This window comes from Anarhichas minor, unplaced genomic scaffold (genome assembly GCF_050575085.1).
Source record: "Anarhichas minor isolate MPS153535 unplaced genomic scaffold, ASM5057508v1 ptg000024l, whole genome shotgun sequence".
Lineage (NCBI taxonomy): Eukaryota > Metazoa > Chordata > Actinopteri > Perciformes > Anarhichadidae > Anarhichas > Anarhichas minor.
In genome coordinates, this window is record NW_027466470.1 from 1,174,597 (window position 1) to 1,318,775 (window position 144,179).

At 43.3% G+C, this 144,179-nt stretch overlaps 2 protein-coding genes across 2 annotated transcripts; one reads left to right on the forward strand and one right to left on the reverse strand.

Annotated features, from left to right (window-relative positions):
• Positions 1–6,607: 6,607 nt before the first annotated feature.
• Positions 6,608–77,489, forward strand: adcy8 (adenylate cyclase 8 (brain)). Its single transcript, XM_076097226.1, is given in 20 exon segments — positions 6,608–6,850; positions 6,852–7,493; positions 31,607–31,756; positions 39,284–39,414; positions 40,682–40,793; positions 42,185–42,312; positions 46,039–46,197; positions 47,807–48,077; positions 57,999–58,122; positions 60,209–60,249; positions 60,796–60,896; positions 62,274–62,475; positions 65,466–65,555; positions 66,910–67,082; positions 68,442–68,520; positions 71,454–71,612; positions 75,264–75,410; positions 75,849–75,941; positions 76,609–76,723; positions 76,990–77,489. Coding segments are annotated over 20 exon segments (3,660 nt in total).
• Positions 77,490–108,319: 30,830 nt separating this feature from the next.
• On the reverse strand, positions 108,320–111,451 carry basp1 (brain abundant, membrane attached signal protein 1). Its single transcript, XM_076098233.1, has one exon. It carries the CDS (start codon positions 111,449–111,451, stop codon positions 110,780–110,782), a length of 672 nt encoding a protein of 223 aa, XP_075954348.1. The 3' UTR covers positions 108,320–110,779.
• Positions 111,452–144,179: the final 32,728 nt, after the last annotated feature.

The window sequence follows — 144,179 nt, forward strand, 5'->3', positions numbered from 1 at the left end:
CGGTACGTAAACTCAGTAGTAACGTTAGCTTACGTTAGCTTATTTTAAGTCAACGTTGACTTTTGGTGTCACACAGGACACGAACACTGGGCTCCTGGGTGTTTGTCTGTAGTTGCATAGGCTACATTATGTAACCTACGTACCTACGCCACATTACGTAAGCAAAATTGTAAGGTTTTAAAACTTAAACATAAGTCGTTGACATCTGGTGTTACGAATCCTGGCCTACTGAATGAAGTCCTGTGTTTGTCTCTTGTTACATAGACTACGTTAAGTAACCTACATAACTAATCCACGGTACGTAAGCGACAAAGCTATGCTAGCTTGTTTTAAGTCAATGTGGACTTCTGGTGTCACACAGGACACAATCACCGGCCTACTGGGTGAAAGTCCTGTGTTTGTTTGACCCATCCATCCACTTAGACTTTGTAGCCCTTTATGCTACGTCACCTGACTTCCATTCTTTTCTCCAGTCATAACTATGGCCACCTAGCATCATTGTTTTCGAGCTGCCGTATTCGACGAGGTGTGAGTGAGAAAGGGCTGTTATATTTGGATAATAATAAACGGATTCATTAGCAGCTGACTCACGGGGTTTTTGTTGGATGTCTCCCATTCTAATGAGTTTTGATTTGAATGCGGGGCTTCCAGTTGTCAATCATCCCAGTAAAATCACCCTGGTCTCAGAGCAGTCGTTCATTATTCACCGTTATATGGAGCTGCTCCAGATGACATCATCACTACCGTCTGTCTCTCTGCTGCTTCAGATTCACACCAGTAATACAGAAATATCACTTTCCCTCACAGCGCCCACCGGGGACGCACTGGGGCTGAATTTCAGCCCGTAAATTTGAGATGGCGAGGCCCTTTCATGCTGAGGATTTTATTGGCAGTAATTTCAACACTTGTACTGTTTTTGTAGTAGAAAAAGAAGCGGATGAGACCTGCCTCCTCAGTTTGTATCAGCACTGCCCAGACAAGCCGAGGTGAGCTTGAACCAGACGGTAACCTCTGGTTCTGCCGAGTAAAGCCGATGCTTCATGTGTTAAAGCTGCATTCTCTCTAGTGTCCACCAGGGGGCGACTCCTCTGGTTGTATAGAAGTCTATGAGAAAATGACTCTACTTCTCTCTTGATTTATTACCTCAGTAAACATTGTAAACATGAGTTTATGGTCTCAATCTCTAGTTTCAAATCTCCTTCAATACAGCATGATGTTCATTTAGTACATTATGGTCCATTTAGAGTCAAACAGACCATAAAGCAGGGGATGCTTTAGGGCGGGGCTTACTGTGATTGACAGGTCTCTACCAGAGACGTATACGGCGTCTGTACATCACTCCTCAGTCCAAATATGGTCACTTTCCTTCATTTGTTGCAAAAAACAACACGGCGACGGCCGTAATCCAAGATGGCGATGGCAAAATTGGCAAACTCGAGGCTTCAAAACATCAGTCCACAAACCAATGAGTACGATGACTACGTCCACTTCCTATAAACAGTTTGTGGTTCAAACAGTAGTCATAACTCGTCATGTTCATGATGAAAATTTCAGTTCGGCCGGGAATGGATCGGCCGCTCTGGAGTCTTCCCGAACGTCTCGATGGCCAGTCCGCCCCTCTCACCCACCGATTTTAAAGACGTTTTGAACATTAAAGTTTTCCTGGAGAAAAAACATCAAAAGCTAAAAATACAATATAATCGGATTGAGTGTTTGGATATATATTACTGCACATATGAGGTAGGAAATATAACATATTGGTATATAGTATATTGCTCATACATATATTGATACTGATATTGCACATGAATGAATGAATGAGTGATTTCCCGGTCTATTGGGAGCAGTGTTGGTTATCACATTCAGGTTCAACCACAGGGCACAAAAAACTCTTTTCATTATTTTAAATTGGATGTGCAAACATGAAAATCATAATTATTTTTGATTAAATAAAGGGCAAACATGTGTTTGTTGAGAATTAATGTTATTTTTAGTGCATAAAACTAAACAAAAGCACAAACTACCGTCGACCTTCAAGCTCCAAAGGTCCTCTTGCGTTCGGCCATCATGTGCTGGTCACAGTGACCAGTGAGGGTTTGACTCTCTGATAGAATATGAATGGTTGTAGAAGAGACAAACTGATCCCTTGTAATACTCCTATCGACGCGATTATCGGTCTTCAAATAGAGGTATCTGAAGTATTTCCTCCCGGATTGATCCGCCCACCCCAAAGTCACAGTTTCAAACATGAATTATTATGTAACTCCAAAGATTTAACACTGCTCTGGTTCCAGCTCAATGACGCCATTACTTTCAGACACTAACCAAATTGTTAAAGACTTCCCTTCTTTGTTTTCTGTCCTTTACGTCCTCATTTCCTTATTTCTTTTCTTTCTTCAACTTCACTCTTGAGTACATCCTTTTGTTGCTTTTACTGAAGTATAAGTTGGATTTTTATGACTATTAATGTAATATGTTCCTTACATGGAATGTATTTGCATTTTTGGGAGGTATTGAGTTCTCCTTCCCAAAAATCCGGGCAAATCTTTACCCCCGACTATGTTTGTGAGTGTTTCCTAGATGAGAAATGTGTCTGCTGTGAGCATATAATATATATATATATATATATTATATATATATATATATATATGATCCATAGCTGATAGAATAACTGTTGAAAACCTCAAATTGACTAAAAAGAAAAGAAAGTAAAGTAGAAACGACATCCAGTTCCAGGCAGGTTGTGACCTCCAGCGGGGACAAATAATGAGAATAAAATCTCCTCCGGAGCTAAAAAAAAGCCTTTCCTGCGTCTCGCTCCATTATTCAAGGTAAGACCTATTTTTTTTAGCTCTGCAGCTAGCCGCGGGGCTCGGCCCGTGAAGGGACCGCTGCAGCCTTCACACACAGTCAGGTGACGGGGGGGAAGACACATTCGTCCTTGCTGAGCATACTCGTCGTCGTTAAACTCTGTACTTACGAACGGGAGGACGAGCCGTCCCTCAATTTTTCTGTCATCTCTTCATTGAAACCTCAAATTACGGCAGCGGGGAATTGATGAGCTGTCACCGCCCGACCAGCCGAGCTGTCAGGGGGTCTGACACCCTGAAATGAGCGAGTCTGGGGGGGAAATAGCAAACAGTTTCCTGTCCTGAGGAGGCCGTGACATCTTTGATGGCTGGCGGGAGCCGCACTGATAATAACCTATGCAGCCTTTAATGTGACCGGGGCGAAGTAAATGGATACATATTACATTTAAATCAGCTCCTGACTCATTATAACAAGTGAGCACACACCATACAATTTGCTTAATTGTTTCTGAAACGATCCGGGAAAGAATAACTTTAAGACGTAAAGCCCGCGTCATATGTCCAGTGAATCACAAAGCTTTTTGAAATGTAAAGAAGACACCATGCTGTTTGTGTTTGGTCTCTTTTGATGTGATGAACGTGAAACGTGAAGATGAAATGCCACATTATAAAATGTCTTGTATATGTGGGAAGAATAATCAGAAATCCATATTATAATCAGAAATGACCTGTTTTGAAAATCAATGTATCATTAGTTTGGATTTCCTTCACGGTATCATGTGAAAACGTCCACAAGATGAATACTTTGCTGCATTTCAAGAATCACAAATAAAGACAATTTATTGTCATTAAACTACGCTGTGACAAAGGGCTCAGTAATGTAATCCATTGTTTAGACAACTCGTTTATTCTGTCAACACATTTTATTTTAAAGCGGAGACGTGTTTGTTCGCTGCACCTCGTCTCTTTCTGGAGCAGCTTCCCCTCTGAAGCTCGGACTCCAGCGATGAAGGAACGGCAGCTTTCCAAATCCAATATTTGTCCCCTCTCGGTTGTGACGCCCCATCTATAAAGGACAAATGAAGGGCATGTTGAATAATAACCGGCTCTATCTGGGGCTCCGGAGCGTTCAGTGAGGATCAGTTTGGGGAAAGGATTTCAGTAATTCTCCTTTCCTGGGAATCAGCAGAAAGAAATAAAAGGCTAGAGTGGAGACACGGCAGACGAAAAAAGGAGGTAAAAATAGACTGAATAGCAATGAGGCAACTTTCCTCTCGCCCGGAGCCATGCGTGAGTCAAAGTGGGGGTTTGCTTCTCCTCATAGGGACCTCTTGCAGCTCCTCAAGGTTCAGGAGAGAATCATTTGACCCGATCTAATCCCAGTCCAGGAAGCTCTCTGAGGCCTTAGCTCTGCGTCTCTCTCTCGGATATAAGCAAAAGTGGGACAAGATACTCGCAGAAAGCGAGAGGCTTGCTGGAGACATTTTCTTTCTCCAATATTCTGTCTACATTTTGGTGACACTCTGAATTAATCTGAATTAATCTGGCTTTAACCAGAGTCCCCCAGGGCAAGACAGCGAGCAGAGATCTGTGGAGGGTGATTGTGAAAACATCTCTGGGGGTTCTCCTTTCATGATTCATTTGAAGTTTACAGTTTGTGATTAATATGCGAGGGCCTGCCAAGCCTCAGATTAGATTCACGATCACGTTATTTACGTCGAGAACATCATTTACATTTTAGTCGGTAAACTGAGGCTCTTACCCACAGTGCTCTACACACCGCATGATAAAGGTTACCAACAGTACAGATCTGAAGTAGTGCTGCAGCCGAAGCATCGCTGCCCTGCAAACAAATTTATAGCGTAGTCAGACTGAATGTTTATACGTTTGAAAAGAAGACTTGAAACTAGAGATTGAGACCATAAACTCATGTTTACAATGTTTACTGAGGTAATAAATCAAGAGAGAAGTAGAGTCATTTTCTCATAGACTTCTATACAACCAGAGGAGTCGCCCCCTGGTGGACACTAGAGAGAATGAAATTTAGTTTTTTTAATTGAGGGTGCCAAAACCCACAATGCAACAGTTTATCCAATATTGACATCCTTGTCTGATGATTGAGTTTTAGATGAGAGTCTTCTCCAAACTGTTGCCACACAAGTTGGAGGCACATGATCGCTTATAAATTGAATATATATATTTTTTTATTTAATACTGAATTATTAAGATTGACCTTCATTGAAACTAAGGGGCCAAAACCTAACCAGGAAAAAGAAAGGGATACATATTTGGAGACATAGAGATGGAAAGAAGGAGGTGAAGTAAGAATCAGACAGAGAGGAAGGGAATGTGGATAGAGGGAAAGAGGAGAAGAAGCGCGTGGGATGGGGAAGACGGCTAAGACGAGGAGGTGGGGTGCGCACACACACTCACACACACATATTAAGAGGTGACTGTGACGTCAAACCGGAGCCCAGCTGACTCGCTCGCTCCGCCGTGCTTCTCGCTGACCAGCCTCGCGCTCTCTGCACATCCAGTACTCCACGCGGCTGCTGCTCCTGCACGCCCTTTAAAAAACACCGAGGAGAAGGAGACGAAGAAGAGAGACACGGCTCACGGGAGGAGGAGGAAGAACTGGAGGAAGAGGAGAAAGGAAGGAAGGAAGGAGGCTCTGCTCTCATCCTCGCGCGCTGCACGGGGACATTGTTTGTTTTTGGAGACGCTTTGCACGGACACGAGCCGCTTTCCCTCGCGCGGTCAGAGATAACGGAGTAGATTGTAAAGGAGCACCGCTGTGTGTCTTGGCACTGCACCCCCCCCCCCCCCCCCCCCCCCCCCCCCACACACACACACACACACACACACAGCCCCCCCCCCCTGGAGCCAGGTGTTGCATTCAAGCGCGCGAGCCCACACTTGTCGATGGAGAGGCACAAGAAGGAGGGTTGATCCGCGATGCGGAGCTCGCGCACTTGACTCTGATCCTGTCTGCGAGCCTCTCGAGCAACAACAAGTTGACCAATTTTGTATTGAATTTCCTCTGGCTCGAGACCACGTTCAAGGAACCGGATTCAATTTACCGGATTTTCACGTTTCGCCTGCTGCCTTTACCGGATTTGTCTATTTTTTTTTTTTGTTGGATATTTTTATGAACGTCACCGAAAACGGGAATTAACGTAATTTGTGCTTTTTTTGTTTTTCACCCTACAGCTGCACGTGCAAGTAAAAGAGTAAACGGACCCAGCTGTGCCAACGACGCGCGAGACATTTTGTGGGGGGGGGGGGGGGGGGGGGGGGGGTTAGGGGTGAAATTCAAAGATCTAAGGACTGACACCGCGTGCACCCCAAAACCACCCGCCTTGTTGTTGTTTTTCACGGATCCCGGCTCTCCCGTGGCCCCGCGCGGCACCCTGATGGTGCGGACGGGCGGCGCACGGTGGCTCGAGCTGCCGCTTGGACACGCCGCGTGGTGATTTTTTTTTACCCTCTCAGCACAGGAGATACGGTGCATGATGAAGATGATGGTGGCACGCGGTTAATCTTGGCGATGCTTTTCCACTCGAGTCGGATTTACCTGCTGTTTCTTCAGTGGAATCGTTTGCGTGACGATGACCTCCAACCGCGCGCTTTCACCCCGCGCCGCGCTCGCCGCACCCCCGGTTCGATGCGCACGATGAGGACGTCGTCTCCCCAAAAATCGCTGAGATAACTCACAACCGGGGAAAAAAAGGGAGGGGTAATAATAACCGACACAACCGATAGAGAGAACACAACAGCAGCAGCACGCGGCAGCAGCGATGGAGCTGTCCGAGGTCCGGTGCTCCAGCGCGAGCGAGGAGCTGTACACCATCAACAAGACCCCGAGCAGCAGCAACAACAGCAACAGCAGCGGCGGCAGCAGCGCGCGACCCAAACGGCTACTGTGGCAGAACGCAGTGCGGCACATCACCGAGCAGCGGTTCATCCACGAGCAGGGCGGAGGAGGGGTGGACGAGCCCTACGACCCGAGCCAGGACGCGCGGAAGCATTCGGCGGGGCGGGACGTCGGTGGGGCACAACAACGGCGGCACCAAGGTGTTCCCGGAGCGCGCCAGCAGCGACCTGGGCTTCCTGCAGATCGACTGCGCGCCGAGCAACTCCGACTTCTTCCTGAACTGGGGCTACACCTACCGGGGGGTCATCTTCCCGACGCTGCGGAACGCCTTCAAGTCCCGCGACCTGGAGCAGCTCTACCAGCGCTACTTCCTGGGCCAGAGGCGCAAGTCGGTGGTGGTGATGAACATCCTGGACGTGGTGACCAAGCTCACCTTGCTGGTGCTGCACCTCACCCTGGCCTCCTCCCCGATGGACCCGATCAAAGGGACGCTGCTGGGCTTCTTCACGGGCGTCGAGGTCGTCATTTGTGCCTTAGTCGTGGTGCGGAAGGACACCACGTCGCACAGCTACCTGCAGTACAGCGGCGTGGTCACCTGGGTGGCCATGGCCACGCAGATCCTGGCTGCCGGGCTGGGCTACGGGCTGCTGGGGGACGGGGTGGGTTACGTGCTGTTCACGCTGTTCGCCACCTACAGCATGCTGCCGCTGCCGCTCACCTGGGCCATCCTGGCCGGGCTGTTCACCTCGGGGCTCCACATCCTGGTCCAGATGTTCATCTCCCAGAATGCACCGCTCTCTACCAACCAGGTGAGCTCCCACCTGTCCCCCTCCTCAATCCTCCTCTCCTTCTCTTTATCTCCTTCCCCACCTTCCTCCACTCTCTCCTCTCCTCCTCTGCTTTATTGACCCCCCCTCTCTCCTTAATCCTCTAAATCCTCCTCTTTTCCATCTTCTTCCCCCACCTCCATCTCTCATTAAACCCGTCTCTTCTCCTCCTCTTTTTCTAAATCCCCCTCTTCATCTACTCTCCTGTTGACCTCCTCCTCTTCCTCCTTTATTCCCCTCTTGCCTCCCCCTAATCTCCTCTTTTCCATTTTCTCCATCTATTACCCCCAATCCTCTCTTCCTCTTGCACAGTTTCTCCATCTTCCTCCCATATCTTCACTCTCCTCTTTTTATTTCTGCTTGTTCTCCTTGTCCCTGTTGTCCACACCTCCTCTCCTAATTTTTCTCTTCCTCCCTCTCCCTCCTCTACTCTCCTCCTTTCTTCATTTCCATCTAGTCCCCCCCCCCCCCCCTCTTTCTCCATCTTCCTCCCCCTCTCCTAATTCCACCTCTTCCATCCTCAACCTTTTACTCCTTTGTTTCCTTCTGGAATCCTAATTCTCCCTCCTCCTCTTTTTCCTCAATCTCCATCTTCCTCTCCTCTTTCCTCTTCTTCTCCATTGTTGACCTCCTCTCCTTCCTCCTTCATTACCCTTTGCCTCCCCCTAATTCTCCCTCTCTTTTCCAGGATTTCCACCTTCCTCCCATTTCTTCTCCCACACTTCTCTTCTTTTCATTCCTGCTCTCCACACCTCCCCTCGTTCTCCTCCTTCCTCTGCTCTCCTCATCTCTTTCGCCTTCATTTCCCTTAGCCTCCCCCTAATCCTCTGCTCCTCCTGTCCAGTTTCTCAATCTTCCTCTTATTTCCTCTTTTTGCCTTCTGTGCTTCTCTTCTCTCCTCCCTTCTTCTTCTCTTCCAGTCCTCCTCTCTTCACATCCTCCTCCCATTCTTCTCCTAAATTGACCTCCTCTTCCTCTTCACTTCACTTGTTTCTGTCCATCAGTGCGTCTCACAAACTAGTTGACTAAATGTGTTCAGAGTTCCTGGATCCTGATGAGATGTTGATCAGCTGCCTCCTCATCTTTGTGCTTCGATTCCGATCATAACAATCCAAACCGTCTGCAGTTGATGTTGCAGGTCTTTCCTCGTCAGTGAAGCTCGGCTTGTGTTGATGTGTTTGTGGTTAACCGGTCTTTGATTTCCTGATTTCTTTTCAATTTATTTTGTGAAAGTTTTTTCCAGTTGTGATGATGAAATGAGGTCGTTTCTGGTCTCGCCTGCTGAGGTTTCAGCACCGGGAGCTGTCCAACACACACACACACACACACACACACACACACACACACACACAGACAGAGGGCCTGAAATATGCTCAGCACCCCCTACTGGTGAATATTATGATCATAAATCAGCTTTCACATAAACCTGCATGCATCCCCCAATTTTGTTGTTGATGTAAGTATGGAGCAAACAAAGCAGTACACGAGCTCTGTAATCATGTACACTGGATTCAGAATACACCGAACGCCAATGAGGTAAAAAGGCCGACTTTCATCTTTAAACAATGCTCTTTTCTGGTGTCCTAGTTTCCTCTTTTCTGGTGTCCTAGTTTCCTCTTTCCTGGTGTCCTAGTTTCCTCTTTCCTGGTGTCCTAGTTTCCTCTTTCCTTGATTCTTTGCTTCCAAAGGCAGCCAGACAGTCAGTGGTGGAAACGTCAGCTTGTGTAATGCCTTCAGAAGCTACAGCACCATGCAGTCCACCATGCCGGGTGTATGGCGGCACAACAGGAGCTTTAAGATCAGAGGGGTTTCCTTTAACTTTGTTGTTTGTCGTGGGACAACTTAAGCTGTGAGAAAAGCCTTCTTCCTCGTTATAATTCACCGGACTAGTGGCGGGATACTTCACTGCAGCGGATGACTATGTGAGCTGTGGGCCAACAAACACTGTTGATTGGATCACGTAGCTGCAACGCTTCACAGATTACAGTTGGTGCTGGTAAAGGTGTTTCGTAGTGACTCCATCTTGTCTTGAGTAAACGTGATCATAACGTCATAATTCATCAGTCAGAAGCTGACTTACTTTGTAACTTTGGATCAGGTTTGGTTTTAATGGAACCTGTTGGAATGTAAACAGAGTGACATCACTCAGTTTGACATGAATACGGTCTTCATTAGTCCAGTGACAGTGTTGCTCTGCATCGGTCAGCGTGCTGCAGATGAAGCGTGTCTGTGTTTGTGGTATATAACCTCTCAGCTGAAGAGGATTATTCAACATGAGAGAATCAGAAGCGACTATACGGGCATCGTTAGGATTCTCTCCATACTAGTACTCTTTATCGATACTCTTATCGGTTGTTTTTGATTATTTTGTGAAAGCAAATATAACTTTTATAGATCCCTGATGACGTTTTTGCCGATCATTTCTGATCCATATTGTTGTTTGATTATAGCAGCTGGTCTACAACGATCCAGACGATCTGAAGTCAGTAAACCATCAACAACTCTAGATATTATCCTTTTACTTTGTTCAATGAATATAACATAGTAATAAGCTGATTCCCACTTCCCAGCTGTCTTCAGTAGTAACTCTGAGCTCCGTGTCTGAGGGGAAGTCCTGCTGTTTAAAGGTCACCGTGGGTCGTTGTACCTTCAAAGGCCTTTCTCACTATTTCATAGAGCAGAATTGAGGTAAATAGTCATTAAATGCATTAATTGAGTTCCGGTAAGCCTGTACATTGAAACTGTTCTTTAAACTTGCTCTCATCATTATTTACTTATATTGTACTTTACTTTGTTTTCATTGTCCAATGAGAGAGGAGAACAAAAATCTTCAAGGATAAACAGACACAACACATACTGCTGTGTCAAAGGTCGGCCAGCTGTTAACTGTTAGCTGTTAGCTATTAGCTGTTAGCTGTTAGCTGGGTCTGACGCTCGGCTTTGCAGTGAGTGACGACAGTGTTTTATGATTTTTTTGTTCCAGATCAATAAAAACTATGATATGTGACAGATTAAACACAACGGTGACTCAGCTGGTTTCAGTCCATAAAAGCTTTTCCATTTGCTGCTCTGAACACTTTGTCTGTTTATTGAAGTGAGCAGTGACGGACACCATGACGAACCCAACACCACCAGTACACAGTAATAGTATAGTAATACTATAATGCACTAAACTATAATACTATGATACATACTGGTGCTGTCACTTCTGTAAACAGTCAAGAAATCATTCCAACTTTGTCATATTAGGAATGAATTAATACATTATTACGCAACCCTTATTAGAAAAACCATATCAGCATTAGTTTGCACATACTTTACATTCTTTTTTATTTATTATAAAAACAAAAATCAACCAACGGCAGCACTTCAAAGCTGTTATTCTGAAATTAACCTCTGGTTGAAAGCAACACGTTTGTGTCGTCTTTGTTGAAAAAAAGACACAAAGAAACATTACTTGAAGCCGTCAAGATGGATTTTCGTGTGATACGTCATCACCAAATCCATAATGAATATTAACCCCCTGTGTTTTGCTCCCATCACATTTTTCTCTGTCGCCTCGATTTCACTGCAATATATTTAATGTTTTTAGAGTAAACGGTAAAAATGTTTGTGATGAAATATCACAATTTTAAGCTTTGATTTGGCTGCTTTTTTTGACTGAAGTGCATTTGTGGCACATGATGTGTTTGAGGACTGTAGGACAGATGAATATCTGACGATAATGACTTTTTACAGTGTCTGGCTGGGATTAGCGCTGCAGTTTTGGCGATTTCTGAAAGAAAACAAGCTTTTCAATCAAATTTGGGGTTCAGAGGGTTAACAAAAATTACTAATTTAAATATCTTTACATCATCACTGGCTCACAGGTTGAGTGATTAATTAGCTTCCACTCGCCCTGTGAACCATCTTAGCTTGTGTCATTATTATAAGTATCAGCTCACAGGAAGCTCGGCTGCTGGGCAGGGATTATATTTTAGCATTGCGTGTTGGTATTAGTCGACCCGAAGACGCTCCGAGATCAACGACTTACACATTCTGCCTTCATTGGGCTGCGATGACACGCGAGCCGGTCGGTTGCGTGCAGCCGGATGGACGGGGGAGGGGGGGTCAGTGGGGGGGGGGGGGGGGGGGGGCAGGGGGCAGATTAGGACAACTCTCGCTGCACTCCTGTGGTTTAGGAGGACGGGGCTCGCTGTGGTTTAGGAGGACGGGGCTCGCTTCACTCCTGTGGTTTAGGAGGAAGGGGCTCGCTGCACTCTTGTGGTTTAGGAGGACGGGGCTCGCTGCACTCTTGTGGTTTAGGAGGACGGGGCTCGCTGCACTCCTGTGGTTTAGGAGGATGGGGCTCGCTGCACTCTTGTGGTTTAGGAGGACGGGGCTCGCTGCACTCCTGTGGTTTAGGAGGATGGGGCTCGCTGCACTCTTGTGGTTTAGGAGGACGGGGCTCGCTGCACTCTTGTGGTTTAGGAGGACGGGGCTCGCTGCACTCTTGTGGTTTAGGAGGACGGGGCTCGCTTCACTCCTGTGGTTTAGGAGGACGGGGCTCGCTGCACTCCTGTGGTTTAGGAGGATGGGGCTCGCTGCACTCTTGTGGTTTAGGAGGACGGGGCTCGCTGCACTCCTGTGGTTTAGGAGGACGGGGCTCGCTGCACTCCTGTGGTTTAGGAGGACGGGGCTCGCTGTGAAATTAAACATCCTGGACTCAAGCGGTGCTAATCTGCTCTTATTAATTGTGTTTGCTTGAGGACGGGGTGACCATATGATGAACACAGGGACTACAGGGAGGAGGGGGGCGTTCACTGTGGGTTTAATTAGAAAGGGAAACTCTGGAGTTATCAAACGTCACAGAGACTAAATAGACACTTCAAATATTCCTGCACAAAGACGTATTCATGAGGTAGTAACGGAGCGTAGTCGCTCTGTGATCTATGCTACATGTTGCACTGTCAACAATCAAATCCCTGTTTAAGTTCACAGGACGATAGCAGCACCGCTAACGGCTAACGAACCACGGTTCCGTTGAGTTACATTATGATGCGTTCAGGCTCTGTTCAGTGAAAATGAGTGTTGGGTGAAGCTAAATCATAACGTTATCTTGATGTGTTCACATGTAATCTGAGAAACTTTATACACATAGCTGTTTGGAGGCGACACACAAACAAAATTAGATTCATAATTAGTTGTTACATTGATAGTGTAACAGGATTGTACAGAGGTCACAGGGAATAGTGGCAGCACAGCAATCAGAGGCAGTTCTGCAGTTTTCAGGATCTTTCATTAAATAAACTCCAAGAAACACAAAAACAGCAAAGCTAGCTCAGTCCAGAGCTCTATCACAAAACCAGACAGAATAAACTGTTCCAGCCGGGCCGCTAGCCGGCTTACTGCTCTCAACTGTCTCCAGCCCTGGAGCTCTTAGCAGCATGCTCTCAGCATGCTCTCCTCTGATCAGCTTTCCTGCTTCACATTGATTCACCTCCCTGATGAGGAGATCAGCTCCAGGTGTGTCTCCTCCCACACCTGATCCCAATGCTCTCCTGAGGGAGTGGGTGGAGCCTCTAATTACCCTGGACCTCAGCCCCCTACAATGCAATCCTTAATATCAGTTTATCAGAAGACCAGAGACATATAGCGATCTGTCTCTTTTATACTTTTTCAGTATAGTTCCTCAGAGAGCCTCCGTTCAGACTGTGGAGGTCAGACAGAAGAAAGAGTCAAACCCGCTGAGAGTCGTCAACTTCTCCCTCCGTCTTCCTGCCAGACTCAGTATTGCCTCCATCGATCCGTCTCCGTCTCTTCAGGGCCTCTCGGTTCCCCTGCTGGACCCACATCCTTTGTCTCCGGCACATCGAAGGCTTCAGTATTGGCTGCTGTATTTCCCTTAAAGCCCTCACACCAACACTGTCACGTCCCATCTTCTCTGAACAATAAGCTCACATTGACCCGCTGTTTGCTTTTTTTTCTCCTCCTTCTGAAATCGTGGTTCTGGTTCTGCGGTCGCTGCTGTATTGATCTCTGCCTTTGTGAACGAGTCTTTTCACCTGTTCTTACCTGCTGTGGAGGGAACAGAGGCGTCCGGAAATAACAGATTAGGTTGTTCTGGCTTGTATATGATAATGTGTGTGTTTTGGTGGAGCTAAGAGCATTATAAAACTGTCAATAGCACTGTATCTTCTTCTTGCCATTGTTCTCTCTCACACACACACACACACAGACAGCGTGAGCTTCGCGTCCTCCGATTATTCGTTCTTGGAGCTCGCTCTGTTTCCTCTGTTCAAGGTCAGACTGGCTCACCTGGAGCGCTGCTGCACCGAGCAGATAGAGGAGGAGTGTTGATTTCATGAGGAGACTGCATGCACACATTTTAATCTCTTGCCCTCAGTGTGCCCTGAAAAAATATTTTGTGCATTTAAACATTAAAAAGGCTTCGCTGTTTCTACCAGCCAATCACATAACTGTTCGAAGCCGTCTGATTCGTCTTTGTTCTTTCATTTACATTTCACATTTCAGAAGTTTATAAGAAAGAACTGATCAGATCTTCACTGGCTGATCGTTTGGTTATTTAAATTTAAACTTATTTAAATTTCTACCTAAAACAAGACAGCAAACAATGCACAGAAAATGCCAAAAGCAAGTATTCTTTTCCTGTGTTCCATTGTGCTATAGTGTTGCATAATGATAGTCGTTTTCAAGGATTCAAGGATAATCTAACGACTAATTGTTTATATTTGCTCTTAGTCGACTCAGATTTCTTTAGTCATTTAGTAGTTTTTGCTGAATGACACTCGAGCACATCTCTACTAAATGTTTAAAGTTGTGCTTTTACAAGATTCTTCGTGGAGAAACTTGGTTTCACAGAACCGTCGATTAAAAACAACTATCATCAGTTAGTGTTAGTTGACCACAGATTCTTCTCGTCAACGACAGCCCGAGTTATTAGCCACGTTCCTCTGTTGACAGCAAAGACACTTTGTATGTTTCGGATCTGTGGTCCGTCGGAACAATAGGCATTGCTTTTGGGATAACGGTCCGTCAGACCAATGGGACCATGTTTTGGACTATTGGGGTTTTGAATTAATGGGCCGTGAAATCATTGAATCTTTGTTTCACACAGACTATTTTGGAGCTTGCGGGTATAGAAGAAAAACCCCACTGTGTCCTATTTGTACTTCTTCAGACCAATCACAGAGCAAAACAGATAGCGGACGTATTGGAAGGGGAGTCAGACTTCTTGTTACTGGACTGGAGTTCCTCTTCTTAAAACCCAAGAACACTACGTCAGTGAAAGGTAACCGGGTTGATTCTGACACATTGTTTCTGTCATCGGAAGTCTTGGTGACCTTTAAAGTGTGGCCGTCTACCTGCAGCTTTCCCTCTTTCGTTCCCCTCCGTAGACGTTTTCTCCAAACTCGAGGAATCGGTGACTCCATCCTGTGTCCTCTCCTTCCTCCCCACTCACCTCACCTCCCTTTCACCCTCCTCTTCCTCCTCCTTTATCTCGCCGGTGTCATGCGGTTGATCTCGGACAATCTTGCTGTTACCAGACACTGCACTCAGCCGCTCTTAATATTTGATGAAGGATCGAGGCCATCAGCAGCAGCTTTTTCAGTTTTTCATGGTGACGCTTTTTGCTCCGTGACCTCCAAAGCATTTCCAAACATTGCTGCAGACGTAAAAGCTTTTACCGTCCTTCGTTCTTATTCTTCTGTCATGGATGAACTCCCAAATCAGGGCAGGAAGTAAACACTTTTCATCCATTTAGAAATCAGCAGGCGTTATTAAAACGTAACCGTACAAACATGAGGGGACGGATTGACTGCCAAAGTGGAGAAAAGTGTCTTTTAATATTCTACATTAAATATTATAAAAGCTTCCTTCAAATACGTGTTATTCAGTATGTGTGAGTCTCGCCGCCACAAAATGTTCATTTTTTACCTCGAATTATTTACACAATTACCATCACTTCTCAAATAGTGTCTGCGGCTGTCACTTCCCTCAACTGTCAATGTCTGTCCGTCTGTCCAGCTGTAGAATCCAGCCTGAAATATCACAATAGTACCCGACAGACTGACATGAACTCTTGTGTAGTCAGCATGCTGACTGTGTTGCACCGCAGCACGAGGCCTCTGCAGAGCTACGAGCACATTTAACAGATGTCAATGCTCAACACGCTGTTTGTTGCTGCATTCTAATCTAAAGTTACTGTGAAGAAGCAAGAAAACAAAGAGTGCAACCGATAAAACGCCATAAACCACCCTCCACAATGACTTGTAATGATCTGTAAACTCATATCTCATATTTAGGGACTACTTTATTTCCTTTGTACAAGCCTTTAAAGAAAGAAGTCCAAGTATTAAATGTATTATAAAGAAACAAAGGTTGAATATCCTGTAAACATTTTGATATGACTGCAAAATATTTACTCAAATATAGATTTTTTAAGACTTCCTGTTTCTAAAACATCTAAAAATGAATTGTCCGTCACTGTAAAATCTTAAGACATGTACAGTACATATTTTATCAGTGGACTACTACAGTACAAAAGTTCAGAGGTGCCTTCATTAGGGGCTTGCTTTTGTTTTGCTATTTGAGAGTTCACGGTAATGTGTGATTGAACTTCTTAAAATGAGTATCCATTTAATCCACGAGTAGAGAGCATATAAAAGAAAGTCCACACTGTCTCTCAGTTTTATGTTGGTGCCTGAGACATAAAAGAAGAGAGAATAAAATGGATTAAACAGTAAGACACACGGACGCCGTTTCCAGCCTCTCAGGTCTGTTTAAAGGCAGACAGAATGAAGAGCTGGATTTAGTATCCGGCTCTTTGCCATCACAAACTTCACTGAGGTTTTTTTTTTTGGCCTTGGCTGCCGTTTGTCACCTTGTTTATTCCTCCGGCCTCATCCGCGGTGAGACCAAATGAAACAGTGTGTCTGGGAGAATTACAGACCCTGAGTCTTGGCTCTGAAACCATGAAAACATGGCACCTTCTAGTGGCTCATTTCCTCCGCTCTCTGCTTTGGGCTCTTAAACCTTTTCTGTGGAGTTCTAGTGCCAGAGGAGCATCTTGACCTGACGAATGACACCTCGTGTGGTTTCACAGCGTAGTCCGTCCTGAAACCCCCTTCAGGGAATATGGAAACTATTTTCCACCTTCTTCCTCCTGTCACTGAAGTCTATTCCTTTGCTTTTTTTTATTCAAATGTCACCTCTCGACACTGAAATGTGTCAGTGTGGATCCAGTGTTTTTCAGCAGTGGTGAATAACCTTCAAATTTACCTGCAAGTCATTCAGTTTTTCTTGCCAAAGGCTGACTCAACACTCATCTACCCCTCCTCTTCCTCTATTATTCGGCCCGGCAGCCAGACAGTGATCTCAGTGAAAGCTTCTCTTTGTGTACCTTTCACTGAACGTCTGACAGAACGTCAGTGCTGCTTATTGCACTGCTGCCGGTGAATACAAGAAGCTTAAATATGTGTGATGTTTTTGTTGCCTAAATCCAACTTTTGGTTTTGTTGCATAAACCTAACTGTTGGTTGGTTGATGTGTGAGCAGTTGTGTCACGGCAGTTGGTGAAATAGTCACGAAATACATTCTGTTGGTTTTGTGTACAGGGACACGAATTGTCAGTTTCTTAACGTTTACGTTAACGTTAAAAAAGGAAGTTAGGTGAAAGAAAAACATCATGTATGGCTTTAAAATAACTACGAATAGTAAGGTTTAGGCAACAAAACCAACAGTTGGGTTTAGGCAACAAAACCAACAGTTGGATTTAGTCAACAACACCAAGTTAGGTTTAAGCAACAAAACCAACAGTTAGGTTTAGACAACAACACCAACAGTTAGGTTTAGACAACTAAACCAACAGTTAGGTTTAGACAACAAGACCAACAGTTAGGTTTAGACAACTAAACCAACAGTTAGGTTTAGACAACAAGACCAACAGTTAGGTTTAGACAACTAAACCAACAGTTAGGTTTAGACAACAAGACCAACAGTTAGGTTTAGACAACAACACCAACAGTTAGGTTTAGACAACAACACCAACAGTTAGGTTTAGACAACAAAACCAACAGTTAGGTTTAGACAACTAAACCAACAGTTAGGTTTAGGCAACAAAACCAACAGTTAGGTTTAGGCAACAAAACCAACAGTTAGGTTTAGACAACAAGACCAACAGTTAGGTTTAGACAACTAAACCAACAGTTAGGTTTAGACAACAAGACCAACAGTTAGGTTTAGACAACTAAACCAACAGTTAGGTTTAGGCAACAAAACCAACAGTTAGGTTTAGACAACTAAACCAACAGTTAGGTTTAGACAACAAAACCAACAGTTAGGTTTAGACAACTAAACCAACAGTTAGGTTTAGGCAACAATACCAACAGTTAGGTTTAGACAACTAAACCAACAGTTAGGTTTAGGCAACAAAACCAACAGTTAGGTTTAGGCAACAAAACCAACAGTTAGGTTTAGGCAACAAAACCAACAGTTAGGTTTAGACAACAAGACCAACAGTTAGGTTTAGACAACTAAACCAACAGTTAGGTTTAGACAACAAGACCAACAGTTAGGTTTAGACAACTAAACCAACAGTTAGGTTTAGGCAACAAAACCAACAGTTAGGTTTAGACAACTAAACCAACAGTTAGGTTTAGGCAACAAAACCAACAGTTAGGTTTAGACAACTAAACCAACAGTTAGGTTTAGGCAACAATATCAACAGTTAGGTTTAGACAACTAAACCAACAGTTAGGTTTAGGCAACAAAACCAACAGTTAGGTTTAGGCAACAAAACCAACAGTTAGGTTTAGGCAACAAAACCAACAGTTAGGTTTAGACAACAAAACCAACAGTTAGGTTTAGACAACTAAACCAACAGTTAGGTTTAGGCAACAATACCAACAGTTAGGTTTAGACAACTAAACCAACAGTTAGGTTTAGGCAACAATACCAACAGTTAGGTTTAGACAACTAAACCAACAGTTAGGTTTAGGCAACAATACCAACAGTTAGGTTTAGGCAACAATACCAACAGTTAGGTTTAGACAACTAAACCAACAGTTAGGTTTAGGCAACAATACCAACAGTTAGGTTTAGGCAACAATACCAACAGTTAGGTTTAGGCAACAAAACCAACAGTTAGGTTTAGACAACAAGACCAACAGTTAGGTTTAGACAACTAAACCAACAGTTAGGTTTAGACAACAAGACCAACAGTTAGGTTTAGACAACTAAACCAACAGTTAGGTTTAGGCAACAAAACCAACAGTTAGGTTTAGACAACTAAACCAACAGTTAGGTTTAGGCAACAAAACCAACAGTTAGGTTTAGACAACTAAACCAACAGTTAGGTTTAGGCAACAATATCAACAGTTAGGTTTAGACAACTAAACCAACAGTTAGGTTTAGGCAACAAAACCAACAGTTAGGTTTAGGCAACAAAACCAACAGTTAGGTTTAGGCAACAAAACCAACAGTTAGGTTTAGACAACAAAACCAACAGTTAGGTTTAGACAACTAAACCAACAGTTAGGTTTAGGCAACAATACCAACAGTTAGGTTTAGACAACTAAACCAACAGTTAGGTTTAGGCAACAATACCAACAGTTAGGTTTAGACAACAATACCAACAGTTAGGTTTAGACAACTAAACCAACAGTTAGGTTTAGGCAACAATACCAACAGTTAGGTTTAGGCAACAATACCAACAGTTAGGTTTAGACAACTAAACCAACAGTTAGGTTTAGACAACTAAACCAACAGTTAGGTTTAGGCAACTAAACCAACAGTTAGGTTTAGACAACAAAACAAGTTTTTTAAATGAAAGCAAGATCAAATCCTTCTCTTGTGTCCACTAAGCATCACTTTACAAAACATGATTCATTTATTTTGGTGTGTTGACGCCACAGATTAAAAAGCGGGTTTGATATGCAACATTTGTCCTGTTTGAGTCTCAGAACACATTGAGTGAGGTTTTAGGCTTAAAGTGAGGGTGATTTTCGGCTTATTCTTCACATTGAGGATGATTTCAGACAGGATTACCTCCCGGCTGTAATCTATTCATAGCAGCGGGCAGCAGCGCTCACCGCTCTCCTCTGGGGGCGGCTTTTAATGAGATTACTTCTGGATTACTGTTATCTGTTTGAAATGTGGAAAAACCAGCAGGTACTCGGGAAAAAGAACCAACGCGTCTGTGTTCAACTCTGGTGGTGAAAAATAGTTTGACCAGAGAAACACCTTTCAGTTACGAGCGTTTTGATGTTTGGTTTTTATTTTATCTTTTCTGTCTGAAATTATAATTCACTCAAGAGAAAGATGGCTGCTTTGAATGAGATTTTGCTCATGAATTTATAAAATATTGTCGTAATTAATATATATTATATATTTCCATCATCAACACAGTTTTTTTGTGGGATCACATAGAAATAATGAATGAATACCGGCTGAGGTATATTATGACGTGATGCGTTTAAGCTCTATTCAGATTAGAAAAAATATTAGGCAAAGGTAAATTATAACGTTATGATGCGTTCAAGTTGTAATTAGTAAAAAGAGTATTAGGCTGAGGTAAATTATTATGCTGTCATGTTGTAACGAGCTCTCTAACTGTTGACTGTTTTATTTTTAATACTGAGGATTGTGTAATGTCACTGGTATCTGTATCGACGACTAGATTTCTGACATCTTGACGTCCCCAGCGGTGACCTCACAGAGTTCATTCTTTATGACTCCGGCATCAGTTTGGCTTCATCGGGAACGCAGCGATCGCTCTTTGTGCTCAGCAGCAGTCGGAGCCGCTTCCATCTCTGGAACCCAAACAGAGCAGTTTGACACTTGCCATTGGAAACTGCCAAGCTCCCTGTGAATCTGCCTGTGGGCACCACGTGCAGGTGTTACACAACGACGACCATCCGTCATGTGTGATATGATTCTGCCAGCGTGAAAACCATTAGCTTTTATAAAGTGTTATAGAGTCATCACCGCCAAATGTGTCCTCGCCAGGCAGAGAGACTGAGAAATGGCTCTCTTGATTGAAATGGACATTTTAAGAGTGCTCTTTCATCGATGTGTCATTTGGGATTTTAACCGTCATGCTTAAAAAGAATAATCTGTGGACCTGTGTTGATTCTAGACAACTAAACATGTTCTCTCATTTAGTTTTCTGTGGCTCTGGATAGTTTCTCACAAGCTGTTTAGTTTTCACGTCTTTAGGAATGCTTTGGCTTCATTTGTCCCCAGTCGTGGTCACTATCTGTCCCACTAACGGAAATTTATTCCGATTGCAGAAGCGGTTTCTTGAGGCCTATTAGAAATAGACTGACGTTGGATGAACCGAGTGAAAAATGTATCTCATTAGATAAAACAGATGTTGACAAACTGTATAATCTGACATCGAAAATAGGTAATAAATTGCTATGTTTGATATCGCAATACTCACCATATGGCAATAATATCGTATCGTGACTTAAGTATCCTGATAAAATCGTGTTGCTGGATTTTTGTTGGAAAACACACAAAAGATGCTATGATATGTTCTAGTTAAACCTTTTGTAACACATGAACAAATACATAGAGAGAATGAATGCCAGAGAACTTTCTTTTATTGTCTAGTTTGACAGATTTTCCAGTGACATTTTGCTAGCTCTGGCTAACGTTACACTTCCCCGCTAGCACCTACCCCACCGGTACTGAGCATGTACTCTCAACAGAGATGAGAAAGAAGCGGGTTGGCTCACTCGTTGGCTACTTCCATCATTGATTTCCCCGTTGCTGATGATGGAAGCAGCTGACTAGTGAGCCATCTCGTATCTTTCTCATCTCTGTTGAGAGTCGGACAGCATGCACTGATCAGAATACGCCTGATACGTGTTGTTGTTGTTCCTGTGTAGCGTAAAACGTGACATCGGATCGGTGCATACACTCGCATGCTCGCTGATACCCGATCCAAGATTTTACGTTGTATCGGAGGCATTTCTGATTGTGCTATCAGAACAACTGTATTTAAAAAAAGCATCAAGAGCTCAAGAGAACAAAGGAGATCACATGTGGTATAATGCTGACTTGTGCAGACGGGGCAGAGGGAGGATTCCATTAGTGATACCAATAAATCAACCCCAGAAAAATATTGATAAACTCTCATACTGTGAGAGGGAACGCGAGAAGACGTACTATACATGTCAGTCAGATGCGTGTCAGCACTGTGTGCATTCAGTCATCAATCCATCAGAGTTGTTTACAGCCTCACAGAGAGCCAGTGGCTCGCCACAATGCTGCTCTCTGCTCCTCGAGACGCGCCGTTACATCCATAGAGTGACATTAAAGAGACGAGTGAGCTGCAGAGCTGTGGGGAAATGTCACCATCACATGCTCAGGAGGAGCCTCGCCCGAGGCCACGACGGGGGGAAAGTACAAACATGTTGGATCTTCTGTCGGACCTCACAGAGGGTTTCTTCAGGGGTCAGAGGTCGCTGTTATAAAACCACCGCTGTTGTCTTGAGCCATAAACATGTGACTCTTTTTCTGGCCCCTGTGTTCAGGAGACCTTTAATGACTCTTAGAAATGTTTTTTTCTTCTCCACAAATGTGTGTGGAGATGAAGACTTGGGTCATAACTACTGGTGGAAGTCTTGTGGCTCGGTTTGGTTTAAAGCTTCAGAAAAGGTAGTCGGTGAACCTTTGAGTAGAGATCATTGTTTCACCAATACTACCACACTGTTTCATATGCCAGGAAAAGATGTAGTGTGTCCCCATACATAGAATGTCAAAACCAGTTTGCCAGAAATATCAGGCCCAATTGAATGCATACTGCATGCAACAGTACGTACTATAGAGGGCAGCTGAACTATGTCCTACAAGTACAAATACAAGTCGATATTCCCTTTCTCTAATACTCTGATCTGTGCCCTAAAACCTGCTAAACTAATGACATTCCCATCGGCCGGTTCTTTGTCTTTAGTCCTAATTTGCACGGTAACATGTTGACATCGATAGCATGACAAGCACTATGATACCAATAACAGTTCCTCACGGTAACTTTGATTGTACATGGATGTTTAGAGTGTGGAGGCCTCGTCCTGCTGATGAGCATTCAAACAGCGCACACTAAAAATACATCGAGCCAACCCAGCGCTTCGCCGTGGGGCTGCTTGTGATCACACATTGCGAACATATTGGTGAACATCTCAGCTTTCATCGCTGCATGTTTGACAGGAGCCGCTGTAACACACACATCCTCGCGCAGACGTTCGCTCGTCATCTCAGCCTTTGCTCCAATTTACACGTTCAGCCTGAGAAAAACAACCGAGCTGTGATTCTGGAGGTGCCAAGATTTGCTGCTCACAGGCTGTCAAAGGAACGTGTCTGAGATTTCACTGTCAAATCAGCTTGTTACACCAATAACGTCTTCATACCGCGTAACCCATTCACTGTACTAGAGGTCCAAAATATCTATTGAGTGATAAGTGTTTTAGCGACATTACACCATCACAGTCGAGATCTCAGCGATCTCTGAAAACAAACATCCTTATGTTGTGGCCTTTTCACTGTATTTGACAGTTTGTGCTGCAATGGATGGCATCGCTTTATGGCACTAAACAGGAAGAAGATGTTGTCCTTTGAGGTTAAGTTTCTGATGATGGTAGGATGGAAACGCTGATAAAAGAAAATAACTCACTAGTTAGGGCTCTGGTAGCGGCAGCGACCTGTCAATTACTGTGTAGCCCCGCCCTAAAGCATCCCCTGCTTTATGGTCTGTTTGACTCTAAATGGACCATAATGTACTAAATGAACATCATAATATTATAATGAACATTGTAAACATGAGTTATTATAAGTAAACATTGTAAACATGAGTTTATGGTCTCAATCTCTAGTTCCAAGTCTTCTTCAATACAGCATGATGTTCATTTAGTACATTATGGTCCATTTAGAGTCAAACAGACCATAAAGCAGGGGATGCTTTAGGGCGGGGCTACACGGTGATTGACAGGTCTCTACCAGAGACGTATACGGCGTCTCTACGTCACTCCTCCTCAGTCTAAATATGGTCACTTCCTGTTCACTGGTTGGGAAAAAAAATGACATGGCAGCAGACGTAATCAAAGATGAAGCTCTGCTCTTCAGAATTTGTTGCCAGGTTAAGTTTAAAGATATTTTTTCCAACAGGAAGGTCAGAACGTCTTTGTGTCACTTAGGTTTTGGCAACCAAACTCCTCGGTTAGGTTGAGGAAAAGATCATGGATTGGGTTAAAATAAGTACATTTGTTATGTCCCTTAAGTTAAGTTAGTTGTACGTTGGAAAAACAAGTGACATCCCTGAACATTTTGTTAATCCAGTATGAATATTTCACGATTTATCTAGATATTTCTACAGTGTAGTGTCTATATCTGCCGAGTTCTCCTTGAACAGCCTCTCTTTATGGGTACATTAATAAAACACTGAAATGTAAATGTGGCAGCAGCTCTTCAGAGGTTTTACACCTGAGAAATGTTGCTGTCAGTGTGCTTTTTAGTAATTGAAACTACTGGCCGGTTAGTCATTTGTGCTGCTCAGTCACTCACTCAGTCACAGCTCTGTGTAAGCGTTTCTAACTGAGCACAAAGAGGTGGTTCTGATTCTCATTCCTTTTTTTGGGGGGTATTTAGAAAGACTGATGGACACTCTGTAGACTGGAACATCCCTGTTTAATACTGCTAATGAGTGAAACCCAATGCTGTGTAAAGCTTGTATTGGCAGGAGGTGTGATCTAACTCATTCTTCACGTGACAGAAGAGATTTATGATGGTTAGATCCGCCTCGTTGCAGCTACACAAGCTTTAATCTAGTTAAAATAGAGACGCTGACCACAGCTGTTTGCACTGCTGGATTAAATTCTGACAGTCGGTCCACTGAGAAAAAACACAAAGCCTTAGTTTGTTTTTCTACAAAGTCTGTCTGAAAACATCAGAGTGATATTGCAATGGTGCGGGCATGAATTATTAATGGCGGCCGTCCATGCAATGTTCAATTTAAAATGTAATATCTTTTGACGGCCTGTGTTGACTGTGGAACGTCTTCATCTAGTCGTCGGCAGATGACTGTGACGCCGAGTTAATCATTCGCTGTCCTCTTCTGTACCTCGCAGCCACAGAATAAATCCCTTCATTTGGCAGAGGAGTGTTTTCTGCAGAGACCGGCGCTGGCAGCTCCGAGGTTTATCTCTGCTGCTCATAACCAGCTGCCCCGCGCAACGCGTTTCCATACAGCAGTCATCAGATACCACGACACGCTCTCAGACTGTCTCACATAGTCACCAAATGCAATCTATTGGTTTCGTAGACAGGGACACGAATAGTCCTCTTTTATCGTGTCGCTCGGAACAACTTTTTTCGGGACGAAATTACGTTAAAGACGAAAGTTAGGTTAAAGCAACAAAACCACTTTGTTAAGTTAAGATAAAACATTATGGTTGCCCCTGAAATAACTGCACATTTGGCCTTTAGACATTAAAACCCCCAGTTAGGTTTAAGCAACTAAACCAACAGTTAGGTTTAAGCAACTAAACCAACAGTTAGGTTTAGACAACAAAACCAACAGTTAGGTTTAGACAACAACACCAACCGTTAGGTTTAGACAACAACACCAACAGTTAGGTTTAGACAACAACACCAACAGTTAGGGTTAGACAACTAAACCAACAGTTAGGTTTAGACAACAACACCAACCGTTAGGTTTAGACAACTAAACCAACAGTTAGGTTTAGACAACAACACCGACAGTTAGGTTTAGACAACAACACCAACAGTTAGGGTTAGACAACTAAACCAACAGTTAGGTTTAAGCAACTAAACCAACAGTTAGGTTTAGACAACAAAACCAACAGTTAGGTTTAGACAACTAAACCAACAGTTAGGTTTAGACAACTAAACCAACAGTTAGGTTTAGACAACAACACCAACAGTTAGGTTTAGACAACTAAACCAACAGTTAGGTTTAGACAACTAAACCAACAGTTAGGTTTAGACAACAACACCAACCGTTAGGTTTAGACAACTAAACCAACAGTTAGGTTTAGACAACTAAACCAACAGTTAGGTTTAAGCAACTAAACCAACAGTTAGGTTTAGACAACAAAACCAACAGTTAGGTTTAGACAACAACACCAACAGTTAGGTTTAGACAACAACACCAACAGTTAGGTTTAGACAACAAAACCAACAGTTAGGTTTAGACAACAACACCAACAGTTAGGTTTAGACAACAACACCAACAGTTAGGTTTAGACAACAAAACCAACAGTTAGGTTTAGACAACAACACCAACAGTTAGGTTTAGACAACAAAACCAACAGTTAGGTTTAGACAACAAAACCAACAGTTAGGTTTAGACAACAAAACCAACAGTTAGGTTTAGACAACAAAACCAACAGTTAGGGTTAGACAACAAAACCAACAGTTAGGTTTAGACAACAACACCAACAGTTAGGTTTAGACAACTAAACCAACAGTTAGGTTTAGACAACAACACCAACAGTTAGGTTTAGACAACAACACCAACAGTTAGGTTTAGACAACTAAACCAACAGTTAGGTTTAGACAACAAAACCAACAGTTAGGGTTAGACAACAACACCAACAGTTAGGTTTAGACAACAACACCAACAGTTAGGTTTAGACAACAACACCAACAGTTAGGTTTAGACAACAACACCAACAGTTAGGTTTAGACAACAAAACCAACAGTTAGGTTTAGACAACAAAACCAACAGTTAGGGTTAGACAACAAAACCAACAGTTAGGTTTAGACAACAACACCAACAGTTAGGTTTAGACAACTAAACCAACAGTTAGGTTTAGACAACAACACCAACAGTTAGGTTTAGACAACTAAACCAACAGTTAGGTTTAGACAACAAAACCAACAGTTAGGGTTAGACAACAACACCAACAGTTAGGTTTAGACAACAACACCAACAGTTAGGTTTAGACAACAACACCAACAGTTAGGTTTAGACAACAACACCAACAGTTAGGTTTAGACAACTAAACCAACAGTTAGGTTTAGACAACAAAACCAACAGTTAGGGTTAGACAACAACACCAACAGTTAGGTTTAGACAACAACACCAACAGTTAGGTTTAGACAACAACACCAACAGTTAGGTTTAAGCAACAAAACCACAACTTGGTGTAGAACCCCTTTCTTCTGGTTTAAAGTCCTGTTCGTTGGACTCGTCCACCAATAGTCGTCCTCGTTGGATATTATAAAGTACGTCACTGGCTTTTAACTGTTGCTTAGTTACGTGGCTGCAGATTGGATGTTGTGACTATTTTACGAACTGCCGTGAAACCAGAAGAAGGTTAAGGTTAAACTGAGGCGATGTTGCTTCTTTCAGAATACAAATGTAATTCTGTAAATCCTGCTGAATTAAATATAAGTGTAGTCATTGTGCAGGGAGGTAACTGATCGCTCTGAAATATTGATGCTCTGGCTGTCACATCATTCTGCCGTGTTACTCACTAATTGTCCAGCCCATCTCTTAAATCTATTTTCTATTTCTGCATTGTTAAATCTGGAGGACAGACGTGTGAGTGTTTATTTCCCATGTCACGCTGAACATGTCACTCCTCACCCTTGAGTCAAATTGGAAACATTATGATAATAAATACTATTATTAACCTTCGCCTCATTATTTTCCGTGTAGCTGTTTGTAAGCTGCGCCTCTTCCTGGCCCGCTGCTCTTAATGAGGCCTTGTTAAAAACATCCACATCACTGGCATTTCCCTTTAATGAGAGCACCGGCGGTCTCCATGCTGATGCCCTTTATGGCGAGCCCGCGCTGCTCTTTTTCCAAAAACAACATGGACGCCGCCGCGGCTACCATAGCTACCGCAGCTTTTTTCTATTTTGGTCTCCGTGGGAGGAGCAGAGGCCTTCGGGGGGGCGACTTGGAAATTGAATCAACGCTGATGGTGTCCTGGGAGAGATTCACAGTAACACACCACCACCTCTGTGAGATACAGTGAAGAGCCTCAGGGGAGTGTGTGTGTGTGTGTGTGTGTGTGTGTGTGTGTGTGTGTGTGTGTGTGTGTGTGTGTGTGTGTGTGTGTGGCTTAAAGGAAAAACACTCCCACACATATTCAGTTTTCGATGTGAAATTCACTCCCAAAGATTCATTTTTCCGCTACGGTAACAGTCAAGGTTTCCTGCAGCACTTTCTTTAAGCCGCCTCCACTGAATTAATGACCACCTCCGCCATCGTCAGAATAAATTAAAACAGTTTCACTAAATACAACCTTAAAGGCCCAGTCGTTAACATGTAAACGTGTTGCTTCTGCTGTTTCAGTGTTTGTGCTTTTTCCTTAAATTAACATTTATTTTACACTGTTATCGTCTCTGACTACTTGATTTGATGTGCTCTGGTCTGCAGTGCACTTTTACTAAATTTAAAAGTATCAACTAAATACAATTTACATGTAATAAAAGACTAAACAAAAAGAATGAATCAATGAACTATTAGACCTCTGTAGCCGCTCGTCTCTGCTGCAGGATACATCAGCTGATTCTCTGACCTAACTGTCAGTGACCGTGTTGCATCGTGGGTACAAGGAAGGAGAATACGTGGATCAAAAACAGACTTCGTCTCTGGTTGTGATGCGTGGATTTGGTTCATTTGTCCACCGTAAGTCTGACGATGTTCCAGGAGGGCAGCGCTCTTTGTCAACCGTCAACTAGACTGTTTAGTTGCTGCTTCCTTATGGAAATCACATCACTGTTGAATTGAGACTTTTTAATTGTTTTTCAGGCAAAGCTTTTTGTTTGGCTGCTAACATTAACCACTCATGCGTTCGAGGGAGCGTTTACTTTATGTTGTGATAAATGTAAACTTTTGCTTTTGGTCCAGAGAGCAGATCAAACAACACCCAGAACCAGAACCAGGATCTGTCAGCTCAGCAGAACCAAACGTCCGTCTCAGTTTAAGGCCAGAATCTCTCTGCCAATATTTGAGGATTGAGTCGCATCCTCAAACAAACACCTTTAACCCTCCAGCCTCTCCTCTCCGTTAACTCCGACATCGTTCGGTAGCGACGGAGAGGCCTACGAGCAGTCGAAGGAGAGCCCCCCCCCCCCTTTTATAAACGGTCACCTCGCTCTCCACAAAGCATCGAGCTGTTGAGAACACGAGGAATCAGGAGAAATCCCCTCTTCATGCTCAATTCTCTCCTCTTGAAATGAGCTCTCAGTGCAGCAATTTTACAGCAGAGGAAAACGGCAGCGGAGCGTTTTCCTCTCAGCGATGGAGGGCACTGAGCTGTCTGTTTGAGGTTTTCATCATTCAACACAATAGGGCCTCGAGTGTTTGAGCAAGAGCCCTTTCTCCTCCTAAAAAAATGAATTCAAAAAAGGAAAACGAGACATCACACGGGGAGCAATGAAGCCACCAATGAAATCACCATCACTTTGATTTCTACCTCTACGGAGGCTTCTCTCACTCAGGACTGAACTATAACAGAAGCATTTAAATACACTCGTCTGTGGTTCTCATTGACCCTCTGAGACGAACACGAGTCACATTCTCTCACTAACGGGGCTGATTAGAGCAGGAATAATAGAACATTTATTTATTCTTGAAAAACACGGTTGTTTTATAGTCACCACGTTTGTCATCTGAACTGCTGAGTCATTGCTTACAGGGTATGAATCTGTTACGATACATCATATATCATATCATCGGCCACAGAGCAGGACGACACATTCTCACTCCCAACTCATCAAACAGCGACGCTTGTCAGTGGACCTGAGCTTCACGTCCTCAAGCGTCAGTTTTGGACGACGTGTCTCTCTTCTGAACTAAGTTATTTGAGAGCCGGTGTGTCTCATTCAGACGCTGAAGTGTGAGGGGAACTGACCAAGCATCGGTATTTGACGCTTTGAGACGGAGAACGGGTTGATCAGGCAGGATGTACGGATCGGAAACGTGTTGTTGTTGTTGATGTTTGCCGTCAACGAGCTGATAAATGATACAATACTGTATTATTGGATTCGGTGCATAGACTCTTTCTGATACCTGATCCAGCTATTTAGATGAATTTGAGACATTTCTGACACGCTTTTATCCAGCTAGTGAATGTTGTGCTGTAGTGGTGCATAATCCCAGAAGACCAGAACCCTGGAGCTCTGGAGCCCTCGTCGGCAGGCTGGTAATCCAGTTTTGCCTTTAAATGTCAGAGGACATGTTTTAAAAGCCATGAAAACCTCTTCACCTGTAATCGTGACTTATCGATCGACCATCTTATCAGCCGGCTGCAGATACAGTACGGTCCAATGCAACCGTCCTCAGTGACCTTTTGATACAGACAGAGAACCGATAGAGACGGCAGCAGATGCTCAGGACCTGTCCGGACTTGTCTGGGACTGTATTTACTCTGCACACACACACACACACACACACACACACACACACACACACACACACACACACACACACACACACACACACACACACACACACACACACACACACACACACACACACACACACACACACACACACACACACGCCTCCCCCCATGAGGGTAAGATAGATAAACACCGTCATTCTTCTAAACTGATCATTTGGAACAATAACAAGTTCAGTTTAACATCTTCAGATAGTTTGAAGGGCAGACTGTGTGTGTGTGTGTGTGTGTGTGTGTGTGTGTGTGTGTGTGTGTGTGTGTGTGTGTGTGTGTGAGAGAGCTGTAAGCAGTGAAGTGAACCTGTTTTAACACTTGCATCATGTGAGGCTCCAGCAGGCGGTGGAGTGGAGGTGGTGGTGAAACCCCTCGGTCGTGTTGCAGAGTGTTACATCAGCTGTGTTTCTGGTCTCGCCGGCGGGATGGAAAAGCAGGCTTTCTTAAAAAGAAAAAAATGCCAAAACTACACCGTTTATCAGCCAGAAGCTGTAAAAAACGCCATTATCGTCAGATGTTCATCTTCCCAACAGTCCTTGAACACATCATGTGTGACGAGCGTCTCTGTCAGACAACGCAACCGAAACTAAGCTTGAGTTCATCAAAAACATTTTATTCTCGTTCAAAATTTCGTCCCAAATAAACCGTTTGCTTTAAAAAAGATTAGATTCTGAGCTCCTCAGAAAAACTATGAAGCCATGACTGCTTCACCCGAAACCAACAGTCATGTGACAAAACAATCTGTGAAACTTAACTAAAGTAGACTGAACGTCAGGCTGCTGAACACAGAGAGGAGAGGAGAAGAGAGGCTGTAGGTAGAGGTTGTAAGGATGTGGATAGCTCAATATATATAACACTTAAAGCCTCCATTTGGTGTTCAGAGGGTTAAGAGTGAACTCGTAGGTCTGCAGCTCAAACCAGGTCCCTGTGTGTGCTGTGCATGTGGACCACACAGTGTGTAGTGTGTGCTGTAGAAGCACCACAACCATGTGTATCTGTGGATAAATGAAGCAGCTCAGACAGAGGGCTCTCTGTGCAACGCGTACATTTACATCATGTTACTAAACACATGTATGAAGTCTCTGACGTCCTGCAGAGATGACTCTTCAGATAACACACGTCTTCATGCTGTCCTCGTGTCTCAGAGCGTCAGGGTGTTACGCTTCATTCAGAGGAGTCTAGAGATCTCACAGCAATGAACCGAGAGGTCATGAGAGGTTTCTCTGCTCGTCTCCTCAGTAGTGCTACTCAACTCAGCAGCTCAGTGCTGATGAAGCACGATAACCAGGGGTGTGTTTACACTCTTTAAACACACACACACACACACACGCACACCGACACAACCGACAGACATGCAACATAGAATACCAGACACACACACAGTTGCAAACTAAACTTCTGTTCTATTTTTATTATTTTCTTAGTTTCATTTCACATCTTTCCACATGCTTTTGATATGCAAGCGGTGTCTTGTTATCCCATGTGGGATGGGCAAAATGTTTGGGATGAAAAAATAAAACAAATGAATGAAAAAAATGAATCTATTTCTGTTAAACTTTTGTTTCCAGTCACTGCTTCACATGTGATCCAAACAGAGAAACATCCAGAGCTGTGTGTGAGAGCTCACCCTCCGTCTGTGTGTGTGTGTGTGTGTTTCAGGTCGCGGCTCAGGCTGTGTTGTTCATGTGCATGAACACCGCCGGCATCTTCATCAGTTACCTGTCGGACCGCGCTCAGCGCCAGGCCTTCCTGGAGACGCGGCGCTGCATCGAGGCTCGGCTGCGACTCGAGACGGAGAACCAGAGACAGGTGAGTCCACCGCTGAAGACAAAAGACGATAACGCTGCTCACACAGGGTCAGAACTGTGCTGCCTGTTGCATTCAGAGTATTTACACCGGAAACAACGGAGCCTGAAAGCACCTTTTAGAATGGGAGGGGTGTGCCGAGGCCCCACTGTGGTCCAGACTGAAGTATCTCGACAACCGCTGGATGGATTGTCTTCCTATAAACATTCATGTTCCTGAGAGAATGAATCTGTCTGAACTTAGTGATCCGCTGACTTTTCCTGTAGCGTAAGTTTTAAATAATAATTATATGTTCAACGTTATGAGTGAAGTGTCAAAGCTTCACACTATTCGGTACAGTTTGTGTGTGTGTGTGTGTGTGTGTGTGTGTGATGGTTGGGTAAGGAATGCTCTGTGAGTGAGCTACTACTGTTAAATTCTTTATATGTACAGTTTACTGGAAGCTTCTTATCAATGGATGGGCTCACAGCTCACAGCAGCAATGGGGGAGTTTGGATGATTTTGGAGTTCAGCTCTTTGAAGTCTAGTCTTTAAGAGATAACGGTGACCTCTAAATGACCGCCAGTACACAACAGGGTAATGTGTTTTTCTACTTCCTGTTGTTTAATGACGGAGCAGAGTGTGAGGACGCTTTGATGACAGGAGCGAAGCGATTGATGGATTTCAGTTGACAGGACTGAATGTTAGCAGCTCGGCTAATGAGCCCGCTGAGAGGAGAATAACATGGACGCTGCATCGATCCGCTGCTGTCACGCTAACTGTGCCTCAGTGCAGTGGACACACACACACACACACTCAAATAGAAACAAGACACACAGTCTGAGTCATATAGAGCGTTGTTTACGCAGTGGAGTGGAGGGTCAGCCTCTGAGAAGCCACAGAAAAGCTTTTACAGCGTTGAGTTTCCTGGAAGGGTTCTGGCTCTGATACGCTCTGGGACGGTTGTAATGGATCGAGGTGGGGCCTCGCCCTCGAGCAGACCACCTTAATGTGAAACCAATCAGAGTATTTCTGTCAACATGCTGTAAGAGCACAGCGCCACGTTTCTGTCCACAGCACAAGGCGAGGAGTGCTACGTTTGTGTCCTTAAAGTGTGACCGACATGAAGGCAGGACGTGGATAGAAACGGCAAGTAGAAAGCAGACAAAGGCTACAGAGTTTAAAGCTCCTCTGATCAATATGTTGATATAAAAATGGATGTGAAGTGGGTCCTTTATACAGACGTGACTCTGCGGTTGCTTTCAGCTACACACAGCGTTTTAGCATCAGCTGTTTGGTTTTACGGTCCACAGCTTTCCTGTCGTGGTTCAGTCTCTGAGTCTCCAGCAGCAGCTGTTTTCATCAAACGAGCTCTGATAAACCCACTATACACTACCTGCTCAGCAGACAGACACAGTTAGAGACTATAGCTGGTGACCATGTGGAGCATTTAGCAGCTAAACAGACAGATATTTCCCTCGGGACCAAAAAGAGAGTATATTGGACTTAAATTCATCAGGGGGACGCAAACACAACTCCACTGAGATGCTCCTGTTGCTCTGTGTCTGCTGCAGGTGTACATGGGCAGCTGTAATGTTAGCCATGTTAACTTGTCAGTGTTGTATTTAAAGCTTGTTTTGCTGCCCCCAAGTGGCCAAAAATCAGTTGATGCCAGTAAGGTTATCTTATATAACTCCAAGCTGGACGTTGAGCTGAACTCATCCTCTGTCCGACATGTTGAATCTCTTGCTCATCTAAATCTACTCTCGTAGTTTTCAGTAAATCGTCTGAATATTCAGCCCGTTCGGCAACTTGATCAGAAGCTCTATGCTTCAAATCAAGACGCTTTATGTGGGCATATGACGGAGGAAAGTAGGAAGTCAGGTGACGTAGTTAAATGTGATAACGTCCTCGTAGGGAGTTCGGGGCGGATGGAAGGGTAAAAAAAGACATGACTTTCACCAAGGAGACCACTGTTTGGGTCCTCTGTTCAACCAAAAAGTCAATGCTGTTTTTCTTGTCCTTTTTGCCTGTAGGAAGTGTAGAAACGGGACAGAGTCAGAGGGGTGTGACATGCAATAAAGGTCCATTGTAGTTATAAGGTATGCGCTGTAACCACCTGGCAACCAAAGCACCGAACGTCCACCTTGGTGTAGTTGACTACATATACAACTTTCTTCTTTTAACTCAAACCACGATCTTTTCACAAACTCAACCAGGATGTTTTCATGTGAACACGGAAGTTCATTAAAAAAACAAAAAAAGAAGAGGGTATGTATTTAACAAGCAGAAATTGAAAATTGCGAAGCTGACGCCCGAGTGGCACGTAGAGCGTCATCGTTCACTACTTATACGTATATCATTTCAACTCATCTTACCTTCACTTGTGTTGCTTCAGGTTGATTTTGTTACTGAAGTCCCTCTGAACAGTGTTATCTTACTGTGAGATGAATATTTAAGTGACAATTTTATTAGTAAAAAAGAATGATGCATCTTTTAAGAAGCATCTTGGAACAAACCCAAAGGGTTCAATGCAGGAGCACAGTTTTTAAATGTGGGTCAACTTTAGATGGTGACGTTGAATTGAACCTTAAAGCTGTTTCATTTCTAAACAAGAAACAAAAAAATCAACCGACAATAAAAGCAGGAAGAAGGAACAAAGTGTTTTGGAGTGACCCTTTAACACAATCCAAATGTAATATGAAGATGGAATCGTCAGTGAGCTGCTGGAGGGCTTCAGCTCTCGGCTAAAATCAAGCTGCGCTAATGACTTTCAGAGCTAACGTGACACTGAGTCCGCTGGCTCTCAGCTGTCCAAACCAGAGACCGTGTCCAGTGGAGCAAACACACACTGCACTGTCCACACTGCAAAAAATATCCACCTGAGTAACTATCAAAAAAAGCACAAAGACACATGTGATATGATATGCAGTTTGACATATAAATCATCAACAGTATATTCGGATGAGATCTGTTCACTCTTTACATATTAATTAAATGCTATTATATTTTGTAATTAACATTTGTGAGAAAAGCCAAACCAACTAGAAAATTAGTTATTGACTTAATGTGATTTGTTTCATTTTTGTGCGGATGATGCGACCAGATTATGAGAATATCTGTTCGATTCTCGATTTCAGGAGAATCAGAATCAGCTTAAGTATACAGGCACATACAAGGAATTCAACTCTGTTTTTATTTAATGTACTTAAACATAAATATAAATAAGATGACATACAAAGGTAAATAATAGACAGAACTGTTCAGTGTAAAAGCAGTGAAAGGAGTAAAAATAAGTATTTTATGAATATATTTAAAAGCACGAATGACCAAAGATGAAATAAGAAATAAAACGTCTTTATCCAAGTCAAGTGTTCTGTGAGTTGTAAACAAAACAAATAGTGCAAAGAAATAAAAACTGAATTGATGTACATGGATGGGATGATTATGTACAGTATGTGAATGTAAAGATGTTTCTATATTGAATATACAGTTTGTAGGAATTATATTTACAGTAACAGTTGATGTGTACATATCCCAAAAAAAAAAACATGCCTTAAAAACAGTAAAATTATGATCTAGAACGGCAACAAAGGATAACTTGCCGAACTGTGGGAGGAAACGATTCCTGTGTCTGGTTTTATTATCTTTCTTCAACAAAAAGGGAAAGTAACACATAAAAGAAAGACATAGCATCATTTAAAGACCTTCTAAACACGTATGTGACATGATACAAGATATGCTGTCACGGGGCATGATGAGGACTCAGGCGCAGACAGTCAGGTGTAGTGAAAAAAGGGTTTTAATGAATAAACAAACAAACAGGGAATCCAAGGACAAGACAAGAGACGAGGGGGGAAATCCGGCAGGACGAGGCAGGACGAGGCAGGGCAGGCAGACTGGGAAACCGGGACGAGCAAAACGGGCGGGTAGGTAGGAACACAAACAATGATCTGGCAGTGAGTGACTGAGAGACAGGGGTTTGAATAGTGGCTAGAACAGGTGAGTTGTGCTGATGAAGGAGTGCTTGATTACTGATCAGGGACAGGTGAAGGGAGTAGGACTGGTGCTGAGGGAGTGGCAGAGTTAGAGTGAGGAGCTACAGAAACACACAAGGCAAAGCCTGATCGTGACATATGCAGTATAAAACTGTTAATTTACTCCAATTAGTGTCAAGAGAGTTCTTTTGTGGAAACAAATCTCATGCAGGAAAAGAGCATAGACACACCAATGTTAAATGGTGCTCTTGTGTTCACATTATTTTGTCAAACTGCTCCAAGGTCAATCACTTCACGCTCATAAGGACGAGCTGGTGAGCATTGTGTAAATGTATTCTGTGTTTTTACTGCATGTAAAGTAAAACTGCATACAGATACCACAGTTACAAGGTTAAACAGGGGATTTAAATGACCTCGATGTTTGTGGAAAGCAAACAGTTTGCAAAGAGTTTATTGATTTTCCAACAATAAAATGCAACAAACGTAGAAAAATGGATAGAAAATGTTTATCTAAATGGATTGTGTAAAGCTTTTGTACACAAGGCACTTTCTGTTCAAACAAAGATATTACGTGATTGTCAGAGGAATCAAAGGCTTCCATGTAAACACAGCTGGAGACTAAACAAAACCAAACCGAGCTCCTCAAAGGCTCAAACTTCTCATTTTAAATTCAAGACGACTCTGTGAAAATAAAAAAAAATCAACATTTCTTGCAGTGACTCTCCACCACCGAAACCCCCGGGAGCGTTTGGTTGTGATGCAGCAGCCGAAGCGTTAGCAACGCTCCACTGGAATGTTTGTCTGTCTAGACCTTAATTTGGGGGATGCTCTGCTCCGCTTTTCTGCACAGATAACAGGTCAACACACACACAACAGAGCTGAGAGCAATGAACGCTGAAACACCTCCTCTCCTCCAAAACATTTAACACAGTGTACACAAAAAGCATCAATATTTAAAAGTGAAGCAATATAAATATGTATATCTATCTGAAAGGGCAAATATTTGTTTTTACAGAATCATTTTGGCAGTGATTCCTCAAATTAGTATATAAAGATATAGGCAGCATGTTTTTACAGTTAAACAATAAACTTTAAATGTGAAGGTTATATCCTCAGTGTTTCTCTCCTCTGTAATGCTTCAACTGTATGCATAACTCCATGTTGCTGGCTTTCATAGGAAAACCAGGCAGCAACCTCCCGTTCTGCCAAGTGAAGCTGATGCGGAAGTGTCTAAAAACTTGCCTTCTCTCTACTGACCAGCAGGGGGCGACTCCTCTGGTTACGAAAATAAGTCCTTTTGTATAAAAGTCTATGAGAAAAAAACTCTACTTCTCTCTTGATTTATTACCTCAGTAAACATTGTAAACATGAGTTTATGGTCTCAATCTCTAGTTTCAAGTCTTCTTCAATACAGCATGATGTTCATTTAGTACATTATGGTCCATTTAGAGTCAAACAGACCATAAAGCAGGGGATGCTTTAGGGCGGGGCTACACTGTGATTGACAGGTCTCTACCAGAGACGTATACGGCGTCTCTACGTCACTCCTCCTCAGTCCAGATACGGTCACTTCCGTTCATTGATTGCAAAAAACAACATGGAGACGGCCGTAATCCAAGATGACGACGTCACAAACCAATGGATGATGTCACGATGACTACATCCACTTCTTATAGTCTATGAGGAAAACGCACGAAACATTTGGAAAAACAAACTTTTTTCTTAAGATATTATACGAACCGTTGTATGAGGATATGTTGCCGTGTCCCATGTCGGATCATTCATGTTTTGTGTATTTGGAATTTGGAAAAGTGTGTCATGTGCATGTCAGAAAAATCTGAAAATTATGACTTTTTTTCAGAACAAATCAGTACAGTTTCCCCAGACATCAAACTAGAGAGTACTGTTTTTACCAATCAGATGTTTTGTATCAAATTGGACATTTGACATAACTATTGTTGCGTTATTTTATTTATGACTTATGACCCTGTAGCAGACAGTATACTGTTTTTCTAATCAGACTTTCCTGATTTGAATCAGGAGCAGTTCAGACAGTTTCCCGCGATGTGTGTGTGTGTGTGTGTGTGTGTGTGTGTGTGTGTGTGTGTGTGTGTGTGTGTGTGAGAGAGAAATGATGGACCCCACAACTGGACCAATAAATATACGGACCCCTCAAGGGAGGCAACAAAGAAACAGAATCATTGGTTTTCATTCACTGTCAGCACTTTGGGTTGCCTCTTGGTACAAGATGTGCTATTTACGCGTTGGCCGAAATGTAGTCTTGGAACCTCTCGGCTATCATCCAGCGCTGATTTAGCTTAATATTTGCAGCCTGTTCAGAGCGGGCCGAGTGCTTGGCCTGTGGTGTTGCTGCTTGCAGCTTTATCGAGACAAAAAACGTAACAATCAACCTGCGCTTCCTCGGGTCCTCAACGATTGACCTGCCATGACTTCATTATATCACACATCCTACGTCCGGCTACTCGTAGTCACAAACACCGGTGAAATACACGTAGCGGACGTGGAGGTATTTTGGCGGTGGTAACATTATAAGTTAGTGTGGCAGACCTGGACACATACAAACACAAACAGACACAGACAAGCAGAGAGCTCTTGGTATATAGATGTTGCCTCGGATATCCGCTGGCTCCACCGGAACCCACGACATATTGTCTGGTGCCCCCAGAGGCTAAACGGCCGTCAGACTGATAGCCGGTGGGTTCTGAGATTGAATAACTTGATTCTTGGTTTGAATGTGTTGAGTGTCTGAAGGAGGCAGATGCCTGAGCAGATCCCTGAGGCCAAAAAGTACCGAGGGACTCTGCATGGCTCCCACTCCAAATCTGTTTCTGCTTTTGCCAAGTGGAACTGCGTCAGTAGAAAAAAACGCAAGACAGATTTGGTTGTTAGTGTTGTTTCTGTGGGCCTGGAGGCTTTGGAGGATCCTGCTCCTGGAGCTTAGGCTGGCAGACTCATCTTATGAAATATTTCTCACAGACAGGCCTTTATGTAACGTGTTTTTACAAGATTCTTTTACTCATGTTTGCTTGTTTAATAATCTGTTTAATTCCTCATTGCTCTTAATCTGTGATTCCCAGTGTAACACTTTACTCTGAGGAAATGTACAATATACATATATCTGTTTTTAAATTACTAACTCAAAGTGGCACTTTGCAGCAAAAACAATCTTAAATTCATCCATTATTGTGTGTGAGTGTGTGTGTGTGTGTGTGTGTGTGTGTGTGTGTGTGTGTGTGTATTTATTACATATAATTGCACATACTATAAAATTCTTGTTTTCTTTAAAACAAAAAAAAACATATGTTTAATGCAAGAACAATTATACAAGTAGATTAATATTGAAAAGAGGTTAACATGATCACCGGGCAGTGGCAGATTTTTTCAACAAAAATGACTTCATAAGAAGGATATTTTAGCGGTGCAAATGTTTAGTTATGCCATTTTCAGTATACATCCAAATATATGATTGTTATTCGTCTTCTTTGTTGCTTCAGAGAACTAATAATATTGTTTTTGTGTTTCTGCCCCACAGGAGAGACTGGTGTTATCAGTCCTGCCACGTTTTGTAGTTTTAGAAATGATCAACGACATGACAAATGTAGAGGACGAACACCTCCAGCAGCAGTTTCACAGAATCTACATCCACCGCTACGAGAATGTCAGGTGAGCTAGTCGGGTTGTGATCTACGGGGGAGGGGAGGAAGTCTGTGAGACCTTTCAGAGCATTCCAGCTGTTTTATAAGACATGTTGTGTTTCTGATAAGTGAGGCTGTGAGTCCACACCAGAGAATAATAGACAGATAAATATAGCTTGACATTCACAGCTGCAGTAAAGACTGATTGGCTGGCAAGCGTCTCTTAAAATGATATATTGACAACATAGAAAATCAGTGCCAACTACAATCACAGGTGTTTCCAGGTGAGAGGTTGATGACATCTCCGCCTAGAGCAGTGCTTCTCAAACGTTTTCTGTCACGCCCCACTCTGGAGGAAGACACATGTTCATGCCCCACCGCCCCAACACAATAGGAACAAAATGGTCCATGTTGAACTTTTATTGAAATAACATTTTGTGACTCCTCCATCTGTGCTTTTTCAAATAATAGAATAAAGAAAATTGCAATCACTTTTAAGTGAAGCAGATTGCTCCATCAGACAAAAACAAACACAATGTGCAATCACTTTGTTAGAACAATGCAAATAAAGTTCTATCTGTGCAGAAAATAACTAATATATGGCAAAGAATAGCTTATTGTGGCTGCAATTCACCTGTTTTGCACTGAATATCTTTTCAAGATAATAACAATAAAGTGCAACCTGTGAAAAACTAAACAAAACAAGTTCAAATATTTGGCAATAAAGAGTCAATTAAGTGTACTTGAGTGAATTAGTTTGAGACTTGTTAGAAAGGAAAGTTTCTCATGTGTTCAAGACTGTAACGTAAAAACAGGACTTCATGTTGACAGTTATGTTTCAGTAGCTTAGCGGAATACTTCACCACAAAATGACCGTTTGTGTATCCGTTACCCGCCCCGTGTTTCTCTCTCATGTTTCCACGGTAAACAGAGAGTCCAAAATTAATTGAAAATAATACATAAGGAATAAATAAAACTATTTGTATCAGGGCAAGTAAGCAGCAAGTATATTTCTACCCCACGGACCGAGCACATGAAAAAGAACAACGTTAAACCTGAACAAAAGATTAATAGAGTTGTGCTTCTTCTAAACATGGCCCTCATTTACTGAATTGAATCAAGACTTTTCTCAGTTTTTAATTCACGGTAACATACGAAACATACAAGAGTTCACGGTAACATACGAGGATGTATTATGGTCATTCTGAGGTCGAAGTATTCCTTTAAATGTTATATTTGGATGGTTTTAAAGCACTGACCTGGATATTAAAGTGACATTTCCGTATTTTATTCAGCATTCTTTTCGCAGATGTTAAAGGCTTCACGAACCTCTCCACGACGCTGTCAGCGCAGGAGCTGGTGCGAATGTTGAATGAACTCTTTGCACGCTTCGACCGCCTCGCACACGTAAGTGATGACGCTTTAAGACCTCACATCCATGTGTCAGTTCTACTTCTTTAATTGCTCATTTTTGTCCTATAAGTTTTCAACCACAAACACACACTCAGGCTTTAGAGCTACATTACAGCTGTTGTCAGTTTAAACTCATTGTTCAGTTTAGTTTGGAGCAAAATGTATTCATGGGTGAACCAACAAGTCCTCACAGTGAATACTTCTGTCACGATAAGAACGTTTTTCACGTATTGTACGATATATGGACACGATCTTAATAATTTTCACTTCATCCACTTATCGTACATTTATGGACAAAACCTCCATTTTTATTGTATGTTGTGTAAATATCACACCATATATGGACGTGACCTGGATATTGCCTGTTGTGTTTACATAAGAATGTCAACATTTGAACCAACATGAAGCCAGAATAAACAGCTCGGTCATTGGACTCCTCAATTGTTTTTATTTATTTATGGTTTTACTTATTTATTTACATTCCAATTCCAACATCTGAATATTTTTCTAAGAATTAAAAGTTGATTAGTCTTGTACTTGCATTATTATGCTTTTGTGTTTTCATTATATCAGCGGCATAAAGTGGTCTTATCTTTTATCACATTATTTCTATAATCTATCGTTAAACAGAAGTAGTTAGCGTGACATGTGTGTCTTTCCAAATATGACTCCGATGAGCATTTTGTGATCTGTGTTCAGGGTTTGGGTCAAGATTAGGCAACTAAAACTACTCAGCTCAGGTTTGGGAAATATTGTCTTTATTGTGAATCGCAGTCTCTGGTCTCTATATTAAATACTGTATTTTTAACTCATGCATTTAAATAACTGTTTTCCAAGACCTTCAAGTACCCAAGATTAAAGCATCAGCTAAAGATACAACATGTAGGATCTGTTCTCATGTAATGTTTAAATTGTGTTTCATCTTAACTATCTCATAAAGTTTGCTTCTACGTCTTGTCAGAAATACGTCATGACAGCACTTTTCCCCCTGACGGGGTTTTCTATCTTTCTGAAGGCCTTTCAGGACTTCCACCGCTCGTGAAAGCTAAATAAAGAAACTGCGTCAGCCAGATGAATATTTCATTCAAACAACAGAGCGAATAATTGATTCAACATTCAACTCTGTCCGACTGTTGGTCTGATATTAGACTGAGGAGCGTTTCAGACTGTCGTGCTTGGCCGAGCAGGATCTCACAGTTAATGCAGAACAAACACAAATTGGAATTTGTTAGTTGCCACTTCTGTGTTTCTATTTTCCATCATGAATGTTATATCTCATGTCTCGTGGTCTTCTGTTGTAAGGTTAACTATATATTGATTTATTGCACGCTGTGTTTTTTAACAATTGCTGCCAGAGATGCACTGATGTGACTGGTCTGTTGCAGGAGAACCACTGTCTACGAATAAAGATCCTGGGAGACTGTTACTACTGTGTGTCGGGTCTACCTGAGCCCAGACAGGACCACGCCCACTGCTGTGTGGAGATGGGCCTCAGCATGATCAAGACCATCAGGTACCGTCCTCCTCCATAGTGTTGCCGTGGTTGTTAATATCTTTAACTGTAGGGATGGAGACTCTGGTGGGTCCAACGCTTCCCTGCAGACTCAAACACGTCAACGATTGTTGGGTCTTTAGTTTGTTTGTAATTTGTAAAGTCCTCTTTGTTTGACCGATCCATCCACCTCGACCTCCTCCCTACGCGAACCTCAGCGGACCAGGAATGGAAGCGTTATTATCAGGAGACAGACTGCTCTATGTCACCGACTGCTGACCGTGTTTATAAGCCAATCAGAAGCCACGACATGAACTAACGTCCTGCTGTTCCTGTTGCATGTCTCTTTCACCTCATACTCGGCCAACGTATGAAACATGGTACAACGTTTTGTTTTCCAATTAATGTATCTGTGAAGATTACACATTATAATAGACAAAGCCTTATTTAACGTCTGTTTCAGCTGCAGTTCTCTCACAGATTAGAGGACACTGTTTTCCTGCTACCCTGAACAAATGGTCTTAATATGTAACTTTCCCCCTCGAGCTATTGGACGGCAGTGCTTTTATCCGTACACTTCTTTTATCTCATTTCCTCACAGCGCTCGGTACGCCAGGTCTGTGATCTGAAAGCAGCTCCCCTGCAGGATTTGCATTTTTCAAGAATTTGGCCCCCGGCTGTGTTTCTGCAGAACATCAGTCACAAACAATCCGTAGAATCACAAGGTTCACCCTCATCACGTAACACCCGTGCATCACGGAGACGCGAGGGAAACAAATATTTTCAGTGATGGGATCATATTTTAGAAATTACACAGCAGGGATTTACAGATCTCATAAGCTCATGAATCAGGACACATGACTGACTTCAGTTCATGTGGGAGAGGAGGTACGCAGCAGAAATGAAGGTACAGCTGACCCTGGAGTTTGTGCTCTTACAGCCTGAGGGCGTTTTCATTTCGATTATCTGCTTTGTTGTATTTTGGTGCCGTTGCATCACTTTCAGCGTGACATTGATGGAGGAGAGGAGGACTGATCTTTAGAGGGAAAGGAGGGATTAGTGATGGATAAGCTGTGAGATTTGTACTGTACACTATTAAGTCAATATGGTGAGCTGCTTACAGGCGACCACTTTGTGCTGCAGAAGTGCAGCTTGGTACATTTTCTTCTACAGTATATCTGCTGTAACGTCTGCAGGTGGCAACAGACGTCTGCAGGTGTTCATAAGAATGCTGTGCTGGTGTTGGTGTACCGGTGACAAGATCACATTTGAATAACAGATGCATGAATCTGCAGGTTCATCAGATGTCCGAAACGCTGCAGACGGACAGAAGTTTTAACTACACCTATGATTGGACCCGGTGTCTGCAGCTTGTGAGCTACACCTAAAGGATTGGATGAAGCTGCTCACCGTATGAAATGATCTTTGTGGACGCAGTGTGTTGGTGACCTACATCTATCAAAAGATGTGTTTCTTTTCAGTTGTGGACTGAACTTTTAAAATGTCGCAAAAAAAAAGGCAAATGATAATAAGCATTTTGTTGCGTGATCAGTTAGTGGAGCTAGTTGAGTTCGGTCTCCGAGTGGATCATCATTTTGTATTCTTTTGACGATGACGTTCCTGTTCACAAGAATGTGAGCTAATAACGACGGTGAACAAAAAAACTAACAAAGAGGTCTATTGCCTCATTCATCCACACCACTAATGCATAACAAGGTGCAATGTTCCTCTTCAAATCCCTGAGGTCAAACGTGAGTACCGAGCAGGTGAGACATGTTGCACTGTTGTTTGATCTCCTTCTCCACATTTACACCACTTTATTCCCCTTGATGTTTAGAGTTTCCTTGTTGGGACTCAGTGAAAGCTGATAAAAGTGCAGACTGATGGTTTTGGGTGGAAAATGTATGGCATATCATTTTTCTGCCATGCTTGTGGTCTAAGGATGGCAATGGTGGGTCAGTCAGGTGATCCCCTGACTTCTCCTGTAGCACCATCAGCAGGTTGACATTTGTGGTATTGAGTGAAGTGTCTCACTATCGGATGGATTGCCATGGAATGCGATGCAGACATGCATTTCTCACACGATAGATTGTCCCTTAGCTTTTCATATACAACATCATCCTGTCAAAGTTTAATTTCAACAGCGTCAGCAGCACTTTGTGTGAAGTGCTAATTAGCTTATGTTAGCATGCTAACACGCTTCACTGAGATGGTGAACATGGTTGGCCTCACCCCTCCAGGGTGTCCCGTTTCTTTTGGGGGTCGAGATATACGTTTCCAAAACGTTACATTTCTACGTAAAAACTTGTGGAGCTAACATTAGCAGAGTAAGTTAGCGCATCATGAACTAGTGTTAGCACTTCTTTGTTACGCTAGCTACTGAAGGTAAAGTGGATGTATTGTGATGATTGTCATAGTGAATAAAGAGGAAGTGTGCTGTTCCTTCATTTCACTTTTACTCTGCGATCTGTAGCTTTAGCTTCTGTCTTTATCTGTTTAAACTATTTCCACTGCTGAATCCGTTTGAAATCCTGGATTTATCCTTCAAACACATATTGTAGACCTTCTGTCTGCTTCTCTTAAATCACATTTCATTTTTCCAAATAATACGATAACATTTCTTCAGGGAGTGCAGTTAGTGACAGTGTGGGCTCCATGGTAACGTAGCTCTGACAGCTTGATGGAGTAGCAGCGAGGGGCGGAGCTTAGTGAGGGGTGATAGTGATTCTTATCCGGTCAATGAAGAGCCTCATACGTAGTTAGTGTTGGTTGTGGTGCTGACCTCTGACCTCCACGGGGAGGTGACGAACTTCCCCGCTGAGTTAATTAAGTATCATCATCATTATCTTCGTCATGACTAACTGCAGTTTGTCTGACTTAATTGCTAGCCTCTGGTGTCGTCGGCAGTCGACTGACTTCAAGCACCTGTCACAAACTCCCAGGATGCATTTCACCTCGCATTCATGCTTCTTTTATGAAGCATGAAATGAGGCCGTGAGGCGGGGATGGGCGTGACAGCCCCGCTTTGCTCTTCACAGACTTTTATCAGCTCCAGTTCATTCTGCTTTTAGTGTGTTCGGGGATAATAACGTATGAAATGAGAAACAAATGTATTAATGAGAATTAATTAATTAGTGAGATGCCTGCTGAAAATGTTTTCCACCTGTTTGTGTCGGGCTCGCTGATACGCGTGAAATGTGTCACGCTCATTTCTTGGTGAATTAATGAACAATGTTTTTCCGTCAGTACTATCTGTGTTCTGTTTCTGCAAAGGTCAACTTTCATGGATATTCATTTGCTGAATTAATGCACAGTGACCTAAAGTTACCCCTGGAACAGACCCAACGTCTGCCCAAAGAGACAAACTAAATACATACATTTATTATACTGTACTAAAATATACATGCTCATTATTAAATATTCATTTTCACGTTCATACATCATTACTTTAACAATTTAAAGATGAATTTTAATTACAAGATTAAACCCTATTATTAGTTGTATTCAATTTAAAGGACCACATCAGTGTCTTTGCATGTTTTATACCAATTATGACTAATTTATAATGAATTATCAATCATAATGAAGCTGCAGAAAGAGCAGGTTGGCTATTAATCGGAGGGTTGGTAGTTCATCTTCTTGTCCAGCTGTCCTTGAGCAAGGCACTAAACCTAAGTCAAAATGTAATGTTTGTTGTAAGAAAGACAGCTTGATCCTTCTGATGTTGATTTCTTTTCTTTCTTCCAGATATGTGAGATCCCGTACGAAACACGACATCGACATGCGTATCGGGATCCACTCGGGCTCCGTGCTGTGCGGTGTGTTGGGACTCAGGAAGTGGCAGTTTGACGTCTGGTCCTGGGACGTGGACATCGCCAACAAGCTGGAGTCTGGAGGGATCCCAGGGTGAGAAAACCCAAAAGATTTAAGACTTTCAGAGCGGGGTGTTTAACCTTTAAACAGAAAGGAAACACGGTAAGAGAGACGGCAAAATGATACACAGCAAAGGTGCACGGTCAGCATTGCACCACAGATGTTTTGGTTGTGGTGACGGTCATGTCTAGATGGTCAATGCCTAACCTTAACCATTGTAGTTCAATGCCCAACCTTAACCATTAGAAGTAAGTGCCTAACCACAATCCTTTAGCAAGAGTTTGGCAACTTTTGGGTAACCTATGGTGACACCCCCGATTCCATATTTCTTATAAAACAGGCTAATAACAGGCTAATAACGATACAGGTTTCAAATGGTTGTTGGGTAAAGGAATGTAGGGTAAGGGTTAAAGGGATGAAGGGAAGGGATAAAGGGATAAGGGTCATGGGATGAAGGGATGAGGGTTGTAGGATGTAGGATAAGTAATGAATGATGAGCCGTGATGGACCGCTGACGTCTGGTGACTGGTGGGAACTGGGGGAGTGGAGACTCTTCAGGTTCCTGTAATCATGTGAGAGGTAGAGATAAAGAGGGAGGAAGAAATATAGAAAGATAAAGAGGTTGGGGGAGGGATGTTGAAGCTGAGTCAAGAGGAACTCAATGGGTCAGTTGTGCATAAATACTTTGTGCGGAGGAAATGAGATATGTTCGGGGCGTGGTCGTTGTTCCTATACTACGTTTATTAAACATTTTGTGATGTCTTACCATGTGTGTGCACGTTTGGTGTTTTGGCCAGAGACAATGTATTTCTGACCGTACGGTCCAATCTCGTGATTACGATATCTCCGCAAAGTTCTTGGGGAAATTCAAATTTGGCACCAACATCCACCTGGACGATGAAGGATGAACTGGTTAGAATTTGGTGGTAAAAAGTCACTGTGACCTCACAAAACACATTTTGGGCCATAACTCAAGAATTCATATGCTTATTATGACAATTTCACACAAATGTGTGACAGGATAAAATGATGGAGTGATGAGATTTTGGACAGACATGAATAACCTGCAACCTGACTGGTTGGCTGGAAGCATACAACTGAGAGGCGGTATTTCTAGTTCTTTGTTGACTAAGTGAGGTTAAGGCAATAAAACTACTTGGTTAGGTTAAGATGATGGTTTGGGTTAAAATAGCTACGGAAGCGGTGTTACTTCAGTGTGTAAATTATGTGACGAATACATTTACAATGACTTGTTGTTTCACGCGGCGTATAAACAGCGATCTCCCGGGGGAAAGCCCGTTTTTTGTTTGACCCATCGACCATCCACTACCAACTGCCCCGTGTGGGTTTTCTGCTGTTTTTAAACGTCCTGGTTCATGATTACGTGGATCTTTCGTATTGACACATTCTCCCCGACTCTGCAGCTCTACGAAGCTTTTTAGCCTCTTTTAACTCAGTTTTGTGGCAGAAGTTCCTTTCAGTTCAGCTAGAGACGAGCTGTTTCCTAACATGTTAGTCAGCTTGTTGGGGAGTTCTTCTGCCCCCTAGTGGCCAAAATAATTCACGTATTGCAGCTTTAAAGCAAGATTTTAAAATGTGCCCGAATAACTCTGACTGAAATCTTCCCGTCATGGTTTTCCAGGAGGATTCACATCTCCAAAGCAGCTCTGGACTGTTTGAACGGCGACTACGAGGTGGAGGAGGGCCACGGGAAGGACCGCAACGACTTCCTCCGCCGCCACAACATCGAGACCTACCTTATCAAGCAGCCGGAGGAGAGCACGCTCAGCCTGCCGGAGGACATCATGAAGGAGTCGGCCAGTTCGGTCGACCGCCGGGCCAGCAGCACCACCTTCAACGAGGCGTCCTGGAGCCCAGAGCTTCCCTTCGACAACATTGTCGGGAAGCAGAACGTAAGTCCCGCCGCTGCTCGTAATTCAAGTCATGTAGTGCACTTCATCACACTGTGAAGAAAATGTCTATCTCAACAGAAAACAGGATTTTCTAGAAATATGGCGTTAAAATGTGACTTCTCCCGGGACATTTGAGCTGTTTGTCAAGTAAAATAATCTTATTTTGTCGACTTTAAGCCTCACTGCAGGATGATCTTAAGATGGATGTTTTTTTGCAGTGCATGTGATCAGTTATCTCACCTGTTTGTTGGTTGTTTTGCCTTTTTTGTTGTTGTTTTGTTCCTGGGAATGAGTGGACGGCTTTCTGCGGAGAGATTGTGTTTCTGTGGTAACGCGTCGCTGTGTGTCTGTGAGGAAGATGAGCTTCTGAACGTGTGGCAACATTAAAGAACAGCCTCTTCATCCCCTCTTCATTTGTCTGCGTTCCCGTTTGCCTTTGACAACAAATCAGCTCCCGGAGGCGTCACGTTGACATTTTGGGTGTTTTGTCTGAGATGGTTGGTTTTTGGAGAAAGCACTTCAGGCTTCTTTATGGAGGGAGGGAGGGAGGGAGGGAGAAGCCCGTTCATTACACCCGCCATAAAGCCGCCAGAAAACTCTGAATCCATTCTTTGAAACATTGAGTCATTTCTTAAAGTCTAGCCTGCCGGCTTTTTATTTTTTTGATTTAATGCTCACATACAATAACGTGTGAAGCAAAGGATGTGAATGTGGGATCTGTAAAGTGGAGACTCAAACATCCCCAACCATGTCTAATTAGCTATGTGCACATAAAGGCAAATGTTGTGATGGTTGATACCAGAGAGTCTTTGTGCTGCGTTTGGCCCGAAGATTCTTGCATTGACCCGCGACTGAAAGTGACAGTGAAAGCATTGATTAGTCCTCACTACGTGTCCTCTGCTGCTACTTTGACTCATGGTTTGATGGTTCATTTCTGGGTTCTTTCATGTTCTGCATTCCTTGTACATGCGGCCCCTCGTGGGAATAATGGTTTTAAAGGGAGAGCTTTCTATGCAGATGATGTTGAATTGGGCTAAAACTATATCGATGAATCAATCAGTCATCGGTCATGTGTTCTGGAGGGCATCTGTGCCGCTACCCATCGTTTTCACAATGTTAAGGAAATCCTTGATTCTGTCTTTTCATTCATTAAAAATCAAATATAGTTGTGACTTCTGACATCACGGGAAGTTTTTACATTGTTCCTGTTTTTTGCATCTGATGAACATTAGGCTCAGGATGCAGATGTTTGCTCCCTTACGTCACTTGTCTCAGTGAGACATCCCTGGATCACAAGAGGAGGACATAGTCTTCTTTCACATGAATTGCCACACTGGGTTGAAGACTAGTGGATTTCTTTTATCTCTCCGAATAGAATAGGAAAACAACTAAGAGGAGTACTACTACTCCTCCTACTGTCTGCATGTCCAAGTGTCTTTGAGCGAGACATTGAAGCACACCTCATCACAGTAGCCCACACCTCCTAAAATACCTGACATGGGTCAAATTTCATGGATGTATGTGTGTAATAAAGTGTAAGTTACGGTCCGTAGAATAATAGTAATATAAAACAGTCTTGCCTCGTCACAGTAAAAACATTTGTATCGGCATTGTCCTCTAATATCTATTTTACGTTGCTGTGAAAACATCTCCCTCAAACAATTATATTTGTTCAAGTTTCTTGGCAAACACAGCGCTTTAATTGACCTTCGCCTGATGCTCATTTTTCCTGAATGGAGCTTGAACCTATCATATGTGTAACTCAATGCAGCCTCCGTTAACGTAAGTAACGTGACGAATAGATCGACATAGAGTTCACATGGGGAACCAGCAGCAGTCTGCTAGTTGAGAGGTTGGTGTTTATTGGACCCATCCACCCTGTGTGGGCTTTTGTGGTCTTTAGACTTCCTCCTTCTGGATTACGTGGATAACGTAGGAAATAATTTTGTGGGGTATCTACGAATTACGGCGCATTATTTTCTTGTATGTATAGCTACGAATTCTGAATGAGACCGGCCTGGACAAATGCCGGTTCAGCAGGTTTTCATCAATTCAAACTAGTCAATGTAAGCTAGTACACCAGACCGGACCTCCAATACGGACATTGACCCCAACTCTGATCTTGAAGGGTTATGTGTAAATAGATTTATTACTTTATTACATGGAGAACAGAATCGATGGATGAAAACCCAACAAGACCCAAAGCTGGCAAAGATCAGGACGTTCTCCATGACGCAGATCTGGTTCAGGGTTTATTCACGCTCCTGGGATTCGTTCCAGACAAACTTTGGTCCCAAGCCCACACAGACTCTACATGGAGGTATCTGCTGCTGGGGGGGCTAACGCTGAATATTCAGGCCACATTTGCATCCCCAGATTGGACCGAGGGGACGAGCTGTTGCGTCCTGCCCTGATGGCGGACGCCGAGTGCCAAAAGCAAAACACGCCGCCTGGCTGAGGACTAAATGTTCCTCCTCCAGAAGCAAAACCGGTGACTTTTCTACAATCTGCTGCTTCTCTTCCGGGCTGGTTTAACGTCACCACGGCACATCAGGAACATCCGCTGCAGGGAGCGAGATCAATTAGCTCCGGAATATCATGTCAGATACGTTGGCAGGTGGTCATAAAGCCCTGGGCTGTGTACTGGAGATGTTCATTTAGATATGAGAGTGAGTGAATCCTTGTACACTCAAAGATCTGGAGCGGTAGCCTTCAGTGAATTTATTTCTGATATCACAGTGTACGTGTCATATGGATACTGAGCTTGTGAAACACTGAACAATGCAGTGTAATGTATGCTTTCGGGGGAATATTGGAAGAGTTTATAGTGAGTCAATTAATCAGCATTTATCTTGTTTACCAAGTTAATTCAATACAAACACAAATACTCCAACCCGCAGATGAATAAATGTATTCAATAATGTGTTCGCTGCATTAGAATAATTACAAAATAAGATGATGAAGCAGTATTTCTAAGCTGTGAAATACGCGTGACAAAAGTGCAGAGCCAGCGTCTTTGTTTCATGTCCTGCAGCCGTGAGCTAACAGTGAACTCTTCCTTACCTCCTGTGTGTATACGAGGATATGCAGGCCTGACAGGAGCTCGTAGCGTTTGATGTAACCGTGCGTTTGGATTCAGAGGAATGTTTTTTTTTCTTTGTGACAAGTGGCACTTCTTTGTTTCAGGCACAATGAAAGCCTGTCAGCACCGTCATTCCAAAGATCGTCTCTTTGCATATCAAAGGACTCTCGGGGGAGGTTTGAACTGTCTTTTATGTCGTCTGCTCGAGCTGAACTTCTCCCTCTTCGGTGGTTATTACGTCCTCCGGGTCCCCGTCCTCCCGTCCTGTTAGTCTGATTCAGTTTTCAGCGTCACTGGATTCGAGGTAGAATAATAGGCTGCGTCAGTCAGACGGAGAGGAAGTGAGAAGGGGGAGAAAGAGAGGGAGAGCGAGTATTTTATTTTTGTTCAATTATGAAATGGAGTGTCACTGCAGTAGAACCCAAAAAGCACTGCATGGTCTGTAACTGTGAATGACATTTACCTCCGTGTAGACAACATTTCATTAGCCACGGGCGAAGTAACCACTAGTGCTGCTTTGTACATCTTGTGGACGTCCCAGAAACGCCGTTGTGTCGATGCTTCATAACATCCTCTGTTAGCGCTCTGTGATTTTCACCAGCCGGTATTCACTGCATGTAGCAATTGCAATAAACGGTTTTAAAAACGTCTCTAATTTTTCCAATTTCTAAATTTCTACGAAAGCGACCCGGCGGGAATTGGCATCTTTTTTCGTCTTTGCATTGACTTTGTGTGCAACCTCGCCTTCTCTAAAAGTTTGCATTGTGTTTGGCGTGAACACAACATAAACACACACGCTTAACTTCCATTTTATAAAATGTATGAAATGAAGCGTGAATCATTGCAACCACCAGAGCTCCTTGAGCATTCAAACAATGAGCACAAACAAAAATGTGGCTGATGGATCCATCAGTATTGTGAGGTCAGCTGTGGAAAGACAGAGAGATGCACACATACGCCCGGATACATAATCTCCTGGCGGAGAGGATAATAAATGAATCGTCCATGAAACAAGAATGACATGTTATGGTGAAGCTAACCCTTTCTATTCATTTATTCTATAGCACAGAGAAAAACAGAAAAGCACATAAGAAGTGGGAGAATGTTTGGCATCTTTGATCATAGATGATCACCGTTTATTGACACGGAGTTAATCCATTAAGTGTAAACAGCTGGTTGCAGACATATGATACAGAGTAATGACAGGTGATCCATCAGGTGGCTGCATGAATCACCTGTAACCAGGTAGCAGCTCTGATAAACCGCCATAAATAACAGTATTTGGTATCTGAGGCCAACCGCTATCTCTGTTTATTGTGAAGTCCAGTGATAGTCGTTGGACGAATGGCCTTCTATCCTGTCCGTCACTGCGTTTGTGGGAACGGTCATCCATCCACGACTGATTGTCACTATCAAACCCAGAAGATTCACGAGGCGCCGGGTCTCAAGTCATGGAAGACGAGCCCTGAGAAGTGAGAACAGACCGGCTGAGCGGCTCTGTCTTTACCTTTTTCACGCTCCGCTGTGTGCCTGCTGGCTCCCATGATGCACGTCGCTGTCACAGTGCTTTTGACCTCAAAAAGGATGTTTGTGTGTTTCCTCAGAAGACCCGGTTATTCTGTGTCTGTGTGCTGTGAAATCTAGGCCAACTCATCTGCTCACGTTTCTGTTCTCTTGTCTGAGTTGCTGCTGCTTTATGAGACGTCTGCTGGAGAAAACCTGCTCAATGTTTAAATGTCTGGAGCACATGGCAGCTCCCCCCGACACTATTTCCCTCTGCCCGATCACATAAAAGATGGATCACAACAAAGGCCACAACACTAATCAACGTATCCTCGTACAACAGTTCGTATGATATTAAGGTACTCCTCATTTTTAGTTTGTTTTCCTGCAAAAGTCCAGCAACGCGAGTCAATTACTACATTATTACAATTTACTACTTCTTTTTAGGGTTTTTATCATTATAATAATGAAACTTTGATCGTATTATCTTTATTGGCTTATTATCTGACCTTCATTGATTGGATTGTTTTTGATATGAAGACGTTCAATGTGAAGCTATGAATGAATGAATCCAGGCTGTTCTCATCCAGCGATCGTAGCTTAATTTAATGTAATTTTGTAGATATCCCACTAAAGCAGTTCTTATGCGATCCACGTATTCAAGGATCAGGAAGTATAAAGACCCTCACGGGTCAAACAGAAACCGGTCTTTGAGCCAGGAGACCGCTGCTCATTCCCCGAGTGAAACGAGAAGTCAGCGATGATTTATTTGTCCCGTAACTTCTGAATTTAAGTAACGCCGCTTCTCTAGTTTATTTTTTAACACAAACACCGATCTTTTCCTCAACCTAACTATGTTTGTTGTCTAAACATAACGAAGTTGTTTCCTGTGAAGGCGGAAGTTTATTTTAAAGAGACTGTCTGCATGCAGCGAGCAGAAATTGACAGGAGTTCATAATCCATCATACAAACCATTTAGGATACACGTATGAATCATCAGTGTTGAAATAGATCAGCAATACTCACACATCACAGGAAACGACTCGCTGCACAGACAGTGTGGCTGCTCCTGTGCTAATCTTTGGTTTAGCATCATATATATTTTGAGCAGCCTGTCTGTAAGTCTTTCTGGTTTTTCTTCCACCACTGCAGTGACCCTGTACCACCAGCGTGCTAACCTTAGAAATAATCTCATTTGAACAGTTGAGGCTGATGGAAACTCAAGTGAAAATGCTGGTAATGCCTCATGATGAGTCAGGGGATCAACAACTTCATCAGCGTTCCTTCATATGTACGGAGGTTCAAGGCAATCTGTCCGATAGTTGTCAAGACATTTCACTTGGTACTACGGTGCTGATCCAGATCCTCCATGTGCCCCGGAGTGTGTTTGGTGGTTTACATAACAGCCTGCTCTGATCCTTTGAAGAGCACCGATTCCAAACAAGTCCTGTTGCAGTGAGTTATACTTCCTGCCTCTAAAGTACGAGTTAATCCGTCACACTACCGCACATGTGAGACAGCCAGCACAGGAAAAACATGACTGTATGTGCTCGCACTGTGAGCCAAACTTGCCCTTTTCCCGGCATCACATGTTGGCATTTCCGCGAGACAAATATGTTGTGTTATTAATCCGTATCATACATGTAACCCCATACTGCCCCCCCGTACAGCCAAGCACTGCTCAGAGAAGCATCACACCGAAGTCACAGAGAAATGTCAGAGATGGAAGCATGTGCCCTTTGGGCCGCGTGCTTCCTCAGGGCCGTGCACGCCAAAAACAATCATGGCTGCCCGGCTCATAACGCTGGCAATCGTCCCCTTGAGCCCTCGTGTCTGGAGTGGATGGCTGAGGGCTCGGACCTTGTTGAGGTTATTAAGTGGCCTTAGATCCACCTTTGTGCTATGGAGTTGCACCATCTTTTCTTTGATCTGTGTCATACCATGCTGGTCTCAACAAGGAGTCCAGTACGAAGCATGTGACACAGCTGACATCTTTTTATTTTGAGTTAAAGTGGACATCGCAGATAGAAGACGTGCCAGGATTAGTTACCAGGGTGAAGTGTGCACAATATGTGTAATCATGTTATCAGGGCAGGTCGGAAAATAGTCACGCAATACAAACTATTGTCTTTCTGTACGTGGACACAGATTTCCGTACAGTTGCTTTTCTCAACGGAGAAGAAACAAAACAGAAATGCATCCTCAGCTACTGATGATTAATAATCCGTGTGTGACGTTCAAAGCATTTCAGCAGTTATTTAGTATTCTGATTCAAGTCAATGGTTTCCGACCTACTTTCCCCTAAAATGCCCTTTGATGAACCTGACATGTGCTGGCTGTGCATGCTGGATGTATACATGTGGAGCTTGTGATTTCTACTGTTGGTGAAACATTTCAAAATAAGGCACATAGTTGTGTGAATGCTAGCTCACTGCAGGGGCCTGATTCCACACATTCCACTCCACTATGGACGAGCCCAACTCTACTTTTCTTTGTTTTCTATGGATTAAACAAAGAAGATATAATGAAGTATAATTAGAGAGCTTCACAGGTGCTGTTAGGGAGATTCGTTCATGTTTGGACCGAGTCACGCTAGCTGCTTTTTGTGTCTCAGACGTGGAGTGACACGGGAAGTGAAAAAGCTCTGCAGTGGTATGTGGGTATGATATCTTAGATGCTTGTTTGAGGTAGGGACATGCACTTATTACTTCTGGTGACTAGTTGTTCTCTCGAAAACCGATGTTGAATACACTTATTGTAAGTCGCTTTGGATAAAAGCATCTGCTAAATGACTGTAATGTAATGTAATGTAATATCACGGCTATCAACCAATCAGATTGCTTGATTTGAGCTACCAGTTTTTATAATGACAAGTATCGTATCACCAGATTCTTGCCGATACGCAACCTTAATATTCGGACAGGAAACCTCAAACATAGTCTGTATATAAGAAGTGGACGTAGTCCTTGATGATGTCACCCATTGGTTTGTGAACTTCCATTTTGAAGCCTTAAGTTTGGCTTTTGGCCGTCGCCATCTTGTTTTTTTGCAACCAGGGAACAGGAAGTGACCATATTTGAACTGAGGAGGAGTGATGTAGAGACGCTGTTGAGATCTGTTAATCACTGTGTAGCCCCGCCCTAAAGCATCCCCTGCTTTATGGTCTGTTTGACTCTAAATGGACCATAATGTACTAAATGAACATCATGCTGTATTGAAGAAGACTTGAAACTAGAGATTGAGACCATAAACTCATGTTTACAATGTTTACTACATAATGACTTCAACATTAATATTCTTTTGCTGACATTTTCAAAAGCAACATCTATATTTTACGCTTGAAGCTGAACTAGCGTGGGTATTGAAATGAGCCCTTCAGGCTCGGTTGAGGTTGCAGATCTCTGATTAAAACAGCTCCATTCACACATAATAACACTGTATTCTCCACAGAAGTGAGCTGACATCATCCCCAAATAAACAGATTATAAGGTCCACATGTCATGAACACATAATGGAGGTCATCTGATTCCACTGACTACTGATTGTCTTCATGATAATGAAGCTCGTGTGTTGTCTCTGGCTCCTCTAGATATGTTAATGATTTGACAAACAGGCCACGCGTCCCCATTCATATGCAACAGAGGTTCAGTCGAGTTCCAGCTCCCTCTCCCTCATCTTTGCTGTTTCCACAGCAAAGATGGCCAATTTGCTCTCAGTTAATACTCTAGTAGCCAGGCAGGAGTCTATATTTTATTTTGTGTACCATTTCCTATTGTCTGATAAATCAAGAGTCTTTGTCAAAGTGTGTTAATTATTTGATATTATCAATCTATCTGATAGTTGCACTCATATAATATGCTTGTTCCTTGTTCTCCAGACGGGGGAGTGACAGACTTCCTGTCTCTTTCTCTTCTAACACCACAGGAAGTGGCCATTAAACTCTATAGCTCCTCCCCCTTCTGCAGGAAAGGACACCTGCAACAATAATAACCCCATCATGTGCAATAATGTTTATTAATCTGCCCGTAAAGACGGACTGTGACAGTCTGAACGACCCTGGCTGATCAAATAAACCCACATACTGTACATGCTGTCTGCAGATGGGCTTTTAATGATCTCAGTGTGATGGATTTCATCTGTTAAGTGTTGAATTAAGCGAGCTGAGGTGAAGTCGTAGAGAGACGTGTTGAATATCCTCACACACTTCGTCCATCGTCACCCTTTCCTGTCAGAAGGACTTTAATGGCTGACGGCTCAGCGTCGGCTCCGACACTCCAAAAGGGTCATTTGTCCAAAGTAGCCCGCGCGGCTGCTTTAGCTCACAGCTAGCGGTGGAGAGCTAATGTCAGCGGCTCTGAGAAAATGAGTGCGATCCTTTACGAGGGACCTCCACCACTTCTACCTCAAGAGCTTCTCAGTGAGGCACAGGAGCCTCACCTGGACTCGCCTCACCTGGACTCGCCTCACCTGGACCCGCCTCACCTGGACCCGCCTCACCTGGACCCGCCTCACCTGGACTCGCCTCAGAACGCAGCGCATCAATGGACCACACCAGTGTTCTCTTAACGGGGACACAGTCAGCTTGTTGTGGGCTTGTCTAGACCAGACGACATGTGATTCAACAAGCCAATCAGATGTGTCTCCTCCTCCGATGTCTGTGTAGCTTTACATTGGGTATGTAATGGACTAACGGTGCACATGCCAGACCATCAGCGTGGACGGTTAGGACCTTCAGTACGTGTTTCTCTCAGAGAGACGATGAAGTGATGAAGTGTTAATTAAAGCCTGAGGAGACTCTTGTAAACCAAAGAACCTTTTGTCGTTCAATTACTTTTCACAATATTGCATATTAACATCATGCGAGGCTGCCCTGGTTGAGAACATCGTGCACTTTAGGAGTTTGTTTCAACACGTTTTGGAAGTTGAATTCTTTTTATTTATTGGAGGATCCCGTCTATAAACAGATTATTTGCTCATCCTCATTTCTATTTATTGCATTTGGTGCAACTCTCCTCTCAGCTGTGTTCTTTTGTCCACCATCTCTGCTTTTATTTTGTTTAATTCTCATGTTTTGCGTGTTTTCCTTCCCCGTTACGATCACAGCCGTGGACATCAACTGAGACTGTGTTACAGCGTGTGCATAGTTTCCACTAGCTGTGAATGAGAGGGAGATGCATGACGTTGCATTGTGGTCTTCCCTTCTTCCTTAATTGTCTTCTTCTTTCTTTTGTGAATGTAATGAACGTAACCGTGTGTCTGTTCTCTTTCATTTGTAACTTGAATGAGACCGAAGAGGAGAGCAGGTTCATTCTGTGTGCATGTGCTTCCCCCCGTAGACTCTGGCCGCCCTAACCAGACATTCCATAAACCTGCTTCCAAACCATCTCGCACAAGCTTTGCATGTCCGGTCTGGTCCCGAGGAGATTAACACGCGAATAGAGAGCGCCATCGACTTACGGAGTTCTCTCTCTCTCTCTCTCTCTCTCTCTCTCTCTCTCTCTCTCTCTCTCTCTCTCTCTCTCTCTCTCTCTCTCTCTCTCTCTCTCTCTCTCTCTCTCTCTCTCTCTCTCTCTCTCTCTCTCTCTCTCTCTCTCTCTCTCTCTCTCTCTCTCTCTCTCTCTCTCTCTCTCTCTCTCTCTCTCTCTCATATCTTATTCTGAGATCTCCAGAAGCTAAACAAGAACCAACAATTGTTATTTTTCCTTTCATGAGTAAGCTAAAGGTTCTTGATTTATTATCGAAGATCTTTTACATGTTATTTCATTTACTGTCTATACCTTTCATATCTCAGTTCATTTGTTGCTTTAATCCATTTTGTATTCTTTAGTAATTTACTGAAAGTCTAATTAAAATTATTTTAATTGATTTTGCAATTTACTTCTTCACTTATCATCTGAAGACTAAATCAATTGAATCATTCTGAAAATGAATACTTACTTTATTCATGTAGCATTAGCTCAATCAGTTTAAAGTCGGACTCTCAGAGCGTAACGCTGCATCTCACCTGCAGACGATGGTTTAAACTCCGTTGATTTAAGTCAGTCTGTTGTTCACTAGACTCACGTTATAGTAGCTTTTAAAACAGCATGAACTGATTTATTGAAAGGTCGTAGAAGTAAAATTATTCAGTCGCCATATTTCAGACTCCATATTCGTGTGCACGAATAAATAATAATATAATACATATGTATATATATTATAATAATACATTAATCTAAGATACTCATTTTGTGTTGAATTACTGCAAACATTATTCAGCACAAATCCAGTTTGACTGACATGTAAAGTAATGAATCAGCATGTGTTGCTCTGTGATGACAGAACCTTCAGTTTACTCGTGAGCACAAGTCCACACATGGACGAGTTCCCTTCAACGGAAGAAGAAGCTGCTTCTCACAGGAGCACGTTGCATTCCCTAAAGAAACAAAGCATCGCTGACATTTACAACTACATGTCAAATAATGATGACTACTGGACGTTTAGATGGTTTTTATAATAACAATCTACAATAACAATTGCATTATTTTGTTATTGCAGCTGAGTTAAGTTATTCATTAAAGAAAGGAAGGTGAGAAACAGAGTTAAAGAGTTGATGAACTCTAGCTGTACAGTATGTACTGTTAAATGACATTGATATATTTTGACTTCTACTTCAATTAAACCTGATCTATATTCCTTACATACGGTATATATATATATATATATATATATATATATATATATATATATATATATATATATATATGATGGGAATGGGAATTAGATAAATTAAGCTATTTGAAAGGAAATAAAACATGAAAACTGTATTTTTAAGCGGTTATTCTGCTCTGTTCCCTCTTTGGTTTGATGGTAGAGTTACATACAACACTATCAATTATATATAAATGTGTTTATTTAAAGCTGCAAATTTTGTGAACAGCTGACACCAGGTGAACCAGTTGTTTCCACAGCAACACATTCCAGCCTTCTGCAGCGTTTAATGCTGAATATCATCTCTTAATCATGAGAGTAATCGTGATATGTTGAAGACATTATTCCAAGAACATGTGTCTGAGCGCTTGTTGTCTTTGGTGAATGCAACGCACTCTGTAGCTTCTGATCCTCTTTCTTACTTATTTTTTTGGGTTCCATGAAATAAGCTCACCTTTAACCCCCCCCCCCCCCCCCCTCCACATCTATGTTCTCCTCTTGAATCCCACCTCCATCTTCTAAACCTTGCCAGGAACCGTATTACTATCTTTTGGTTTGCTCTCTTCTGTACATGTGCAGTGATTTGCTGTCGGCCTCCCTCGGTTCCTCGGTTCCTCGGTTTCTTGTTGTGACCAAACGTGAAGCCTCCTCTTGCTCATTTCCCAGCATCCTTTGAGAAAGAGACAGAGCGAGGTTCGGGGCAGCGGGGGTCATGGGGGGGGGCTTAAGATTGAGATGAGTCAGGCAGTCGGTCCAGACTGGTGACTCATCCGTCTAGAGTCTTACAGCAGCGCATGGGCTCTATTCAGGAGATGTTAATGCCCCCATTCTAACACACCAGCTCCTTGTATCTCAGTACGGCTCATAGACAGAGAAGTGACCGGAGACTATTCACTAGTAACATTTCCTTTGTACGTCTCAGAAAGCAGAATCATTGCTTCAACACCTGGCCAGGATCACAGTTTGTCTTTGTTTTAATTCATTCATTGAATTGTTCCCATCATATATATATATACTGTGGATGAGTTGCTAGCGCTACAAAACCTTGTGGAACTAAATCGGCTGTGCACCTTCCCCAGAACCCCGGCTCCTGTCTCTCTCTAGCGCTTGTGGTTGAACCGGTGAATGTATCCGTGGCGGTGCGTTGGCGTGTTTTCTGTGTTTCTCCGTTTGTCTGAAAACTTGTTTTTTTCTCCATCTTCCCCCCTTCTTCTTCTTCTTCTTCCCCCTTTCTTCTTCTTCTTCTTCTTCCCCCTTTCTTCTTCTTCTCCATCTTCCCCCTTTCTTCTTCTTCTCCATCTTCTCCATCTTCTTCTTCTCCATCTTCTCCATCTTCTTCTTCTCCTTCTTCTCCTTCTTCTTCCCCTTCTTCTCCTTCTTCTTCTTCTCCCCCTTCTTCTTCTTCTCCTTCTCCTTCTCCTTCTCCTTCTTCTTCTCCTGCAGTACTCCCAGATGAGGGACGAGGTCTTCAAGTCCAACCTGGTGTGCGCCTTCATCGTGCTCATCTTCATCACAACCATCCAAAGCCTGCTTCCCTCTGCCAGGTAAAAGGAGAGGACGGACTGTCAACACGGGGGACAGTTGCAGCTGAGAGACTGAAAGACGTTTTCCTCTCCTTTATTTACCTATCCTTTATGCTAAGGAATACAGCAACAACAGATGTTAGAGGTTTATAAAACACAAGCGTGCACCGGTGCACTGACAGGAGGAAGCATGTTAAACTGAAATAAAATAATTCGATATTTTCACATATAAAAAATAAACAAAGTCCCACCTCGCCTCCAGGTGAGCATCTGTTCTCTATGCAAAAACAAGTTTAGCACTTCTGCTCAAATAATGACAATCTTGATTTTCTTCCCCTAAATAACTTATGAACCCACTGTACAGACGTTAGCTGTAGCTAGTTAGCAACACACCCACTGTACAGACGTTAGCTGTAGCTAGTTAGCAACACACCCACTGTACAGACGTTAGCTGTAGCTGGTTAGCAACACACCCACTGTACAGACGTTAGCTGTAGCTGGTTAGCAACACACCCACTGTACAGACGTTAGCTGTAGCTGGTTAGCAACACACCCACTGTACAGACGTTAGCTGTAGCTGGTTAGCAACACACCCACTGTACAGACGTTAGCTGTAGCTGGTTAGCAACACACCCACTGTACAGACGTTAGCTGTAGCTAGTTAGCAACACACCCACTGTACAGACGTTAGCTGTAGCTGGTTAGCAACACACCCACTGTACAGACGTTAGCTGTAGCTGGTTAGCAACACACCCACTGTACAGACGTTAGCTGTAGCTGGTTAGCAACACACCCACTGTACAGACGTTAGCTGTAGCTAGTTAGCAACACACCCACTGTACAGACGTTAGCTGTAGCTGGTTAGCAACACACCCACTGTACAGACGTTAGCTGTAGCTGGTTAGCAACACACTGACCACGTGTGTGTTTTGTTTGTCTCCATCAGTTCATGCAGAAACTGCTTTGCTTTAGTTTGGTGCCACCCAGAGCAGGTTTTTTACTCCACTGCCATCATGGTCTTATATGCATATAATAAATACATATGTATGTATATTGTGCCATTTAAGAGATTCAGATCATCTTTGGTGGAAGGTGTGAAAATGTTATTATGGTGGATACACACACATCTTTGAGGAAAAACAGCCTTTCAATATTCACTGACGATAGAAACATTATGTAACATCTGAATCTAACATCTACAGATGAGGTTTTCTTGTGGGATCTAGTTGATTGATCAAGTTATCATGCGATTATAAAATAAAAATATATTAAAACATGTTTAAATTTTTTTATTCTCATGCTGATTTGCATCTAAATGCTTTTATTGTGATGGGACGTTGTGTCCTGAAGTCACCCAGCTGACGGTTCTGTTGTTGTTTTGCTGTTGTATCTCTGCAGGATGGTAACGATGGCGGTCCAGTTCTCAGTCCTCATCGTCCTGCATTCCTGTCTGGTCCTCGTCACGACGGCGGAGGACTACAAGTGTCTGCCTCTGGTCCTACGCAAAGCCTGCTGCTGGATCAACGAGACCTACGCGGCGAGAAACGTCATCATCTTCATCTCCATCCTCATCAACTTCCTGGCAGCCATGATCAATATCGTGAGTTCAGTCTCCTCTTCCAGGTTCTTGTTTGCTTGCTAAATATTTACAGGAGTTGATGTTCGTCTGACCCGCGAGGACACAACAAACTCAGACTTCGACTTGTTTCTGGTTTCCAAATGTCTCCCGAGAAACGTTTCCTTCTGAGGATCCTGAGAGTTTATGCTCCTGATGTTCAGGTCATTTTTACCGTGAATATTACGTCACAAAAAAAAAGACTGTAGTGTAGCCGAGTGTTATGAGTTGTTTTAAAACGACAACACAGAAGCTTTAAGGGCTGAACAAAGACTGTATATCAGAAGTGGACGCAGTGAAGTGAAGAAGACTTGAAACTAGAGATTGAGACCATAAAGTCATGTTTACAATGTTTACTGAGGTAATAAATCAAGAGAGAAGTAGAGCCATTTTCTCATAGACTTCTATACAACCAGAGGAGTCGCCCCCTGGTGGACACTAGAGAGAATGCAGCTTTAACACATGAAGCTTTGACTTCACTCTTCAGACCCGGAGGTCTGGGACAAGACAGCAAACTTTATTACTTCTTTCAACCTTGACAAAGTTTCTTACCTTTCACAATAAAGGTCCTTGATGTATACACTGCGTAGCTGTTGACCAGAGAGAACTCAACTTCACTCAGAGCGTTTCACTTAAAGGAAACTCAATAACACATCTTACAGTCGCTGTGTGGATAGCATCCTGGTGGTTGGTCTTCTGCCTTTAAGAATCTGTTTATATTGAACAAGAGTTACAACTGTTGTGTATTTGCATCGCTGCCGGTATGAATAGTCTTCATTTCTTTATCAAAGCCCTGGTGGGTGAAGGCTTCCTCTCTCACTCAGTCTGAATGTGGGGTTGAGTGTAAATAAACTAGTGTGTGTTCATGGTGATGAAGGAACATGTCAGCTGGTGAACAGTGTGGCTCATTGATGTGTTTTAAATGGAGCCCGGTGGCAAAGAGGAAGATGATAAATGAGGCTCTGACACACACACACACACACACACACACACACACACACACACACACACACACTGCTGGTTCACTGCAAATGTTTTCATAGAGCACGTTTAAAAAGAACAAAGTTCTGTACAATCAAATATAGCAAAGACATTACAGCAACACAGTCAGACAACATAATAATACTACTACATATACTTATACTACATAATAAATAAAATCACTGTTAGCATAGCATAGCATAGCACTGATCGATCCAGACTCCACTCAGAAAACAAGCATCTTTAAAGTTGTTTGTTTGTCGTCTTGATGAGAGAACTAACAAAACACAAATTCAAATGTTTTACAAATCAGCATCATTATGTAGTTATTTTGGCAACAACTTGTTCCGTTTATTGTAATTAAATCACAGCAACATAGTTTATGTTGGGTTCATACAGCTGCAGTAAAGCAGCTCAATGATAAGTCAGCGAGCACCTCTGGATGAAGCTATGAACTCAGACACCACAGCGATCAGGACATCTGGTATATCAACATGTATAAAGCAGCAATAGTGGTTATTTCAGCCGTGATTGATGGAACCTTGTCTCCGTGAGGGGAGCCTCCGCTCCTCTTCGGCACTTCTAGTAACGTGACGCAAACGTTTGCTTTGGGCTCGGTGTGAACACAGCGTCGGACCATAAGAGCAAAAGAATAAGAGCAGAGCAACTGTGTTACAGAGTTCAAATCCAAAGAATCAAAGAATATATCTTTCAAATCATCTCCAGGCTTATCCTGAAAGATTAGTTTTTAAACACAAAATCTCACCAGCCAAGCAGTTTGAGGATTAATGCACAAATATCCAAACCATCCTCACAGTATAACAATCACAGAACGGCTCAAATCTCACCAAACCCATTGCATTTCCTCATGTTTGAATTTCAATATAATGAGGATCATGTGATCAGCTGGTCAGTGTTGTTGTGGCAACAATAAATCACTAGATTTATTTTAATATTTTTACTGTCTGAAAGTCGAGCTCATGGACCCGTTTCTACCTCACAGCGCTCTTCTTCTTCTGCAGAGCGACCTCTGAAAGAGTCTAACTCACGAGTCATTACCGAGCTGAAGAAGGTGAAACGAGCTGATGATTAGCTGCTGGTGTTGCAGGGTCTCTGACCGCATGAAGCAGGTTATATAACCCCGAGGCCTCGACACCAGTTAGTCTCAGAGAAGCAGAGAAGAGCCCACTGATCCTCCAGCAGCTACAGAGCCTTGAGAGGTTCGTTTGTGTAAATGAACTGAAGAAGGAGAAACACACACTTTGTGGTTCGTTGCTCTTACAACGGAGTTGTTCAATAATCCATCTACATTCTGAGATATTGATGTTCAGCATGAAGACGTCGTCAAATAAAATCACATATGTTGTCAGCGAACATACATCGGATCTGAACAGTTAGATCTGCTCTGTAGATACATGTTGCTGCTCTCAGTGAAGCCGCTGAATTAAAGGTAGAAGCACTAAACGCTGCTCTCTGCTGCTGCAGCCGCAGGTTACAGTTCAGAGAAGAAGACAAAAGTTTAGAAATGTAAACGTTTAAAGTAAATGATTGTGTGCTTTACATCTTTCAGCTAAAGAATAATAATAATAGTTTTATGTTTATAGCACATTTCATACAGACTGTTGCTCAAAGTAACATTTAAAAACAGAAACAGAAAATCTTCATTTTACAGATAAATTAAATAAAAGTGGGAAGAAAACTTGTATTTTGCATTTACATTATAAGTGTAAATAAGAAAATGCCAACATGAAAAAAACTGGAAAACATTTTACATTTAAAATGACAAGAAATTATAACAATAAAAGCATAAATACCATGTCAATGTTGTTTTAATGTTGATGCTTAACTCGGGTTCTTTTAATCATTTTTTTCAAACAAGCCAAATTGAAAAGACTTTGTTTGTGAAGTGCTTCCACAGTGAACTGGAAACCGACTTCAGCAACAGACCAGCTGATTAACAGGTTATTAATAACCCCCCCCCCCCTCTCTCACAGCTGTGGTGCGACTTCGACAAGTCCGACACCTTCAGGAACCAGACGTACAACGAGTCGGCCTCCATCCCAGACATCTGCTTCTACCCAGAGGTACCGACTACATCATGTGTCTGAATTCTGCAGCCGGGTCCATCTGTTGTGTTTCTGTTTCGCTTTTTAGTTTTTTAGTTTTCACTTCTGCGACAGCGGCAAACATGAAGAATTAAACCCCCCACGACATCTGCTGGCACCCGGAGGGAGGTCTCGCTTCAGACAACGCCGACTGATGGAGCCATCAGAACGTCGCGGGGAAAACATCCATTACGTTACTGTGCTCTCACAATAAGCAGCTGATTGATGGACTCAATAAGGGAGTCGCGCTTTCATAGCTGCGAGCTTTGGGAGAGTCACGACTCCTCGTTTCGTGCTCACGTCACAACCTCACTTCCAGCCGAGGGTCCGGAGCGCCTGTGTGTGAATAACTAAGAGCAGCTTCCAGAAACATCAAAGAATAATCATTGTAATGTTTTACACATCGTTTAAAAGTCAAATCTACAACATCTTTAATGTCCTCTGAGGCTGGGAGGAGAAATGAAAACCACCGGTGATGTCATGGTGATGTCATTACAGTGACCTCAGCTGTTGCATTATGGGAAATGTATGAACTCACTAGAGACTAAAGTCAGGAAGTCTCTACATCTGCTGCTTCTGTATTGATTATTAAGATAAACAATGTTATTGTCATTTTAAGACCATTTGATGCCTCTGATGTCACGGTAATATAATAGCATACTAATGCAGGTACATATTTTCAAAGAGCTATGAACTTTTAATTCTTACGCATATTCTGACATTGGAACATGAAAAAAATACTGAAATATCCTCAATAAATAAAATAAAACCACTCAACGATAATACAATGCACTCTCAGGCCTTGTGAAGAACCTTTACACTTAAATAGATGTTAAACATTTGGTACAGTTGTATAAAGAGTCCATTCTTTAACAGGCAATACACAATAAGTATGAAGTCACAACATATTAACTTCAAGTTAGATATAAGTAACAACAACGCTTCACTCTCAGTCGTTATGAACCCAAAATGTTCCCAAACTGAAGCTGTGGAGTGAAACCAAGTCCGTTTGGACTAACTCTTCCAAACCTCCTGCTACCTTCACTTCACAGCTTCACTGTCTCAGCACACCTTTGTTCTGTTCATCGGGCTGAGGTGTGAAGCCTCTAATGGTCGGGAAACCCTGCTGTTTATTTCTGCTGCTGACGTTTTTATGTAAACACAACGGAAAATATAGAGGTCAGCAAAAACGATGACCGATGAATATGTTGACCCGATGAAGGCGCTGGAGGACCAGCTAAGGGTTCATCTCTGAGGGGAACGTGAATGTCCGGACCGTGTCCCATGTAACGTGGAGGACTGATCTAAAAGACGAATGTCTTTGTCTCCCCAGTATTTCGTGTTCACGGGGGTCCTGGCGATGGTGACGTGTGCCGTGTTCCTGCGTCTCAACTCGGTGTTGAAGTTGGCGGTGCTGCTGGTGATGATCGCCATCTACTCACTGCTGACCGAGGCTTTCTACACCTCCCTGTTCGTCCGCTACGACACCGTCCACCGCAACACAGGGTGAGCGCTTTAGAATGAGGACGAGTTAACGAATCACACGCGAGCGTAACGTTTGGTCGGGTGTCTGTGTAGTTTGCTAGGATGTGCGTTGGCCACGTAGCGCCTGGTTATATTGTAACCTTGGATCTCAATCAGAGAACCAAGGTTCCCTCCATTCTGCACGAATGGAATATGTAAGAGTGGAGAGATACTCTGTAGCTAGCTCAGTAAGTTTAGTTGGAGCTTGTCAGCCTGATGAATGAAGCTGTAGTTAAGCTCCAGTCGTTTCTCAGAAACTCGTCATGAAACTTTGTGGAACAACAATCAGACTCTCAGAAGTCCAACCCTCCGCCTGTAGACGTCCTCTTGTACCACCAGTAACTCAATACCAGACAGTTCACCCACGTTCAGTTAATGATCTGATCAGACTTCATAGAATCAGCTGCGTACGTTTTAATAATGTCATAATAATAACTTTTATGTTTTAAAACAACTTGCATTCAAAAAAAATACAAAAGATGCACTGAGAAAGAGAGAGAGAGAGATAAAGATATACAAATATAAAAAATATCAAATGTACTACATTAACCTGAATATGTATCGATACAAAACGGGAAATGTAGTCGAATAGATGGAACTAACTTCTTAGAGCTTGCAGAGTAATACACGTATTAAAGTAAAGCCCGTCACGTTGACCTTTTTTTCTGGACACAAGTGTTGCAAATGTGAGAGAACTCATCTGGCGTGTGTTCACGGTGACCTTTACAGTGAAGGCTTCCTGAGCACAGCAGCGTGAAAGAGCTGTAAAGAAGAAGCAGAGGTCTCCATACGAGCTCTATAGGGAGCTGACGGGAGGCAGTTCACTTATTTATGGCCCTCTGGGACCAGAGAGAAGGTCAAGATGAGAAGAGGAACAACGGCTCGGTGTCATCTCCACGGCAAAAAGTTCCAGACTTTTAGACTTTTGTAATATTTATTTATGTGTGCAGAAATATATAAAAAACAATGCTGTGAATTCATTTCTTCCGTTGTAAAGTAGCATTAATATGAAACTACCGGCGTGTTCTGTTATTTAGAGCTACAAAGTGCTTCATTTATATTATTGAAGTGAAGTGTTGTAACATGAACAGGCTGCACTTTGCATCACTGAAGGAGCAGAGCAGCGTCAGGGTGTGACAGAGAGGGTTGCCAGGTTGATATTGGCGACCATTTTGAGATATCGGCAACCAATTCTTGGCATGTAGTTGCCTTCGGTAGCAACAATGTTTCACCACATAAAGCATAGGGACAGCAAACAGCAGAACGTGCACCACAAAATACACAGATTTGCTGCGTTAGTGAAGTTAGTGCTGAGCGTCTTCTGTCTTCCTGTCCCAACAGGAACTTCCTGGGGACCAAAGAGACGTCTCTGCTCCTGATGGCCATGTTCCTCCTCGCTGTGTTTTACCACGGCCAGCAGGTGAGATCACACCAGCTCTCTATCATTAGTTTCATTTTATTGTTGCATTGTCCCTCTTCAAGTACAGAAATATAACATGAATAACCAGGACGGCAGCTCCCAATGTGGATCTTGGGATAATTCTGTCTAAAGGGGTTGAACAATAAATCTGAGGGGTTGTGAGACAAATAAAGGAAATAAGGCAGAAGAAGCTCTCGTGGGTAAACATTTGCAGGCTGTGTGTCGACAGAAGGCCAAAGAGACCGACCCTTTAATACGCAGCAGAAGCATTATATCCATAATACCAGAGCACAGCATCCTCTCAGGTGTTCATCGCTGTGTAATATCTGACCTGAGCGACACAAAAACAGAAACAATCCATTTCATTACACATCTGACACATTATACCAGCCAATGTTTGTACAAAGACGCAGCGAGAGCCTGATGGAAAGTGGTGTCGCCGCATTGCTTTCATGCTCTCGCTATGGCAACCTTTGATCACGCAGTTCAGCGGCTCGGCGTCGGCCAGAGACGGAGGGGAGACGGCCCGTAATTGAGGTTCCTTTGTAGCCCCATAAAAGTCACCCAGTGGCATATTGATTTTCAGCGGGGTCAACTCTACCAGTTGTTTGGCGAAGCAGAGACAATGACGGCTCACAGCGCGGGGCGTGCAACACTGTTTGTGTGAGACGCATTAGTGAAAGGAGAGCACATGAAAGAGACTTCTTTAAGTCCGTCACCGTACTCAACACTGGAATATATCGAGGCAGCCTCATCATTCAGATTCGGGAGCATTTCAATCCTTTGTAGATGAAAAACTCAAAGCAGCATCGTCTACCTTTGAGAGGATGCACGCAGGCTGTAAAATCATTAGCTAGTGCTTCTTTCAGAGGAGACATGCTAGTGGTTTTATTGTGTTGTGAAGAAGAGCAGAAAGATGGGGGAGACTGTTATTCTTCTCCTCTGCCTCTTTCATTACAACAATCTGATTGAAGCTCTCAATCAGTGCTTGTTGAATGTGAGTGTGATGTACGGTGTGCTCACAATCACCCACTAAACAACCGAGATCATTACAGTACGAGTGTAAGCTCACGGGGAAGACGACTCTTCTCTCTAACTGTGTTATTGTGCATTTAACTGCAAGAAATACAAGATAATGTATTTAGTTCAGCAGCTTATTTTGGCTCTTTCATATGTATTCTGACGTTGATTTCTGTTTCTTTACGAGCCGAGCCACAGAGCTTTTACATCGTGAACTAATGGCGACAGAGCACTGAAGCCAGATGAGGTTGTTCTTCACCAGCGCTGCTTCCTGTCAGAGCAGTAATTACATTATCAAGCACACTGAACGTGAAGCATTTCATTACAAAGCTGCAGACAAGGCTCTTGTTTTGAAACGATTAGATGGTTTTTTTCTGACGCCATACTTTTCTTCTGAATACTTTGAGATCATTAGATTAGTCTAAGTTACCTAAAGGTACCAGTGAGGACGAGGAAGCAAATGTATTTACAAGTGGTCATATCTAACACAATCAACACCTTCTCACTCCTTTCTAGTGTCACTTTTGGATGCATCAGTTTCAAAGTGTCTTTTCAAAATAAATTTCCGTCTTCACAGGAAACGCAGTTTGCACTTGTTACATGACTAAAGTGTCTTTTCAAAATAAAGTTCCATCTTCACAGGAAAAGCACAGTTTGCCCTTGTTACATGAATAAAGTGTCTTTTCAAAATAAAGTTCCATATTCACAGGAAATGAACAGTTTGCCCTCGTTACATGCATAAAGTGTATTTACTTAGTTTTTAGGTTTACTTGCGCAAGAAAAAGACTTGGTTAGGTTTAGGAAAATATCGTGGTTTGTATTAAAATAAGGAATATTTGTCACATCACAGTGTTGGGCTTTTTTACCTCTCATGTTGATCTTAAAAAACTTTAAATGTAGTTGTTTTATAATGTCTAAAATGCATATTAGATAAAGAACCCAGCTTTCAGATGAATGAAGTGGTGCACAAAGTGTAATATTTCCCTCAGTAATGTAGTGGAGAAGTCACTTAATTCTTTTGCCTAAATCTGCTCTGAGTTTAATACGCTCACACGTTCTAACCGTAGCCGGGTGAAAGGCTGTCACACCACAACATACGACAGCACAGCTGAACGTTATTCTGCGGGAAACCTAATTACACAGTGTGTAAGATGACAGCAGCTGCAATGCAAAGTCAAATGTGTGCTGGTTCAATACTTCTCTCTCTCCGGTAGTAGAAGCTGTTGTGAATGAAAGTGTCCGCTCACCGCCGAGGCCTCGCTGATTAACGCCTGAGCGAACCTGTCGTTTCACCGGCCGCCATCTCATTATCCCGCCGCCCCGCGGGCTTTGCTTCCGTAATTAGAAAAACAGAAAACGAGGTTGAAGTTTGCTCCTCGCTCATATGATTTAAGGGACTAATTGATACCAAGATTAATCACAAAACAGTTTCCGCCAATCGCCAGACGCTTAAATCCTCACCGGCTTATCTGTCTGCCCCCGAAATTAATTTTCAATATCAGGGTTCTCTCTCTCTCTCTCCTGCAAGTGCAAACTAAACGCTACCGACGTTTGTTTGGCTCTAATGTATTCAAATTACTTTGTATTAATTGTGCATTCAGAAAAGCAATTTGTGTTGCATATTAGAATCCTGTTGCTGCAGATTGATCGCACTCTCTCGTGTTTCATAATTGATCCAACCGTTAACGGATTTTGTTACATTTTTGTTTGATTGAACTTTAGGACCGCGGCTCAGCGTCTCCATCATGTGAATGATACAAACAACATGAGTTTCCTCTGATCTCTCTGACGAAGTGTCTGGAGTGTAGATGTTCAGGTCTTTAGAGGCTTAAGAAGTAACATCAAGGTGACGATCTATCATGGCCCAAACACTTTACATCCTCTTCTTGTGTGTGTGGTTCCTCCTCCTGTAGCTGGAGTACACGGCGCGGCTGGACTTCCTGTGGCGCGTCCAGGCCAAAGAGGAGATCAACGAGATGAAGGAGCTGCGAGAACACAACGAGAACATGCTGAGGAACATCCTGCCCAGCCACGTGGCCCGTCACTTCCTGGAGAAGGACCGGGACAACGAGGTCTGCACAACACCCAGTCACACAGTTTAATTGGTCCCCACAGAGCCGAGCTGATGCTGTCACGTAGAAATACAGCTGCGAGCAGAGGCCTTAGATAACTACTCTGCCGTGTTGATGTGTTTAAGTGCTGGTGGGAATTTGGACACTCTGGAGATTGTAGATGAACAAATACATTCTTAAATGCAAATTACCTCAAATTCGCATTTTCCTCTCTTCAATGTTTTGACGATACAACACCGCAGCATGTGATGCTGATGCTAAAGTGTGTCCAACAGCATCACCATGTGACAATAACTGTATTATTGTGAAGTGGCGACCTCTCGCCCCAAGTAACTATCAGCTGCAAAGGCCGAAGTCAGGTGACGTGGTACAAAGAGCGACACAGTCTGAGACGAGGAGGTCGAGGTGGATGGACGTCGCTGCTCGTATGAAACCAAGACTTTAAGTTATGAATAATTACGTAACAAAGTTATTTTAACCCAAACCACGACCTTTTCCTAAACATAACCAGATAGTTGCGTTTCACAACATCAAATAGAAGACTGTGTTTGAGGTACAAGTGGATTAATGGTTTGGGTTTGTGCATTTTGTAGCGGGGGTAGCCGGCTATCGCTCCAAGGTAGAAGTGTGGTTATTCTCCTGTGTGGCGCCCGACTCCTACTTTGAATATTTGGATGTAAAACCTACGCTCCACCGTCATAGATGTCGTTGTGGGAGTTTGAGGACGTGTTATGACAAGTTCGTTCATACTTTTGTGTCATAATTTGTATAAGTTATGATACAATTACGCTCAGCAAAGGAACACGGTCAACAGCAGTCAAATAATTAGACAAACAGTTTTAGCTGCAGGTAGTGGTTTAGTCCATTACTGGAGAAGAGAGCTGTGTTAGCACAACTACAGTGTGCACAGAAGGTCAAAATCAATCACCTGCCGAATAGGTTTATCCAACCTCAATTTTCCCTGCTGACCTGCTCTTAAAATTATTCCCCTACGCTCATTACAATCTGTTCCCTGAGCCTCAGCGCCAATAGAGGAAAAGAAAAGGCTCGGTAATTGCTTTTCACACAGCTGTATAGAGCGAGGGAGGGAATTGGTGGGGCGGTTCATTCAGCTGGGGAGCTTTTTTTGGTTGTGTGCATTTGATTTGATTTTAATAACATGTTGTCAGTCGGCAGCCGAGAACTCGCTGATTTGTCTCTCCGTCGCAGGAGTGACTCAGCTTCCACAACTCCGCAGAGTCAAACTTTACAAAGTTTCTCTTTGTGTTCACCTTATCTCTGCTGCCTTTTCCCTTTTGTACTTTTAATTTCCATTCAGTTGAGCTGCACTCGGTAACAGTCTCTAAATGGGAACACACGCATTAACACACAAATCCGACGGCTCGTCTGAAACGCTGGTGCGTGTTTGTGCTGGTTTTTAACCTATGTGTAAGGTTTTTGCAGAAAAGAAAGGGCTGGACCCAAATGCAGGGAGACTCGGGAAACGGAGGGTTGGATAATTGTGGGTTTAATTGTAACAAAAAAGTATTCAACACAAAAACGTGCGAATCACAAGTCCATGAAAATAAAACATCCAAAGAAACAGGGAACACGGCAACGTGGAGCAGACACTAAATGTACCAGGAGGGACCAGGTTACACCAAAGACCAAAGAACACTGAGCCAAGGGACACACAGGGTTTAAATACACAGGGAAGGTGCAGGTGATTCGACACAGCAGGTTACAATTAAGGGCGGGGCAGACGATCACGAGAGGAACAGACGGGCAGAAAGTGAAGTGAAGCAGACTGAGGAGGTGCAGGTGATTGAAAGCAGCAGTGTCTAATTAGGGGAAGGGCAGACCATCACAGGGGTAAGACAGACAAAGCAGGAAATAAAGTGCAAGACACATGGAACATCTCAATAAAACTGAATAAATAACTAATTCAAAACATAACTCGTGACACTATGTGCTACTTAATAACATGAACTGTTTTCAAATCATACCGTCGTCCTTTAGATCCTTGAATGCATTTATCTTAAATGGGTTTCGGTTAATATGACATGCACTACGTAGCTTAAGGTGAAACTCAAACATTACCACCTACCTGCAGAAATGTACTGCCAAGCAGACACAGGAGCATTATAGAGGTGCAATCAAGCGGCAACCTCCGGTGAAGTCAAAGCTTCATGTGTTAAAGCTGCATTCTCTCTAGTGTCCACCAGGGGGCGACTCCTCTGGTTGTATAGAAGTCTATGAGAAAATTACTCTACTTCTCTCTTGATTTATTACCTCAGTAAACATTGTAAACATGAGTTTATGGTCTCAATCTCTAGTTTCAAGTCTTCTTCAATACAGCATGATGTTCATTTAGTACATTATGGTCCATTTAGAGTCAAACAGACCATAAAGCAGGGGATGCTTTAGGGCGGGGCTACACAGTGATTGACAGGTCTCTATCAGATCTCTACGTCACTCCTCCTCAGTCCAGATATGGTCACTTCCTGTTCAAAAACCAAGATATGACATCATGACTACGTTCACTTCTTGTATACAAAACTTACGACAAAACTTAAATGTTTTTTCAAATAAGATTCTTCGCAATTAAGTAATCAGGCTCGATGAGTTTAACACTGATGTGCATCATTTGCTACGGTCTTTACAGCCTCCAGATGGAGACGAGGGATCTATGATCAGGAGGTAGAACCACACATGACGAACATACTGACACACTTTTGCGTCGGGTTTCACTTTCTTTTGCCCCCCCCCGTCTGCATCCACCCATCGATGTCATGTGGAAAACTCCTCCCAAAGTTGCAGGACGAAGGCCCGAACAAACCTCAGATCTCTGACTGACGTGACCCTGGAGAGACGCGGTGGAAAATAAATGTAATTAGTTCAACTGCATATTTGACATTTGACCGAGCTCGTTAGGTTTGCATAATGTCAGCGACGATGTCACAATTAGGTCAGAGGCTTATTTCCACAAGTGCAATTAAATTGAAAAGTCAAGCAGAGTACTGAGAGAGAGAAGCCGGAGTCCTTCACTTATTTATGAGATGTTGGACACTATGTTTACCAGCTTATTATTCAAATATTCCCATAATGATGCGATGATCTCTCCATATGACATTAGTATGTGAGGACGTGGTTTCATGTCAGCGGGCTTCGTGTGCCGACGTTGCCCCCCGGTGGTGGAGACAGTGATGTGCAGCTGCAGTATCATCCACTCTGCTGCTGCTCGAGGTCGGAGAACATTCAAAGCTCCGTTTTTGATGCATGTGTGTGTGTGTGTGTGTGAGCCTCAGTCCTCTGCAGCTCTGTGTCGCACTAAGCCCGCCCACTTTTTAGTGGTCCAATCAAATGCGAAGGATTTTAATTAAACTTTGCACAGCTCAAATACTCCGTCACTGTTTAGAAGCTAAAGACGCTCTAACTTCCGCTTCACTGGGACTTAAACTTTGAGTTTGAGTCGTATGTATTTGAAATCAAACAACTTTCATAAATACATAAAAAAATAATCACATTTCTCAATTGATTTCCTCGTGTGGGCATCAACTGTACGGATACAACACATTAGGACCTGATGCTTTGAACTCCAAATACATTGAATATGAACAAAGAATGTAGTTTCAATGTGTGACGTCTGCCCGTCTGCCCGTCTGCCCCCAGGAGCTGTACTCCCAGTCCTACGACTCCGTGGGCGTGATGTTCGCATCCATCCCGGGCTTCGCCGACTTCTACTCTCAGACGGAGATGAATAACCAGGGAGTCGAGTGCCTCAGGCTCCTCAACGAAATCATTGCCGACTTTGACGAGGTGAGGCCGCGGCCCCTTTGAAGTGCCCCCACTTCCACTTCAGCCACACTTTGAAAGATGCCGGGACGTCGGGACATCTCCGACGTCTGCATCGTCCCTTTCTTAAATGAAAACATCCGGCTCGTTTCCTCAGAACACTTCAGAAGAGATTAATGCAAAAGCAGAAACTGCGGGAGAGTTTATGGCTGCAAGCTACCACATTTATCTCAGATAGAAAAGAATAAACACTCAACACACAAAGCATCAGGGACACGGAGATGAACCCAGGTCTGAGCTTCCTCCTGGTGAGTGACAGCAGGACTGTGGTCAGCTCAGGATTCCCTCCAAGAAAAGCAGCAAAGGGATATTCATTCGTTCAGTCTCTGATTGTATATTCATTTATAATAGTTTAGTGGTTTGTGAACATGACACAGATTCATTTCTTTCCTCTCGTCACAGCTGCTCGGTGAGGATCGCTTCCAGGACATCGAGAAGATCAAGACCATCGGCAGCACCTACATGGCCGTCTCTGGCCTGTCCCCCGAGAAACAGGTGAGGCTCAAAGCAGATCAAATATAAAACCTGTTTATGGTGCACTTGATCTGCTGACTCACACTTATTCACTGGAGATCGACGTGTTAGACATTTGATCATAAACTCAAAATAACTTTGTTGATGTTATTTCACTGGATCGCAAAATACAAATTCATCTGAACACATGAAGGATTGATTACATCACGGTTTAACTTTAAACCATGTTGCACCAAACTGTAATGAAGGAAGATGAAATTTGAATATCTCTTAAAACGTTTTTACTTCTTGAATTTAGACGTCACGATGACTCTGTTCACTTCTTACATACAGTCACTACGGCTGCAAGTCACCAGTTAACACGGTCACTGGTTAGACTGAGACACCTGCTGTTCTAAGCAGGTTGTGATCCTGTCTTGATTCTGTAGTTTGCTGTTTGAATATCAATAACCAGCCAGACATGTTGATCCCGTTAACAGTTTAAAGCTTCCTAACTCGTCTGCAGGGCTGCAGCAAAACTCCAACAATGTGCATTCATATTTTTGATGACACCAACAGTTTAGGTGGTCACACCGGATCTGGTGAAATAAAAAAAACTCTAGTCAGAATAGACACACAAGTCAGTAAATGTACCATCGTGCACTTGAATATGTCCTGACTCCGCCTCTTCTTCTCCTGTGACCCGCAGCAATGTGAAGACAAATGGGGTCACCTGTGTGAGTTGGCGGATTTCGCCATCGCCCTCAACGAGAGCATCCAGGAGATCAACAAGCACTCGTTCAACAACTTCGAGCTGAGGATCGGTAAGAGCTCCGATTCTTCCAGTCGTTCTTTTCCCTTTTTAGTTTTCATTCATGCTGCTTCCTCTTAACTCTTCACCTGCTCATCACATCTTTATCCCTATTTTAATCTCTAATCTCTTCATTTAACATGTTTCTAATCCCATGATGAAGGATGCACGCATCACTTAACCATTCATTACGTCTTCAGAGCTCAGGATGATCTTGTTTTATCCAAGAAATAGTCGAAAGCCAAAGATATCATCTGATCACCTGTGTGTCTTGAACAGGTATGGCCCACGGCTCGGTGGTGGCGGGCGTGATCGGCGCCAAGAAGCCTCAGTACGACATCTGGGGGAAGACGGTGAACCTGTCCAGCCGGATGGACAGCACGGGGGTCAGCGGCAAGATCCAGGTCCCCGAGGACACCTACCTGATCCTGAAGGAGAGCGGCTTCGCCTTCGAGTACCGCGGCGAGATCTACGTGAAGGGCATCAGCGAGCAGGAGGGCAAGATCCGGACGCACTTCCTGCTGGGCCGCGTGCAGCCCAACCCGCTCATCATGCAGCCGCGCAAGATCACCGGCCAGTACTCGCTGGCCGCCGTGGTGCTCGGCCTGGTGCAGTCGCTCAACCGGCAGAAGCAGAAGCAGATCCTCAACGAGAACAACAACTCGGGCATCATGAAGGGCCACCACCACTACAACCGGAGGACGTTGTTAGCGCCCGGTAGCTCCGAGGTGGGAGCGGGGCACCACACCGAGGCAGCCGATAAGACTGAGCTGTCCTGAAGGGAGGACCGGAGCTTCGGTTCCACGCGGGTTTCTCAGAGGAGGAGCTGCTCTACGGGCAAAAAACGATCCCAGTGGTTGAGTTAAAACTTCAGGGGGTGCAGGTTTTCTGGACACAGAAAAGAAGGAGGAAGTCCTTCAGGAGTCACGGCAACTTTTGCCGGAGGCTTCGCCTGGTTCCAGACCTCCGGATGGACGCACATTTAAGTAGCTCTGGTTCTGTGCTTACTGACGGCTGTTGGAACAACAGGCAGGGTTCAGAAAAGAGACGTTATGTTTCTCTACCAAAGTTAGAATCCATTCCAAACACAAATTGAATGAGACGCCTTCTGTTCTCGGCGTCGACGGGATGAAGACATTCGTAGCCACTTGTTGAGGTAAAATGGAATCATGGAAACACTTTCTGACCGTCTGACCTTCACGGTGGAGATCCAACAAATCCGGCCAACAAACGGGAAAAAAAGGACGCAACCTCGAGAGGTCCGGTTTGCTCCGGCAGCAGGGCGGGGCTTGGTTCTGGCTCGACTGATGCCGGGTCTCAAACCTTCTCATTTTACAAATAAACAGGACATTAAAATATGTTTCTGAACCATAAGGCGAGAAATAAACCAAACAGTAACCGACTATTGATTCATTGTTTTATCTAGTTTGACAGTTTGATCTGAGTTTGACAAACCTGCTGTCTTGAGATGGACGGACTTTATTTGCATAAAGTTGAGGTTGAGTCGTGATTATGCAAATTTAGATGCGGAGAACGGCCCGTCGACTCGCCTGTCGTACCCATCATGCAACTGGCGACCGGCTCTCTCGCTCTCTCGCTCTCTCGCTCTCTCCATAGAACATGAATGGGATTCGTCAACTTCTCACTCGTCAACACTAATCCGTGTCTCTCCATCATGGTTCTACAAAGATAGTCGTAAACACCGCGGCAGGTCTACGCAGAGAAGGCTTTAGGGTCTGTGTCCACATGGCGCCTTTTCTGAGCGCCATCGTAATTTTTAAATTGTTCCCAATGAAGTGCGAGCGTGTGTGAGCGCGTGTGAGCGCGTGTGAGCGCGTGTGAGCGCGTGCGGCCGCCCAGAGAACAGCCGCTGCACTCAGCTTCTTTTTTCTGAGCGCTCTGCATTTTTTGTGCGGCCGCTCTGTGCTTCAAGTTCAAAATCTCTGAAGTTTTGGTAACAACAATGTAGTAAATATAGCAGAAGCTTGTTTTGTTCGTGTCCCAAACGCCCATTTGTGGGAGATCGGCCAGGCGGACACTGAATGTTGCTGGTGAGCTTTCATTACCGTAGTCTTGTTTCTGCTCGTTCTAACGTCGTCAGACTGAGCGGAGACAAGCTCATCTGTACGAAGTATGAAGTGTTCATGGTGAAAAGGTCAAACAAATAGATAGTAGCCCAAATAGATCACACAAAGCAAAGGAGCGATGCTCCCTGCGGCCACCTTTCTGCCATGTGCACACAGACCCTCACAGGACGAGTACTAACGGCAAGACGCGCCAACAAAGACAAAGATGAAGGAGGTGCATGGATGCAAACAATGCACGGTTCAAATTTAACAAAATTCTTTCCAAATGTTTCATGAAGGAAGGAGTCTGTGAGACCTGCAGGGTGCAGAGAAACTCTGAATGTAAACCAGGAGTTTCTACACCAGACCGGCCTCGCATTGAGAGGCTCATTAGCAGGTTAGCTCGCCGAGCTAACGCGTTCAAACCTTTCAACATCGAGACTGAATGAAGTCACTTCACAATATTCTCACTTTTCCAGAGTCGGAAGCTTTCTCTTGGCTCCTCCCACTCAGGTTTAACTCAACCAATGAGATTGTTTCAGCCCTCCCGCAACTGCTCTGCTGTTGATGAATGTGCGTAGAACTGAAACTCCGCTTTGTTCCCGGAAGGAGGAGGAGGAGGAAGAGGAAGAGGAGGTGGTGGGGTTATAGGGAGGGGGGGGGTACCGGACTGTCCCCCCCTCTCGTCTGTTCGATGTCTGTTGGAATGATCCCGTCGGACTGTCGGACGTTCCTCCTGTCGTTCCCTTTTTATGTCGCCCCAACCCAAAACCCAGACCCCCGTCCCGCTCTGACCCTCGCCCGGTGTCCATGTTTCTTCTTTTGTATTTCTTTTATATATGAGAACACAATAAAAGGGGTCTACTTTTTTATACAAGCCTTGTGTCTCGTTGCCTTTATTTGGTCACATCGTATTCATCATATCATTTTAAATATATATGTTCTTAAATATTATTTATGCTTTTAAACATTTTTCTCACATACAGCATATTTTGGGATGAGTTACATGACTTTTTTGTAATTTCATTATCATTTCAGATAAAACGAAATGTGTATTATAAGTATTTATAAAGCAGCTTTCAGACAAATCTGAACAGCAAATGAAAATACAATCAATCTAAAAGACGAATATACCCAAAATACAAACAATGTTAATGAAAGAACTGTACAATAGATCAATAAAACTCATGTTACTTGTTGTCAGAGCAGCAGGCAGGCCGTGCGTTTCAGTAACTAGGAACAATGAGCTGAGTAAAAACGTGAACATAAATGACATTTAAACAGTTTCTATCAACCGGATCAGAGTTGAGTTCCACCGTTATGTTCCAAGACAATCTGGGATTCATGGAATATTATTTCAGGACTTTGAATTGAAAGTTTTCCAGGTTGACCAGAAATCTTCTTGTAATAATACATCATGTGAAAATAAGCAGAATTAAAACAATTATTCAAATAAAAGGTGAAAGGTTTGAGAAGAACTCCAGAACGCTGACTAAGCTGCTGATGAACAGCTGTCAGGTGGGTGAAGAGAGAAGGTTGTTTTCAATGAGCTCATTAACATAAACAGGTACAGTCGAGACAATTCATGCAAATAAAAACAATGCAAAAGAAATATTGCTCCTTTAAAAAACATCTAGTCTTAATGCATCTAGTCTTAATACATCTAGTCTTAATGCGTCTAGTCTTAATGCGTCTAGTCTTAATGCATCTAGTCTTAATGCATCTAGTCTTAATGCGTCTAGTCTTAATGCGTCTAGTCTTAATGCGTCTAGTCTTAATGCGTCGAGTCTTAATGCGTCTAGTCTTAATGCATCTAGTCTTAATGCTTCTAGTCTTAATGCGTCTAGTCTTAATGCGTCTAGTCTTAATACATCTAGTCTTAATGCGTCTAGTCTTAATGCATCTAGTCTTAATGCATCTAGTCTTAATACATCTAGTCTTAATGCGTCTAGTCTTAATGCGTCGAGTCTTAATGCGTCTAGTCTTAATGCGTCTAGTCTTAATGCGTCTAGTCTTAATACATCTAGTCTTAATGCGTCTAGTCTTAATGCGTCTAGTCTTAATGCGTCTAGTCTTAATGCGTCTAGTCTTAATGCGTCGAGTCTTAATGCGTCTAGTCTTAATGCGTCTAGTCTTAATGCGTCTAGTCTTAATGCGTCTAGTCTTAATGCATCTAGTCTTAATGCGTCTAGTCTTAATGCGTCTAGTCTTAATGCGTCTAGTCTTAATGCGTCTAGTCTTAATGCGTCTAGTCTTAATACATCTAGTCTTAATGCGTCTAGTCTTAATGCATCTAGTCTTAATGCGTCGAGTCTTAATGCGTCTAGTCTTAATGCGTCTAGTCTTAATGCGTCTAGTCTTAATGCGTCGTCTTAATGCGTCGTCTTAATGCATCTAGTCTTAATGCGTCTAGTCTTAATGCGTCTAGTCTTAATGCGTCGTCTTAATGCGTCGTCTTAATGCATCTAGTCTTAATGCGTCTAGTCTTAATGCGTCGTCTTAATGCGTCGTCTTAATGCGTCGTCTTAATGCGTCTAGTCTTAATGCGTCTAGTCTTAATGCGTCTAGTCTTAATGCGTCGTCTTAATGCGTCGTCTTAATGCATCTAGTCTTAATGCGTCGAGTCTTAATGCGTCTAGTCTTAATGCGTCTAGTCTTAATGCGTCGTCTTAATGCGTCGTCTTAATGCATCTAGTCTTAATGCATCTAGTCTTAATGCGTCTAGTCTTAATGCGTCTAGTCTTAATGCGTCTAGTCTTAATGCATCTAGTCTTAATGCGTCTAGTCTTAATGCATCTAGTCTTAATGCATCTAGTCTTAATGCATCTAGTCTTAATACATCTAGTCTTAATGCGTCTAGTCTTAATGCGTCTAGTCTTAATGCATCTAGTCTTAATGCGTCTAGTCTTAATGCATCTAGTCTTAATGCGTCTAGTCTTAATGCATCTAGCCTTAATGCATCTAGTCTTAATGCATCTAGTCTTAATGCGTCTAGTCTTAATGCATCTAGTCTTAATGCATCTAGTCTTAATACATCTAGTCTTAATGCGTCTAGTCTTAATGCGTCTAGTCTTAATGCATCTAGTGTTAATGCGTCTAGTCTTAATGCTAGACTAGACGACATGTTTAAAGATGTGTTTGTGGGTGTTTGGACTGACTTCATGCCGTCTGACCAGCAGCACACACAACCAGACAGGAAGCAGATCAATCTGGTGTTCAGTCTCATTGGTGAGATGATTCAATTAATTTATCTTTAATTCATCAGTTCCACATGTTGGAGAGTCAGACTTCATGGTTCTTGTCACAGCAACACGCATGAAGAAGCAGTTTTAGGTTCAGATATCTGCAGTGGAAGCTCAGCTGGTAATGACTACGACCAGTGGTGCCTCCGTCTGACTGAACCTTTCTTAGTCTCATAAGTGTGATGATAGAAAGGGAACACGAGCCTCATGCAGCGAGTACAAACGTCCACCAGGTGGCAGGAGAAGCTCAGTCAAACACACCGAGCTGGTTCTCTGCCTCAAGAGCAGACGAACATGTGGCCCCATCTCTGACCCCTTCACCCTGAGGCCCTTAGACCCTGAACCCTCAGGGACTAAACCTGCTTGACCTGGTAGGTGGTTTCAGTGTGAGGGGCTGAACACGTCTGAGAGAAAGACCCTCGAACACGGGACGATCTGACCGTGAGACAGAACTAAACCCTCACGCACTTTGCTGGAACGCGTCTCAAAGTCTGTGAGTGTTGAGGAAATATTCTCGAACTCAACTAAAAAAAGATGTTTTATGAGGACGCTCATCATCAGAACATGATATTATTTACAGTGTAAACTTATCCAGCATGAGCGCTGTGAGGCCAAAGAGAAGTATTCACTATGTTATTATTAAGATCTGTTTTCTTTTCTAAATAGAACAAAGTGACAAACTGGCAGGTGCTCCCTGATTGGCTGGCTCCTCCCTGATTGCTGGCTCCTCCCAGCTCGTTGAGGGATTGGACTCACCTGTCGGGAGTCGATATATATAAGCTGGTCATTTCTGTGTGATCTGTTTGTTTCTACAATATTCTACAATCGCATCATGTCTCTAAACGAAGCCCGTAACGTCACATCATACTTTATATACGAGTTATGTTCTTGTGGATTACAATCATTAGTCACTCGTCTGTATCGTAGTGCATTTTATTCAGTGACAGCGGTGACGTTTGTCCCTTAGTCTCTAAAAGAAAGTCCACATGAAGCCCCCTCAGGGACCTGATGAATCGTGGACTTGTGGACTTCTTGAGCACGTTCTCTTTAAGTCTTCAAGTGCGGTGAAATCCACGAGGTCACAAAGGTGTGAAGGAGGCTTCTTAAGGACTTAGGAGAAGACACGGGACTCAAACCCGGCGGATGTCTCTGATGTGGAGAAATGTTCAGAACGAAAAGACGTCTGAGATACTGAACCCTGAGTGCTCTTCACAAGTTGTTTCTTTACACTTAAACGTAGTGAAACCTCATGAAAAATATTCATTATCAAGGTTGGATTAAAAAACTAAAATTGAAGAATGTAGATCAAGCAGCAAACACGGAATGGTGCACTTTGAGAATAAATATCTCTTTGAAATGATGCATCTGCAGCAAAAAACTAAAATGTAGGTTTTACTGACCAAACTATAAATCTCCTATATTAAATATAGAACAAGAAGGAGGAAGAGGAGGAGGAGGAAGAACTTTCAACATCAACTATATTTACAATAAACTACTTCTCCATCGTGCCACTGCTGGAAACTCCTTGTTCTGTGAGGGGCCCTGAGGGACCTGCAGCACACAGGGGTCTTCACCCTCCGTCCACAAAACGGAAGAAAAATGATAATAAAATATCTACAAATAAAAGCATTTTTTTAAAATGCCTCCAGGGTGTTTAAAGACTCTGGTTACTTAGAACCGATGACGTCATCGCCCCAATGCGTGCGTGCTCTTCTCAGAGTCTTCCAGACCACGAGGACGTCTGAATCATTTCGTAAAACAAAACTCCCAATCTAGATGTTCTCGTGTTTTTATCTCCTTATATTGCAAAGTGACGCTGAGCAGCAACTCCACCTCGTCCTTCGTCCACATGGGAGTCTATTTTCAAGTTTTCGCCGTGGCACCAAATATCGAATTCTTAGAAGTGATTAGCGTCTGCTTGACTGTCTGTTAACAGGCTTATACCGTAAATAAGAAGTGGACGTAGTCGTCGTGACGTCACCCGTTGGATTGTGGACTGATGTTATGAAGCCTTGAGTTCGGTATTTATGCCGTCGCCATCTTGGTTTTTTGCAACCGATGAACAGGAAGTGACCATATCTGGACTGAGGAGTGACGTAGAGACCTGTCAATCACTGTGTAGCCCCGCCCTAAAGCATCCCCTGCTTTATGGTCTGTTTGACTCTAAATGGACCATAATGTACTAAATGAACATCATGCTGTATTGAAGAAGACTTGAAACTAGAGATTGAGACCATAAACTCATGTTTACAATGTTTACTGAGGTAATAAATCAAGAGAGAAGTAGAGTCATTTTCTCATAGACTTCTATACAACCAGAGGAGTCGCCCCCTGGTGGACACTAGAGAGAATGCAGCTTTAACACATGAACCTTTGGCTTCATTAAGCAGAACCAGAGGAGTCGCCCTCCGTCACTCGCCTTTAAATATCGCCAAAGAAGAATCAGCTCGCTGAGCATGCTTAGAATCTTCCTCTCTGGTATTTGAGGTATCGTTGACGTCGCATTTATCGCCACCTACTGGCCCAGCGGTTGGTGTCAGGTTTTGTGTCCCAGTGTGGACGGAGATATTTTGTAAAACGAAGGTTGTGTGGCCAGAATTATATTTAAAATCTAGAGGAACAGTTTTGTTTCATAAAATATCTTCATGTGTGTAGAAGGGACTCTACACAACCTCTTTCCCTGTCACAGAATGTCTACCTCCCCATACAGACTAATAACATCCCGTCCGTTTGATTGACAGTCATTCTTTGAACGTCCTCCCACTCTCCCATCTGTCTCCAATAAGCGCCGGTGAAAATAGAGACATCACCGAGGAATGAATCTGTAGATGAAACCGATCGACTCGGAGCATCCGGCCACCACCACGGTGACAAACTCTTTGTGCTCACGGGGAATCGATTTGTTTCTCTCGTCTGCCTCCCTCCAATGGATTTTCTGTTAGACGTGAAGGAGGAAGAGGAGGAGGAGGAGGAGGAAACAACGGGAGATGCAGAGACGTGGAGAATGGGGTTGCCATGGAGACCACTGGCATGTTGGGGGGGGGGGGGGGGGGGGGTGTGCAGTGTGTGTGTGTGTGTAGAACTGTATAGAGTGCATGTTTTTTGTAAGGCTGTTAGATTCTCTGTAGATTTCAGATATTCGACCAGAGAGAGAAACATTCTGATGAACTGAAGAGCAACAGGAAACAGGAAATGAGTAAAACACAGATATGTATGAATATATATACTGTATGTGTATATATATATACATATATATATTTATATATATGTATGTGTATGTTATTTCTAGGAGGCAGGATTGACTTTGCAGCATCTTCATCAGCCAGCGTTGGTGGAGACAGACGGGCATCAGGTGTCTCTGTGTGGATGTTAGTGAAGTAGTGGAATACACTTTCATGACTAACTGATTCTAAAGGTTTGTCTTGTCGCTAAAAAAACAGCTACTGGAAAATGAACTAAGATCTTTTTTCATGTTGGAAGGGGGGGGGGGGGGGACGGGGACCAACCCGTCACTTTCAACCACAGGACCGGTGCTCGACATCACGCGTCACAAAGTGTTGTGAAGCGACACTTTGTCGTAACTTAAGAGCTTTTGTTGAATCAAATGTTCGTTTTGAAGCTCTATGACATGAAAGAAATCAACAGATTTCATTTCTTCATTTTTCTTTATGTCTCTTCCATTAAGATTGAAGTTACATTAAAATGAATGAAAGTGAAGCTCATCACAGACTGGAGATGTGGAACAAATAGAAACTCTTCAATATCATGAAACAGTCAGTTTATACCGTTGGGTTTTAGTGAAGACATTCGGGATATTTCTGGTGAATTTGCATAAACTGGAAGAAAGTACAGACAGAATATATGTTGTACTGAATGTGATGTTATTGAAGGGTACGTTGGCTGAAAGCAGCAGTGATGAGAGTCAAGCGTTAATATGTTGAATCAGCGTATTCGCTTCAAATTCAAATTCAACAGGAGAGTCAAATATAAATATATTAAAAAAACAGAGCAGAGTATTTGGATAAAATGCTGTCAGAGAGAGAAGTAATGAAGCAGACCACAGCAACCACACAGGGGGGGGGGGTTGAAGTTTAGGGCCGAGCTCTTCGTGTGTTCGGCTCGTTTCTGCTCCCGGAGGTCTCTGACCCGACGGGCCACAAACACCAGCAGATGTGAACAACATCACCTAGGAGACCTCTGCTAATGTCCAGGAGACCTCTGCTAATGTCCAGGAGACCTCTGTTAATGTCCAGGAGACCTCTGCTAATGTCCAGGAGACCTCTGCTAATGTCCAGAAGACCACTGCTAATGTCCAGGAGACCTCTGCTAATGTCCAGGAGACCTCTGCTAATGTCCAGAAGACCACTGCTAATGTCCAGGAGACCTCTGCTAATGTCCAGAAGACCACTGTTAATGTCCAGGAGACCTCTGCTAATGTCCAGGAGACCTCTGCTAATGTCCAGAAGACCACTGCTAATGTCCAGGAGACCTCTGCTAATGTCCAGAAGACCACTGTTAATGTCCAGGAGACCTCTGCTAATGTCCAGGAGACCTCTGCTAATGTCCAGAAGACCACTGCTAATGTCCAGGAGACCTCTGCTAATGTCCAGAAGACCACTGTTAATGTCCAGGAGACCTCTGCTAATGTCCAGGAGACCTCTGCTAATGTCCAGAAGACCACTGCTAATGTCCAGGAGACCTCTGCTAATGTCCAGAAGACCTCTGTTAATGTCCAGGAGACCACTGCTAATGTCCAGGAGACCTCTGCTAATGTCAAGAAGACCACTGTTAATGTCCAGGAGACCTCTGCTAATGTCCAGGAGACCTCTGTTAATGTCCAGAAGACCACTGCTAATGTCCAGGAGACCACTGTTAATGTCCAGGAGACCACTGTTAATGTCCAGGAGACCTCTGTTAATGTCCAGAAGACCACTGCTAATGTCCAGGAGACCACTGCTAATGTCCAGGAGACCACTGTTAATGTCCAGGAGACCTCTGCTAATGTCCAGGAGACCACTGTTAATGTCCAGGAGACCACTGCTAATGTCCAGGAGACCACTGTTAATGTCCAGGAGACCTCTGCTAATGTCCAGGAGACCACTGTTAATGTCCAGGAGACCACTGCTAATGTCCAGGAGACCTCTGTTAATGTCCAGGAGACCACTGCCAATGTCCAGAAGACCACTGTTAATGTCCAGGAGACCACTGCTAATGTCCAGGAGACCTCTGCTAATGTCCAGGAGACCTCTGTTAATGTCCAGGAGACCACTGTTAATGTCCAGGAGACCACTGCTAATGTCCAGGAGACCTCTGTTAATGTCCAGGAGACCACTGCTAATGTCCAGGAGACCTCTGCTAATGTCCAGAAGACCTCTGTTAATGTCCAGGAGACCACTGTTAATGTCCAGGAGACCTCTGCTAATGTCCAGGAGACCACTGTTAATGTCCAGGAGACCACTGTTAATGTCCAGGAGACCTCTGCTAATGTCCAGGAGACCTCTGCTAATGTCCAGAAGACCACTGTTAATGTCCAGAAGACCTCTGTTAATGTCCAGGAGACCTCTGCTAATGTCCAGAAGACCTCTGTTAATGTCCAGAAGACCACTGCTAATGTCCAGGAGACCTCTGCTAATGTCCAGAAGACCACTGTTAATGTCCAGGAGACCTCTGTTAATGTCCAGAAGACCACTGTTAATGTCCAGAAGACCTCTGTTAATGTCCAGAAGACCACTGTTAATGTCCAGAAGACCTCTGCTAATGTCCAGGAGACCTCTGCTAATGTCCAGGAGACCTCTGTTAATGTCCAGAAGACCACTGTTAATGTCCAGGAGACCTCTGCTAATGTCCAGGAGACCTCTGTTAATGTCCAGAAGACCACTGCTAATGTCCAGGAGACCACTGCTAATGTCCAGGAGACCTCTGCTAATGTCCAGAAGACCACTGTTAATGTCCAGGAGACCTCTGCTAATGTCCAGGAGACCTCTGTTAATGTCCAGAAGACCACTGCTAATGTCCAGGAGACCTCTGCTAATGTCCAGAAGACCTCTGTTAATGTCCAGGAGACCACTGCTAATGTCCAGGAGACCTCTGCTAATGTCCAGAAGACCACTGTTAATGTCCAGGAGACCTCTGCTAATGTCCAGGAGACCTCTGTTAATGTCCAGAAGACCACTGCTAATGTCCAGGAGACCACTGCTAATGTCCAGGAGACCTCTGCTAATGTCCAGAAGACCACTGTTAATGTCCAGGAGACCTCTGCTAATGTCCAGGAGACCTCTGTTAATGTCCAGAAGACCACTGCTAATGTCCAGGAGACCTCTGCTAATGTCCAGAAGACCTCTGTTAATGTCCAGGAGACCACTGCTAATGTCCAGGAGACCTCTGCTAATGTCAAGAAGACCACTGTTAATGTCCAGGAGACCTCTGCTAATGTCCAGGAGACCTCTGTTAATGTCCAGAAGACCACTGCTAATGTCCAGGAGACCACTGTTAATGTCCAGGAGACCACTGTTAATGTCCAGGAGACCTCTGTTAATGTCCAGAAGACCACTGCTAATGTCCAGGAGACCACTGCTAATGTCCAGGAGACCACTGTTAATGTCCAGGAGACCTCTGCTAATGTCCAGGAGACCACTGTTAATGTCCAGGAGACCACTGCTAATGTCCAGGAGACCACTGTTAATGTCCAGGAGACCTCTGCTAATGTCCAGGAGACCACTGTTAATGTCCAGGAGACCACTGCTAATGTCCAGGAGACCTCTGTTAATGTCCAGGAGACCACTGCCAATGTCCAGAAGACCACTGTTAATGTCCAGGAGACCACTGCTAATGTCCAGGAGACCTCTGCTAATGTCCAGGAGACCTCTGTTAATGTCCAGGAGACCACTGTTAATGTCCAGGAGACCACTGCTAATGTCCAGGAGACCTCTGTTAATGTCCAGGAGACCACTGCTAATGTCCAGGAGACCTCTGCTAATGTCCAGAAGACCTCTGTTAATGTCCAGGAGACCACTGTTAATGTCCAGGAGACCTCTGCTAATGTCCAGGAGACCACTGTTAATGTCCAGGAGACCACTGTTAATGTCCAGGAGACCACTGCTAATGTCCAGGAGACCTCTGCTAATGTCCAGAAGACCACTGTTAATGTCCAGGAGACCTCTGCTAATGTCCAGAAGACCACTGTTAATGTCCAGGAGACCTCTGTTAATGTCCAGAAGACCACTGTTAATGTCCAGAAGACCTCTGCTAATGTCCAGAAGACCACTGTTAATGTCCAGAAGACCTCTGTTAATGTCCAGGAGACCTCTGCTAATGTCCAGAAGACCTCTGTTAATGTCCAGAAGACCACTGCTAATGTCCAGGAGACCTCTGCTAATGTCCAGAAGACCACTGTTAATGTCCAGGAGACCTCTGCTAATGTCCAGAAGACCACTGTTAATGTCCAGGAGACCTCTGTTAATGTCCAGAAGACCACTGTTAATGTCCAGAAGACCTCTGTTAATGTCCAGAAGACCACTGTTAATGTCCAGAAGACCTCTGCTAATGTCCAGGAGACCACTGTTAATGTCCAGAAGACCTCTGTTAATGTCCAGGAGACCACTGTTAATGTCCAGAAGACCACTGTTAATGTCCAGAAGACCACTGTTAATGTCCAGGAGACCTCTGCTAATGTCCAGGAGACCTCTGTTAATGTCCAGGAGACCACTGTTAATGTCCAGAAGACCTCTGCTAATGTCCAGGAGACCTCTGCTAATGTCCAGGAGACCTCTGTTAATGTCCAGGAGACCTCTGCTAATGTCCAGGAGACCTCTGCTAATGTCCAGGAGACCTCTGTTAATGTCCAGAAGACCTCTGCTAATGTCCAGGAGACCTCTGTTAATGTCCAGAAGACCTCTGTTAATGTCCAGGAGACCTCTGCTAATGTCCAGGAGACCTCTGTTAATGTCCAGAAGACCACTGTTAATGTCCAGGAGACCTCTGTTAATGTCCCGCGTGGGACCCAAGACTTGAAGATGACTTGTTTTAATTTACATCCAAACCATGTTTTCACAAACTAAGTAGTTGTGTTCTGTTGTTGTTGTTGTTTATTCACAACGTGAGGATGAGAGAGAGGAACGCACAAGTGTAACAGAAAATAGTTACAAAAATATTTAGTAATTTACTACATTTTGACATGATGGATTTTAGGAGATTTTGCTCGATAAAGGGCGACGTGTAGTCTGAGGTGTGCTCACCTTTGACCTTTCCTCTGGTGCAGAAATCTAATGACTTGTGAGAAATAAGAATGACAAACCTATGTTTTCTTTCATGCATTCAACCATTTTGTTTCCTGCCATAATGTAAAACATTGCTTCACCGTCACACAAACCCCCCAGAGAGCCCGCGGCGTCGCAGCTGAGCTCACATCTATTCCCTCAGAGACCAAGCAGACGAGTCGACATTTATTCACAGCTAAAACAAAAAATACTCATTTCACCCACACGGCTGCATCTTCACTTTAAAACCAACAAGAAATAATTACAATAAGCAACAGGAGTCGATGCTCCCAGAGAAGAGACGTGATCAGAAGGTATCAATGTAAGAAGGAGATCCGAGCTGCTGTCTGCCTGCGTCGGTGGAAACGGCTAAAAATACTCAAACCACCGAATCTGAAGTCTACTCGAGTACGAATTAGACGTCACTTTCACCATGGCAACCGCCTCCTTCCTGTCGATGATGCTCCTCAGTTGACCACAGAGTCCTCCGCCATCTGGGAACACACACACACACACACACACACACACACACACACACACACACACACACACACACACACACAGCTAGACACAAGCACACACTGCTGCACATTACTGCATGCATGCGTTAACGTGTCTCACAAACCAGCACCGAGAAGCAGACACACAACTCATGACTGTGTGCAAACAACAACAAAGCTGCGTTATAGAAACTCTACGCAGAAAGTTCGTCCTCCTTCATCTACCCGACTTCACGGAGAACTAGTTGCGTAACGTCACACGACAAAGAAGCGTGAATTATAAATAGTAAACCTTCAATTAAAGGGCAACATAACGTATATTTGCATGTATTTCATTTTTAAAAATACATAGTATGATGAAGTAAAACCTGTTCTGCATGTAAATTGATGGTAGAATAAAGTGTCCGTTACCTCGTGTGTCATTTCTCCTCTTCTGTTTGTTGATATCTGCAACGAGGCTGCACTGATGTGACTTCAGTTGTGTGTTCTGTCCCAGATGTTCACTCTTCACACATTCAGGAACATTTCCATCTCGCGCCTTCTCCCCCCCGCTGTGGAGATGCTCGGCAGATGGCGGTAATGCAACGCTAACGGATGCTGAACGCCATAAAACTCAACGGAAGAAGAAGAAAAAGGGGGACAAGGCCGGATGTACGTGGCGGAGGACTCTTCTTAACGACTTCTTAACAAGTTAGCAGGAGAAGTCAAATCTGCTGCGACAGAAACAACAAACAAACAAACGCTGATTCAAGCCGTCTTGTAATTGGTTCTCGCTCCACGTGAAAGCCTCTTCCGTCAGACGGAGGAAACATGTACGAGGCCTTAAGGCGGTACATTGATGGTACAGACTTCCCTGAATATCGACCCCTTGGTCCCCATTGGAAACATTCCAGGCACAGACTACACGTGTGAAAGGGACTTAAGACTCTGGGATTACAGGTGGATGCTGGGATGGAGGCGGGGATTAAGAAATGATACGTGAATAGCAGCAGAGAGTCGGCGTAGCTTTCAGGTGAGCTGAGCGACCGCTGTGACTGAGAGGACGCTTTATATTCTACACGTTGAAGAGGAAGTCACGTGCACGCTGCAGAGCATTGTGTGAAATAAATGAAAACCTACATATGTAGTTTATGAGATCTGTTTTCTCTCTTCACTGCTGTCACCATCATATTACTCAAATTATTATTATTATAACACCCCGCACTTGCAAAATAGCATTCTTATAATAAATGTCACAACGTCCTGAAAACAAATCAACATCCGCTGGATCCCACCGTCCACCGAACACACATCCAGAGACCCAGAGAGAGGAGTCTGTTTGTAGTTGTTCACGCTGGGTGCCCTTTCTGTTCACTGCCCATCCCCTCCATGCATGATAGAAGGGGGGGGGGGTCGCTGGTCGCTGACACAAACGGCCCGACAAACCCCCCCCCCCCCCGGAGACTGAGCGCCCTACATTCACCCATCGAACCCCACCGTTACATAAAACTACACAAGCCGGCTTGCTGCCTGTTGCTAGGCAACAAGCTCCGCAGCCCCGTCGTCGTGGCGTCCCGCTGCACCTGGAAGAGCTCAAATGGGTCGGCGAGGACAAAAGAACAGAGACGGAGGACCGGGCTAACGGAGGAGGCCATTGAAGCTCGTCCCTGAGAGTGTGCAGGTCTGCAGCCTCAGCAACACGAGTGTAACGAGGTCTGTTTGTCAGCGAGGACTTAACGAGAAGAGGTTCTGTGCAGAGCAGCAGCGGGTTCTAGACGAGCCGACGCTGAAGCGTCTTAAACCTGCATTCTCTCTGCTGACCAGCAGGGGGCGACTCCTCTGGTCGAAGAGACGACTTGTTTCCGATTCGCATCCTTCCTTTCTTCTTCTGCTCCGTTTACTGGCAGATTTCAGACACATTTAAAAAGATTCAATGTGAACACGACTAACGTCTTTACAGTCCTTCCCTCAGTCACACTCAGCTATCATTGTGTGAGACAAAATATAGAAAATACAATTTTTACCTCTGAAAATTACAAATGCTTCCTGTCCAACAAACCCTCGTGTTGCTCTTTTTTAACTCGACTAAACAGATCTCTGCCTCTGAATTACTAACGAGTCCCCTCGTCAGCTTGATTTCAACGTTCTTTACGATTCACTATCTCATGCACAGCTCTGTGATGAGCTCTGTGATGAGCTCTGTGATGAGCTCTGTGATGAGCTCTGTGATGAGCTCTGTGATGAACTCTGTGATGAGCTCTGTGATGAACTCTGTGATGAGCTCTGTGATGAACTCTGTGATGAACTCTGTGATGAACTCTGTGATGAGCTCTGTGATGAACTCTGTGATGAGCTCTGTGATGAGCTCTGTGATGAACTCTGTGATGAGCTCTGTGATGAACTCTGTGATGAACTCTGTGATGAGCTCTGTGATGAACTCTGTGATGAGCTCTGTGATGAACTCTGTGATGAACTCTGTGATGAGCTCTGTGATGAACTCTGTGATGAGCTCTGTGATGAACTCTGTGATGAGCTCTGTGATGAGCTCTGTGATGAGCTCTGTGATGAGCTCTGTGATGAACTCTGTGATGAGCTCTGTGATGAGCTCTGTGATGAACTCTGTGATGAGCTCTGTGATGAGCTCTGTGATGAACTCTGTGATGAACTCTGTGATGAGCTCTGTGATGAACTCTGTGATGAACTCTGATTGATTTATTCCTCACGTAACTTCCGTACTTAATGTCACTTCTCTCGTTATTTGAACCCAAACCACGATCTTTTCCTGAACTAAGTAGTTTTATTGCGTAAACTTAACAAACTAGTTTCCTGTAAAGACGGAGGTTTATTTTGAAAAGATTGTAAACATGTCACAAGTGGATATCGACGCGTGTCGCTGGACTTTTGTAGGAAAACAATGAGACATGAGGAGTAACTTTTCAGAGGATATCGTACGAACCGTTGCATGACGTGTTTTCTGTGAAGTAGGACATGAATGAATGCTGATGTGTTACGTGCTTTGCTTGTTTTTGCAGGAGAGACGGGTGATGATCCTTTTGTTTCAAATAATAAAAGCAGTCATTTCTGCTTTTTTATTATTTTCTGTTTAGTCCGACAACAAACCGACAACAGTGTGAACACAGACAACACCGACTCATCCCGAGGAGAACGATGTGAAACCTTTACTGTAAGAGGTTCACCTGAAAGGACTTTGTCCTCTGTTCCTCTGACAGACAAAAACAACACAACAACCGTGTTAACTTCACACCACAAATAAGATTTCATGACAACATGTCATCCCACCACAGCCTGTCATCGCACCGCACGGCTTTAAAACAAGAGTCTGGAAATAGTTTCACTCTCTATGAATTCCTGTCTCCTCTCAGCCCTCCGTCCCAGGAGAGACACTTGAGGGAGAATTTGCGAATCTAGGACAGTCGATAGCGCTCCGGATGACTGACGCAGGTGATCGTACGGTAATCTGCAGAAATCAAATGAGCTTAGCTCTCTATACTTCAGGAGAGAGAGGCTTCTAAAGACAGGCAGACTTTCTGTAAAGCAGGACGTGACTTATCAGCTCCCACATCCAGGAAACAAAGGTGTACGGCAACCGAAAAGGTGCATTAATGAGATGTGATGGTGGAATTATACACCGTATTCATGGGACACATATTTCACCCACTCGGGTGTCGAGGACACATGGACTCAGCAGCCATTGATTGTATGAAAGTCAATTAACTCACTTAATTGGTCGGTGGATTGAAAATGTTGTCGAGAAATGTTTGGATAATCTCATCTTTTCAGTCATTTGTCCAGCAAACATTCTAACGCTGCGTTGGATCGAGAATATTGTCATATTTGATGTTCTTCGTATCGCCGTGAGGCAAAAGAATGACTTAAGAAATCAGCATGTTATTGGCCACCGGGCTGGAAGATGAGCTTTAACATTAGCATCATAAAATGGTCGTGTGAATAGTTTGTGACGGTCGAATGGGTCATTTTGGACCAACTTCACGGCTGGATTTTTGTTTTAACAGACGTAGCATGAAGTACTGAGGATGAAGTCCTCACAGAGAGTCAGAGAAGCACTCTCAGCTCTCGGTGAACATTGAACTCCTGACAGTTCAGCACCGGAGGACAAGTTGTGCTTGTTTGGTCTGTCCAACACCGACTTTACGAGACAAGTCAGACGGCACTTAACCCGACTTCGATTCACTGCCCTGAAGCACAGCGCGGCGGCTGCTCGCTCAGATCGAAGGTAAGATGCAATGAAATGAACGGCATTGATCTCGGAGGAGAAAGTGAGTCAGCGCAGCAGACGAGAAGCAAAGACACAACAATCCGATCAAATGTGAGGAAAGAGCAGCGCTGTGATGTCGTAAAGTTACATTGTTACCCCCGGAGGAGGCACAAGTTGGAAAACTTAAAAAGTATCAACCAGGCGTTTATAACAGAAACATCTCAGACCAGGAGTGCATCTGTGAGATGGTTCCATGCAGAGTTGAACTCTAAGCCCCCCGTGGTAGCTGAGATCCAGACCCCCCACGACCCTCAACAGGATAATCAGTTTAAGATAATGAATGGAAAAGGGAAGGATGAGTTTTAAGTGTTTAAATAAGATGTAATAAGGTCTGTAATGATCCTTTGGTTGAATATATCACAAACAGTAGTTCTGTTTAGAATAACTAGAAATATAAATGCCTTCATGTAGAGTTCAACTGTAAGAGGAACCTCGTCCAGATGTTTGACGTATTGGAAACCATCTGGATGGTGCTGACCTTTGAGGGGATTGAGGAAGCGATCACATAAGATGTGCTAACAAGTTGTTGTCAATGTTGTGTGCACTAAATCCATATAATGTGGTACCAACATGGAGGGCTTCGCTCTGGTGCAACATCTAAAGAACTCCTCCTCGGTACCCAAACACAAATACAATACCTGAAACTCTGCCCGTCGAATCCCGTCATGTGAGGTTCACTGTCATTAATAAAGCTGACTCATCATCTGCAGAGCAACACAATAAAGATGAACATCCAGGAGGAAGCTTAATTATCTGCTATAAATAAGTCAGATACGACTGAACCTCCTCGACATAATAAAAGCTCCGTCTCTCACTCCTCCACCGTCAGCTTCCTCTATTATTAGTTCACTCCTGAAAGTTCACATCCGCCAATAAAACACAGATCTCACGTTCAAACTCGAGTTTTCAACAAGCAGCGCAGAAGAAGAAAGATCAGAGAGTTGTTCTCTTTTAATCAGAACGCAGTGAGCCGGTCGGTTCTCTGTTCCTCAGACACACAACGTACTGCTGTTGTTGCTTAGCAACTATTACACCCGTGAACATATAATGAGTGGAAGTGGGAAGACGCCGTCGTCTTTGTGCCTCCTGCAACGAGGCCGCCGAAAATAACTCCGTCGAGGTGTTAATATCAAAACCGTAACCGGTGCTTGGTCACTGTGATGGAGGCAAAGGTGGGGCTTTTATTGTGAAACAAAAGAGCAGCTACACTCAGCGGTAAAACAATAAAGTGTTCTTTCCTCCGAGTCAAACTTTTTACATATTACATCTGGTTTCTTATGTTCCTTTTCAGTAAAACACCGGCAATGCAGCTAGATTATTTTAGAAAACATGCTTCATACTCTGAGATCAACATCAATCTCGTGTGCTAACAGTGTTTCAAACCTCAAGTCATAACTTACTGCACGACAGTCAAACGAGAAGAGTCCGTGAAGAGGACGTGTAGATATAAACGGTTCATTCTAAGGGAAGGAAAACACGATTCTTATTTTGCGTGTGAGATTTAGTGACATCTAGTGGTGACGTTGCAGATTGCAACCAACTAAACACTCCTCTGCTCACTCCTTCCTTTCCGAGCGTGTCGGAGAACTACGGTGGCCCTTTAGGTACGGAAAGGTATATTTAGGATTTCATTACAACAAGGAGCTACTCTGATCAATACTCTGTTATTTTTCATGACTAGATAATTTTAAAAACATGTAGTATTTTAAAAACAATTACATTCAGAACAGGATTAGAAGTTATATATCATTTAGATAAAACTAAATATTGTTTGTAGAGCAGCGACAGTTGTGTTTGCAACACAAACGTCACTTAATAAAGTCATTAATATCTCACTGGAATCAAATAAATAACATTCCTGAGTGAAGTTTATAAATGATAATAATCAATAATAAAGATGAATAAATATAGTGTGAGTGAGTCATGTGTCCTGTCTGCTTTGTCTCAGCCAGCAGAGGAATGTACAGGATGCAGCTTTAAGACGCTTCAGCGTCGGCTTCACTCGGCAGAACCGGAGGCCGTCTGGTGAGACATGGCGGACTCCGTGGACGTGGACGACTCGCTCCCGATGTAGACGTAAACTGCTGTTTCTAAGATAAATAAAACATTCGACTCTTAGTTTCAGGTAATTAATCACAAATAAAAATATAATTTTGCATCTTATCTCCCTAAATGCCTCACACTGTTGCTTTAATTTCTTATTGTGTTCTTTTGTAAAATTAGTTGTGAGTGCATGTCTGAACATTTGTTAACATGAATATGTGTGTGTGTGTGTGTGCGTGTGTGTGTGTGTGTGTGTGTGTGTGTGTGTGTGTAATCCCTGTATGTCTTGTGTGTCCCCACCCAGACTTGGATTGACAGGGCAGACACGGGGCCCTGGGGAAGGACAATCTGCTAGACTGGCTCTGAGGAGGGGGGGGGGAGACACAGTCTCAAACATCCCCCCTACACACACACACGCACACACAAACACACAACCGCTGTCATACACACCTAACCGAATGTGACAAGTGCCCCCCCCCAAACATAGACATTTTTTCAGTACTGGTCTTCTTGTGTTCTTTGAGCCACACTAGCGGCGTGGCTGCAGGGACAGAGAGCTGGAGATCTGCACCCAGCTGGCCTCCGCTCCTCAAGTCTCCATCAAACTGTGGAACTTCTCCCTAAAAGGCTAAATGTTTGCTTTTGAAGACTTTCAAAACTTTTTTTCCCCATTTATTATGTCCAAACCATAGACTGTTCATGAGAAGTGGACGTAGACATCGTACACAACCCATTGGTTTGTTGACAGACATTTTGAGGCCTTGAGTTCGGAGATTTGGCCGTCGCCATCTTGGATTTTTGCAACCAGTGAACAGGAAGTGACCATATTTGGACTGAGGAGGAGTGACGTAGAGACGGTAGAGACCTGTCAATCACCGTGTAGCCCCGCCCTAAAGCATCCCCTGCTTTATGGTCTGTTTGACTCTAAATGGACCATAATGTACTAAATGAACATCATGCTGTATTGAAGAAGACTTGAAACTAGAGATTGAGACCATAAACTCATGTTTACAATGTTTACTGAGGTAATAAATCAAGAGAGAAGTAGAGTCATTTTCTCATAGACTTCTATACAACCAGAGGAGTCGCCCCCTGATGGACATTAGAGAGAATGCAGCTTTAAGAGCAGGAGGTTGCCGCCTGGTAACAACAACTCCAAACTCTGCTGTCGAGGGTCCATGAGTTGATTTTACTGCCACTGCAGGGAATAAATCTCAAACATGTACGATGCAGTTGTGTTTCCCACGTGTTCCTCTTTAAATAAGATAAAGAAGGTACAGTGTGTGTTTCAGTCTGCTGCCGTTCGTCTTCTGTTAAAGGAGTGAAGACTTTTTCAACACGCTGCAGTTCTCTCCCGCCTCCCTCGAGGAAGAGCATCCGAGTGCAAAATGGTGTTGATGAATGAGATTTAATACCCGCTGCAGAAATAATATTATTACCATCATTTAGCAGCAGCCTGAGGAATGCAGACGACGTCACAGAGTTATTTTGAGGAGCAGAGACCAAATCGAATGATCAGCTTTGAGTTCCTCCTGTTGTCCTGCATGTGTCGATGCTGCGTTGGCGTGTTTTAGTTTTAGTTTCATTGACTTGTCTGCAGCAGTGCAGCGCGACAAAGTCCTGCATGTTCGTTGTACTTTGTACATAAAACAGAATTCGGAGGACTTGTGTGAATACTCATCTGATCAACCCGATCAACGGCTCATATGATGTCTTACAAAGAGAAACTCTTCAGTTTTCATGCGTTTTCCTACGAAAGTCCAGCAACACGAGTCAACTTCCGCTCGTTACATGAATACAGAAAATAATCCACTCAGTTAGGTTCATGCAACACAACTCCATAGCTGGGTTGAGGAGAAGATCGTCGTTTGGGTTGAAATAACTACAAGCAGTGGGCTCCTCCCCCCTGTGTGGCCGTACTTCCTGGCTCATGATCATTTGGACGACATAGAAAATGACTTCCTGGGATATCTACGAATGACGCCACGTTATGTGTTCGTAGGTTTAGCGGATGCAGGATGAGACAATCAGCCCGAGAGGCGGAGCGTGAACATTGTTTTTTCCATCTCAGATACATTTTGTCCAACTGAAACACGACCCGAGCTGTGTTAAGTGAGAGGAAGCTGGAGATGCAGTAGATAATGACAGTCTCCCCGTGTGTCCATTAGCACGGTACAGCTGAACGACAGACCATTTGTCATCGTAAGCACAGAGTTCTGCAGGCTCTCGGTATTCTGCCTCAGTGCACACTATGAATACTGAGAGGGAGCACGTTCTACCTCTAAATGACGCCGTTAAACTGAACTCCTCCTCCAGACCTGCACGATGGCCAGCGCTCTGTCAGACCTGTCATTCTTTGTAATCGTCTAACAAACTTGTGATATCTAAATTTGGAAAACAAGCGTGAGGACGGCGGGTTCATTGGCTGTGGAAGATGGAGCTGATGGGGACCGATAGACTCGGCTCACTGCATGTTCTGCACTTCATGAGCTGCTTTAAAATCTCTTTGGTTTGAAGGGAAGTCGCCACGCTGGTTGATTAACAGAACAAACTGGTCGAGTGATGAACAACCTTTTGTTATTTAGCATTTACGCCTTTTTCAAGAAAATGTTTTTTCATGCTGTGATCGATTTTGAGATTTTGGGCAATTTAACTTTCATAACATCTTCTTTCACACAAAATACACATTACAGTGTTTATTGTACCTTTTCTATTTACGTTAGATACTGCCTCATTTGCATATTGAAACATAACATTGTAATACAAATAATACTCCTCTTAATGTGAGTGATGAAGTGGTGAAGTTTCATGGTGATATCTATGAGTTCATGTGTTCACCTGTAGAGTCTCTACATGTCTGTAATGTAACTAAACGTCTCTTTAAAGGACGTTTCCTCTCAATGAGTTTCATGGTGACATATATTAGTCCTTTGTTACCCTGTTCACTCGTCTCCCTTTAAGCACTTTGCAGCCACAGAAACATGAATTATTCTCTAGTTTACACAAACAGATATGTACGAGAAACAAAACATGTGTTTGATTTCCCACCAGCTGCTCTTCCAGGCTGAAGTTACCAATGTTAGCGATGGTTACATAAGGTTCAGCAAGACAGTACACGATGTACTTACTGCATGCATGTGTGTGTGTGTGTGTGTGTGTGTGTGCATCTTCAGCCCTGTGATTATATGTTTGTGTGCTCATGTACATGTGCCATCAGATGCTCCCTCCCTCTCCCTCTCTCCCTCTCTCCCTCGCCCTCTCTCTCTCTCTCTCCCTCTCTCCCTCTCTCTCTCTCTCTGTGTCTCCACATGCTCCATCTATCAGCTGCTCCCCCACAGGGAAGGCAGGAGGGGGAGGAAGGGAGGGATGGAAGGGGGGGGGGGGGGTGCTCTGCAGTGGCTGCACTTGTGCCTGTTGCCAGGCGAGAGTCGGCACCGCGGTCGCCTCCGCAGCCAATCGCGATGATGCAGGAAGCTCCCCGGACCAATGGGGGCTCAGCTCGGTCTGTTGGGTGAGTTTTCTTTCTCCGGCTGATGTCTCGATGGGCTTGTTGTGTGTTGGACATCAAAGGTATCTCAAGTTATTCTCAGCTGCCCCCCTTTTGTTTCTCCTCTGTCGTACGGCGGCGTTGTTCTCTGTCGTGGGCCGGTAACGGTGAAGCCTCTTCGTGATGCAGCTTATTAAAAATGTTGGTTAAAAACCTACCATCAAAAACTGATTTTATCTCATGAATGTCTTAATGTTTGTTTAAATGTCAAATCTTAAAAGTGTAAGGTTTATGAAGTTTACAACAAGGTTCATTTGTTCTTTTAAAGGATCATTTACAACCTTATTCGTGTAACAATACATCTTAAAGTCTATTCATTTGACAAATAACGCTCAATTTATTCTTGTGAAAAGAAATTCCACACTCAAGGTCTAAATTAGTCAAAGACCGTTATTGTCCTTAGTTAAGAGATGAAGGAGGTTTGAGATTACATTGAATTTAAATGCATGTTTTGTATTCATCACACTTCTAGGTATTAGAACGTAATCGGCCAAAGATTGTTGATGATGCTGTAAAACATAAGCGTTCTCTTCCTCGCTTCAATATTTAGAGTAAATGGTTACATTTAAAGAGACTCACAGTGTGTGTGTGTGTGTGTGTGTGTGTGTGTGTGTGTGTGTGTGTGTGTGTGTGTGTGTGTGTGTGTGTGTGTGTGTGTGTGTGTTCTTTCTTTTTCTTTTTTCTTCCAAAATTCAACAAACCTGCAGGAAGAAAATCATTTTTAAAAAGGCAAAAAAGAGCCAAAGCAGCGCTGAGACGAGGACGTGGAGCAGAGTGAACACATGCAGTGAGACGCTGTAGTTACATCGGGCTGCAAGTAATGATTATGTAGCGTATTAATTCATTATTGGTGAATAAAATGTCAGATAATACTACAAAGAAATGTCCCAGAGACCAAGTTAAAATAATCTGACGTATTTAAAAAGCCTAGTTTGTTCAGTTTGTTCAGTTAAAAACAATCTGAAACATTTTGAATTCTTTCATTTAAGAAGCTGAAACACTGAATGTTTTTCTTAAAAATGATTTGAATGATCACGATGTTCTTTGATTCGACTAACTATTGAATAACTTGCACTTGCTCTCATCATTATTATCTTCACCAGCTGGTTGGTCCAGGAAGTCCTGGAGCTCTCTGGAGGCTGCCAAAGGGGATTCTGGGAAATGTAGGACATTACAGAAATGGGTATACTTGAATGCTTCATTACAAAATAACACCAACATCTTGGATCTTACAGTTTGCATGTCAGACTATGTGAGGGTGGAGTCTCCTCATAGTGAACACGCTGACAGCTGTCACAGAGCAAACATTTCAAATTAAACTCAAACACCAGGCAGCTTTCAGGAGTGTGTGTGTGTGTGTGTGTGTGTGTGTGTGTGTGTGTGTGTGTGTGTGTGCGTGTGTGTGTGTGTGTGTGTATACGTGTGCGTGTGCGTGTGTTCCTCAAAGACAGCAGAACACGTCTTTTAATTATTTCCAGCAGTCATCTCTGCTTATGTTCCATCACTGTTGCAGCGAATCCAACCGCTCGTCCTCGTTCCTTCAGCTGGAGCTGAAACCTCGCTTCAAATATTCAACACATTATGTAAGATTACGCAAGAGCGGGGCAACATGAGGGGGATCATGGGAAGCACTGAATATTTTAAGATCGCCCTCGTGCTCCACTTGCTCCAAGTAGTGGCTGAAGATTATGAGCAATTGATTTGGATCCGTTGAGCACAATGAGGAGCATCTTTTCATACGAAGTGTGTTATGAGGACACGTTGAGGAGGCACAGCCCAGTCAACCCACTGCAACTCATGAAATCAATGCAAACCCCCCCAAAGAAAGAACAATCAACAAAACACGAACAGGAAGAAATGCATCTGAACACTTTGACAGCACATTGGTAGCATTAAGAAACCTGGTTCCACTGTGACCCTCTGATGCTGTCCATCCCATTTCAAAACCTTCTCTAAAAGAGATCTGTACTTTAGATTAAAGCTTCCAACTGTTAAGTATCCTCCGTCATTAAGGGCCATAGTCAGCTTCTGTTCCAGGATGTCAGTCATTGTGTAATGAGTTGCCGTCACTTCCTCAGACGGTGGCAATCTCACTTTGCACCGCAGCTCTTCATCTCTCACATTAACGCACGCTCTGTCATCACAGCTAAACGGCACTTTATGGAATTAAAGAGTTCGTTTTCACGACGCTATGTGTTCATTGTAGGAAACGACTCCTTCAGGTAATCATCTGCTTTAATGTAAAGATGATCCAAGACTCAGAGCTCTGACCCACCGACCCTTAAAATCACTTCATCGTGAGGGAACACGTCCTCAAATGATAGCAATCACATTCTGGCAATAACCATCATTTATTCAGGATACATTAATGAAAAGTTTTTCATTACAACCAGATGAAGCTTCACAACTTCAGAGGTAGAGTTGGGTCAGCCGAGCAGACAAGAGTTCAATGTTGGTGCAAATCAACTTACTCCACAATCTCTGTGACGTTGTTGACTAACAACGAGGTAGAGGAACAGAAAGAATCATTATTATTGGATGAAAGATAATGCACTGATTGCATATAAGCCATAAGATGTACAGTATGGTGTATTTTGGTTTGATTATTAATTAAGAATGCTGTTTGAATTTTATTATGTTTTAAAATACGTTCATCCAAATACACACGTTTTGAGCTGCAGTACAAACAGAACCCAGAACTAAATCTTAACGTCGTGCCGTTGGGGCTACTAACGTATTTTTCAAGTAATCAAACTTTAAAACATAAAAACACTGCATGTTGGAATGAATTCCTTAGTTTACTTTCCTAACTTGTAATCGGTTGTAGCTGTATTCAAAGTACAGTGAAGTATTCCAGTCAACCAGAAGATGTTCAGTCTATATGTGCTCATGTTACATGCTGCTGCTTAGGACCTGCAACACACCACAACCTTCCATGTTCATCCTCAAAGCAACACCACTGAAATAAAAAATAAAAAAAGTTCTCAATTCTAAAGCGTTGTATTCGATCCTTTTTGTCCCCTGAGCCTGAAACGTGTCCGATTACCATCACACGAATGTCTGGTGACAAACATCCCAACAGATCCTCCCTGACAGCCTCCGAGCTGAGATGCCGGCAGATTCTGCATATTTGACCCAGAGGCCCCCCCGGTCCAGAGTATCCACGCGTCAGGAGGATCTGACTGATCTTCCACAAAACCTTGCCTCCTTCTAGCTCCCGCTCTCCCCCCCTCTCCCTCTCCCTCTCCCTCCCCCTCTCTCTGATCCTCCCCCACAACGCCTGGCTTTGAAAATGGAGCGAGATGGAGGCTGGGTAAGGACCTGCTCACAGTCAGCAAGCTAAATGACACCGACGCTTTGAAAGTGGTGCTCGCACAGTTCGTCGCACAGGCTTCAAAGGACAGTCACATCGGAGAGGAGGGAGAGAAGAGAGCCGAGTGAGCAACGGAACAGAGAGGAACAAATGAAGAGCTTCTCAACAAGACTCTGACCTCTCTGGTGAGGCCTGCTGTGAGATTCACACGAGCTGGAGGTTGGTGGTGTCAGATCAGCTCTTTCGCTTTCCATCCACTATCAACTGTGAAACAAACATTTTGATTATGTATTCGTGATTGGACACTGACATCCCATTATAAGACAGTTCATCTGAAGCCATCCATGTCTCATTTGCCAGGCGTGATGTAGCCCCAGGCAGCAACCTCCGGTTCTTTAGAGTGAAGTCAAAGCTTCATGTGTTAAAGCTGCATTCTCTCTAGTGTCCACCAGGGGGCGACTCCTCTGGTTGTATAGAAGTCTATGAGAAAATGACTCTACTTCTCTCTTGATTTATTACCTCAGTAAACATTGTAAACATGAGTTTATGGTCTCAATCTCTAGTTTCAAGTCTTCTTCAATACAGCATGATGTTCATTTAGTACATTATGGTCCATTTAGAGTCAAACAGACCATAAAGCAGGGGATGCTTTAGGGGCGGGGCTACTGTGACTGACAGGTCTCTGCCGCTACCAGTCACTCCTCCACAGTCCAAATATGGTCACTTCCATTCCTCGTTGCAAAAAGGCAAGATGGCGACGGCCGTAATCCAAGATGGTGACTCGAGGCTTCAAAACCGAGTCCACATACCGATGGGTGACGTCCACTTCTTATATACAGTAAAGCATGCATACAAAGTGTGAAGCCCACACTTTGTATGCATGCTCTGTCAACGTATCCTCTGACAGACGAAGCAAAGCAGAAGCAGGATACAAGTTTATACAACGAAAAAATGCCAAACAAAAGCAAGACAACACTATGATAAGATTTAAACTACAATAAAACAGTGCAATAGATAAAACAGCAAAACGCATATCAACACAATGAATACAAATACAAATAAAAACAATTAAAAGCACTAAAAAGACATAAATCACATAAAAGTCAGTCCGTACAAATGAGTTTAAGAAGTGATTTAAAAGAGATAACTGGACCTGCGAGTCTCTTCAGGCGGGCTGGTCCAATGCGAGGTGTCCTGACTGTGTCCAGCAACTCAGGCGGTCAATGTGCCATCGGGGCAACAGAACTACCTGCTTAGGTTTTGTAAAGGTCGTGGTTTTGGGTTTAAATAACTACAGAGGTGAAGTGGTGTAATGTAAATGTGCAGTTCATAACTTTCATGCGTAAGAATGTATATTAAGGGCATTCAATTATTTTTCTGCAAACGTGATACGAGGCTGATATGAAACGCATTTATGAAACGTGTTTTGTGCTCAGAAGCATCATCATTCAACATATCTCGTGGTTTGCAGAAACATTTATTCTGCCGATTGCTTCTTTTTTCACCAGCTGTCTTCTGCCAGTTCTCTGTCTCTGCATGAAGCCTGCTGATGAAGCTCTGTAGCCTGTAGTTACCACTACGGGGAGTGTGTGTGTGTGTGTGTGTGTGTGTGTGTGCGTGTGTGTGTGTGTGCTAAAGGTCAGAGCTTCTGCTTCTAAGCATTTTAATATTTCTGACAGACAGAAAGACAGACCGAGCTTTACAAGTGTTTTCTGCTCTTTATCTCCATGTCTCTATGGAAATGAACTAGTTAATTCCTGTTCATCTCTCTTTTATTCAACAATAACTTTAAAGTATTGAATGTTCTGCGAGTCGTACTAACCCACGCTGCCTCCTAGGAATCCATTTCATATACTACTAATTTGCAAAAGCAAATATCTTTTAAAGGAAACACGATACCAACTGGATCATGTTTTCTATGGACGTCATGAGGACAATGACCACGCCTCCAAACAGCCCACACAACAAACATTTGTTCAATATTGTTAGAATTTACTGAAAAAGAGTCTTTCACTGCCGACTACAAGTGACAACGTGCTCTCTACACAAGTCATTTTATTTATATTTCAGATGGAAATAGTCTGTTAAGTAGCAGTAAAATGTGTCGGCACATTTCTGCCCTGCTAATAAAGACCTGATGAAGGCAAATAGACAATAACTATTTGCTGAAACATCAGACCAGCCAGTAGATAATCCGATTCAGTCGGCAGTCCAACTACCCAGGAAACTAGTCTGTAACGGCCAGTATTACTTTATCATTACATTTGATCTGGAGTTTCACATGATCAGGTCTTGTTTTGGGTTCATGAGATACATCCCATCCAGTTCCTATTTCTGTACCGCCTCACTTCTTATCCAGCCTTGTTGTGTTCTGAGTAAAGGCACGGGGGGGAGGTGGGGGGGGAGGTTTTACTCGGTGAGAAACAGCGTTTGAACAGGCGTAAATCACAGCAGCGAGATTAGGTCCTTGATTTACTGCCCCTCCCTCACCGCGAGGAGAGGGAGGGGCAGAGGAAGAGATAAAGACATCAATCGTCTGCTCTTGGCGAGGCTTCGTTCCTCCGTATTTCTCCTTTTCCTGATGTCCCCGACAAGTTGATCTATTTCATGTGATAACGAGGAGTGAAATTATTGGTAGCGCCAACAACCTCAGAGACGGTTTGTGGGGGTCTTCAGGTGCTCTGTGTGTGATCTGTATGAACCCAGTCGGCTCAAACAACACAGTGATTCTGACACTGACCAGTACCAGCATCATGTATGAATGGGAAACAAAGACCTGTAGATAGCTTGTTTCTCATAGTGTTTTGAATTCATTTTTTGTAATTGATTGATTGATCATTTAGTCCGTAAAATGGGCACGACAAGTCCTCAGAGTCCAATATGTGGTTTCCAAGAGTCCAGAACCCAAAGATATACCCGTTCAGCCCGGTCTCACTCCCAAGACGTCGAGTGCCGCTGCTTGCTCAGCGCCCCTCTGCGTCTGATACCATCGGGCACCTTTTAGCATCCTTATGAGACGCAACAGGCTTTCAAATCATTTCAATGTAAACTAAGGATGTGCAGATTTATCGGCCGAAAATGAAGGTGACATCTTCAAATTGCTTGTTTTATCAGCAATTCCATTGACTTAAAACAGCTCCTTACATTTATTCCTGATTGAGAAATGACTTAAACAACTTGACAATAGCTAGATTTCATCCATCAGTCTGTCCATCCATCAGTGGATAGTAAATCCATCGCTGATTAAACCCACAACTCACGCTTGTATCCCTAAAATAACTGCTGGTATTAATGGCTCCGAGGCTGAGTGCTGCTGAAACTGTGCCAGCAGGCGGTTCAAGTGTTCAACTGTTGAGAAGCACTTTGCACAGATGAGCCTGAACGGTTTTACCCTTTCGAGAGGTAAAGGTAGGGCAAAGCACACTTCAGAAATAGATGATTAGCAGCCCGTTTTAATATCAATTGCATTTGCAAGTATGCAGGAGCAAGTACACACACTGAGTGATATCATTGAGACTGTGGTGTATTAGTGCGGTTTAGAAGTAGCATAATTTTCGCTCTGGTTTGGTCACCACTGTCTAGATCTTGAGCTACCACTTTCTTCACCTCCCTTTTTTAAGGGTTTCCATCAGAACCCACCCAGAGAGTGCTACCAAGAACCCTCTCATATTTCAAGGGTATCCTACCCACCAGGGAATTCTATCAAGATCCCTTTTATATTCCAGGAGCTTATTCCATAACCCACCCAGGGGGTTTATCTGAGACCCCGTTTATATCCAAAGGTTTTCATCTAAAAACTACCCAAGGGTTCTACAGCGAACACTGTTCTATTCCAAGGGTTTCCACGAGAACCAAAACACCAGGTTCTACCGAGAACCCTTTTATATTCCAAGGGTTTCCACTAGATCTCACCTGGGGTTCCTCAAGAGGCTCCTAAAGGGCCACGGTTGATGCAGCTTAACCCACAACAATCCTGGTTCTGAATCAGTTTTTAAGAGTGTGGTCTGGTAAGATCTTCATCTTCAAGTCATGCTTTCAACAATCATTGAAGAACTCTTTCTTCCAACAAGGATGCTTTGGATGAAAGGGTTCTTAATGGAACCCCTAGTCTTACAGGAACCCATGAAAGCCCTCTTCTTCAGAAAGGGTTCTTCAGGAGCAGATACTTCTGGTTAGAACCTCAGCCCTTCAGGAAGAAGCCTTTTGGATCCCCGATTTCTAAGAGTGTAGGAACCGATTGGCTTGGAGCTTAGAGGAATTCAGACGGTGCTAAGACATTTCAATTTCATTGGATTTGTTGACATCGATATTTGATTTGTTAACTTGTGAGTGCATGAAAAAAGTTGACTTGCACAAAATCCTCGAGTTTCAGTCAATTTCTTACATTTTATTACTGTTGCACCATTTATACAAGTACATATAATTTTGAATGCATCAATTTCCATATCTTCTTTTTGTTTGTTCTTGAATGAGCATGTGGTGTGGAGATAGCAGATGTGAGACATGGAATGAAAATATCAACTGTAGTTGCCACGGATGCAGACTGAGAAAGAATTTTTTTTTTTTTTTTCACTTGACCAAAAAGACAGGACTACAGGTTCACCCAACCACGGACATGCAATTTACTGAGTCAAGAGAGGAAGAACAACTGAACCGAGTGACACACAGCGCTCCGCCAGTGGTTGTTTCTGCTACGGGTTGAATGGTGCCGGGAGGAAAACGTTGTGCGTCAGTCAGATGGAACTGAAAAGTTGGCAAATGGATGATTGAGATGAATAAATATATACATGCAGTATGAATCTACATATATGCAAAGGTAGAAACAAGGGAAGCACATTTACTCAAGCACTCAAGTTAATTATAATCTGAAGGTGCTTGTACCCGAGACCTTCACTTTGTGAAACACTCGTGTTCAGTCCAATATAAGCGGAATTTGTAAGTTTTACTCCAATGTATTTATCTGACGGACTTTCTATTAATCTCAAGAAAAGATGACATTTCACTTATTACTCAGCTGTATAAAGCTTCCTTCCTTTCTGCTGATCCTAAAGCTTGACAATAGTAAACTTTGTTCTTCACTATCACTACTTAAAGTAAATATGACAATGCAGGAGTGCTGTGAGTATTGTTCGACAGTAATACTGACTCTACATGAGTAAAACATGTTAGTACCTTTTTTCTTCCCCCGCTGCATCTATGTACACATACGTCATATATATATATTTTTTTTGAAAAGTAAAGGACAATGCATGAGGGGTGAAAATGACAAAATCAAAAGCTCCCGTTTCATGTCCAAGGCTTTCTCATCCCATAATGACAGCGTGGTGTAGATCGAGTAGTGTTGGCGATGACTCTGATCTCTTCACCTCGACGGGATCAGACTGAGAGTCTCAAGAGCTACATGGGTTCACAGAGCAGCTCGTCTGCTTTCCACCTGCTTAGACACCAAACTGGTGAGGTTTGCTTCAGGACACACTATTTGCTGATGATGTTTCACACTATATGCCAATTTAAAAGGGATCTACTGGTGGAAGGGTCTTTAATTAGAATTTTTGGGGGGTGGGGGTTTCCTCTAAATTTGTGATTCTCTTTAGAACGGCGGCAACATGTGGTTAGCACATGTCAACATTTCCATCGTTGTCTACCATATCAACAAACTTTAACAATATACTTTCACTTCTTAAGTACATTTTGCTGCTAATCCTTGACTTAAGTAGAACGTAGGACTTTGACTTGCTGTATATCCAAGTATGTGTACTTGTACTCAGGTAAGTGAAGGATTTGAGTCCAGAAACAGAAGACCATCACAGAAAAGAGGTTTCACTCCCAACTTTCTCCCGATGATGCAGTTAACGTCACCAGCTTGGCGTTCTAAGCGAGATCAAACAAAGTGTAGGGCGTGATGGTTAAGCTCATCTCACCCAGGTCAGCGGTAGATATGTCTTCGAAAACAAAATTTCAAATTTGTTATCAGATTTGTTTGGAGGATCAGAGATTTCCGTCAGACTTTCTAAGAACACTTGGGGGATCATTTCAGCGAGGCTTTGCAGATTTTATAAGTGTTTTACAAATGTTAAAAAACCTCTTAGTTCACTTACAATATACCTAAGGGTTCCAGTACAAAATCTAGAAGGTTATCTGAAAAAATTCCTACGACTGTTTTATACGTCTAAGAATGTGTTTTGCTCTGCAAAGTCTGCTTTGTTCAACCTCCGAAATGTCTCAGGAAGCCTGAGCATTCTCAGTCCTCACAAAGGGTCAAATGTTGCCGTCTAGAGAAAGTGGCGTTTAACCGCCAAGAGGAAAATCTGTAGCAACACAACAAAACTGGAGGCACCGGGCCAAGGCCGAGAGCATGAAGAGTGGACAGATTCAATGGAGGTCCAGCTGGTAAAGTGATTTCTCAAACCCTTCCCTCAGTCCCCCAAATTTAGATATTCTGAAATCCACAGAGCTGCAGGTGAATGTTTGAACGCAGGCCTATTGAGAGCCAAGATGGGAGTCAGGTCAAACGTCTTGACGTATGAAGGAGAGGGATGATGGATGTGGAATGGCGAGGCGTACATGGCCGACACAGACTCGTATCAAAGTTCAAATACTACAGCAGAAAAAAATAGAGTAAAACATAACAATAATAATAGCAATAATCATCTGCAGCGGTGGAAACTTCTCCAGGTGGTTGCTCCAGTCCTCCTCAATCAACAATTCATTATCATTACAATTATTATTATTATAATATGGGCGGGCTAGTTAATTTCATCTTTTTTTATCTTCATCGTCGTTGAGTTAGGTACTTTATTTTTTCATTTCCGAAAAGAAGCTGTCCATTAATCTTGAACTGCTACGGTTTGATCCTTGCTTGGTGCCTCTGTGGCGTTCGCCTCCTTGGCGGGAGGCTCGGCGGCTGGTGTTGAACTAGGGGCTGCGGCGGCCTCCTTTGCCGGTGCGGGAGCCGCTGGGGCCGCCGGTGCCGCTGGCGCCGCCTCTGTGGGCTTGGGGTCAGCGGAGGTGGCGGGGGCCGCCTCGGCTTTGGCTGCTGGTGCCGCGGGGGCCTCAGTCTTTTTGGCGTCGGCCTCATCTTTACTCTCAGCCGCCGGGGCAGGGGCCGCGGCCTTCGCCTCAGGCTCCTTTGCGGCAGGGGCCGATTCTTTGGCCGGGGCGGGGGCCGCTGGTTTCTCCTCGGCCTTGGCGGGCTCCGCGCTCTTGGGCGCCTCTGTTTTCGGCTCGGCGTTGGCGGCAGGTTTCTCGGGCTCCTTGGCGGCGGGAGTGGCGTTCTTTTCATCCTCCTTGGGCGCTGCAGCATCTGCTGCCGGCGCCTCCTTGGCCGCCGTGTCGTTCGCTACCTCCTTAGCGTCGGTCGCAGCCGGGGCCTCGTCTTTGTTGTCTTTTGGTGCTTCGCTCTCCTCGGCAGAGGCCCCCTCGGCTTTGGCATCCTTGTCTTTGGCCTTGTCATCGTTTACGTTGTATCCCTTCTTCTTTTTGCTGAGCTTGCCTCCCATTTTGGATCTCTGGCCTCTGCAACAAAAGGGAAAGATAAATGTCTTTTAGTATTATAGAAACAGAATCATTCACTTTGATGAAGTACTATAAGAAGCTAGCACATTCTACAAAAAACAAACGTTCAAAAGTGAGCAACAACTGCAAAACAATAAGTCTTGATTTAATTGGACGCTCCTGACAGAAATAAATGAAACATCACCACAAATGACAGTGATGTTTTGAGCAATGCTCTTCTTCTGAAGATGTTTTTTGATGAAGAGGAGTCGCTCTCTGAGATTTAATAGATGAATTTATTGCACCAGCGTACATACTGTTCTGTTCAGAGACAGCAAGTGTAGAATCTGACATCCGTGCATAAGCTTTCATAAAGGAAGAGAGCAAGAAGAAGAAGCTCATAGAAGTCTTATGCAACAGCCATGCATTCATGGACCATCTCCCATATTGCATTTTTCTCTCAAAGTGAAGCACATGGTCCTCAGAGAACCTCCCAGCAGGAGGTTTCCTCTCTCAGAGCTTATTCAAACATGAAGAGTTCAAACGCTACGGAGAAGAAAACCGAATGGAAACAGGAACAGTAGTCTGAATCTGTCTGATGTTCATCCTTCATTCTCCTGGAGACGCTCAGCACTTTCTCCTTCTTCACCTCTCGCATTAAGAACTTGTCATTAGGAAGGCTGACTGCCAAGAGCAGGAGGAAATTAAAATATCTGTTACTGAGACAACCTATCACATCGATTTGTCTGATTCCCTTAATGACTGCTGTAGCTGGCTGATTGCGTTCACACCTTTCCAGAGATGGAGGTAATACAGTTTAATACTTTCTACATGCTACTTCTGCATTGGAGCTACTTGTGGAACAAACGTTACCAGTGAACCTAATCCAGGGAATAATTACATTCCCTGATAAACCTATTTAACCATTTAGCAGTGCAACAGTGTAAAAATGTATTTCTTAAACAGCAGCATTGGTCTCCGAGATGTAAATTAAAATGTGCTTGAAGTGCCGACAGCATTAATGATTCAACACAAACATCTGCTTTCAGAATCCGTGTCTCTAAACCTCGGCAAATAAAAACCAAAACTATCCGCCCAAATTTATACCACTGAGGTTCGGCTTGAAGAAGTTTGTTATATAATTTACTCAGGTTAGTGAGAAACCCAGTTGGTGATACTGCACATGCAAAGGCTTCAGTGGGTCATAGGCTCAGTCACCACGGTGTCACCTCATCTAGAAATATGTGGTGACTAAACAGACATTTATTATAATGAAAAGCTTTGAGATTATTTCTTTAAGTAATTAAGAATAACACGACAAAGCCAGCAGCAGTCGCCAACAACCCGTTCTCACTCCCAACTTGTCAAATCACCGTAGCTGGTTCAGTGCGCCACGGAGTCTGATACCGACGCAGGGAGTCTGATAAAGTGTGACTGTAATCCTGTTACGTAACTTACGTACTCTCATAATAAACGTAGCCTACTTATTTTACGTACAAAGAGACTGTATGCGAGCACAAACTGTGTAATGTTTCCTGTGAACAAGGGAAACAGAAAAAGAATGCGCTGTAATTCGTAGATGTCCCACGAAATAATTTTGTATGTTATCCACGTAACCGTGAACGAGGAAGTATAAAGACCGTGAAAGCACACACTGCTGGTGGGCGGGGAGACGGATGGGTCCAACAAACAGCATGTTTTCATCAAGGAGGCCGCTGTCTGTTCCCCGTGTGAAACGAGAAGTCAACGTTTCATCTGTCGGGTAACTTGCGTACTTCAGTAATGTCACTTCTGCTGGTATTTTAACCCAAACCACGAACGTTTCCTAAACCTAACGAAGTAGTTTTGTTGCTGAAACCTAACAGAGTTTCTGTGAAGACAGATTTTGAAAAGACTGTATTCATGTAACAAGCGGAAATTGACCAGTCTTCAGTTTTTGACGAGCTGGGATTGACAATGTGTTGCCAAACGGCTTTAGAAAATATGAAACATGTAAAACATGGTATTTTATTTTGCAAACTGAACGAAATCCTGGGATCTGTAGTGCCACGTGTAAAATGACTCCATTTCATGTGATTAAGAGCTGTAGGGAGACAGTCATTGCAAATAGCACTGTATGGGGGCAGGCTCCACACACACACACACACACACACGCACACGCACGCACACGCACACATACACACACACGCACACGCTCGGTGGGGGAGAGGACTTCAACACCACAACAAATCAGGCTTATTAGGAGCAGAGACTGAAGAACGGAACCGTTTGTTGTTTGAAATATGAAGTCTGTATGTTGATGCATAAAAATGCCAAAAACAACTTGGCAGTTTATTCTGCTCATTAGGAAAAGCCAGAATAAAAGTGCTGTGCATGTTTTAAATCCTGCCTCTGAATCTCCAAACTTCTGCATTTACTGGAGAAAAAGAACAGCCTGAAATCTAAAGATCTGTTTTCCATCCATGACAGTATTCTGACAAGGAAATACTTCAAGTGTTTATTTACTGTCACTGAAAAAAGCAACAATCTTAGATTCATGACTAGAAAGAGGCGCACACTTTATCTCAAAACACAGTCCTCACATTTAGAGTTTTTATATCTGAAGCTGCATCTAAAGGCTCGAAGTGACAGACAATCATCTGGATACATGTTCATGTGCAACTATGTGCAGCAGTTCATGAGGAAATAGTGAGGATGTTCCAAAGGGCCTCACCGTGTTACGGAATCCCTTTTAAAATTGTGCATTGATCCAAATTTTCTTGGATCTAAACCAAAAAACCATCTCTACACTTCTACATATTGGGAAAAAAACAACTTATTCCTAATATATATTTCTTATATATAGTTTTAACTGTCTTCAAATGGGACCAAATATGATTATTTCTGTCCATATGAACCCTAAATCTAAACTTGAAACACGTGTTAACTGTAACATTTAGTGGTTACTTCAGTTATTCTAAATTCTTGCATGTATTTTCCCATTTTACTTGTATTATGCAATTCATAAAGCACATGCCACGTCCTGCTGACGAATGTCAAATCGAGTTGAATGTTAAATGTATTTTTTCTATTGTCCATGAAATTAGTTATGAGCAATAAAAATAACTCCGGTCTCCAGTTAAACAAACATGATTATTCTACTAGTATGCATGGCATTTTGAAATGTGCAAAATATTATAAATTGGCCTCTTTGCCATTAATCAGAATCTCTCAAAATCATCTTTTCAAATGTGGTGATTCAAAAAAACCTTGAGATTCTTCCTCATTAATGTGGTCGACACAAACATCTATTTGTTCAATCTGTTAATTTGAAATCTGTCACAACGTCTCTGACAGCAGACGTGACCTTTTCCTCCCAAACAAAGCCGACCACCCAGAGACGTCCTGCTGGCTACTCACAGAGTCGCCCTGAGGATGGGACAGAGCCGGCGGTGAATCCACTCAAAATGTTAATCGCCTCGACGCCGCCGACTGAATTACTCCACTATTCATGCAAAAGTCCCTCCGAACGTCCAACGGTCGGTATCTGCCAGGGCCGCCGTTCCTGCCGCAGCTTTATACGGGCCACAATGGAGGTCTCTCTGCTACATCACACCATTTGACTCCTGGCTTGCGCTGCCAGTACAATGACTCACAATCATCTGAGCAGACAATGACTTCCTTTCAACCAAAGGCACGCTTTCTCGCTGCCGGGCGTGTGGTTTCAGTGTTTGAAGAGCTGGGGCAGGGCCGAGACAACCTGGAGGAAATGCTCTGGGTCGCACAAAAGACTTAATTTGACCTGCAAACTGCAGTCAGGGAAGCACAAAAGGGAGTCTGATCGGCCAGCTGTGGACTTCCAGCATCACTTCATAAGAACAATGGCACCAGTGCCCAGGCAGAACACAAGTTTATCTACCCAGAGTGTCGGAAAGTTAGGTGGAAAAGGGTCTTAAAAAAGGCCTTAAAATGAGTTGAACGTGTGAAATTCCTTAATGAGACGACTTGAGGAAAGAAAATCCAACCACGAGGAGATGAGGAGATGTCCCGTAACACCCACAGACATCGTTCCTATCACTTCATCTTTACATTAATGAAGTTAAATGGATTTCTTGACCTTTCAAACGTACCCGTTAGGATTTGGAATCAAGTGTCTCAATCCTTTTAGACACAGTTTCATTGTGACTGCAGTAAAAAGCTAATCTTCTAACCGTGTAAATCCCTGATCTCAATCACTGTGAAATCTGTTCTCGTTCCCCGACCTAGGCTGCTCTGCTATTTGGAAATCTCTTATTTTGTTAAAAAAAAGAAAATCCACCCGCCATTCTCACATTTGTCCATTTATTTCTGGCCCTGCACAAACACCGTTGGACCTCTTTTCAGGGTTCAATTTAAGAGGGTTTTCATCTCCAACCAACAGCTAACATTGGTTTATTTTAACCATGAACAATGTTAACCTAGAAAACTTATTTTTACCTGTTCTGTGATTTTGTGGGAGTCAGCCTTTTGTTCCTTTAGCCCAAGTTCCTCAAGCACCTCTACTTTTCCCCCATGCAAATTAGGCCCAATGTTCCCTCAGCCCCATGTTAAAAACATAGGGAACATAGGATTTATAGGGCGTAGGGAAGAAATGGCTGAGGGAAGATGAAGTTGAAGAAACAGGATTGTGGGAACATAGGAATGAGGGGACATAGGGTTGAGGGAACATAGGACTGAGGGGACATAGGACTGAGGGAACATAGGACTAAGGGAACATAGGACTAAGGGAACATACCATTGAGGAAACATAAGATTCAGGGAACATAAAGCTGAGGGAACATTGACATGCTCCCATTTAAGGAGGGAAGACTTGTTGCAATTTAACGAGTTCCCTAATCATTTGAGGTTTAGTCACTACTAAGACTCCTAAACGATCTGCACTCACCCTGTTTTTTAAATGCAATCTTAAAAGACCTCAGTGAAATCTCTCTCAGGTCCATGTATTTTCCCTGAGAGTGCACATGCACAAGATTAACACCACTTCTTTCCACTGTGTTCAGCAGTTGCCTCCCTCAACCACCTACTCTCCAATCCCTCAACCCCACAAGCTGCTGAGTTAACAAATCACATGATTGATCACTTAACAGTGGCGTCCAGTGAAGAAGTATTTATACAACGTTATTAATCGACGATCAAATTTGTGTCTGGTGAGTCGAAAAGGGGAAAAAGCGATATAAGATGAGCAAAGCTCCCTGAAGGAACAGATGGATGAGTTCTTGTCAGATTTCTTTCTCAAAGTCTCACTTTCTCTGGCGCGTCATCAGTCCCACTCGCCCACACACCGACACACTGCTCGGCTCTCTTTCAACTGTCTCTCCGCCTCCTTCTCTCTGCAGTAATTCCTCCTTCCTCACTCCGGCCTCCCCTCCTCTCCGTGTCTCTACTCTCGTCTGCTTCACCTGCAGTGTTTTCTATCCTGAGAATGTAGTTTTAAATCCTTTAAATTGCTTCTCCTGCTTTTTCTCTTTGTTACAGTCTGAGGATGCACTGTCACTATCGTTGCTCTTCACAGGATCCTCTCCTTTCTTAAAAGGTGCTCAACACAAAAGTCATAGCGTACCTATTGCCTCCAAACGTCTCTCAACATGGCTGAGTCGGTGGCTTGCAGCTAACAGTGCAAACAACTGCAACAGTGCTGACCGAGCTAACAGTGTTACCCTGAGGTGGAACCTGAGGGTGGGCGTTACGCTTCCATGATGATGCCGTCAGGATTTTTAAGTGAGTAAAGCTGCAAAAATATATTCATAATAACAATGGATCATAATAACAATGGGTCATATGACTATTTGTGAAAGCTCGCTTCATTTGGGAACATTTAACGACCCGCACAGCGCTCTCATCTGTCATTTCCAGCAACAGCTGTTCTGTTAAACAAATAAGCTACGATAAACTCTCAGTACACTACCTGCTCAACAGCAAATAGCAGACAGAACATACCAATTAGCTGGTGAACAAAATGGAGGACTACGCTGATAAAGAGACAGATATTTTGCTCCATTATTTAATTGCAATCATCTCCAAAAGCAAGCAACTTCCAAATGGATGCTAATGTTGCTCTGTGTCTGCAATATGTGAATTGTTTGCCACACAAAAAGTGGCCTCTCTCTGACTCATTGGTTTTGTCATGATTAAAAAGGTCTGTGTAAAAAGTGCCCAGATATTGTATTCGTCTCTGTCAACGTATGATCTCAGCTTTCTCTCTGTAATAATCCTTTTCTCCTGGTTCTCTGGTCCGGCAGATGGAGGTCTCCAGGAGGTCCAGGGGTCCTAGTAAATCCCTGGCTCTCTGAGCAGTGGTGAGCCCGGCCTGGCAGGTTCTGTGTTCCTGCCATCCAAGATGACACGTTAAAGGTTAAAGCTGTCACTGCCCGACTCCCCGTCCTGCTAGGACGCTCTCACTCCCCTTCCTTTTCCATTGGAAAATCGACTTGACAGCAGGAGGAGCTGCAGGAGCACTAACTACAGTTTGGGTTCAGGACATTCGGTCATGAGAAGCTTGTTTACCCTCCACACAAACAAAGAAGTCCAGCAGCAGGTTTTTACAGCAGGAAATGCCTTTAGAGCCTATTTTGAAGTGTGCACAAAAAAAAACCATCTTCAGATCATGGCCACGTGAGTAAGGCTACAGAGAGAATGACCTCCCACACTGGCTGCAAAGGAGCAACAAAACAAGCCACCGTTTTCCTGCTGTCCTGGAAAGAGATTTGCAGTGACTTCATTGGACTGTCCTCTTGGGGAGCGACGAGGTCATAGCCTGTAGATGCCCAATCTCAGAACCCATCGGCCATCGGTCTGACGACGGATAGGTCTCTGGGGGTAAGGGGCTTTATATCCGGGGTTCCGGTGTAGCCAGCGGATATCCGGGAAAGGACTTCCTTTTCCGTGCGCTGCTCATTGTTCACAGTCCAACTGGCAACCTGAGATGCGAGACTAGAGCTGGAGTTCAGAGACGGATTGTTTTACAACTAGCCAGTTACAAGTTCATTTTAAACCAATAAAAGTCGAAATCATCACCAGACGATATCCGGTGGGTTCCCAGGTTCGGCCAATGTATTCCACCTCTTTAGCTCTCTGGCACATGGTTCTCAAATCCACGGCATCTGACATTTTTGAAGAGCCCATCAATATGTAGTCCAAGTGTGTCAAACATCTTGAGGGATTTGGTTTTGATTTTTTTCTTCTAGGCTGAACTGAGCTGAGTGAGCGTTCTCACCTGGTTTCATTGATGCCTTTTGGTTTCACTTTGATTTCTTTCTGTGGGGAACAAACTGAACCGAGGGGGGAAGTACATGTGGTACTGACCTATAAAAATAAACCTGGCTGGAAGGACAATGAATCTAAAATGCATGACTTGGCATTAGCAGCACTGTTCCTAAAAGATGACATTTGGGGAGAAACATGGTTTTGGAGGGACGCTGGCAGAGATGTCCCATTCTGAATCCAGCCTGAGGCTACAACCCACCTCCCCCTCCCGTGTCACCCTGACCTCCATTTTAAATCAGTTCTGCCTCATCACAGTGTTACTGACCTGATCTACAGCCACTAAACAACCAGCTCGTTGAGCTGCTGCAGCTCTCTGACTCTCAGTTCTTCACCTGAACGACACAGCAGCTCTTCAGATGAGCAGCACGACCGCAGAGCTTCCCTTAGATGCGTTTCTTTCAAGTTTTAAAGCATGCATACCTGCAGAAAACCCTAATAAATGTGCACATTTACATGTTCTGTGACATAAATATCTGTGTTTATGCATGTTTCAATGTATTATATCTGAACTAATACCTGAACAAACAAGACAACCCCTTGTCTAATTTGTTTTACAGCAACGCTGCGATGCAGTCATGCTCTGATGTTATTACTCTGCACATCCTTGTCACAGCTAAACTAATTTATCATTACAAACGAGCTATTGAGTGATTTCATTATGCAAATTATACAAAAAAGCACTTGTGGATTTTGTGTTTTAACAAATGGAAAAGAAAGAAATATATTACAAGAGTTAGACGCAAACATTGATATCCATCCCATTTCTGTCATTAAAATATTGTTTTGAGCAGAATTTAGGATGTTGTTAGCCTAGCTTAGCATAAATACTGAAAGCATGCAGGAAACAGCTAGCCTGACTAAAGCTCAGTAGTTAGCATGCTGCATTTTGTTTGTACATAAACATAAATGTCAAATAGACACTTTGTGGGGAGTTACTGACAATTTTGTTCACCAAGGTTTCATTTTTTAGATTTTGGTTTGTGTATAAACACCAAACCTCACTGTGACGAGACAGGAAGCACCGACTGTTGTCCACCGAAGAACAGTTCAGTACAAAACTCCCTGTTCTGTTTAGTCAATTTAAGGTATGTTGAAACATTGCTACACAAATAAATGTAATAATATGTTGAAAACATCTCAGCCCACTGGCATGTGAAGGAAAACTGATGTTTCTGCAACATCAATGCAACGCCATCACTCATAACGCAGGCCTGAACACTTCCTCCTGCTGCCGTCCAGCTGGCTGATTTAAGATGAGTCTGTTTCACCAAAGTGCAGCAGGCTGAGTGGACAGGCTGGAAAACTGGAGCAGAAAATTTGGCGCACACACACACACACACACACACACACACACACACACACACAACTGAGTTGGAAGAAACAGCGAGGCGCAAAGGATGCTGGGAGTTCAGAGCTCACAGTCAGCGAAGGCCGAATTCAAATATTCAACTAGCTGAAGCGACAGATTTGAGTCCATGACGATGTTTTCAGGAGGTGAAACTCTCACAAAGTGACGTTCTAATGTTCCTATTTTAAAAACGTAGCTCTACCAACCGCTGGCAAGCCTCACGACATCACAGCCAGAGATGATGCAAAAGCATTCTCTTCTCTTTCCACTCCCACCACACTCTGCACTTGTATTCCAGCCTGAAAACGTAGAGCTGCGAGTGGATTTCAGGATACAGTAGCAGGCTCAAAGTGTACCGTCAGATGAAGTCAGCACATGGTCCCCTGTGTCACAGCTCGCAGCACGGCCGCCGGCTGCAGCTATTTCTGTCCAACAGTAAACACGTTCAGTCCACAGAAACAAATGCCTTTTCAGCGAACTCCACTACCACTCTTACATTTGTTTGAATGTTGATAAATGTACATCGTACCTTTTAAAATAAAAATCGAATGACATTAAACAGGAGAATCAACATGTTTACAGCTGCTACATGTAGAATTTATGTTTCGCATGAAGCCCTACATTTCTGTTGCAAACGGTACAATTCTAACTTTCCACCGGTTTTAATTACCAAAATAATAATATATTAATATTAATTAAAGCAAATGAAGTGATATCAAGTTAAAGCTGTTAAATTCAAAATTCAGAGCACATCTATGATTAGGAGATTGCCTCCACGCGGCTCTCAGCATGCCGACGGCTAGCAGCTAACGACGCTAACAGTGCAGAAAATGACAACAGCGCTGACAGAGTTAACCTGTGGGGGAACCGGAGGGTGGGCACTGTCTGTGTGAACGGCGCTATCCGACACAGTCTCATGACAGTTTGTGAAATGGTCATGAAATGCAACCTATTGGTTTTGTGTGCAGGGACACGAGTTGTCCGTTTTTTGTCGTGTCCCTCGGAACGACTTTTCTTTCTTTTGCGACATTGCGTAAAAAACAAAAATTGACTTTAGGCAACAAAACCACAACGTGGTGTTGAACAGCGGTCTTCTGGTTGAAAGTCCTGTTTGTTGGAATCATCCACCTCCCCTCCGTCCACCAATAGTTGTATTTTTGGATATTATAAACTACGTCAGTAGCTCTGACTGTTGCTTAGTCACGTGGATCACGAATAAGGATCCTTATTGACTTTCCATTGGCATTATTTTCATTCTGAGCGACACGGAAAAAAGACAATTCCTGTCCGTGTACACACAACCAATAGATTGCATTTCATGACTACTTCACAAACTACCATGATACTGGGCTAAGTGATCAGCTGTTACCGCCATATGAGAGCAGCGGCCGTGAGCTAACCAGTGTTGCACGCGAACCCCGGCTATACAAAAGAAGCACAGAGAAACTCGGATTACAAAACACGCAGAGCGAGCGAGACTTCATTACCTGCTCAGGTTCACATTACTGCTCTGTATATTTACAGCAAATGCTTGTTTGCTGCTATATTAATGCTCTGAATATCGTATAGACTGATAGATGTCCCACCACATGTTGATTGTCTGATTTTAGTGAATGAATCTGTGATCACACTACCCAACGATTATCGTTTCGTATCAACTCATGTTATCAGTCTAAGAGCCGACAGCACACCGGTGCTTTAAGCTAAAAGGTTACATCAGCATGCCAACACACATGACCGTGTTTATGTGGTGACTTTTAGCAGGTAAACTGTTTACTATGTGCACCATCTAGGTGTTAGCATGTTAGCATGCTAACACCTGCTCAGAGCCCTAAAACACAAAAAGTAGAGCCAAGGCTGATGGGAATGTTATCAGACCTGAAGATGGCGCAACATGAGAGGTTAAGGGTTCACCAACACTATTAGAATCCATCCCACAGAAAATGGAAAAAAAGAACTAAAAAGGTGCATCGACTTAGCTGCTCTGCTAAAAATGGTCAAAATGTAGGAAGGGAAGGAATCCAAACAAAGTCATCGCTTTGTTCTGGAGAGCCGTCTAATTACCCAGAGTGCACACAGACTGCCCACTACTTATTCTGGCCTCAGGCTGAATACACACACACACACACACACACACACACACACACACACACACACACACACACACACACACACACACACACACACACACACACACACACACACACACACACACACACACACACACACACACGGGTGTTTAGAGGATCGATCCTCAGATTGGCAGGGCTTGGGGGACTCCTGGGCTAGAAATGGTTATTGATCGGACGCGGTGCGACCGACAGAAGCCGCTGTGTGTTCAGCTGCTGCTTACGAGTCAGAGGACGCACTCAGCAGAGATGAAAGCCGACGAGGCGCTTTGAGACGCTTCTTCTACTGAACACAAAATCTCTCCGAGCGCTTTCATTGGCTGTGGAGGAAACCGACGGCAGACAAAACAAAACAGGGAAGTGAAGCGGATTAGGTCCTCTGTGGATTCAGTGGCATTTCACTCTGCAAAACAATCCTCACGACGCTCACGTGACCTCCGTGTCTGCAAAGCAGGCGGAGGTTCGTCTGGATGTGAGTCACTCAGCACAGATGCTTCGCTTGTCCAGTTTCTGTCGATTTCTGGACCAAAACTATTTTATCATTGAGAGAGAAAGTTTATTCTTGACCTGGGAAACAGGTTATTATTCTTTTTGATTATTGCAATTATTCAAGTTTTTGACTGAATACCTTCTGCACAAACCATGTTTAACTAAAACACACCATGATGATGATGCACCAAGAAAACAAGGAAACAAAGCTTGATAATAATTCAGGACTTCACATGATGACAAAGAAAAGTCATAATGAGAAGCTGAATATTTTTCCGTAGATCCAGGCGAAGTGGAAACTATGTCAAATGCGTCTAAATAATCTGAGCTCTTAAGACATTAAAGAGCTCAGACATTTAACATTAATTTGTGTGTTTCACAAATAGCTAGAAAAGCTGTAAAATTCCGCCTGTAAAACTCCATAATTCGTTGGAAACTGTCTCTGAAAAAGACTAAAAGTAAACTGAAAATAAAGCCCGTCTGATGAATTAACAAGGTCAACTTTGTGTTTCTGAAGTTTCCGTCATCTCGTCTTTTGTTAATTGTAAGAACTGTTGACGTGATAACAGAGAACATTGGTTCTCTCTGCTCTCCAGCCTGCGATACGTCGTCGTTCCATCGTGATTCATTGTGGAACCGAGCGAAGCCTCTGGCCTCGTTCCTCCTGTAGAACGTGAAAAAGAGTTTGCTGTTGTCTGACACATCCAGGTCACACTTTCAGGCGCCGTTCAGTGATCGAACAGGTGCCATCAGAGCTTCAGCAGAATACCCACAATGCACTGCTCTACAATCAGCAGCAGCTGATGTAACTGGTCACGTCAGCTGGTTACCTACAGGACGTGAATGTGCGGTTCATTCAGAAGAGAACACTTGTTCTGTCGTTATAATTATGATTTTCAGAGGGTTCTGAATGATGAGAGGATTTTACACAATATGTTTCTATAACATAAAATTATGTCAGTCAATGAATCAAAACACATGCGTATTCACTTCAAAGGCTTTTGGACTCGTTCTGCAGGACTCTGCTCCTCAACTAAATGCTACATTGTTTAAAAATGAGTCCTTGTTGGTGCAACCCAACATCAGAGATCAACGCAACTTTAAAGTCCGATGTATGAAGATAAAATACTGAACAAATCCACAAAGTCAACTGTAGACTTTAATGATTTATCAGTAAAGTCAGCCGTATATCTTCAACACGCCCTCAGGAGCATGTGAGTGACGTAATGACTTCAGTGTTTTTTGTGAATTGCTTGAACACCACAAATGAAGCCGCAGTTAAAACTATAAATACTTTCCTGATGGATGATGCAGAAGCTGTGAAGCTGATCCATTAATCCGTATCCATATAGAACATGTGAGCAGGGCTCATGCAAACCTTTGGTCTCTGAAGCTTTGTGATTTCAGGTAAAGAGCTCAGGTGTGTGTGTTTGTTCCAGCTCCTCACACCTGACCCACATCATGCTGATTGCAAAGAGTAGAAATAGAGCCGCTTCAGCAGAGCGAGCGTGGAAGTGTGTAGCAAGGCTCGGTTTGAAGAGTCGGTCCTGAGTTTATCTTTAAAGCACTTTAACAAGAAGAAAGTAGAAGCATGCTTCTTTTATGTTCCCGCTTCTTCACAACCTGCGGTATGAGCCAAAGGTTAACACAGAGGGGTCTGTTCACACAGCGTTCACAGACTCATTTATACAACATTTTATTAATAAAAACATGACGAAAATAGATTTATTTTATGGCTGTCGACAGTATTTTTCTGATTCATGTAGTGATAGAAAGAGATATTCAAAATCCGCTCTGTAAAAAGCTTTGACTCTAATATGTCCAAATGATTCATCCGATGTTCAGATTTATGTTCTGGACATTAATGCAGATCAGCACATATTTGATAGGATATTGATTCATTTGCATTTCTAAACGAACTCTTTCATGAAACCTGTAAAAGTGATCACTGCTTCACAGGTTGTTCTCATTTGCGTGCACTTTCCCTTTGGAGTGCGAGACCGTGCAGAACAGCAACACAAGCGAACGCTGCAGAACCATAAAACCTCACAACCAAGTATGAGATGAAGACAGACAGAGATAATGCAAAACCTCTCTCTGAATTAAGTGTACAAGAGCAATTAAGGACCAAACCTTCCACGAGTCGTAAAAGGGAACGACCGCACTGGGAGATGGTGAAGTTTATTAAGAACAAATCACAGACTTACTGCGCTGCAGGTCTGAGTGCACACAGATTAAATACACACTGAATAAGCATTAAACAACTTCCACGTCCTGATTTAGAGCACAACATCTGCTCTTGGATGGTCATTTAGTAACAATGTCTCAACAAGACATCCACTCATCTGATTTCTGGGTCACATCAACTTCACACTTTAAGTCTTTTAGACAAATAAGGATTGAAACTAACTTAAAATCCAACGTAAATCTGTTCTGATCAGTGGGCCAGAAGAGAAAGTGAAGACGTCGTCTGTTAGATTCCCTCTCCCTCAGATTTGCATTGTGCTCCATGATTTTTGTCGTGAACCAGGTTCCAGACTGCACATTTGTCAAACTACATGACAAGTTCCAGCTCTGCACCTCAACACTTAAAGCAAACACCATCGTGAGAGCACGAACACCCGTACAGAGCAATGAAAAGATAAGACGAGGCGACGAGGAGAGCTCTTTGGACAAACGTCAACTTCAGAAGGTAAATATGTGTTTTATGCAGATGGAGCACAGGTCATGAGGCTTCCTCTTTATCTGAGACACATATCCATAAATCATTCTTCATATTTGCTCACTGAAGAAGAGCATTTACATTGTACGGTTTAGAGGAAGCGCTTCATGCCACATTTCCCAGTGATGCATCTTTTTACCAGCTGAAGTTTAGATCATATTAAGGCCTAAAGTTCTGCAGAATTACAAAACCAGTGACCGTGTGAGAACATAAACAGCAAACGTTTCACAACGCTGATATACTTCATGAACAAAGAAGTATAAAGACCGCATATCACGCACCGGGAAGGCGGGAGCAGCAATGAATCACTCACAACCCACCTTAAGGTACATGTTGCCAGATAAACGTTTAATTTGCGGTTTCGGCAACGATGTTTGCGGCTCAGTATCCCCGAGACGAGCGTTAACCTGCACGTACATACGTGGACTCACACTTCAAGTGCAGCCAACTTTACGGCCATCCACTCAGCTGATGTGGTCTGATTTAATTTAATGCAATAAAGGGCCGCCGTTTGGCCGGCAGCCATGTCCTGTGTGGCCTGATAGGAAAGCTGTTTGTCAGCCGGCCAGAACCATAAACATAATAAACACAGTCAATGCAAAGGAGGATTAATGTCTGTCTGTCAGCGGTGGTTCTGAGAAGTGCTGTTTGATTCAGACGGTATTTAGGCCTAAACATCGTGATGATTGTGTCTCTCGTCCGTCTCGTCCCACCTCAACTCTGCTCAAATGTGTCCTTTCTGTCTGTGAATGATAAGATGACAGCGAAGCTCCCTGAAGCCACAAAATAAAGGCTTCAAAATCCAGTAGAGCAGGAGAGCTGGAAACGTCAGTTGCTGGAGGCCGGAGTTATTTGTACTGTGACTGTTGTTGAGCGTTCTCACAGTTATGTGAAGAGTAAGAGGGAATACAGTGACCTCACCTTCCTAAATATTTGAACAGTGAGTGTAGAGAAGCTAGAGGAAGGACTGTCCATCGTCTGATCAACGCACCCGGTGGACAAAAGCAGAACGGAGCTGAACTTCACACCTGAAAACCGACTCTCAATACAAATGAAACCTCACAAGAGAGATAATGGACAGAAATAAAGGTGCTCACCAGAGCATAGGAGAACCCTTTTTGGTTCCCGGTAAACCTTTTTATAAAGGTTCTACTTGGAACCCTTTCCGGAGGGGGGGGGGGGAGTATAACTAGAACCATCTATTAAAAAGTTCCACCCAGAAGGAAGGATGTATCCAGAACATTCTACAGGTGCTAAAAAGAAACCACCCAGGGGGTTCCACCAAGAACCCTCTTATACTCCAAGGGGTTCTACCGGCCATGAATAACCTCGGAGCAAAGATGGAGGAAGAGAAGAAGACCCAGAATGCATCATGCCATGAGGGCCCTCACATGTATAGAAGTACAAACCTGTGTGTCTTGTTGCGGTAAGGAGGTGATTACCATCTAACAGTTCAAGCACTTTCCAGTGCTCTCACACACACACACACACACACACACACACACACACACACACACACACACACACACACACACACACACACACACACACACACACACACACACACACACACACAGCCATCAGTCAGTCTCAAGGTTGCTATAAAGAAAACAAGAAGGGGCCCTTCGTCACAAAGTGTAAACTCATCCAAACGTTCACATTTAAAGCGATAGCACCGCTTAAAATTGTCTGCGGAGACGCAGCAGCGGAGACGCAGCAGCGGAGACGCAGCAGTGGACGTTACACAAAAACAAGAACAAAAACAAGTGGAGACAAAAACAAGAACATCCCCAGAAACAATTGAGAAACGCAGAGCGATCTGATTCACGGGACTCTTGACTTCCCCTGCAGGAGGGAGAGTTTATGTGTCCTGATGCTAAACCTGCTGACAACCCACAGCTACGGCCGCTCCATGAGTCAGCACTTGTTTGTGAGGAAACATGCGAAGTGGAATATGCTCCACTAGACGCCGCGGGGTGGGAGTCCTCGCCGGACGCACGGATGAGCGGGACGAGCCGAATAGTTTGATTCCTCTGTTTGTGGAGCAGAGAGTTGTGACCTGTGGCCTGGTTTCTTATCCAGTGAGTGAACTTCCACAGACTGGGTGCTCTGTGTTTTCGGGAAGCTGAGCAGAGAACGCCAGCTGAAATGATCCAGGTCATGACCGTAAGTCAAGGACTCTTCCTCTTCCCGGCCTCTCTCCGTCAGCAGCACAAGCCCAGGGCTTGGACCATATTTGGTGTTTGTTTTTAACTGCCTGCGTCACCAGATGGGTGGTGTTCACTCTGTCACTGCGGTTCAGACGGTGACAGGTAAGCTGTCAGCCCCAAAAATAAGGTCACGCAGTAGTCCGTTAGATCGCTTCCACCAAACAACAAATCATAAAGCTGCAGTTTATCAGCGAGCATAAATAAAAAGACTAAATCATTACACTCCTTCAGATACAGATCTGGATGATGATAACGGACAAAGAAATGCAAAAAATGCACCTGTCTTATAAGACAAACCAGAGGTATGATGACATCACATTTGTTGCCTTAACCTAACCAATCCTTTGACGTTAACCACGTGTCATTGTGTGTTTTTGTAAAAGGCTGAATATGAAACTTGTTCGGGAAACTTTTTTGGTTCAGAAACATCAACATTTAAGGTATCCATGGTTTGTAGAATCGGTACAAAGCCAACATTTATCTGGCTGTAGATTCTTCTTGTTTCACAGATTATTACATTTGATACAGAGAAATCAGTGTCAACAATAAAAACATGTTAAACGGGTGCTACGTAAAACTACGTCTTCAATGCATGACGAACAAAACTGGTACAAGACGAGCAGAAATGATTAATTCTTCCTCGTCTGGTTGTGTCTTTGTTGTGTCTTTGTTGTGGTAAAGTAATGAAAATTAATCTTCAATCTGTGTATTAATCCGCAGCTGAAAACAGTCCCAAACAAATTCCCTATTTATGTGAGTTTGAATAACGTTTGAGATTCCTGAGGCTTTTAAAAAAAGAAACATGGCCGCCTGTGAGCCTGTGAGCCACAGACTTGTAAAAGTTAAATGGAAAATCAGAAAGAAGGCAAAGAAGAAGCTCTCTGATTATAAATAGTGCCTCTGTAGCAGCTCCACCTCCCTTATGATAGTAACAGGACTGAACTTGTGGTCTGACACACTTCTCATCTGCTATCACCGTTTAAATGGAGCGGAACAATCTCCCCGATCCGTTTACATGACTGCAGCCCTCCTCAGTATTTGTGGATAACAGATTCTTTGCAGCCTGTAACCCCGTATCTCTCCTCGTGCTCTCTTTGTCTCTGAAGAGCTTTTAATGGGTCGGCCCGTCAGCAGAGCGGGTCCTGCTTCCATGTCACCTGGTAAATGTCACGTCGTGGCCTCGACAAATCAGCACCACCTTCTACATTTCAGGCTTTTTAGTTGATGCCCTTTGAAATCCAGCAGCTCGATGAGGCTCGATGAGGCTCGATGAGGCTCGATGAGGACGGTCCATCAGCAGCACAACAGAAACCAGAAGCAGAGGTCAAAGCGGCAGCACTTTGGCAATAAAACACTCCTGTTTACTTCATGGGACTATGAAGTAAAAGACAGAAAAGAGTCCGTATGAAAGGGTTGAAAAGTTTCTCTCTTTATAGAAAACCAAAATAACTTTTATATGAAAGGCTTTGTAAGTTCTCTGACTTACTTTCCATCATTACAAAGGCGTTCTCAGTGGCCGGGCCTCGCTTAAACTGACAGAAGTTCAATTTAAATTCTCATCGGGAGTTTTCCAAAGATAAGACACCCGTCACACTGAGCTGCAGGGAAGTCTACATAAGACCTGTAGCTTCAGATGTAACGATGAAACTGTGTCTCAAGGTGAGGCTGACGTCGCTTCAAAGAACTGCTTGTATGGAAAAAGCAGGAAAAGATATATATGTAAGAAAAATGAGTCACAGTGGAAAAAGTTCTTCTCTTCTGAAGTCACGTAAGCGCAAATGTTAGAGTTTAAGAGGCTGTAAACTGTAACAATGCATCGTGTTTGTGGATGTTGGCTGTCAGCCCCATTGTCCTGCACATACAAACTTCAAGCTTTAAACAAACACAAAGAGTTTAATTTGAAGAAGAAGAAGAAGAAGAAGAAGAAACCGTCGTCTCAGTTTGCTTTCTTGCCTCCTTGTTTGGTTTATGTGATTTCCAGTGTTTACTCTGGACGTGACCCAGTGGATTTACATAACTGTTGTGTTTCTTTCCTGTCCGGCTTGTCATGAACTTGATGAACCTGATAGGACGGCTTTGGTTTCGAAAGCAGAAAGTCTGAAAACCGTCACATCCTCCGGATATGAAGCTGAAACAACTCTGTCGAGCACTCTCTGAGTCTGGATGGGTTTTCAGATAAGAAAGCGATAAATAAACTTCTGATACTGTATTTATATATTGTCCTGAGTTCTGAGTTGACTTTAAAGAAAAGGGGGAAGAGAAATAGCAGCAAATTCCTCAGAGGACTCTGATCCTCTGGGAAACCTCTCTGTGTCTCTGGGGGTAGAGAGTGGAGCATGTCCACATGAGACATTAGATTGAATTAGTTCAAGTGAGCGTTCTCCATGAGGAAAAACAAATCCCTGAATTGGATCGTAGGTTTCTTTTATTTTAGGAGTTTTCTACTGGATCAAACTATAAATAATTACGTAAATCATTAATATTATGTTTGGGGAGTGATAAGAAGAGGAGTGTTGTTTTTGAGATGATCAAAAAGGCTCACAGGAGGTTTAGTTACGTAATCTTTTATTACTGTATTTTCTTTGTTTGTTGCAAACCTTGCTCTTATATTGCTCAGAGTAACAACCTAAGTAGCAACCTGGCAATGCCTTAGTTATATTCAGGCGGCAACCTCTGAAAAGTGAAGCCAAAGCTTCATGTGTTAAAGCTGCATTCTCTCTAGTGTCCACCAGGGGGCGACTCCTCTGGTTGTATAGAAGTCTATGAGAAAATGACTCTACTTCTCTCTTGATTTATTACCTCAGTAAACATTGTAAACATGAGTTTATGGTCTCAATCTCTAGTTTCAAGTCTTCAATACAGCATGATGTTCATTTAGTACATTATGGTCCATTTAGAGTCACACAGACCATAAAGCAGGGGATGCTTTAGGGCGGGGCTACACGGTGATTGACAGGTCTCTACCAGAGACGTATACGGCGTCTCTACGTCACTCCTCCTCAGTCCAGATATGGTCACTTCCTGTTCACTGGTTGCAAAACAACAAGATGGCGACGGCCAAAATCCAAGATGGTGGTGGCAAAAATGCTGAACTTGAGGCTTGAAAACGGCAGTCCACAAACCAATGGGTGATGTTACGATGACTACGTCTACTTATTATAAACAGTATATGGTTATATTGTAGCAACATTCCAGCTTAACATTGCCAATAGAAAGCACAAAGGCAGAACTCAAAGTCACTGAGCACACAAACATTTTCTGAGGAAAGTTTTGCCTTTTCTAGTTCTTGTATTGTTGCTTTTTCTTCTACATGAGGTAGTTTTCAATCACGGTTGTAGAGGAAAGCTGACAGGAGAGCAAAGAAGGCTGATAGCTTTTTTGCTTCAGAGGTTACTGAAGCAAATGTCCTTGCACAGTCCAGCTACAACAACAACAACAGAGTTCAGTAAACAGAAGATAGCTGATGTTGACGGCCAAAGCGTTTATGTCAACACACTCACTCCAAACTGGTTGAATAGCGAGGCGATGGCTCTACACTTCAAACTAAGGCTTCAGTGTCAGTGTTGGACGTGTCAATGTACGCTCGTCCCATGCATAGTGTCTTTTCAAAAATGAACTTTCTTCTACACCGGAAGTTAAGTTTAGGCACTTAGTTTCAGGAAAAGATCGTGGTTGACGTTAACTTGATATGTGGTGCAGCAGTAGCACCATGGAAAATATGCACTTGATGACGCTTCCACACCGCAACGGCGCCTTCCACTCGTCTACATTAACAAAAATGAATTTGATGCCGCAAAAAATGCAACTTATGAACGACCCCTAACGAGATAGGTCAAAGTTTTACACGGGACACAAACAGTGACCTCCTGGGTTAAAGTCCTGTGTTTGTTTGACCCACCTAGACTTTCTCACAGAGTGTACTACTTCAGTTGCTCTGAAGCATCTACATTACAGTCATTTAGCAGACGCTTTTATCCAAAGCGACTTACAATTCAGGTTCTATCACATTTCTACACCGTAGGCACAACTACGGGAGCAATTTTGGGGTTAAGTGTCTTGCTCAAGGACACATCGACATGCGACTAGCAGAGCCAGAGCCGGGGATCGAACCGCCGACCCTCTGATTGAAAGACGGCCCTGCTATCCACTTAGCCACAGTCGCCCACTGTAACAGTGAAGCTGGTGGTTTAACAGAGGTAGTTGAAAGACTCCTCGGTGCGTAGGTATCTAGACGCCGCGGAGCACTTACCGAGCTTAACGAGTTGAGAGTGAAAACGAGTTCACAACTTTTGACATTTTAGTTCAAACTTTATGTTTAAACTGTAGTAGTTATTGTCGTCCTTCCGCTTCATTGGTCCTTTTTTATTGAAGACATTTTGACTTGTCGTAGGAAAGATTATAGACGTTACTAATAACATTAACGCCACACCCAGGCTTCTGAACTCCGCCCCCCCTCTGTTGCAAGTGGTCCGATCTGAAGCAAACAGCTGGAAATTGAAGGCCAATCTTCATCTTCATTTGAATGTAACTGCACTGCATCTCTTATGTGTTTCTGTACCAAAAACTAGCCCAGTCGTATTCATATTAGATTTGTTTTACCCATCAATTAACAGAAATATTGCATATTTTTTACTTTAGAAATTGCAAATCTGGCAGATTTATCCTGAATTAGAAACCACTGAATAAATTACCACAGAAATGTCAGATTAAAGGTAATTAAAGTCTGGAGTTTGAGTTTTTGAAAAGCTCTGCTGATGGGTTTAATGACCTCCATGCAAAGAACGCCCAGCAGAAAGCTTTTCTGTTCAAACTGTGAACAGCCAGAGACGACCAGAGGGAGATAAAACAGAACACACACACACACACACACACACACACACACACACACACACACACACACACACACACACACACACACACACACACACACACACACACACACACACACACACACACACATATTAACACACAGACCATGCAGACAAATAGATGTGACACTTTGGGCTGAGCACAGACAGCCTCACAGAGAGACGACATTTGTTCTGGTCGGTCGCTCGGACTGTCTGAGTGACAAAGAGTCTGATGAGATTCTTCAGTTTCACAGAGTCCGAAGGTGACTCGCCAGGAGAGGAACTGGTTGTGTGCGCAGCAGATAACAGCTTCCTCTGCACACTGTGACTCATATTTATGGGGAAGACAGTGAAGAGCAGAATTAAATGGCAGAAATATAAAACACTATTATATAGTAGCTCCCTGATCAGGCGCCCTTCAGGTCAGGTTTTACAGTTCGTTAACAATGACATACGACAGTACGCCTACGCTGTTTGACAACGGAAGTAGGGCAGAATGGTCGTCAACATGTTTAATAGCTCAGCCGTAGACACCGCCGGTGTTCCAGGTCAACAAGTGACCGTGTTAACTGGTGACCCTCGGCCTGAATGCGTCTGTGGTTGCTCGTGTTGACAGCAACAGTTGAAAAACACCAACAGAACATGAAGGAGTCCTCGTAAAAAGCTTTCAGTCAGTTTTAAATACCTGTGGTCATTATCTACCCCCAACATTCATGTGAGTTACTACGAGCTTCTGACTCGTCTGGAGGTTTGCTGGTGCAAAACCATATTTTTGACAATGTCAGCTGTAGAAAAGTCTGCTGCAGGTCTTTGCAGGTAATGTTTGGCATGAAGATTGATTGGAAACTAAGCTTCTGGTTCCCTGTAGACTTTGGAGATGTGATCCTGCTCCTCGGCTGACTGCTACTTAAAGACTGGAACTAACTTCCATTCTGTAATAAAACAAATGAAAGTCAACCCGAGGCTATGAGCTGGATTTGGTTGATTCCCAGTTTAAAGCAGAATTAATTCACATTTTGGTCACTTGGGGGCAAAAGCTTAACATCTACATATTATCACCTTGTAAAGTTGATATGCCGAACATGTTAGCAAACAGACACATCAGCAAACACAGAGCAACGTTCTCATTAATATGGAGTCATGTTAGCGTCCACCTGATGACCGTCACTCTCCTTTTAGCTCTGGTTGGATCTCCACCGACTCCTCAGACTTCTAAATGTTCCACTTTCTTCACCAGCAAGTCGCACATTAGTTTGTCTGCGGTTGCTGACTGCAGCACTTATACATATGTTAAATAATAAATGTGCAGAAAACCAAACGAAACAATGAACTCCCAACTGACCTCACCATGAACCCTATCGGCCTTCATAAAACCAGCAATTCAGCACCCGCGCTGTAACTGGATTACATATCAGTGCCTGCTGAACCAGAAGCTGTATGCAGACAGCGATAGTTGAAGCGCTGCCCGCTGCCGTTTTCTTGGAGTGCAGCTCTGGATGCTGCCAACCTCTCCGAATGTTGTCAGTCTGGCGTCGTGCCCCTCCGTCTACTGAATGGCGCGATGCACTGCAGCCCTCTCAGTCTTTCAAAGGCGCTCTGAATCCTCTCAATTAGGAGAGTTGCAAATTGTGTAGCCAAAAACACCCCGCTGTTTTCATACCAGCGAATCTGCCAGAACAATTTATTTATAATACCAATTTATTAATGTTGTCTCTTGGGAACCAAACACAAGCTGAAGTGTTAAACCCGAATGCTGTCCAACCGATGCAGCTTCAGAGAGCTGCAGACATTATACATCAGTTGTGAAGAAATAAAGGTCATTGTGTTCAGTAGAGGATCTACTTTGTGTGGCATGTATACTGTGTGGAAAGCTCTGGACTGAGTTTGCCGTAATTTATGCAATAAATTTAGCAATTAGTCATTTTTCTCTGTAATGTGTTGATGTTTGAAAATAGAAAACGGCAAAGAAAAATGAACAGCAGTCCGTACTTTGGGATGTAAATGAGTGGCTATAGTGGCATGAAAAGCAATGGAAAAGCATCTAATTAAAGGAGAATAAATGCATAAGTCTACATAGAGGACAAACATCTCTGAAGAGAGCGTGCGAACACTCACAACATCTTCCAAATGTTTGGTCAAGTTTGTTTGCTGTGTTTTATGGTTACATGAAAAAAGTCAATTCATGCTTATTCAGTTAACAAATGCTTATAATGCAGACTACAAAACACACAATGCATCTGAGTTCTGGCTACCTCTCTACATCACCTCATAAAAGCTGTATGACACCAGAGTTTGACTCATGGTTTCCATGTGTTTCTGATAACTTTTGGATATAAACCTTAAATCAGTTTTCAGTAATAATACGTTGACAGTGTCTTAGTCATACAGACAGTAAAGCGTTCTCACTTCCTGTCAAACAGAACACACCGTCTGCTGTTTAACAGAAAACAGTCTTCGCCCACTCAAAGTCCAGTATTGTGTCTCACAGAAGCACAGTTTGAGTCATGGATCAGCTGTTGTGTGTTGTCTTTGTTGATGTCAAATGTTTGCCGTAACGCATCGTCTGGCCGCCGTATCGGAGGTCCTCACTCTTGGTTAATGGCGATTAAGAATGGCTGATTGTCTGAGCTATACAGTCTACAAAGCCTGCTTGGATTAGTATCTGCTCTGCTTAATCATTTCACTATTGATGGATCTTTTGTTTTCATATTTGTTGGTTAGCCAGTGTAGTCAGATAACCATTAAGTCCCTAATATCAATGGACGTGCACTGCATGATGGACAGTAGATGCAGACGTTGACACAGTTCTGTAATACTAGTATACATTGGGTGCCTGTGTTACATGGTTACAAGGTTATTTTATTTGTCATTGTATAACACGGTTGCACAACGAAATTCAGATTATTGTCCCATTTTGCTACATAAGAAGAAAAAAAAGTAGAGGGATGTGTTCCTCTTGTAGGTGCATGCAGTCCAGTCACACATTTTGATTGGACCGCTGAACAGGCATCCTCACAAACAACCAGGAGACAAACCATCATTTACCACATGAACATCATGCTGTGTTGAAGAAGACTTGAAACTAGAGATTGAGACCATAAACTCATGTTTACAATGTTTACTGAGGTAATAAATCAAGAGAGAAGTAGAGTCATTTTCTCATAGACTTCTATACAACCAGAGGAGTCGCCCCCTGGTGGACACTAGAGAGAATGAAGCTTTAACACATGAAGCTTTGGTCAATTTATTGACATTTTTAACCTACATTCTACATTTTATTTTGTAGATTTAGTTTGTTAGCTATATATATATATTGCTACCCTGCAGCTTCTCCTTTTCAGTAGATTATTAAGTTAGCAGGATTGTGTTGTTTCTATTTAAAGATCATCAGGCGTGACGCAACATTCATGTCATGAGGTAGTTTACACTTCAACATCAAAAACTGTGAAACTGTTTCTGAAAGCTCTCATATGAACTACGAAGTGCTTATTCATTCAGAAGTGCCTAAAAAAGCAAATAAAATGGATGACTAATGTCAGCCAAAGCCCGTTTGTTCACGGTAATTAAACCTCGATTTAAAGGCGAACTATATTCATCTTAACATGACCAACTCTTCAGTTATATATCCACCCACATGACAATAGATCGGGAGTGCTGAGAGGAAACATCTTCTGAGCTAACTGCGGCGTTTTGTCTTTGTGTCTCAGTGTAATGGGGCGGCTACAAGGGCACCAGGATGTAAATGAGTGTTAGTGCAGCGCGTCGGTGGAATATCAACGACTCGACTCATTCATCTCCATAAAACATTCAGATTAATGTGAAGTCCATTTTCCTGTTTGTCCGAACAACATGTGCTTTCTGATTATCCACTCGGCCTTTGTTTTCAGGATGGCTCGTGGAATATCAATGACTGCGTTCATCTTAATCTAGTTAGAGTTTCAGCCTGAGCTGAGCTGGAGGACACATGCTAATGAGAAAGTCCCTTCTGTTCATACTCTTGTTGGGTTTTTTTCCATCTGGAAAGCCACTCGATGGTCCTTTACTGACGGCCTCACAGCAGCATCTCTCTGATCGATCCACGCGGCAGCCATTTTGAGCAGGAGTGCACTCTGTACATGTAAGATAAGCTGCAATAAAGTGCACATCATAAACCACAAATCAAAATGGACCCTGAGCGGAGTCGGAGAGACGGCGCGGGGTGGATGTATTAGTCCTCTCTGTCATTTCAAAGGAGACTCGTCCCCAAACTGTTGTGACAGCCGGCTCTATCTTCCACTCCATCACGGGCTCCTGCCAATATTCCTTCCTCCCAACACACGCCGCCGCCGCCGCCGCCCGGCCTCAGATACACGCTGTAAGACAGGAGACTTCAAGAGCTGTCGAGTACTCGGTCTGCGTGCTTTCAAAGGACTCGTGATCTCGTCTCTGCATCTTTCATCGCACGCTCTGCTGAATTTAAATGAGAAGGCCCCCCCGCCTGGCAAGCTGGGTGTTTTTTGTTGTTGTTTTTTTGCGTTTTTGACTTGAAAAAAACAGCCGTATACTTGGATTACTTGTTCACCTTTGACCTTTGCAACCTGTGGAAACCTTATGTACCTGCTGCACAGGAAGCCATGTTAAGCCCTGATTAATGAATGAATCAATGTGAATGCACGACACCGCAGTGAGTCAATTCATTCCAACAATAGACGATATCAATCTGATTTGAATAAGTCACTAAACGCGGTGCACTGTGTCATGACCAGTGTTTGTCTCGTGTATTATCGTGGACCGTGTTATGAAGAGAAATAAGGACTTTGTGTTCTCAGCTGTGTTTGCATGTTATCAATAATGTACAGCAGCTTTCTTCTGGTTTTAACTACACATACAGAACATGTGCTCAGTGTCGGCACTGAGACAACGGGCGGCTGGAGAGTAGTTAACAGAGCTACAGAGATGTGAAGCAAAACATAATTACGGAAATGTGATTATAAAAATAGGCTTATCAATAACTAGATATGTGTGAGATTCTCAGGGAAGCTGACACGGCTGTTACTATCACAGAGGATCATGCTAAAATATGGCACATGAGATGTCATGTGATGAAAATCCACATTCGACAGGCATGTGACTTTCAGACATGTTGCATGAAATATCAAACAATAAATCAAAGTGTTATGAAGACCAACAATTAGAAGATTGCTTTTCTCCACCATGAGCTGCAGGCACTTTGCTGTTCTTGTCATAAGTGAGGCAATTCATAAAGATATGCTAATGTTAGCATGCTTATTATAAACTATTTGAGGTTAAAAGGTTGAGCATGAAGCATTTCTTGCATAATGCATAATATAAGAAGGGTTTCTAATATTTCTATTGGTTATTTTTTCTATTTTTCAACTTTCTGTAGTTGCAGTTTATGCAAAAAACCCTGTCGGCAGAAAAGATGTTGGCATTGTACGTTTCTGCAAACGTTGAATGTCAACGTTTCTGAACAAAAAATATGTTTAATTTCAGCCTCATATCACACGGCGTTAACGTTGTGAAACAATTGGTTATGTTTAAGCAACGAAACTACTTTGTTAAGGTTAGAAAAAAGATCATGATTTGTGTTCAAAAAATAACAACGTAACGAAACAACGTAACGAGACAATGTAATGAAACAACATAAGCATATAACGTAAGAAAGTAACGAAACAACCTAACGAGTTAAGTAACAACGTAACTAGCATGAATAAATGACAATCGGCCTTAGTGGCGCAACGACGTAGCGCAACGACGTAGCGCAACGACGTAGCGCAACGACGTAGCGCAACGACGTAACAAAAATAACACCTTTACGTAAGAAGCCGTTGAGTCCAACTCCACTTTTGGTTTCCTACAGCACACTAACAGCGGCCTCCTGGGTGAAAGTCCTGTTTGTTTGACCCGTCCATCTCGTTATTATACCAGGGAACTCCATATATTATGTCACTTGTTCTGTCAGAATTTTAAAAATCTCAACGTTCAATGTATCATTCAATGTATTAAATGTTGCTGAATTGTGGTGCATGTCCTGTTACTCGATAAAAGATCCCAAATGGTTTGAGATCTGTGGTGTTTGTGGTCAGCCTGCGGTCACAAAAGGGTTAATCACATTTACACCTTACATCTTCTATCTGACACAGTAACACAGACCTCCTTCCCCTTTCTCACTTCTGTTCTGCATTTACATTCTTATGATTTCCTGATTGCTGTCTGCATCGAGTCGTCCTTAATAACATGATACTTAAGAGGAACTGCAAGACAAAGGCAGAATATAATCCCCACGTGTACTCGCGTGACAAAGCACAGGTGAGCTTTACTCAATGTCATTATTAGCGAACATTTGCCATGATGAAGATTTCGTTGCTGAATGCATAACTTCATCATTAAATACTTGCACTAGATTATAATGTACTCAGTTCCTGGTTTACTGACAGTGAGGAGGAACCTGCAGATATTTCTGTCACCTTGAAATAACCATCAGAAGCCAGAGAGACGGGGATTATTTGTCTGTGATGGGGTGAGAAATGGGAGTAGGGATATGTCTAATTACTGCTTTTCTGCTTTTTCCTGAAGCATAGTCCAACTCCAGTGAGAGTGCTGCAAACACTATAGAGATTGATACAATCTGCACACGTCACTTAAAGACAGAGGCTCCTTTTGGCTACCAAAACCACCCGAGTAGTGTTTCAGAGAAGGGTTTTTCTTTTCTCTTTGTCTTTGCTTTCAGCTCGGCTTTTGTCTCTCGTGTCAATCAATAGCACTGCAGCTGTAAGCCCACCACCAGCAGCTCTGCCGTCCCACTGTCCCACACCGTCCTGCTTTCCATCTGTCGGCACAGATCCCTGAAGGCCCCCGGCTTCCCACCCGGAGCCAGACGTGGTCCAACATCAATCAATATCTCCGCGGGGCCGCAGAGTGGCTTTCTCAGAATGGATCGGAGACAAGTGACATTTCTGAGAAAGTTCTGGGAATAAAACGAGCAGCTCTGATGGGAAATGTTTATCGGTTCATTTGCATGTTTTAGCTCATTAGCTGCAAATTGTGCACATATTTGACATCACTATCATTAGTTATTAGCTTCTCACTTTGCAGGCAGCAGTTGTTTTCTACTTAATGAGACACAGGATAGAATTCTTGTTGCTGACACCAGATATTTACTGAAGCCGTGTTTGCACCAAGTACTTCCTGCTGATTTAATCCTGGGACAACTGTTCAAGGGACTAAAAGGTTCCTTCAGCTCATTGTTGCGTTTCCATCGCGGTCTAAAGACCTGAGAACATTAGACAAATGAGTCCGCTGGTTCATTGCGACGACATTTACTACCGATGCACGTTGGATGTAATGAATAGAATGCAGAGGAGGAACATGTCTCCACAGTGAGTCATCTGTTGATTGTCTTCAGAACTTAACCACTGGGAAACTATCAACCCTGCTGTCTCTCTTTTCTATCGCTTGCTCCCTCGTTTTATTCTTTCATCTTCTTTAAAATGAGTCAAGAAGCCGACAGCGAAGCCTAAATCTACGTTGAGTGTTATCAGACGGAGAGACATGCTCTCCCCTCGTCATGAGATGGTTCCTAAATCGATACTACGGCGCTTCCTTGTTTTATGAATGAAGCGGTACACGAGTTGAAGCAGCGGCGCCGTGCATGTTCGACCAATCGGCGACAGTCATCCCTGCAAACCACACCCAGAACGTTCCTGTACTTTCAGAAGGTACTACCCCCAGACCAGGACCTTTCTGGGGGTAAAACGTCCTCAGAACTGAATTTAGAACCTTGTCCCTGCGGTCAAAACCTTCCTGGTCCATCAAGAAACTTTCTGTGGTGGAAAAGGAGGCTGAAGATTTATAATAATACTTTATTTCCTGCCAAAGATACTTCTGCATAGTTTTTAGCCATGACAGTGGTGTGGCTCTATGGCAACTTCAGTCAGGTGGTCGGGTTATGATATTATATGAGTTTGTTTGAGTCGTATTTTAAGACTCGTGTCCTCAGTCAATCAGAACGGAGGACACGAGCTCTCGGGGCTCCAGCCCTCCTGCCCCTGAGACGGAGGTCATAACTCCTGAATGCTTTCTAGGGGATGTTTTCTGTGATGTTTATGATCCGCTTTACCGGCTAAATCTCGGTGCACAGGAAAACATAAAGCACCGATGCTGGAATCGTTTTTATCGTTCCATAAATCTGCCGCATGAAGGGAGGGAAAGACTCCCGCAGACGTTCAGGAAGCAGTGAGACGGTCTCATCGACTGCTGCGACCCACGCAAACATGTTGCACTTCCCTCTTTCACATTACCAGTCCCTTAGCTCCCAGTATGTCCATCGTCCATCGTACTCTTTCACATGTTACAGCAAAGATGCCGTAAAGATTAGCAAAGTGAATTCACTTTATCTGACGTGTTTCCTCTGAAGGTCGAGACTCCTGCAAGGATGATGCACGATGATTATCAGGATAGCAAATGAAGAAATCTAATTCAGTTTGTTAAAGCTGCACAGTCTTACCTCGCGGTGAATCATTTGTGGGTTTTTTTTCCTGTTAGCAGCTTAGTCATGAGTAACTAGTGAACAAGAACAGCCTCCACATCTTTAAAATGACCCACACATGTAGCTGCATCCTCTCTTTAGTTCCTCAATCGTACAGGAAACAACGTCTTGATTCTAAATTGTGTGAACAGAAAAAGAAACTTCTAAATGTCTAAATGAGCTGCACGTGAGTCATGTGACTTTTGTTTACAATCTACTGGCTGGTCTCTACTTGAGGCACACTGAAGAACAGGAAGCTGCGGTTGTGACTTCAGAAAGAGCACTCAGCAGTGAGACAGCATGGCTTCAGGCTGAGGTCTGAGAACACAACAAACATGTCTAGAGCAGACTCAGACATCCACCGGCCTCGTTTCTCCTCCGTTGGTCTGTCTGTCTGTGTGTCTGGCCGGTTTGGCTAAACTGGCCTGCTCAGCATCGCGTCTCAATGACCCGTGTCACCGGCGCGTCGGCAGCCAGCGGCCAGACGCCGACGGAGAGAGATTGGACGTGGCGGGTGTCCGCTGTCCGCTGTCCCCGGCCACAACAGTGAGACGGAGAGAGGGAGAGAGAGAGGACAGCCCTGCAGTCAGCGATGCTGCGTGGCTGACCAGACGAGGAGACGGGGACAAAGTTGAGTCTGAACTCCAGCTAACCCCAAAAAAGAGCCACGGGGGGGGCAAGACACACATCATCCAGCACCATGCAGGCTGACTGGAGTCCTGAGGACACGGGCACACAGCGTCTAGACAGACCTCTAATTGGTCTGTCTGGTGTACACTGGGTTATAGCTGAGCAAGTAGCAAAGTGAGACATCCAGGCCTTTAAAGAACGGCAAGCTTGTTATGGGTTCATGTTTAAGCCCCAATTACTTTATAGCTACAATAATTCAGATTTAATTTATTCTGAATTTCAAATGAACAGATAAAATACAAGTTGTTCTATTTGATTATTTTTATTAAATAAAATATACGTTATTAAATATATTTCAAATTAAATTAAATTTGACTACATTATTATTTTTTTATTCTTCCAAATTAATGGTATTCATTGTATTTAAAAAAATATTAAAAAATATTTATAGTACAAAAAATTTATGGTAAATACTACATAATAATACAAAAAATATATTAGTAAAACCACAATTCATTTAAATTCTGCTTTAAGACCTTGCATAAACTAATACAACAGAAATATATTTAATATCATTAATTAAAACTTGTAAAACAAAATAATTTGGAGATATTATTTGAAATTAAATGTTTAAATAATAATATATTTATTTTATATATAGATTTTAAATAATTCAAACTTTTTGATTATTAAGTAAACAAAATAAAAATAAATCTGAATATTATTTTAAATATTATTTTCAAAAAACATTAAAAAAATTATAAATAAATAAAAATATTCCAAAGGATTATATATATCTTTTAGATAAGTAAAATTAGAATAATTTAAATTCAAAAATTAAATTATACAATAAACAATACATTTAACAACAAGGTTGAATAACAAACTCTTGCTGCTACACATGCAGCAGACTATCCACCTCCTCACAGTCTCATGCTGCTCTCACACACATCGTTTCAGACGAGCCCTTGATCACGTCTCGCACTTGAGGAAAAAACAACCCGGTGAGAGATATTCTTGTAATTTCCTTCTCGTTGATGGGAGCTGACAGAACTGGGACTGCAGCACAAGCGCGAAGAGGCCGCGCACCTACGAGTCTAAACTCTGCTGTACCATCTCATTACTCTCAGACTCTCTGAAACTGTCTCACGACTGTTTAAGATTCACGCAAAGAGCCGCGCCCGAAACGTTTCCCAGTCCTTAGAGATGTAGACGGAGAGGTAAAGACGGAGAGGAGGATGAACGATGCTGAAGGCTGTGAGATCAACATATTCATTGTGACTGCTGAACAGAATAATGTTGTTTCTGCAGATCTGTCCAGCTGACCATTGTTTCTTACACATCTCCGCATCCTCCAGTTTGAACCTTATACAGTATATGTTTTGAAAATTCAGGATTTAAATCTATATAGTATATATTATTGGCATTACGGAGCTTTGAAGTGAGCTTCAGCTCATTGTTTATTGGCCCGGCCCACAACGTATAGCTCTCATAAATAATCCTGTTTACTCCACACGACCTGCAACTTAATGTTCAATGTCCGTATGTGTAAAAGGTCATCAGACGCACAAAAGAAAGGAAACAGTGATGTTCTAATTCGGCAAATGATTAAATGAACCTATGTGAGGCTGAAACAGCATACTCTTATGAGGTATGATCTGTATTATTAGTATGATCAGTGTTCATGCAGCAGATGTTCTGGTCTTTGTTACAGGTTTGTGCTCAGTAGCCTGCTGGGCTGAAACAAGATGGCTGCCGCCCACCTCACTGGTGAGAGAGCATGTTCAGCAGCCAGCAGATACGACTGTGAACTTTAACTGAAGTTCATGCTGATCAATAATTCACACTGCATATTTGCATCAGGAAATTCCTGCAGTTAATAATTGATTCTTGCAAATGATATCAGAAATACTTCCACTGAAGTGTTGTGAGATCACGAGGCAGGAATGCCACGGGGGCCTTTTGTTTGTTTTACGGTAAACAAGCCTGAAGCCTAGCGTTATTATTTAACCGATCCACAAGTGATACAAGTGTTCCTGTTTTGCAATCGTAGGTGTTGCTGTAGCTTGAAAAAGCCTCAACAATACTCTATAATCTGTTCCTCTTTCGTAGCAACTACTTTACAATAACAGGTTCCGGTTTTTCAGTCTGAAAGTACATTGTTGGCTGTTCAAATCCCAAACTATGAGAATGTTATCGCTGTCTGTTCAGCTTTCATGAAGAGATCTGACTCCTCCACAGAGAAGAGGACAGGTCGGGGGAGGAAATATGGCCGCATTGTGTCTTTATCTATCGCCAAATGATTTTCAAATCCTCAAGGACGACCGGGTGAGTGAGTGAGTGGATTTGGGATTCGGCAGAGAGCAAGCTGAGATTGCCGAGTTCATTCCCGCCCCGCCGGGGTACATATCAGATAACGTTGTCGCTTCTGGTTGGAGCTGTAATTTCCTGAAAGACGAGGCGCGATGTGACAGATGGCGCTCATGGTGAAAGAGCTGCCGAGGACGAGGACATGTTGCACCGACGTCAAACCTGCGGCGGGACCGG

Coding starts and splice junctions, on each gene's coding strand:
- basp1 (XM_076098233.1), bottom strand. CDS start 111,451: ATGGGAGGCAAGCTCAGCAAAAAGAAGAAGGGATACAACGTAAACGAT.